Genomic DNA, 144,179 nt, shown 5'->3' with positions numbered 1-144,179 from the left:
GACATCACAAAAGTTATAAAGTATTTATTTTAAACAGTTATAATTATCTATGTCATATGTAATTTATCTCTGTAAATATTTACCTATCTACATACACAAGTATACACAGTTACTTGTACATATGTGTACATTAACACACATAGGTACATGTCCATAGTTTAATCAATAATTTATCATATCTCAAAAATTTGAGTTTGTATTTTGTTTATTTCAAACTTCATAAACATAGGAAATACTTCTATTTAAACCACTACTGTTTGAGTTGTGGCAAATATAAATTAATTTTAGATTCCCCAGGAGAACATTCAGCTGTAATACAGTGAACATGTTGTTCTGTTTGAAAGGTATTCAAATATGTGTGTACTTCATGTTCAGTGAGAAAATTAGTAGTAGGGGGTTGGGAAGAATATGGCGAGGAGTAGGATGGAGTGACTCCAGTTGTCGTACCCCTGGGAGAAAATCCTGGCAGATCTACTGAGGAACAGCGAATCAATTCCCCACCAACTATTCCTCAGCATTTATGAAACTAAGAGACCAGAGATAGTGATGGACCAAACAGCTACAGGTCAGTGGTGTCTCAGGGACGTGAGTAAGGATGGAGGCAGCAGGGCTGGCAGCCCTTGGCTGGCTTGTTAGGGCCACTAAGCCGCTGCTGCCACAGTAGTTGGGGCCCAGAGGCTTCTGTCTGCAACAGAGGACTCAGCGGGAGCCCAGCACCCCTGAATAAAATCAAGGGTGGCGGCAGCCGGACCAGCAGCCCTAGTGGCCTTGGAGCCGGTGCTGCCACAGCAGTCAGGGCCCAGAGGCTTCTGTCTTCGGCCAGCGTTGGGGGCATCTGCTACAGAGGACTCATCCAGAGTCCGGCACCCGGCGGAGCCTTGGGCCAGCTACAGGGTCCTTGGAAGAGAGCTGGCTCCCTCCCTCCCCATCCAGGCCGGGCTGGGTGGCAGCGACCTGTCTGCCTAGGTTTGCAGGGAGGGTGGCAAGGACAGGGGGCTCTGTTCAGTTGCAATCTCTGTGGTCGCCAGCCCACCAGCCCACCAGCCCGGGAAATTCAAGAGGAGCATTGTCCTGACCAGTCGGGTTGGGGATTGGGCTGGGCTGAGAGGCAGACTTTCTGAAGAAGTTTTCATTGGAAAGTGGACTGAGGTGTTCTCTTGAGAAAACAGCTTGACTTGCTTCTCAACCAGCCACAGGACTGGGAAGGACCACCACCAGATACAATGGGACCCAAACAGCCTGTCGGGTGGGCGGGAGTCCACACCCAACTCTGGTAGCCTGGCTGGCATGCGGATGTGCACCTTCGCCTACAACCCAGCCCACAGAGGGGTCCTGCTGAAACTAGAAAAACCGATTGGACAGTGTGAAACCAACAAGGTAGGGTGGGATTTTTTTCTTTTTTTTAATTTTTTTTTCAGTAATCCTATATTTTTTAAAATTTGATTATTCCTTTATCTTTCAATACTTTGTTGCTCTCCTTTCTTCTTTCCCGTTTTAGTCCTTCTTCCTTTCATCCCAAACTTATCGCTTTTTCCTCCCTTCTCCTGCACTTTTTTAAATGTTTGTTTGTTTGTTGCTTTCTATACCATTGTAAATACTTCACAACACATCTCTCAGGTCTTACCACACTTTACAGGTACACAAATTCAATTACTGCAGTGATTAATTCTATTTGCTCACATGCTACACCTATTTACTATTGTTTACTCTCACCTTACTTTGAAATCTCACTGCCTGCAACCTCACTGCTTTCTAGGTCCAAGTCACAACATTTCCCTCCCAAACAAGAGCCTTATCTTTGGTCCATCCTTTCTTAAAAGTGGCAAGTTGGGATGAAGATTAAGATTAACGCTATATATAGCCTAAAGATATTCTATCTCTTCTCTACCGGCTGTGACTGTAAATATCATAAAGTACTCTCCTGATGACATAAATTATTTTGCCTGCTTCTCCAACTGATCACACACACACAAAGAAAGGAGTAGGTAGAAGCGGATAATATCAAAATACCTGCAGAAGACTGCCCCACTGAATCTCACAGGTATTCTTCCACAAAAATTCACACCATAAATCCAGGGAGTCAGAACAGATACATTTAAAAAGCTGAGGCTAACAAGAAGAGTCTCACAAACGATGGGAAGAAAAAGAAATAATCCCCAAATGAAAGAAAAGGTGGAAGCCTCAGAAAGAATGTTAGATGAAATACAGTAAAGTTAACCATCAGATACTGAATGCAAAGCACTGGTTATCAGGAAATTCAAAGAGCTCACAATGAGCTACTGAAAAATAAAGGGAAGCTAACAGAAGGGAAGCTAAAGGGGAGTTAAAATGAACTCTCCACAAATTATATCAACATGAAAAATGAAATAGAAACTATCAGCAAAGGCCAAGAGGAAATGAAGAATACAATTTTGGAACTGAAGAACACAGTAGAAGGAATGAAAAGCAGAATCGATGAGGCAGAAGATCAGATCAGCGAGTTGGAGGACACAGTAGAAAGAATCTCCCAGAAAGAGCAAGAAAAAGAAAAGAGGCTCAGAAAGAATGAAGAAGGATTAAGAGAAATGTAAGACAATATGAAATGTAATAATATCCGAATAATAGGAATACCAAAAGGAGAAGAAGAGGAAAAAGGGATAGAAAACCTACTTGAAAGAGTAGTGATGGAAAATTTTCCTAATTTGATGAGAGAAAAAGTCACAAGAATCCAGAAATCACAGACAGTCCCATTCAAGAGGAACCCAAAGAGGCCCACTTCAAGACACATCATCATTAGAATGGCAAAATTCCAAGACAAAGAGAGAATCTTAAAGGCAGCAAGGGAGAAAAAGAGAGTAACATACAAGGGAGCCCAAATAATGTAAGCTACTGACTTCTCAATGGAAACACTCCAAGCAAGAAGAAAATGGAAAAAAATATTCTAAGTAATGAGAACCAGAGTCCTACAACCAAGGCTACTGTACCCAGCAAGGCTTTCAATCAAGATAGAAGGCCAAATAAAGAGCTTCCAAGACAAAAGAAGTCTAAAAGAATATGCCTCCACCAAACCAGCTCTACAAGAAATACTAAAAGGACTGCTTTAAGGAAAGGAAGGAAAAGAGAGAGACAAAGAGGAACTCAGGTACAAAAAATGTCAATGAATAACTACCTATCAATAATAACCTAAAATGTACATGTATTAAATGCTCCAATCAAAAGACATAGAATAGCTGAATGATACCAAAGCATGAGAAACACATATACTGCCCATAGGAGACCCATTTCAGAACAAAAGACCATCACAGACTAAAAAGTGAAAGGCTGGAAACAAATTTTCCAAGCAAACAGACAAGAAAAAAAAAAACAGGGTAGCAATTCTAATATCAGACAAAATAGACTTCAAAAAAAGGGCAATAAAGGAAGACCCAGAAGGTCACTACATAATACTCAGGGAAGAATCTGCCAAGAACACATTAACATCGTAAATGTATATGTACCCAATATAGGAGCACCCAAATATATAAGGAAAATCTTAGAGGACTTCAAGAAAGATATTGACAGCAGCATAATTATAGTAGGAGATTTTAACACCCCACTGTCAAAAATGGACAGATATTCCAAAAAAATATCAAAAAAAGATATTGCAGCATTAAAGGACACTCTAGATGAAATGGACCTAACTGATATATATAGAGCCCTTCATCCCAAAGAAGCTAAATACACATTCTTTTCAAATGCACATGGAACATTTTCAAAGATAGACCACATAATAGGACACAAATGAGCCTCACCACATTCAAGAAAATTTAAATCATACCAAGAATTTTCTCTGACAACAAGGGACTGAAATTAGAAACCATCCCCATAGAAAAAACCCAAAGCACCCAAAATCATGGAGACTGAATGGTATGTTAGTAAACAAAGAATGTGTTAAACATGAAAATAGGGAAGGAATCAAAAATTTCTGGAAACAAATGAAAATGAACTCAAAACAACACAAAACTCATGGGGCACAGTGAAGGCAGTCCTGAGAGGGAAGTTCATAGCAATACAGGCCTATCTAAAAAAGATAGAAACATTTCAAAAAAAAAACAACCTAACCCTATGCCTGCAAGAACTCGAAGAACAATAACAAAGACAGCCCTGAGCAAGTAGAAGGAAGGAAATAACCAAGATCAGAGCAGAATTAAATGACATAGAGACTAAAAGCACAATTCTAAGGATCAATGAATCCAGGAGTTGGTTTTTTGAAAAGATAAACAAAATAGACAAACTTTTAAGTAAGCTCATCAAGAGAAGAAGAGAGAGGACCCAAATAAATACAATCAGAAATGAAAGAGGAGATATTACAATTGATACCACAGAAATAGAAGGGATTGTAAGAAATTGCTATGCAGAAGAAATGTATGCCAAGAAATTTGAAAACCTAGGTGAAATGAACATATTTCTAGAAAAATATAATCTTCCAAAACTCAGTGAATGCAGAACCTGAGCAGGCCAATAACAGCAGATGAAATTGAAGAAGTAATAAAAAAACTCCCATCACACAAAAGCACTGGACCAGATGAATTCACAGGAGAATTCTACAAAGATTTTAAGGAAGAGCTATCACCTATTCTTCACAGTCTATTCCAAAAAAAATCCAAAAGGATGGAAAGCTCCCCAACTCTTTATGAAGCCAGCACCATCCTAATTCCAAAGCCAGATAGAGAAACAACAAAGAGAGAATACTACAGGCCAATATCACTGATGAATATAGATGCTAAAATCCTCAATAAAATATTGGCAAATCACATTCAACAATACATCAAAAAGATCATATACCACAACCATGTGGGATTCATCCCAGGGATGCAAGGATGGTTCAATATCTCCAAATCATTAAATGTAATACATCACATAAACAAAAGCAAAGACAAAAATCACATGATCATATCAATGGACACAGAAAAAACTTTTGATAAGATACAACAACCATTTATGATAAAAACTCTCAGCAAAGTGGGAATAGAGGGAGCGTTCCTCAATATAATAAAGGCCATATATGAGAGACCTACAGCCAACATCATACTAAATGGGCAAAAACTAAAAGTGTTTCACTAAGATCAGGAACAAGACAAGGTTGTACACTTTCACCACTTCTATTTAATATAGTATTGGAAGTTTTAGCCTCGATCAGGCAAGAAAAGTAAATAAAAGGCATTCAAATTGGAAAGGAGGAAACAAAACTGTCATTGTTTGCAGATGACATGTTAGTGTACATGGAAAATCCTATAGCCTCTACCAAAAAACTGTTGGAACTAATAAATGAATTTGGCAAAACAGCGGGTTACAAAGTCAATATCCAGAAATCAAGGGCATTTTTGTATACTAACAATGAATTAGCAGAAGCTGAAATCAAGAAAAAATTTTCATTCAGTATAGCAAAAAGAAAAATACAATATCTGGAAATAAACCTAACCAAGGAGGTAAAGCACCTATACCCACAAAACTACACAGCATTGAAGAAAGAAATCAAGGAAGACACAAATGAATGGAAAGAAATACCATGCTCATGGATTGGAAGAATTAACATCATCAAAATATCCATACTACCCAAAGCAATTTACAGATTCAGTGCAATTCTTATTAAAGTTCCAATGGCGTATTTCACAGACATAGAACAAGCACTTCAAAAATTTATATGGAACCGTAAACAACCCCAAATAGCAGCTGCAATTTTGAGAAAGAAAAACAAAGTAGGAGGGATCACAATACCTGATATCAAAGTGTATTACAAGGCCACTGTAATCAAAACAGCCTGGTGCTGGCATAAAAACAGGCACATAGACCAATGGAACACAACAGAGAGCCCAGATGTAAACAAAACTCTCTACAGTCAATTAATATTTAACAAAGGAGGCAGTAACATAAAATGGGGTAAAGATTCCCTCTTCAAGAAATGGTGTTGGAAGAACTGGACAGCTACATGCAAACAAATGAAACTTGACCACCAACTTACACCATACACCAAAATAAATTCAAGGTGGCTGAAAGACTTAAATATAAGTCGTGATATCATTAAAGTTCTAGAGGAGAACATTGGCAGGAATATCTCAGATATTCCATGCAGCAATATTTTTACTGATACTTCCCCTAGAGCAAGGGACATAAAGGAAAGAATAAACAAATGGGATCTCATCAAAATAAAAAGCTTCTACACAGCTCAATATCGCTTACCATCAGAGAGATGCAAATTAAAAACACAATGAGATACTACCTTACACCGGTCAGAATGGCTATCATAAACAAAGCAATAAACAACAAATGTTGGAGAGGGTGTGGGGAAAAGGGGACTCTAGTCCACTGTTGGTGGGATTGTAGATGGGTACAACCATTATGGAAAACAGTATGGAATTTTCTAAGAAAACCAAAATTGGACCTGCCTTTTGACCCAGCAATTTCATTGCCAGGATTGTATCCTAAGAACCCTAAGACACCAATCCCAAAGAACATATGCACCCCAATGTTTATAGCAGCATAATTTACAAAACCAAGAGTTGGAAGCAACCTAGGTGCCCGTCAGTAAATGAATGGATCAAAACACTTTGGTACATATACACAATGGAATTCTATGCAGCAGAGAGAAAGAAGGAGCTTCTACCTTTTGCAACAGCATGGATGGAACTGGAAATCTTTATGCTGAGTGAAATAAGCCAGGTGTTGAAGGACAAATACCATATGATCTCACCTTTAACAGGAAGCTAAGCAACAAAACAAATAAACAAGCAAAATATAACCAAAGACTCTGAAATAGAGAACAGGGGGACAGTGACCAGAGGGGAGAGGGGAGGGAATTTCAGGGGACATGGGGGAGGGATTTAGAGGAAGAAGTATAAAGGATACATGGACAACAACTAAGAAGGGTGGAAATGGGAGGGAGTGGGGAGCACGTGGGGTAGGATGGGATGGGAGTAATAGACAGAAACTGTACTTGAAAATAATTAAACAGATTAACCCACTGTTAAAAAAGTAAATTATTAATAATTTAACAAAGAATATTCAGTAAAAAGATACCCCCATGAAGCATTTATCTCCTTTCCCTTTAAAACTACAATAAAAATAGTATACATATAATGCATGCATGAACAAATACACTTGAGTAACACCCACAAAACAGCATGTAGAATCCTGTAAAACCTCTATAGGAAAGATCAAAACTTACACTGTGCTGAGTTTTTCCAAGCATTATAGCAGCAATGTTAAGCAGGTTTGTAGCAAGAAGGTCAGCTGATAGGGAAGGAGAAATCTATTTCTCAAGAATATGGTGTAAGATTAGAGACCAAAAATGTTTACATATATGCTCCAGTCTAATTTTGCATGCCTTTTTGCATGAAGAAAAATAACGTTCTAAGTCAAAAGAATGAAGTAATTCTTTTTATCCAGCCATGAGAAAGTAACAGGTAACAGTTTATGCTCATGGGTTAAACAACCAAAATACATACACAATGTGTGAAACAACAATGTTTTGTCATTTGAAAATAGGCACAATAAAACAATGTCTCCAGGAGCAGAGAAACAATCATGGAAAGGCTTATGATTTACCCACATTCTGCATGAGCAGAAACTCCAGAGTGCATGCCAGAGATGGGGAACTCAAACAGAGACTAGGATTCTCCAAGAGTTAAAAAGGCAGATCGAATTACAAGTAGGGTAATGAAGTTAGAATTTTCAAGACAAATTAAAGAGAACTTCAGAGAGAAAACTCAGGAAATATGCAGAGGGTTTCTTCTCCTACATGAGATCAATGAGATATGTCTGTACACAAATGTACTATGCATTTTATTTATCAATATCCTTAAATTGTAAACAACTTAAATGTCCAAATGTCCATCATAAATCAAATGGATAAACAAATAGTGGTATACCCATTCAATGGAATACTCAGCAATCACATGGTATGAACTAGTGGATACAAAAAACTATGGGTTAATGCAGTAGGTTGAATGGTACCCCCCAATAAGAGATATGCCCACATCTTACCCATGAGCCTTTGAATGTGATCTTATTTTTTTTCTTTAAAATGTTTATTACTCACATCTCCCAAATTAACATTTCCTGATTATACCCATTTCCTGTGTTCTAAATTCATCTATTCAGTTTCTGTCTGAATGGCTCCACAGAGATAGTCCAGATCACATCTGAATGTGATCTTATTTAAGAAAAGAGTCTATGCAGATGTAGTTAAGTTAAAATTTTTGATGTGAGATCATCTCAATTACCTAGAGAGAATTTAATTCTTACAATTGTTCTTATAAGAAACACAAAAGACATAGACACACATAGGTATTTGAAAACAGACACAGAGATTGATGTTATTCAGCAAAAAGTCAAGGAAAGCCTGTAAGTACTAAAAACTGGAAGAAGCAAAAAAAAAAAAAAAAAAGATTGTCTCCTTGTCAGCCCCTGAGAATTATTTAATGACTTAGCCACTACCACAAAGACTACCACACATGTCATTTATTCTTGAGAAAAGTATTTCACTGGAAAATAAGAGATATTGTATCAAATGGGAGTACTTGTGTTGTCTTTTATCCCATTCCTCTAACAAAGACCCATTGAAGTTTTTGGTGTGTTGACAACTTGGGTAATCACTAAGAGTTTAGACCTATTCAGAATACAAACTCAGCTACCTCTATGGTGTGAAACTAGATACACAGCTAAGGTGCTGGCTGAGGGCAATAGGAATATGGAAGAAAAGGTACACAAATTATTAGAGAGCTCCAAGTCGGTGGCCCAATAGGTAGAAGTTACACTCACCTCCTCCAAGGAACAAATTAGCATATCAACTAAATTATAAAATAGTCAAACTGAAAACTAGCTGAACAGAAGTCTACATATAAGGATTTACAGAGAAACCTCATGGAAGCTGGTAGAAAATGTGGAGAAGTGAAAGGTCTGGCCTCACACATATATGCTGTGGTTGAGAATCTGGAGGGATATCTCAGCTGCAAAGGTCTCACCTGAAGAATGTGATGTCTCAACCTCATGCCAGACTAGCCTGTCCACAGCAACATAAGCAGGAAAAAATTAATATAATATCTGGCTGTGAAAATCAGAGAATATTCTGTCTGCTACCAAGAGACAGGAGTCTGCTAGAAACCCAAGCAGTCTTAAAGGGCCAATGCATAAAATTTTGTTTGCAGCTACTCACCTCAGGCTCTGGTGGAGATACATTGACTCGGAGCAGACTGGTGTCATACAGGGAGAGATTAGGGTGTATAGCTTTGAGCAAAAGGCTACACAGTTAGCTGTCATTGTTTCTGTGCTGAGTTTCTCTCCTACACCACTCAAATACCATCTTTTCTGAGGAGACCACTCCTGTACAGGCATGTTTATTAATCATACCTTCCTGGCTGGTCCCACCTTGCCAAGCTCAAGCTGTGGAGGAGTCTGGTGGCTGTGACCAGTCTGATACACACTTCTTGAGAGATTCTCAAGGAGGTCAATTTCCCCGTTCCCTCCACATTCCCCAAATAGCACCACCATTCTTGTGCAGAGATCTCTCTCTACATGGCCAAATATTAACTGTGTTAGATGGATGAAATGTACTGGCTTCACCCTGATGATTTCTTGAGACTCTATTTTAACTCAAAGGTCCACAAGCTCCATACAATTGGCAACAAGCATTGGCGTAATCAAAGACTTGACTGAGTTGCCTCAGACCTAGCACTTGTGCCATATTTGGATATTTATCATCCTGGTAAATACCACTTATCCCTATCTGGTATCTCACTGGGCACTTACCTCACATGACCTGCATACCACCAGAATCTCTTTCAGTGACTGAGCCTAAATGGCAGCTGGAAGCCTGAGATGGATCTTAGCGTGCTTTGGCCTCTGACTGACCTGCTTCTAGGTTTGATGCTGCTAGAAGCCATCTTTGTGACAAAGCTTGGCCCCTCCCATGAACACCCAGCCCCAACTAAAAGAGCTGCAAACTGTGAATTAATTCTTACCTTCTAATAGGTTTCCCAGGGCCAATCACAGGCATCACTCAACATTGACCTATATACCTGGTAAGAAGCCCCAAAATCGAAACACCAACTGGCAGGCTTCAGACCACATCACTGTATGATCCAAATAGCTCTGCAAGTGGCATACCCAAAGGGATATCTCAGCAGGCACCAGACACTGTTTGGGCACATTCCACTTTATGAGATGAGCTGCAGCACAGCAGCTCATATTATTGTCAAAGTAAATCCTCATAATCAGCCAGACTGATGGTCAAGTCTACCCATGGAAGATCAAATAGCAGTCAAGACTCAACCTCAACAAGAGGGCTCAAATAACCCAAATAAAGAAACTTCATGGAAAGCCTAACCCTGGTGATCAAGAAGACTGCACCACTGAACCACACAATACTACCTAAAGCCACTCCACCAGGACTAGGAGACATAATAGATCTACCTAATGAACAGAAACAAAACAGAGAGGCAGCCAAAATAGGGAGACAAAGAAATATATCCCAAATGAAAGTACAAGAAAAATCTCCAGATAAAGAACTAAATAAAATGGAGGCAAGCAATCTATTATATATAGGGTTCAAAACAATGGTTATAAAGATGCGTAAGAAACTTAGGAGAAGAATGCACAAACTCAATGAGAACTTGAACAAAGACTAAGCATTAAAAATTATATAAAAAACATAAAAAGAACCAGTAAAAATAAAGAATACTCCAGAGGAAATCAGTAGCATACTAAATGAGGCAGAACATTGAATCAGCAAATTAAAAGCCAAGGTAGCAAAAAATATCCAATTAGAGCAGCAAAAAGGAAAAAAATAATTTTGAAATATGAAGATAGTTTAAAGATTTTTTTAGAAAACCTCAACCATAACAGAATCCACATTACAGGGTTACCACAAAAATAAGAGAGAAACAAAAAGATTAAGAACCCACTTGAATAAATAATGAATGAAAACTTTCTTAACCTGAAAGCAAAAGACACACAAGTCCAGGGTATGCAGACAGTCCCAAACAAAAGAAATCTAAAGAGGCCTGTGCCAAAACACATCATAAATAAAATGCCAAATGTTAAAGATAGAGAGACAATCTTAAAAGCAGCAAGAAAAAAGTTAGTTACTTCCAAGGAATCTTCCATAAGATTGTCAGCTGATTTCTCAACAGAAACATTTCAGGCCAAAAGGGATTGGCATGAGGTATTCAAAGTGATGAAAAGCAAAGACCTGTTACGACCCAGACTACTCTACCCAGTACAGCTATCACTTAAAATTGAAGAAGAGCCCTGACTAGTAGTGTTGCTTAGTTGGTTGGAGTATCATACTACAGACCAAAGGGTCAGGAGTTCTATTTCTGGTCAGGGCACACAGACAGGATACAGGTTTGATCCTTGGTCAGGGTGTGTATAAGAAAGCAACCAATTGATCTAATTGATGTCTGTCTGTCTCTTTCTCCCCCACACCCCATTCCTCTCCTGTTAAAATAAAAAAATGAAAGAATGTTCTCAAGTGAAGATAAAAAAATTAAAGAAGAAACAAAGAGTTTTCAAAACTGGATAAAGTTAAGCGAGTTTATCACCCCCAAGCCAGTATCACATAAAATATTAAAGGTATTTCTTTAAGAAGAAGGAGATAAAATAAAATTATAAAAAATTACATGACAGCAATGACTTTAAATATTTTATTTATTTATTTTTAAAAAGAAGAGAAGAAAAGGAGAAAGAGAGGGAGAGAAACATCAATGTTTGGTCGCCTCTCACACGTCCCTTGCTGGGGAACTGGCCTGAAACCCAGGAATGTGCCCTGACTGTGAATTGAACCTCTACTCTTTTGTTTGCAGGCCAGCACTCAATCCCCTGAGCTTCATCTGCTATGGCAATAATAATCACTTTAAATGTAAATGGATTAAATGGTCCCATCAAAAGACATAGAGTAGCTGAATGGGTAAGAAAACAAGAGACCCAAATGCTTTCTACAAAAGACCTACTTTGGATGAGAGACACACACACTGAAAGTAAAAGAATGGGAAAAGAAATGTCATACAAATGGAAAAAAGCTGGGGTAACAATATTTATAACAGACAAAATAGATTTTTTTAAGTTTTTTTTCTTTATTTTTTATATTTAATTATTGTTCAAGTACAGTTTTCTGTCTTATATTCTCAGCCCTGCCCACCCTCCCAGTGCTCCCCACCTCCTTCCCATTTCCACTCCCCACCTTAGTTATTGTCCATGTGTCCTTTATACTTGTTCCTGTGAATCCTTCCCCTTTTCTCATGTGATTCTCTCCACTCTCCCCTCTGGTTCCTGTCAGCCTGTTCTGTATTTCAGTGTCTTTGGTCATATTTTGCGTGCTTGTTTGTTTTGTTGTTTAGGTTCCTCTTAAAGGTGAGATCATATGGTATTTGTCTTCCATTGCCTGGCTTATTTCACTCAACACAATGCTTTCCAGTTCCATCTATGATGTTGCAAAGGGTAGGAGCTCCTTCTTCCTTTCTGCTGCATAGAATTCCACTGTGTAAATGTACCATAGTTTTTTTTTTTTTATCCATTCATTTACTGATGGGCATCTAGGTTGCTTCCAACACTTCGCTCTTGCAAATTGTACCGCTATGAACATTGGTGTGTGTAGGTTCTTTTGGATTGGTGTTTCACTGGTTCACTGTTGGTGGGATTGCAGACTGGTACAACCACTATGGAAAACAGTGTGGAATTTTCTAAGAAAACTAAAAATGAACATGCCTTTTGATCCAGCAATTCCACTGTTAGGAGTATATCCTTAAAAAAAAAAGTTTATGATAAGGGAAGAAGAACATTACATAATGATAACGAGTCGGTCCAACAAGAGGATACAACTCTCATAAACATTTATGCACTAAATGTAGAAGCACCACCTAAATATATAAAGTAAATATTAGTGGACATAAAGGGAAAATTGATAGCAATATAGTATTAGTAGGAGACTTTAACACCTCATTAATATCATGGATAGATCTCCCAGACAGAAAAATGAAAGAAGAAACAATAGTTTTAAGCATCTTTTCTGATTAAAATAATATGAAACTGAGAAGAAGTATAAGAAAAAAATTAAAAACACATAAACACATGAAGGCTAAAAAAACATGTTATTAAACAAATGGGTTAACCCTAATATCCAGGCAAAAATGAAAAGATACTTTGAGATAGATGAAAATGGGAACACAACAAATTAAAATCTATGACACAGCAAAAACAGTCATAAGAATACAGGCCTATTTCAAGAAATAAGAAAAATATAAAATAAATAATATAACTTTATACCTAAAAGAACTAGAAAAAAAACAGCAAGCAAAGCCCTAGATGGATAGAAGGAAGAAAATAATAAATATCTTCATGGGCATAAATAAAATGAGGTTTAAAAAGTACAAAAGTTCAATGAAACCAAGAGCTGGTTCTTTGAAAAGATAAACAAGATTGCAAAAAATTTAACCAGACTCATCAAGAGAAAAATACAGAGGAGCAATTAAATAAAATCAGAAAAAAAAATAACAACTGATGTCACAGAAATACAAAGGATTATAAGAAAATATTTTAAATAATTATATGGCAACAAATTGAACAATCTAAGAAATTAATAAATTCATAGAAATATACACTTCCAAAATTGATAACAGAAGAAAGAGAAAATCTGAACAGATAAATTGCCAACAAAAACAAAGCAGTGATCAGAACACTTTCAACAAACAAAAGTGTTGGGCTGGATGGCTGCACAGATGAATTTTACTAAATAGTTAAAGAAAAGTTACTATTTATCCCTCTCAAAATATTCCCAAAGATTCAAGAGGAGGGAAATATCAAAGCTAATTTTCCAAGGTCAACATTAACTTAATTAAAAAAAAACAAATAATGACACTACAAAAAAGAAACTTATAGGCTGATTATATCACTAATAAATATAGATGTGTAAAAACTCATAAACAAAATATTAGCAAACTGAAATCAGCAATATATTAAAATGATCATATATTCTGATCAAATGGATTTACTCCTGGATGAAATATTGGAACAATATTAGCAAATCAATTAACATGACATACCACAAAAACAAAATGAAAGATAAAAATCGTAGGATTATATCAATAGATGAAGAAAATTATTTCATAAAATCCAACACACATTTGTGATAAAAACTGTCAGCAAAATAAAAATAGAGGGGACATACTTCAATGTAATAAAGGTCATATATGACAAATACATAGCTCACATTATGCTTTGTGGGGAAAACTAAAAGCACTTCCCTTTTCGTTTTTATTTTTATTTTTTATTTAAAACTAGCACTTCCCAGGAGAGAGACAGGAATGACCATTTTTAATTATTTTATTCATCACAGAAGTCCTAGTTTCAGCAATCAGTAAAGAAGAAGAAATAAAGGGCATCCAAAATGGAAAGGAAAAAGTAAAACTGTCATTATTCACAGATGACTTCACACTGTGTATGAAGAACCCTAGAAATTCCACCAAAAAGCTACTAGAACTGAAAATTAATTCATTAAAGTACAAGAACACAAATAAATTTTCAGAAATCGGTTGCATTTTTATATAGTAATAATGAACTATCAGAAAGGAAAACAAAAATAGAACCTACTGAATGAGGGATCATATTCGTCAATGACACATCTGATAAGGGGTTAAGATGAAAATGTATGAAGAACTCATACAACCCATCATCACCCACAGAGGAAAAAAAGTCTCATTTAAAAATGGCTGCCCTGGTTGGTGTGGTTCACGGTACTGAGCACCAGTCTGTGAACCAAAGGGTTGCCAGTTTGATTGCTAGTCACATGACTGAGTTGCAGGCCAAGTCCCCAGTAGGGAGCACATGAATGGAAACCACACATTGATGTTTCTTCCCCTCTCTTTCTCCCTCCCTTTCCCTCTGTCTAAAAATAAGTAAATAAAATCTTTAAAACAAAACAAAACAAAATAAAAATGGGCATAGAACCAGAATCGACAATTCTCTAAACAGGGTATACAGATTGCCAATAGACATGAAAAAATGTTCAACATCACTAATCACCAAAGATATGCAAATTAAAATCACTATGAGATATCACCTTACCCCTGTCAGAATGGCTATCATTAATAAATCAACAAACAGCAAGTGTTGGTGAGGATGTGGAGAAAAGGGGGCCCTCATGCACTGTTGGTGGGAATGCAGGTTGGTGTAGCAATGGTAGAAAACAGTAGGGAGTTTCCTCAAAAAATTGAAAATGGACCTGCCATATGACCCAGTGATTCCACTTTTAAGTAAATAAGTCAACTGTACTTGAACAACAGTAAAAAACAAGAAACCCCAAACCCTAATTTGAAAGAATATATGCACCCCTATGTTCATTGCAGTGTTATTTACAATAGCCAAGATATGGAAGCAGCCGAAGTGCCCATAAATACATGAGTGGATAAAAAACCTGTGGTATATTTATGCAGTAGGATATTATTTACCCATAAAAATGAAATACCACCATCTGTGACAGCATGTGTGGGGCTACAGTGTATTATGCTAAGTGAAATAAGTCACACATAGAAAGACAAATACCATATAATTTCACTTATATGTGGAATTTAAAGAATAAAGTATATGTGCAAACAAAATTAAAACTGTCACAGACACAGAGAAGTGAAACACAGAGACACATAGACTGATAGTATCTATAAGGGAGGAGTTTGGGGGCACTGGTTGAAAAAGGTGAAGTGATTAATAAATACAAATAAGTAGCTACAAAATGTATGGGAATGTAAGTTACATCATAGGGAATATAGTAAATAATGTTGTAATAACTATGTGTGGTGCCAGGTGGGTACTGGAAATATCAGGGTGAACACTTTGTAAAGTATATGATTGTGTAATCACTGTGCTGTACACCTGAAACTAAAATTTTTTTTTAAAAACCCACTAAATGTAAACTGTAATTGAAAAATCAAATAAGAGGGTAAAGAAATGAAGTTGTAAATAACATCTTCGTTTAGTTCACAAAGCAAGAATTAAAGCCACAGCTAACATCCATTCTCCTCACATCTGTTTCCACTATAATTTGTGAAAAGGAGAGCAACTGCAGAGTTCTCTAGGGAAGTTGAGGCTACATTCTCAAATATATTTCTCCTAATATGGTGAATGGTTGATCCTATGATCTTCCCAGGGTGAGTGGGCAAATCATATGATAACTTCACTCTAGCATGTTACTTCCCATAAGTTTTGGGTCCCTTCCTCTTAGCAGGGGTATGCAACCTTTTGGCATCTCTAGGCCACACTGAAAGAAGTATAGTTGTTTTGGGCCACACATTAAATACATTGTTACAGGTAATCACCATAAAAATCTCATAACATCTTAAGGAAATTTACAATTTTATGTTGAGCCACAATCTTAGCCATCCCTGAACGCATGCAGCCTGCAGGACACAGGTTGGACACACATACTCTACAGTATACCCAGGCAGTTCTGGCATTGCAACTTATTTTGTGTAGGCCACCTTTTGATGCATTTTTCAGCCAATGAACCAAACGAACTATTAGAGTCTTCCAACTACAAAACTAAATCCATAGTTTTTGCTTAGTGGGCCAACATCAGTAAATTTCTCAGATCCAATTGTATGGTCTTTCCAACATTATTCCATACCCATAATATCCAATTTCACATATATTAGGTCTGTCTGGAAAAAGTCCAGCCATTGTTAATATAATAAGAATGGTTTGTATGACATCCCTGTAACCTGGCAGACAAGGAGAGTGGACTGGAATGCACATGCTTGAACAATAATGACTTCACTATACTAGTCAGTCAGGGTGGTAGATGCTGTTGAGTGTGCAGGTGTACTGTGCGGGTGTCACATTCAAAATGACTGAGTGAATAGAGCAGTGAATCTATATCAAATTTTGTGCTAAGCTTGAACATTTCTCCATAGAAACTATTTGGATGATTCAGACTACACCTATGGTAACTGGTGGTTGGCAGCTTCAACACAATAGTGCACTTGCTCATGCATCATGTCTCATGAAGAGTTTTTTGGCAAAACATCAAATCACCCAGGTGACTGAGCCCTTCCACAACCCATATTGGGAGCCTAGGACTTCTAGCTGTTCTCAAAACTAGAATCACCTTTGAAAAGAAAGAGATTTCAGACCATTGATGAGATTAAGAAAAATACAATGGGACAGCTGATAGCAACTGGGAGAACTGTGTGAGGACCCAAGGTGCCTACTTTGAAGAGGACTGAGGTGTCATCATCCCATGTACAACATTTCTTGTATCTTCTTCAGTAAACATCTGTATTTTTCATGTTACATGTCTGGCTACTTTCAGGACAGACCTCAAATTTCTTGAATTTTTCTTTGAGATACCTATCTGTTAGTTAGGAAAGCTCAAACTCCCTTATTGCCAATCCTTTAATCTTAACATCATTCAGGTCTCTGATAATTAGGTGAAAACATTAGGTAAAATGCATCATAGATCACCATATATCCTGCTCAAAATTTTGCCCAATACAGGGAAGATTTGTCCTCCTTCTGGTCCTTTATAGCCATCTTAAAAATGATTTTAACTAGTGCAACAATTCACTTCTATTATTTAAAATGTGAACTAAAATGGGCAGTTGTGATTGGTTTTACTTCATTGTCAAGTAACTATTCACAAAAATTCCCATAGTTTCACCTGTGCAGATGAGAATTAGGAGTAGTTTCTAAGAGAATGATCATATTTGCAGGAAATTTACTTATGCTATCAGCATGTGTTTGGGAACAGCCTTGTTTATATCAGCTCTATTCAATTATGGAGGTTATGGAAATATCCACCACTAAAATTTGGTGAATAAAGGAGTGCTATTTTATGAAGACAAGCTCAAGTAACATGGCCTCCCTGACATAAACAGCCAGACAAATCAATCTGTACCAGGGTCCTTTAGCAAAGCCAGGAATTCTTTCTCTAGAAGGAAATGCTTATCTTACAAGGAGGATATGATTTTCCTTCAAAACATTAGAGGCTTTATACAGCATTGCTAATTTTGGGGGGTTTTAATTCAAAGTAATTTAAATTAATGAACTAAAGGCTAGAACTAAAGGAGGTTCTTTCCATGAGTGTCATTCAAAGCTGACACTATTACAGGTTATTCCATAAATTGGGTGCAAACAGCACACCTAATGAAACATGGATTGCCTCCAAAATTCATACCAGGCACTGTGCCTCTTTTTAGAGGTAGAGAATATGTGGCACAAGAACTTATCTGTATATCACAGACCACTAGATCCTCAAACATTTGCACACATTTTCAAGAGGTTTATCCCCTAAATTCTTTCAAATACTTAAGTTTCTTATCATAATATCTAAAATACTTGTACTTCATCCTTACCAGGCTCTATTATCATGATTCCATCAAGAAGTACATCTGTGTGATATTCTGTGGAAGGCTGCAATGATCATTATCCTTAAAGATGTTATTATAATACAGAATTGGTTTAGCTCTGAGTTAATATAAGGAAAGAATAATAACTGTCCTTTCAGGTAAAAGGCTATGCTTTCTGATATTCTTTGTTTAATGGGATAAATAATGATAGCTCTGAGACAGCGTTTATTTTCTCCAAGAAGAGTACTCTATCTTAAATAGGCACTGAAATTTGAGTACTTACTGTGTTTATTAAAGATTTTATTTACTTATTTTTAGAGAGGAAGAGAGGGAGAGAAATAACCATGTGTGGTTGCCTCTCATGCACCCCCTACTGGGGACCTGGCCCACAACCCAGGCATGTGCCCTGACTAACAATTGAACAGGTGACCCTTTGGTTCACAGGCCATCACTCAATCCAGGTAATGGATTGGTCATGGCCACACCATTACCAACCACACCAACCAGGGCACTTTTCTCTAATATAAGACTCACTTGTTATCAGCTCTGGTCAAGAAGCCCAGTTAAAAATCAATGTTAGACAAATTTCCACCCCTGCATCCAAATCTATGGAGTGTAGCACTAAATCATAAATAACCCAAGACTTATACTACTGTTTTTTAAATTATTTATTATTTTATATATTTACTTATTTACTTATTTATTTATAGAGAGGGCAAGGGAGGGAGAAAGAGAGAGAAACATCAATGTGTGGTTGCCTCTCATGTGCCCCCTACTGGGGGACATGGACTGCAACCCAGGCATGTTCCCTGACTAGGAATCCAACAGTGACCCTTTGGTTCTCTGGCTGACACTCAATCCACTGAGCCACACCAGCCAGGGCTACTACTAATTTAAATGTGTTGTATTATTAAGGATGATTTAAGAGGCTTCACTTTCACTACTCCCCCTGTAATGGGCCCTCATTCTATGACACTTGGAACCAAAGTGGGCTCTTTTCCAAGTGCTAGGAATGTTCATTCCAAAGCTATATGCAAGAGCTATACCAGCCTTATGATAATGTGGATCAAACCTCTACCACATGACATCCAGAAAGCTCCCATTATGACCAGGGAAATACAGAGGTATTCTAAGTACCCAGAGATTAGTGTTAATTTAGAGCAAGTACTCAAAATTCTAAATATATTCCTATATTCTCCATTACCAAATACAATTGGGACATAGCCATGAGTCTGAGACTAGAAAACAGATTTATACTATTTTGTTGTCTTATGGTGAGTCACTATTTAAGTGTAGTTGGTTGTCATTCAAGAAACTCTAGGCCACAAATTCAGCTTTTGGAATTGGTCAATGGCATATCATTGAAGACTCAAATCAAGCCTTCATTCCTGAAAGCTAGAGGGTTGGGGTTTTTTGTATGTATAGGAGGTTTCTTTATATCAGCTAGAATTCCAGCGGCCCTTGAGACTCCCCAATCAACTTGCCGTTACTACAACTCCTTGCAAGTAATACATTTAGATTGATACTCCATTTTCACTGCTTTTTATTGTAATTATGTCAACTTTGGTTCAGCCTAACCACTTAGCCAGGGCCTTTTCAGAATCACATATTCTCCTGTAAGATAGGGGATTCATTTAAATGACAACTTCTCCCAACTTTATCTTCAAACTGCAAAAGACTTTTCTATGATTCTTGTGCTTTGTCTGTATGGCACAGTTATGCGAACTTCAGAAGAATTGCATAGATTTCAATTGCTAGAGTACCTGTGTGAAGTGATAGCCAAGTCATCACATGAGTACAAAAGAATGGTTTACTGGTAGAAATGGAATATGAGTTAGACTTAAAAAGAAGGAAGCACTTAGACATATGCTGAAGAGGAGAGAACATTGATGGAGAGCAACATAATGTATCACACAGTGTTCATGGGAATCAGATATCAATTAGCCAACCACCCAACCTGGCTAAAGAGCAATAGTTAGAATAGAGTTCAAAGAAGGTGTAGGAGGTGTAGGATGTCTCTTCTATATTAATAATCCTATAAAATTATTAGAAAACCAAATGTCTAATGTCTAAATATTTGCTTAGATGATAATTTCAGGCTTATAAAACAAAGGGAAGAAAGTTTTTGAAAGAACCAGAAAAGTATATATATAGAAGCACTGTGCATATGATTAGAAATTATTAATCAGCTGCATTATATATTAACAGTCAGTTTTATTGTGATTATTTTAGGTTTATAAGCTGTAGTATGGATTTGGGTTGCACATCATCTTGTAGTTTCTGGGTCTCCTTATTGCTCAGCATTTTATTGTTACTTTTTAAATTCAAGTTAGTGTCCCCATACTCTTGGGAGTAAAACAGACCTATTCAGAGATTCAGTCGAGTACAATTGTTCTGACTTTTTATCTTTTTATCTTTTCTTGTTTGTAAATTGTTCTTTTACTTGATTATCAGCATTCTCTCTTTAGAACTGACTGATGATATCTTTCAAGAGAAAAAAACTATTAGTTATTTGAATGACAGAGATAAGGTGCCATTTAGACAAATGTCTGCTTTTTGCAATCAGGGATCCTATTTATAGCCAAAAATAACATACTGAAAACTTTATGAATCAATTAGCACATACTCAGTAGTAAAATTATCCTTTTTTCTCTTTTATATTTTATTGTTATATATTTCTAAGTTACTTTCATGTATAATGCATCAGAGACTAAGTGAAATTAATTTCCTTCACTCTCCAAAGCAACACATACCCAGTTGTTTGATAATTTTAATGCCATTAAAAATTAAATGCTTTGGAAGAAATGTAGTTTTTCCCTGAATATTTCATTGTCTCTCACTGAAGGGTTTTTAATTTTTTCCCTAATGTATACTTTGAGGTTCTATTAAACTATTCTTAAACATATAAAGTACAATGTTGACTTTAGAGAACATACATAATTCTACTTACTTTTAATTAAAATATAGTTTAAAGGGGTATTTAAAGGGCAGAAGTAAATGCCAAGAGATCATTGATTTTAGAAAGTAAAACTTTTCTTCTGCCAAAAGACAATAATTCTTTTTGATTGCTAGGGTCAAAATATTACTCATTCTTAAAGTTCCTTGACTATAGAGTGTATTTCAATATTCCAAATGAATAAGCAGTCACTGAAGTAAGTAAACAAATGAATGAATCATAGTTTTATGGCCAAAGGTTTAAAGATCTGATTTTTTCATTTCACAAATTAAATACTTTTACAAAGCAGTTTATCAAATAGTATGGAATCACTAGAAATAAAATATTTAGAAATGTATATTACAGGAAGTAAAGTAAAGCACTGATATTCATGTACATACTGAGAATTACATCAGTATAAATAAAATGAAACTAAATACTGAACAGCTCCATATGCTTGGTTATAATGTAGACTTCTTATTTTCAATACAAATTTCTAGTTTTGATCCGGTTGTTGTTAATTTATGATCAATACTTTAAAAACCTGTTAATTCACAATTTAATTCCCACTTCTATTTATCCAACCATAATCTAATTTCTCAGCCAATATTTTAATTGCTTTTGTAGTGGCCAGTTGTTAATAAGATAATTTGTCAATAAAATAATAAAACAATTGTCTCAATGGTTCTAGTGCCTCATTTCGTCAGATAATGAAGTTGATTTTTGTTTTATTAATTCAAAGAAGGAGTAGGATTTGTGAGATAAAAGATATAAATCCCTGTGGAACTGTAGAAATTGGAGCCAGAGATCACTAAAAATTTAGATAAGCATGGTGGGTCAACAGTGACCCAGACGGTGTCCGAATTTTGTTCTTCGAGTCACTTCCTGTGCTCTTTCTTAAACACTGGTCTGTTGAGCTTGGGCATATAGATCAGCACACATATTTCTGAATCTGTAGTAAATTAGAAGCCTGGCTAGGATTCCATAAACTCACAAATGCATGACCTCAAACACCCAGACAATAGTCACTTCTTAGAGTAAAAATATTTGACTATATGCTTAGTAGTTTTGAAGAAACTAGTGAGGATTTTTTTCAATATTAAAGATGGGTGATAGCCTAAATAGAAATTAAATTATTTTCCTTGCTTGAAAAAAAGGAAAATAAAACATAAGACATTCATTTATCTCTAAAGAAATATAAAATTCTTGAGAAAATGAATGATGTTAAGTCTAAATACTTATTTTTAAAATCATCCTTAAAATTCCAAATGTGTTTAATGTTCTCCAGTTAATCCATAGCCATACTACTTGAAGTTCTTTTTCTACTTTTATTTTATTATGATTTTTAAAAATTGTGACTTATGATTCTTATCTATACCTCATTAGTATCCTCAGGGATAACATAGTAGAATTATTCTTAATGATCTATACAGTAGTAACTTTAGGCCCCAGAATGGATGCAAATCATAGTACTAAGCACTGAGGAAAATACTACTGTAAGGGCTTCTTCTGACCATGTAGCTTATTAAGTAAGCAGGTGAAAACAGAAAACATTGCTTCATTATGGTCTTGTTAATGCCTTGACTCCCCAAAACACGTGCATGTACACACACACACCATACCTTTTTTTCTTACTAAACACAAACAAAAACCCTTTTCATAAGTTTAAGATTTTTTAAAAACAAAGGTAAGTTTATGTCAGGAAAAAAGTTCAGACAAAGGAATTTAAGGTGGAAAAAAACCTTACACTTATATTCTATACAAATAAGTTAGCCAGCCCTGGAAAGAAAGGCTGAAAGAACTATGGGAACTCAACTGCAACATTCAAATGAAATCTATTTTATATTATGTTGCAATAATTTATTGTATTACACATTAGAAAATGATGCTCATATCCCATTTAAGTTCACTTTGATATTATCCCTTTCAGTAAACGTGTATTTTTCTTACTTTCTATCTCTCACAGATTCCAAGATGCATAGTTTATTTTATTTCAACAATTCTGAAAGTGGAATATATTTTAAGATCACCATTTTATCAGAGTTAATAGCAGCATTGTTTTTCTATCTTACTGGTTCATGTAACAATGATATATATTATATAATGATGGCATCTTAGAGTTGAGGAAATATACTGAAAACTAGCCTTATTTCCACAATAATATATCTCATCTGTTCAACACTTTTTGATTCATTCATGTGTAATTGCACCCTACAATAGTAGCTGGGTAAACTGACAATCTTCCACCCTTGAGGGGCAACGAAGAGTGCAGACTAAATAAAACTGACCAGGAATTGGTGCTGCTGTAAGAGCAATTTAGTTTTGTTTCTGAGTGTGTGTACTTGACATGACCAGGTCACCAAATAATTAATGAAAGTTTTTCACCTGAAAATGAGTGTCTCTTTGTCCAAAAGTGTTTATTGAGTTAAGAAAAGTTAAGTTTTTTAAATAGTGTGCCTTTATGTTTTATAGTGTCTCAAGGACTCATGAGTAAGGGCACCAGCAGCCCCACATTTCTCCTAACTTTTAATGGTTGAACAACTTGAATTCTGGTTCAGTGAGACTATGTTCAGACAGTGCAAGAATCTTTGCTTCCTAGACTGAGGTGTGGGCTGCTCAATAGTGGGGACTCAGGAAGGAACCAAGACTGAAGATACCCTTGTATTAGTGGTGTGAAGTTTTTATAAGGGGCTAGTCAGTCTGAATAACAAGAAGAGAGGGGTAGAAAGAGTCTGAGAAGGAAGCTGAGAGAGGAGAACCAACTCAGTGTGAAGGGAACATCCAAAGGAAAGTCCTCCTCCCTCAAACCATCCTTCTTGGGAAGTGAAAGCAGTGAAGTCCAATGCCTATCACTGCCTATAATTCACTTCCTAAACAATCATAGTTATGGTGAAGGCTGAGTGAATACTGCAGCCAGAAAAATGGGGAGAGGGTTATGCTTCTTCTTAATCATTTCACACTAAAGTGAAATGTAGCCCCACCAGTGTGGTCAGTTGCTCAGTAGTGCTAGAACAAAGATAAAATGTTGTTTTACTCCAAAGTTATCGCATTTTGCAATGCTATGTCCTCTACATATTTCCAATTCACTCTCACTATATATATACATGTATATGTATATATGTATATATACATACATGCACACACAGTCACCCTTGGCAGATTCTATGTACCTAACACTATTGTTTTTCAGATAATTTACTACAAAGCTTGAAAAATAGAAAGATCTCCAATTGTTTATTTCTCTGATTGATTCTTTGCAGTGACTTAGTTCAAAACTGCATCTGAAATATTAAGATTATTATTTTAGAGAACAGGCTTTAAAAACTCTTCAAGTGACAATTACATCATTTTGATACCATTAAGCACTTGGCTTGAAAAGGGAGCAAAAGGAACTAGACATTGAGCTTAATAATTGGAGGCAGAAGCCTGTTTCCTTCACCAGGAAGCTACAGCATTTCGCATTCCAGGGACCACAGCATTGTGCTCTGCCATTGGGGGTTAACACTCCTCTCCTACCCACTCTGGTAACAGATTGTCAGGTAGGAGCAGGGGAAGAGAGGCACATGTGCAATAAATGTCAAAATGGTACAAGGGGAGGTGTTTGACCACAGAGGCCTGTCAATCTAGCCTGGGGAAAGAAGGGACAGTTTCAGAGGTTAACCCATCCAAAGCCCATGAAAGCCTGAGAAGAACCATTTTTTCCCCCCAAAAGCCATGAAAAACATTCTGATCTCTTCCAAGCCCAAGTTAATATAATCCCAAGGAAACAAAGAAGCACATTCTCTCTCTCTCCTCCACCTGGTGACATACTTACCCTGTTTGTGCACTTTTCTCACCTGGTAGCACATGACCATGTAGGTCTAGCAGCTACTGGGCTGCAGCATATGGTGTGGGATCTGAGAAGTAGATCCCACAGATCTGGGATCTGTAAGGACTAAACTCTCTGTCTCTTTTTGCTCTCTCTTGCTTGTGACATGCACTCACACCATGCCTCACACTCAGGCATCCTCTCTCCATAGCCAAGTAGCCCATGGACATATAGGCTCCATATTCAGGCTTCATGAGGGAGCCTGATGCCACAGGACAGTAATGGAATGGAGCTGGCAACACACACTAAGCTGGACTTAGTGGATGCTGGACTGTACTTTAATATGGAGCAGAAGTTCTGGACACTGGTCTTTATGTTGTCCCTACTGAAGATAAGATTGAGAATTTTTCATGGTAGGACAGATGAATATGGGACATTGGGAAGTCAGGAGGAGTAATCCCTTAATTTTACATGATCAATTAAGATCACCATGGAGCCGCAACCTCCTGTGTGAGTCTCAGAAAATTCTTTTCCTTGTGACATCGCAAGAACTCATTGGTCACTGACAACAATTAGACTATATATTTTTCCTGCTCATGATTGTTATGTACATTCATTATATATTTCACAAATAGTGGATATTAAATTTTATTGCCTAAATTAAAAAATAAAATCAGCTTTATTTGTACATACTGAAGCATTACATGTACAAAATTAAAATGTATCCATCACATTTATTATGCAAATTTTATTGAGAGGTACAGTTATTTATTATTAAGTATATATTCTATAAACAAATGCACTACAGTGGTGATATATGGAGACTGTCTGTATTAAGTGATAGTTTTATGAGAAACTCCAGGCAGCATTGTTTAATTCTTCTGTCTGGATGACTGAGATCATACCTTTAATTTTGTCTACATTACCTTGATAATTTATAGTTAGATCTGGAAAATTTACAATAAAAATTAGGGAGGAAAGATTGGCCTAAAGTACTCAAATTAGTTAACTGATATTAAAATTTATATTATAAACTTTTTGCTAGATATTATAAACTTTCCCTAGATAACTACTAAATATTTACTTTCTTAAAAGAACCAAAACCTATCTATATTGAATTTGCAAGGTCTGCCAAGCTAATAATGACTGTTCCATTTTTATCAGACTATATTTCTAACACTGTTTATGGTATAAGTAAAACTTGGTAGGTGTGTTTGTTCTTTTATTTTTGTTCTAATGTAAGCTAGATCAAATTAGAATTGGCAATGGTTTTTCATGGTTTGAATTTCAAATCCTGGCAACTACAAAAACAACTTTATTTTTTTTGAGGACCATAATGCCTGGAAATAAAACCTTTTAAAAACTAATTGTTTCATCATCATTTTTTCAATAAAATGCTTTTCAATCTCACATTCCCCACATCAAGCAACATTTTGGTTGAGGTTACCACAGATTGTACAGAAAGTCATCATCAAAAAACTTGGGGGGGGCGTGGGAAGATGGCGGCAGAGTAGGACAAAGGATTTTGCTTCCCTCAATGTGCTGGAGAAAGACCGGGCTGATCTGCGGAGAAGTGCAGCAGATGCCCATCGGGGACCCAGCATATAAGAAGGCAGGACTCCAGAGAGTGTAGCGGACACTGAATGACCAGAGGTTGAGGAGAGGAGACCACCGCAGATCAACAAGGTACAAGGGAGCTGCACAGAGGCGGTGGCAGGCCCTCCTCCAGGCCGCGCCAGGGCCCTGGCTGGCCACCCAGGTCTCTGAGAGCCGAGGGTGGGCAACAACAACCCTGGGAGAGAATTAGTCACCGGCACCCTCCCTAACCAGCAGGGCACAAATTAGAAAACACCAGGAGAGATAGGTTTGCCAGTAGTGGCAGATAGAGTAGTGGGCATTCGGAAGCAAACCAGAGAGCCCTGATAACCCGTGGAGTCAGGTTGCCGGCTTGTGAGAATTGCCCGAGCATTCCCTGTGTTGCAGGGCCTGTGCTGGCTCTCAAACAGTCTCGGGGAGTCCCAGGCTGCTGGCACGGCCCCTGGAAGAGAGCTAGTCGCCGGCTCCATCCCTACTCAGCCGGCGCAGACTGGGAAGCACCGGGAGTCAGGCTGTGGCTGTTGAGTTGGGAGAATTGTGAGTTGCCCTGTGTGTTCAGCCACAGACAGGGAAAGGTCCACACCCAAGCCTGCGAGACCAGGAAAGCCTGGCTGGGAGCCGCACCCTCACGCCAGACCAGGGCTGGAAAGCCTGGGGTAAAATCCTAATGGGGTGTGGGAGAGCGGTGCCAGTCTGGATCTTGGGAGGGCACTGGTGAGACCAACTGAGCTCACCTAGGTGTGAAAAAGGTCACACTAACAGCCCCTCAGGCTGTTGGAACTAGTGAGAACAGAAGAAAAGGTTTGACCATCTGGAAACCAACCAGAGGAGTAGTGGAAGCGGTGAACAGCAAGATACCAACAGGAGACTGCACCTTTGAATTTCACAGGTTTTCTGCCGCAGAAGTTCACATCATAAACCTAGGGAGTCAGAACAGATCAATTTAAGAAGCTGAGGCCAACAAGAAGAGCATCAGAAAAAACAGGAAGACAAAGAAATAATCCCCAAATGAAAGAAAAGGAGGAAGTCTCAGAAAGAATGTTAGATGAAATAGAGGCAAGTCAGCTATCAGATATTGAATTCAAAGCACTGGTTATCAGGAAATTCAAAGAGCTTACAACTACCTACCAGAAACTACAGGGGAGCTACAATGAACTCTCCACAAACTATACCAACATGAAAAAGGAAATAGAAACCGTGAGCAAAGGGCAAGAGGAAATGAAGAATACAATTTCTGAACTGAAGAACACAGTAGAAGGTATGAAGAGTAAGACTGATGAGGCGGAAGACCGCATAAGTGAGACTGAAGACAGGGTAGAAAGAATCTCCCAGACGGGCCAAGTAATGGAAAAGAGAATCAGAAAAAATTAGGAGAGTTTAAGAGAAATGCAAGAAAATATGAAACGTAAAAATATCTGAATAATAGGAACACCAGAAGGAGAAGAAGAAGAACAAGGGATAGAAAACCTACTTGAAAGAGTAATAATGGAAAATTTTCCTAAGTTGAGGAGAAACTCACAAGAATCCAGGAATTGCAGAGAGTCCCAGGCAGGTGGAACCCAAAGAGGCCTACTGCAAAACACATCCCATTAAAATGACAAAACTCCAAGACAAAGAGAGAATCTTAAAGGCAGCAAGGGAGAAAAAGGAAGTAACATACAAGGGGGTCCCAATAAGGTTGGCTACTGACGTCTAAGTAGAAACATTCCAAGCAAGAAGAGAATGGCAGGAAATATTCCAAGTAATGAGAAAAAGAGGCCTACAACCAAGACTATTTTACCCAGCAAGGCTCTCAATCAAGATAGAAGACTGAATAAAGAGCTTCCAAGATAAAAGAAGTCTAAAAAAATGCGCCTCCACCAAACCAGCTCTACAAGAATTACTAAAAGGACTGCTTTAAGGAAAGGAAGGAAAAGAGTGAGATGGAGAGGAACACAGGTACACGGATGGCAATGAATAAATACCTTTCAATAATAACCTTAAAAGTAAATGGATTAAAAGCACCAATTAAAAGACATTGAATAGTTGAACAGATAAGAAAGAATGACCCACACATATGCTGCCTACAAAAGACTCACCTCAGGTCAAAAGACCATCACAGAATAAAAGTGAAAGGATGGAAACAAATGTTCCAAGCAAATGGATAAGAAAAAAAGCCGGGGTAGCAATTCTAATATCAGACAAAATATAGTTCAAAAAAAGGGCCATAAAGAGAGACCCAGAAGGTCACTTCATAATACTCAAGGGAACAATCCAACAAGAAGATATCAACATCATAAATATATACCCACCCAACACAGGAGTACGCAAATATATAAAGAAAATTCTGGAGGACCTCAAGAAAGAAATTGACAGCAACACAATTATAGTAGGGGATTTTCACACCCCACTGTCAAAAATGGACAGATCTTCCAAACAAAATATCAACAAAGATATTGCAGCATTAAACGACACTCTAGATGAAATGGACCTAACTGATATACAGAGAGCCCTCCATCCCAAAGAAGCTAAATACACATTCTTTTCAAATGCACATGGAACATTTTCAAAGATAGACCACATGAAAAGACACAAAATGAGTCTCAACAACTTCAGGAAAATAGAAATCATACCAAGCATTTTTTTCTGATCACAAGGGACTGAAATTGGAAACCAACCTCACAGCAAAAAATTCAAAACACCCTAAAGCATGGAGTCTGAATAGTATGCTATTAAACAACGAATGGGTCAAGATTGAAATGAGAGAAGAAATCAAAAAGCTTCTGGAAACAAATGAAAATGAACTCACAACAACCCAAAACTTATAGGACACAGTGAAGGCAGTCCTGAGAGGGAAGTTCATTGTAATACAGGCCTATCTAAAAAAGATAGAAACATTTCAAACAAACAACCTAACCCAACACCTCCAAGAACTTGAGGAACAACAACAAAGACAGCCCAGAGCAAATAGAAGGAAGGAAATAACTCAGATCAGAGCAGAACTAAATGACATAGAGACTAAAAGCACAATTCTAAGGATCAATGAATCCAGGAGTTATTTTTTTGAAAAGATAAACAAAATAGACAAACTTTTAAGTAGGGTCATCAAGAAAAGAGAGAGGACCCAAATAAACACAATCAGAAATGAAAGAGGAGAGATTACAACTGATACCACAGAAATAGAAGGGGTTGTAAGAAATTGCTATGCAGAAGAAATGTATGCCAAGAAATTTGAAAACCTAGGTGAAATGAACATATTTCTAGAAAAATATAATCTTCCAAAACTCAGTGAAAAAGAAGCAGAAGACCTGAACAGGCCAATAACAGCAGATGAAATTGAGGAAGTAATCAAAAAACTCCCATCACACAAAAGCCCTGGACCAGATGGTTTTACAGGAGAATTCTACAAAGCTTATAAGGAAGAGTTAACACCTATTCTTCATAGACTATTTCAAAAAATCCAAAAGGAAAGAAAGCTCCCCAACTCTTTATGAAGCCAGCATTATCCTAATTCCAGAGCCAGACAGAGACACAACAAAGAAAGAAAACTTCAGGCCAGTATTGCTGATGAACATAGATGCTAAAATCCTCAATAAAATATTGGCAAATCGCATCCAACAATACACCAAAAAGATCACACACCACGACCAAGTGAGATTCATCCCAGGGATGCAAGGATAGTTCAATATTCATAAATAAGTAAATGTAATACATCACATAAAGAAAAACCAAAGACAAAAACCACATGATCATATCAATAGATGGGGAAAAAGCTTTTCATAATGTACAACACCCATTTATGATAAAGGTACTCAGAAAAATGGGAATAGAGGGAGCATTCCTCAACATAATAAAGGCCATATATGAAAGACCTACAGCCAACATCATACTCCATGGGCAAAAACTAAAACCTTTTCCACTAAGATCAGGAACAAGACAAGGTTGCCCACTGTCACCACTTCTATTCAATATAGTATTAGAAGTTCTAGCCACACTGATCAGACAAGAAAACAAAATAAAAGGCATTCAAATCGGAAAGGAGGAAACAAAACTGGCATTGTTTGCAGATGACATGGTAGTGTACATGGAAAAACCTATAGCCTCTACCAAAAAACTGCTTGAAATAATAAATGAATTTGGCAAAACAGCAGGTTACAAAGTCAATATCCAGAAATTAAAGGCATTTTTATATACCAACAATGAAACACGAGAAGCAGAAATCAGGAAAAAAATCCCATTCAATATAGCAAAAACAAAAATAAAATATCTGGGAATAAATCTAACCAAGGAGGTAAAAGACCTGTATGCAGAAAACAACACAACACTGAAGAAAGAAATGAAGGAAGACACAAACCAATGGAAACATATACCATGCTCATGGATTGGAAGAATTAATATCATCAATATGTCCATACTACTCAAAGCAATTTATAGATTCAATGTAATACCTATTAAATTTCCAATGGCATATTTCACAGACATAGAGCAAACACTTCAAAAGTTTATATGGAACCATAAAAGACCCTGAATAGCAGCCATAATTTTGAGAAAGAACAAAGTAAGAGGGATCACAATACATGATATCAAACTGTATTACAAGGCCACTGTAATCAAAACAGCTTGGTACTAGATTAAAAACAGGCTCACAGACCAATGGAATAGAACAAAGAGCCCAGAAATAAACCCAAAACTCTACAGTCAATTAATATTTGACAAAGGGGGCAATAACATATAATAGAGTAAAGATAGCCCCTTCAACAAATGGTGTTGGGAGAACTGGACAGGTACATGCAAAAAAATGAAACTCGAGCGCCAACTTACACCATACACCAAAATAAATTCAAAGTGGATAAAAGACTTAAATATAAGCCATGAAACCATTAAAGCCCCAGAGGAGAATATTGGCAAGAAAATCTCAGATATTCCACGCAGCAATATTTTTACTGATACGTCCCCTAGAGCAAGGGATATAAAGGAAAGAAGAAACAAATGGGATCTCATCAAAATTAAAAGCTTCTGCATGGCTAAGGAAAACAGTATCAAGATACAAAGAGAAGCAAGTGTTTGGGAAAACATATTTGCCAATGATACCTCAGACAAAGGTTTAATCTCCAAAATATACAAAGAACTCACTTGACTCCACTCAAACAAGATGAGCAATCCAATTAAAAAGTGGGCAAAGGACTTGAATAGACATTTCTCCAAGGAGGACATACAGAGGATCCAGAGACACATGAAAAGATGTTCGATATCACTAACTATTGGAGAGATGCAAATTAAAACCACAATGAGATACCTCTTTACACCAGTCAGAATGGCTATCATAAACAAAGAAACAAACAACAAGTGTTGGAGAGGTTGTGGTCAAAAGCTGACCCTAGTTCACTGTTGGTGGGATTGCAGACTGGTACAACCACTATGGAAAGCAGTATGAAACTTTCTAAGAAAACTAAAAATGAACGTGCCTTTTGACCCAGTAATTCCACTATTAGGAATATATCCTAAGAACCCTGAATCACCAATCCCAAAGAACCTATGCGCCCCAATGTTAATATCAGTACAATTTATGATAGCCAAGTGTTGGAAGCAAGCTAGATGCCCATCAGTAAATGACTGGCTCAAAAAGCCATGGTACATTTACACAATGGAATTCTATGCTGCGGAAAGGAAGAAGGAGCTCCTACATTTTGCAACATCATGGATGGAACTGGAGAGGATTATGTTGAGTGAAATAAGTCAGGCGGTGAAAGACAAATACCATATGATCTCACCTTTAATAGGAATCTAAACAACAAAACAAAGAAGCAAGCAAAATATTACCAATGACACTCAAATATGGAACAGGCTGACAGGGTCCAGAGGGAAGAGGGGAGAGAATCATAGGGGAAAAGGATAAGGACTCATATGAATAAGTATAAAGGACACATGTACAATAATTAAGGTGGGGGCGAAAATGGGAGGGAGGTGGGGAGCATGGGGGGGTGCAGAGCAGAAAATATAAAACAGAAAACTTTACTTGAATAAGAATTAAATTAAAAAAATTAAAATAAAAAATGAACTCACCTCTTATTGGTACAAAAGAAAGAGGTGACTTTGCCTAAGGTACATAGTAAAGTTCAAACTATATTTTATTTATTATTAATTTACCATTACTTTCTTTTGAAACCTAATTTTAAAATAAAGGAAATGCCCACATAGTAAAAACTCCAAAAAGAAAGAATAGCTTAAACAAAAAGAATTTCTGGTATGAAATAAGGAAATTTCTCATAAAGCTTTATATATCAGCTGGCCTCAATACAATTACACAAATGGGATATGTTTAAAAGTTCTGTATTATGATTAGAAGTGATTTTTTTTATTTTTATACTTTTAGAGTTGGCAAATGAATAAAGGTCACCGTTTTCTACTATTTAAAATTAAATAAATGCTTCATTTTGCAGTATGCTCTGAAATTTGATAGCAAATTGTGATTTCCCAATGCATTGCAGACAGTGCCCGAATGTCATTTACCTTTATTCTATTATGAAATGACTAGAGAAGGTGTCTTTCCTATTCTATGTAGTGTCATTCCAATGCTAATACTCATCTTGTTCTCTCTAAGCTTGCACTGTAGAGGAAATACAAAGTCAGTAAAAATAAATTAAAAAGTTAGTTTTTGTTTCTCAACCACCAGGTACTAATCCACAGTTAATTAAAAGAGAGCCTTGTTAGCAAGACTCAGGCTGGTAAATATAGCAGAATGAAGATAATGCCACTTTTAGTACACCCCCCTCCCCCGGCAATTTTGTCCTATGTATAGTTGCACTTAAGAAGAGAAGCATTCAGGATTTCACTGATTTCTAGAAAACGCCTGGGTGTATGAGAAAATTTCCTAATAAAAATGTGAAAATAGGATTCAACTACCACAGAATTATTACTCAGCCATATTGATTGAATCTCTATTTTACATGTGTTTTGCTTTCTAGCCATAAATAATGTAAATTACATCTGGATTCTTTTCTTGACTTGCTTAAATTATTTCCTTGAACTCCTACACTGCATAAAGCAACCTTACACTGCTATTCCTTCTTTGTATAATAGATACAGAGTTAAAGTAATCAAGTAATCAGATTCATTGTTTTGAGATCACATGGTATACACATTCAGGCATTTAAATACCTACCTTTGGTAGTTAAATTTAATATCATAGGGTTATAAAGAAATTTGGCCTCTTTTGAAATGCATATTTGTCACTTTTTGTTACCTCAACCAGTTTTATTTTTTATTTTAATTTATTTATTGGAGAGAGGGAGAAGGGGTATGGGGAAAGAGAGAGACAGGGAGAGACACATTGATTTGCTTTTCCACTTACTTATGCATTCTTTGGTTAATTGCTGTGTGTGCCCTAACCAGTGATCAAACCCTCAACCCTGGCACATGAGGACAATGTTGGAACCAATTGAGCTACCTGTCCAGGGCACGTCAGTAAGTTTCTTACTGTATTCGGACTTGTATTTTCTTATCTGTAAAATAAGGACCCAAATAGTACCACACTCCTAGACTGTAGAGAGATTGGTTATCAGAATTAAATGAAGCACCTTAAGTACATAAGACAATCGTGGAAACGGTGAGCCATCACTGTTTTTACTATTAAGTAATGTCCCACAATCATTTAATGAAGTTCAAGGAGTTATATTTGAGGAGAAATGGTTATTGGCAATTTTCCATATCAATGCATCTAAGAGAAATTTTCATTAAAATGTGTTTTAACTTAAATGTTCTGATTATATTTGCATTACTTCACCTATTGTGATTATATAAAAGTCTTAGAGATATAGTAATGTGTAACTTGCAAGAAGATGAGCATATATTAGTAATAATTTAATGGATTGTGGCCCACAACATTTTCAATCAAACTTTTTTTTATTACTAACTCTTTGATAATGTGGTCCTATGAGTTACAGCTTGTCTTTATATCATTTGTTTTTTTTTTAAACCAATATGGGCTTTCTGGGTTCATTTTCAAGATCATTACAAAGAATAAAAGGGCTTCCAGAATTTTGTTGCATTTGTGGTAAACATGTATGGTTAAGTTTTGAGGAAAATGCTTTTATTTTTATTTAAACACATTCACGTGTGAATTGTTGGACTTTTATTAAAGCTATTGCTGATAATACTGAAAACCAACTGTTGTGGCTAACATGTGGAAATATGTATGAAGTCTGCTCCTTCTCTGAAGGCTGCGTGGGCTTACACCGTCTTCCAGCATGCCTTGGACCCCTACAGCTCCAGCTGTCATGTGTAATTAAACATTTGGCCTCCACAATTACTCTACAGTGTACATATGCCAGCATTTCAAGCCTGGAATATGCATTTCAAAGAAGAATAATTCCCTGGAAATCCTAAATTGACAGGAGCAAAGACAGCCTGAAGGAAAGTAGTCAACGAAAACTGTAAGGTCGGGATCTGATGATTAAAAAAGAAACTTCAAGAAGAACTTCAACCCTTAACTAAACCAATGGGAAAAGGAACGACAGTTGGCAAGCAGATTTCTGTATAGGGATTCTGACTGAGGAACCTCTTGGGGTACTTTAACATTGTCAGTGTGGTTCACCTTGCTATATTCTGCCTTGCCATTAATATCATTTCAACAGATATTTTTCTTAAAGTGCATTTGGCATCACTTATTTCTTCATGAATCTTTAAAATATTAATTTGATGATTCATGTGGATTTATTAGAAAACATTCCTCTCCACTCCTTCATCTTCCTCCCTTAACTCCTGCTCTACAAATGATTCCACTTAAAAGATGGTGCTATCTCAGGAGGAGAGTAATGCTGAGTAGACATTTTCACTTTAAATCCTTATTTGTAATAATCTGTTTTTAATTCCATTTCCAATTATATGAGAATAAAACTGAACACTTAACCTGTCATTAAAATGCAATTTTTGTTTTAAATATGACTACTTAAATCAATTAATATATTGGCAAAACTTTTATTTACTCTCAGTTTATCTCTTTATATTGTTGATCTTAATGTCTACTACATTCAGAACATGTGTGTGTGTGTGTGTGTGTGTGTGTGTGTGTGTGTGTATAAAATCAGATAGCTGAAAGAGGAAACTTCAAAAATCACCAGAAAGAAGTGTAAAGAATATGACTCTCAAGTCCTTTTCCAGCCTTTCCTGGATAGGTAAATGCTCACTTGCATAAGTGCTGAGCTCTCTGTACTTGGTGTTCCCTCCTTCCAGTAGCTCCCTGCTCTCCATGTTGACCAAAAGATGACAGGCACTCAAATGATTATGAATATTCAGGGAATAGTTCAATCCTCCTGTACCTTGTAATTGCAATTTTAATTAAAAGTCTATAGATATAACCAAAGACACTGAAATAGAGAACAGGCTGACGGTGACCAGAGGGGAGGGCATTTCAGGGGAAATAGGGGAGGGATTTAGAGGAACATATATAAAGGATACATGGACAACAAATGAAAAGGGTGGAAATAGGAGGGAGGGGGGAGTATGGGGGGTGGGATGGGATAGTAATAATAGACAGAATACTGTACTTGAAAAATAATTAAATAAATTTTTAAAAAAAGAAAGAAAAAAGAAGTATTCCAAGTCATGAAATCCAAAGACCTACAGCCAAGGTTGCTCTATCCAGCAAAGCTTCCATTTAGAATGGAAGGGCAGATAAAGTGCTTCTCAGATAAGGTCAAATTCAAGGAGTTCATCATCATCAAGCCCTTATTACATGAAATGTTAAAGGGACTTATCTAAGAAAAAGAAGCTGAAAAATACAAACAGTGAAAGGATAGCAAATCACAGTTACTAAGAACAACACCTAAAACAAAAGCAAACTAAGAGGACTACTAGATCAGGAGTAGAACCATAGAAATGGAGATCACATGGAGGGTTAGCAACAGGGGAGTGGGAGGAGGAGAAGGGGGAAGAAGGTGCAGAAAATAACTAGCATAGATGGTAGGTAGAAAATAGACAGGAGCAAGTTCAAGAATAGTATGGAAAGTATAGAATCTAAAGAACTTGTGACTCATGGACATAAACTAAAGAGGGGGAATGGTGGGTGAGGGGGTGTGCAGGGTGGAGGGGAATGAAGGAGGTAAATGGGACAACTGTAATGGCATAATCAATAAAATATATTAAAAAATAAAATGAAAAAAGTCTATAGAAAACAACTGCGTAAGTCTAATTGTAAGACTTGTGATGCTATTTATGGAATATATTTTTCAAAATTTTGTCCAGAATTAATGTCTGATTGTGTCATTTATTTTCATAGATCTGCTAGCACAGAAAAGAATATTTCTTTAAATACTTACATGATCCAAATTTTTATTGCTAGAAAATCTAAAACTAATAAAGCTTCCAATACCAGTTCTGCCACCCTAGCCCTGCCTTCACCACCCCTGCATCCTATCCCTCTACAACCCTCCCTTCCATTATGAGAACTTAACATCATTCAAGCTATTACACAATGTTTAGGAAAAATGAAAGCTAAAACTTGCACAAGTTTTTTTTTAATAAAAAAAGTGTTGAGAGTGAAATAATTTGTACATTAAAAAGAAATAATCTCCAAAGTTTCCAATTTGATAAAGGAGAACAAACTAAAGAACCATCTGATTTTTCTTATCTTGGTAAGTCTTTAAGGATCTATTTAAAATGTAATTTTGTCTATATCATTCTAGTTATGTAAAACAAATTTAATATTAATTTGTCATTTTCAGCAAAGGTAATTAAATATATTTCAGTAACTAAGCTTAAGAAACTTGAATTCCCCTAAAATAAAGGTGTATATACAAATGAATAAAACAAAAACAATTTGTAGATAGGCTGATAACATTCTTATCGGTGATCCAATTATATTTATCTGATAAAACAAATCTGAAGATTTGGTACCTAATCTCAAGTCACACAATTCAATCTGGCCTTCCATATGAGCTTCTGAATAAACAGAGTATTTCATTCAAGATGAAATACAGCACTCTTGACAATTTTGAACATTCTCCTTGAAGATCCATGGCATGCTGCGATTTGTAATTTGAAGTATGTATTAAAACTCCACCCACTGTCCAGTGCAGATGATGTTAAAAGAGGTTACTTGGGGATGCACAGTATGGGTATTGTGTGTGTGTTCTCTTCATCTTGTAGAGTTCACAGTGTGTACCTCTATGTTTCAAATTGGACCTTAAAATAACCAGCAGAGACTGAGAAGATTGCAGAATGATGATTCCTAAGAGAAGAAGAAAATGAAGTTTCGATGAATAGAAGAGTCTACTGTTGACTTTGGACATACTTGTCTGAGGTTTGAACACTTTCAGACACTGAATTGGAAAAGGGAAAAAGAAGAATCATGAAGACATTTTCATAAGAATTTCAGCCAGTGATAAATCACCATTTATAATAATATGGACCAGGAAAGTCAATATAACTTAGGAGAAATCTTTTTTGGGGGTAGCAATGTCAATACTGATGATGTGCCCATATATCTACTTATGAACCAGACTGACTGAAATTAAGTTAATATTAAATATCAGCAGATAAATATTTTTTGTCTTATTTCCACAGAATCTTACTAAAAACAGGTGATATAGAAGAGGGGTCTGGAGCTAAAGTCATACTGCTTAGATTTAACTATAAGTTCTTATGAATACCAGCTATGTAACATTCCTACATTTTAAACATATTTTAGCCTAAGCCTCACTCCTAGAGAAGGTTGCTACAGGATCAGTACCCAGATATTTTTCAAAAACTCTCCAGGAAGCTTTGGTGCTTGCTCCTGATTAAGTCACTGATTTTAGGTCCACTAAGGCACTTTGTGTTTTTTTGGCCATTGTTTGGGAGTGTGGAGAGCTTTTCTTACAGATTTATTAGAACTAGGCCTCTGGGTTTTGGGGTGTCTTTCCTGGGTCTTTTTTCCCCAGTGGAGAGTTTTCTTCCTTCCTCACCTCTTCTTCGATTCTTGGATTCTTCCCTGGATCTTTACCTGGGGTCCTGGGCTGCTGCTTTCCAGTCTCCAAAGCTGGGAAGGGCTGTACTTCTTTCTGTGGGGTATATTAAGACCAGGACTCTTTTTTGGAGGCTTCTTTCATGTGACATGTATTTGTATCCCCATATTTTCTTTGGCAAGAGTTTTTCCTATTGAAACCTCTAGTGAAATTTATTTTTAAAAATTTTTTATTTATTTCTTTTTAGAGCAGGGAAGGGAGGGAGAAAGAAAGAAAAACATCAATGTGTGGTTGCCACTCACATTCCCACTACTGGAGATCCGGCCTGCAATCCAGGAATGTGCCCTGACTGGGAATCAAACAGGTGACCCTTTGGTTCACAGGTCAGTGCTCACTTCACTGAGCCACACCAGCCAGGGCTGGAATTTCTTCTTCAAATTCACCTTGCACTTTATTTTGTGTTTTTATTCAGCAGGTCTCTTTCTTCTCAGGCTTGAGCAGGTAGTCAATTTTTCCTAGGGTTCAGTGTCTTTCACTGGAGGACCACTAGTAGTTAGAGATGTAGCCTTTTTAGCCTGTTTAATAAGACTTTGCTTTTCATTATACTCTTGTTTTCTTACTTTATTTGCTTCTTTTTTCTTCTGACTAGGAGGGCACACTCCTTTAGCTTTATCCTCTTTGCTGACAAATGAAGAAAAGATGTAAGGCAACCAATCTCTCAATTTTCACATACAACAGCTTTACTCTCCAAGTGTCTACCAGTAAATCAGTGGATAAAAAAAGCTGTGGTACATCTATACAGTGGAATACTATGCAGCAGTAAAAAAGAAGGAAATCTTACCTTTTTTCAACAGCATGGATGGACCTGAAGATTATTATGCTAAGTGAAACAAGCCAATCAGTGAAAAGCAAATACCATATGATCTCACTTACATGTGGAATCTAATAAACAAAATAAACAAATGAACAAAATAGAAACAGAGGCATAGATACAGAGAATAGACTAACACCTGTAAGAGGGTAGGGGGAGAGGTGACTCAATGAAAGAAGGTGTCAGGATTAGCCAAAAACACATATGCATGACCCACTGACATGGAAAATGGTGTGAGTATTCTCCGAGGGAGTGGGGGGGGGTGGGGTGGGGGTGGCTGAGTAGAGTTGGGCAAAGGGAGAAAAAGTGGGGAAAACTGTAATAGTATAAACAATAAAAATAAAGTTAAAAGAGTTTCATGCTTTCTCATTTTAGGCAATGTTTATGAAAGCCTTTTTTTAACAGCATCAATGTTTTTGATGGAGTGCTGAAACTGCGCTCCAGTGTGAACGATGTATACAGTGATACAAGAACCAGTGTTAGAGATGTTTAAGACAGTGCCATCAGTGGATTCATTGATCTCCCTGGGAAGATTCTCAGCTAGAAGATTTATAGGTGCTAGAACTTTCTTTTTCTTACAGAAATGTCTCAGAGGTTTGAGGATTACAGCCACCTGGTTCTTGCATCAGTAAGAAAGAAATGGAAACTCCCCAGGAGGCACAGCCTGGCCTCATAAACTTCATATTCTCTTTTTAAAGTTAACAGCAGGATAATCTGAGAAATGGTTTTAATTCCATTCTTGTTGAAAATCTTCTTATAAAAACACTTTGTCTTTTCAGGAGTTACACTGGATTGAACCTTAATAAATAAACAGATATTTGTTGAATCTTATTGAATACCATTAGGCAAGAATAATCTGACATTCAATTCTTTATTTGGAATTTTCCATAACATCACCATTAAAATAAATTTTTATTCCCATTCAACAGCAATCCATTTGCATTTTTTCCAGACCTAAAATGTGGCAACAAAGTTTTCACTGCCTTTCTGATCTGCCTTTTATTCATTGTTGCAGTGCAGACGAGGTCACTGGAATGGAGCCTGCACCTGCTGTTGAGGTTGTGGGTGGGGTGGAAGCGGAGGCCCTCGTTCTCTCTCACCTGCTGCAGAATCCTGGGTGGATGTGCAGCTGGTTCCTCCAAGGCCTGTACCTGGAAAGTTAGGGGGCCAGCTGGGTTTCCTTATAAGCTGCAGCCATTTTCTGTTATTTCTCGTACTTCTTGATCTTTTTCATTCCTTTTCTCCTCATGCATACTGCTCTGAAATTATACTGCTAGTAAAGTCTGAGCACAATAACACTTTCTTAAGTTCCATCTTCTACACAACTTAGACCAGGACAGAATAATAATTAGCACATAATAATTATCTCAAATTAATATTAGCTATTTTAGTATTATATCTAAGGTAAAATGATATTAATACCAAAAATCAATATCTATAAATTCAAATACAAAATGAGAAGAATATATGTTGAATCAGTGAGAATAAGGTCAAAACAAGGAAAGATACTAACATGGATACAGAAAGTCTCTGAACTTGGCCAGGGAAAAGATACCCCACAAAATATGTGCCATAATCCTAAAAGGCCAGCCAAATAATTCATGTTAAGAGTTTAAGTTGGCCCTGGCTGGTGTGGCTGAGTGGATTGAGTGTCAGCCCACAAACAGAAAGTTTGCTGGTTAGATACCCAGTGAGGACACATTGCTGAGTTGCAGGCCAAGTCAACAGGTTGATGTATCTCTAGCACATCGACATTTCTCTCCTTGTTTTTCTCCTACTCTTCTCATTTCTCTAAAAACAAATAAATACAATATTTAGGGGGAAAAAGAGTTTAAGTCAAGTCAGAAGAGAAAGCCAAAAAAAACACAATTGAGTCCATCCAAGCGAGTCCATCCAACTCCTGTTTAAAACAAATCAATTTAGGTGGGAAAAGCCATGGGATAATTAGAGTATATTTCTGTACAGAAAAAACTGTAACTTCCCAAAGACCAGTGAAAGAGGAAGTAATTATCAAAACTCATGACCCAACAGATTGCAACATAGTAACATACTAACGTGCTAAAGACTGTAGTAGGACAGAGAAATTATCATGTACAAGGTAAACATATGTGTGTATGAATTTATGAATATGAATATACTTATCAATCTATCTGTCATTTATCTATCCAGAGAGAATATGGAAGGAAATTAAACAAAAGCTATAATAAGAATGTACAAGAAAAGTTGCCCCAGAAAACAGAAGATTTTAGGTTTCTAATAGTATGTAGATTTAAAATATTTAATGAGAACAATTTTTGAAAAATTATAAGTGAACCACGCCTGGCTGAAAATGGAAAATATTAAGAGTGATACTGGTATTATAAAGAGAGAGAAAAATTAAACACCAGCACAAGATATAAAAATGAGTGTAATGCAACAAAAGAAGGACATGAAAGGAAATTTATGGAATTAAATACTTATATTAGAGAAGAAGAAAGTTCTCAAGTAAATGTTCTTAGGATTCACCTTAAGAAACTGGAAAAACAAGAACAAATTAACCTCACACCTAAAATAAGAAAACAATAAACTTAAAGTTTAAAATTATTCAACAACTTAGTTTAAATGGTGGACTTCCCTGGAAGAAAAATAAAACAAAGCCCACTCAAGAAGAAATAAACACCCTGGATAGTTCCAAATCTATGAAATAAATGGAGCTCAGAGTTAAAAATATTTCTATCAAAGAAAATTCCAGTGCTAGATAGAATCACTGATAAATTAAAACAATTTAAGCCTTCTTCACAACAATGTTAGATTTCTGTAGGCAGTAAATGTGTCAACAAATATCTGAGGCAAAGAATGTCTCGAAATTGTTTAAACCATTTTTTCTGGAGAAAATAAAATAATATTATTTGAGGATAAATTCAATCAACCAAGAGATAAATTCATATGGAGACCTAAACAGTGGGAACTCTATGGCAAGAGCTGAAAGTAAATATGAAGTTGTTTAAAATAACTAAAACTTAATACACAATATACTATTAGTATTAAATATGTTGACAATCTAAAAATAAACCTACAACTAGCAAAAATCTGGAAATATGAAATCAAATTGAATACAAATAAGTAATTAAATTTATTACTTATCTTTATTAACAGGAAGATCATAAATATTACTAAAGTTGAAATCATTTCCAAGCAAAGCAAATGACCTTAAGCCATCCAAAGGTTTCTATTTTATGGAAAAAAAAAAGATTTGTGTAGTGTATGGAGAAGGCGCTGTGACTGATCAAAGGCATCAAAAGTGGTTTGCAAAGTTTCTTGGTACTGTTTACATTTTGCCCAAAGAATTCTGTGCTGTGGGGCTGTCTTATGCATTGGAAGATGTTCAGCCACACTCTAGGCCTCTACCCACTAGAAGCCAATAGTGGGAGATAGCCAACATACTCAACACATCCAAATCAGTAAAGTTATTGGTGAAAATGAAAAATGTGTCTTTTATTTTATGGAAAAAACTGAACAGACTTTTTGGTCAACCCAATACAATGAGTCAAGGCTGTGGTTGGTGAGCAGGAAATTCAGTGATGTGAAGGAAAAGAACCATAAGAAGTTTAAGGGAGCAAGATGTTTTTTTGTTGTTGTTGTTGCTGTTCTTTTAAGAGGAGATCTCACAGGTAGCTAAGATGGTATCAGATTCTTCCGGAAGTCATAAAGGACAGGAGAGACACTAAAACTCAGCAGGCAAATGGCGATGGAATTTGGAGATTTTTTTGTATTGTTTTGAATCAAAATACTATAAAGCTTGGACTCAACTGAAAAACAAACAAACAAACAAAAAAACCCAAAGGTTTCTATTTTACTTCAGAACTATCCTTTAAAATATTCTTAAGTAAAGACCAATTTGGTAGCTGGTAACTTTCAATTTTATTGTCATTCTTTTTTATTATTCAGATACAATAAAATTTAGCATTCTATATGAAATGTGATTGTTTTGTTTTTAGAGTTTTTAACTTGTTATTCCATTTGTCTGTTCATCTATTACCTTATGCATACATGTAAAGAGAAAGATATCCAAAATGATGTAGAACAAACATTAAGAATGTTCATTTCTGGGTAGTAGGTAGTGGGGATTTATCTTGGTTTACTGTTTGTATTATTATCCTGTATTGCTTAAGTTTATTGGCAATGAGCATAATTTTTTAATAAAAGGAATAATGTTATGTTAAAATTATAGGAAACACTTTTTAATAGTATAGACTTAAATTGAGAGATGTTAATGTAAGACATCATGATTTTGTTTTTATATTTTTAGTCATGTGTCTTGTTATTATTATAATGATTATGCCAAAGAAAAGAATGATTCACTACTATTTTACAAATAGTTTTTTTTTCACATGCCAAAACTTACCGGTTATTAATGATGGCCTGGAGTACACTACTTGGAATGATGTGCTAAATAGTTTGGGCTTTGAAACAAAAAATGTCTTTATCAATTATGATATTTGTCATAACTTGAATAGTAGACATAAAGTTATTTTTAAAAATAGAATGTGTATGCATTATGTTAAGGCTGTATTTATAAATCACTTTCTAAAAAATAGATTATTTTATGAGATACACTATACCAATATCAATATTATTAATGACAGTTTTAGGCCAGTGGAGGACCATAGAGAGAAAAACTACATTGCCTTAAGTAACACCCAAATTATCATGATCAGACTGGTAATATAAATGTGGATATTTGAGGTACTCTTGTTGAGAGTTCAGAAAAAAAGTAGGAACTATATATTATTGGGGAAAAAGGAAGGAAAATTCTTGCAGCAGAAAGCTTAACAGAAATTGCCCCACTGTTTATGGAAAGCACAAGTTATAAAAAGATGAAATTGGATGATTCACTGGGGATATTTCCACAAAAAATATTGAAGACTATTCTGTTTTCTTCATGGTGCTGATAGTGAATGTAAAAGTGTGGCATAAAGTAAAAGTTAAGTTAGTAGCTGAAAAACTTTTTACAAAACTTCAGAGACATCAAAAGATCAGTGTTATCAGACTGAAGGGTTCCATTTGTCTGCCTATATCAAAGCCCAGTGACACATGGATATGAGTTTGCAGCCAAGAAAATAAGGATTTATTAATTGAGGAGATAGCAGCATTCCCAGAATTACATGTGAGCCATTGCTCAAAGAACTGGTCCCTGATCACTTCCAAGGGATGGATTATATAAGGGGGAAAAATCGCTTATCATGAATGATTAAAGAAGTTAGGGTTGTGGTCTCTACTTATTGGCTAATGCTAGGGTGGGGAGTAATTAATCATTGTAAATCAAGTTCTGATGTCAGGCATGGAGTCGTTCTGTCTGATTTTGTAAGGATTTGTTTGGTAGGATTGTTGTGCTTTCCTAAAAACAAAGTTAAAGCACAACCAAGTGCAAGATGTTATCTTTATTTTGAAAACTAACTCTCTTCAGTAAATAGACCAAGACCTTGTTCCTAAGATTACTGGTTACTGACCAGGATCTCATTGTCCTGCGAGCTTACGGATTAAACAGTTAAGAGGGAAGTGGGTGAGTCAGGACAGTGAGTCAGGACAGGCCAGTCTCATTCAAAGAAAAAAACATCAAAAGAAAATGTCAGATTCAAGACAAGAATTCTGTGTGGTTATATCAACTCCTAGAGACACATGCATGCTCTACAAAGAGACTAAGAATATGCCTCACAGATGTTAATCAACACAGAGGACTTACAAGAAGTTTGGGGGTATAGATCCTCAACCATCTCAATGAAAACCAAAAATAGAGAAAACTATCTCAAAAGGTCTGTGGATATGATTACTATCTTATAATGTGAACCCTTTTAAAATTCAAAAAAAAGCCCACAAGATTTGTTAGAATTTTATACCAGCACAAACATTGCTATCTTGGACTTAAAGGGACAAAGAGAAGACAAACTAAATAAAGGAAATCAAACTCTTAAAATTCTACCACAGGAAGCAGGCTAATGAAACTATTCATCTGCAGTTCAATAATTTATTTGAAGAAATTATGACCAAAAACTTTTCTAATCTGGAGAAGGAAAAGACACACAAGTCCAGGAAGCACAGAGAGTCCCAAACAAGCTGGACACAAAGGGACTTTCACCAAGACACATCAAAATTAAATGACAAGACTTAAAGACAAACAAAGAATACTAGAAGCCATGAGATAAACACAAGTAGTTACATACAGAAGAACACCAATCAGAAATGTCAGGCCAAAAGGGAGTGGAATGAAATATTCAAAGTGTAGGTCTTTAGACCTACAACCAAAGTTACTTTACCCAATAAGGCTATTATTTAAAATTGATTGAGAAATAAGGAGCTTCCCAGTTAAGAAAAAGTTAAAGCAGTTTGTTAACATCAGGCTAGTACCGCAACAAATGTTAAAGAGCCTGCTAAAAGGAGAAGAAGAAAAAGAGAAAGAAAAATAGTCTAACAATAAAATGGCACTGTATTTTGCCATGTATAAAGTGTACTTTTTTGCCTGATTTTTTGAGGGAAAAGTTAGGATGCACATTATACATAGGTACTACTAATTCCATATCTATATAAATGTTTTTAATTATTTTATTTATGCTTATATATTAAAGTGTCACTCTAGAAAGCAATATCTGTATGCACAATAATACTCTGCAATATGATAATCAGTTTTTTGAATTTACAACAAACTTGGAATGAACTTACTATGAACTTGCAGTTTCAGCTAATGATTCAATGAAATGAAACAAAGAGCAGAAGAGAGACTTATCGTTATCCACAGAGTAAAACAGATGATGCTGATTGTGATTCACTTGATAAGATAGGTGATGCTGACTTTATCATCATAGGGTGAACAGAGCAAATTTCCTCTTCATATACTTTAGGCAGAAAAAATTATTGGAAAATCCCTTTTAAAATATTGAAACAATTTTTGTACACTGCAAGCTTTAAGCTAAAATTATTAAATATGCTAAGAAGTTTGGGAACAGAATTGCTGAGAAACACTTTGGACCTCCTCCCACAGAGAGTGCTATCAAATTGTGGAGGCAAGAGGAAGAAACACTTCTTTGGATGCTAAGACAGAAGAAGAAAACACAAGGGAAACCTCCAAAGTGGCTGGAGATGGAGCAGGAGGTCAAGACCTGAATTATGGAGCAGTGTTGCACTGTGATCTCTGTTTTGACCAAGATGATACAAGAACAAGGTAAAAGGATTGAATGAGAAAAAAACAATGATAATTTCTCAGGTACAACTAAATGGTGCTTTAACTTTATGAAGAGAAAATGTTTGAGCATGAGGACACAAATGAAACTTGCCCCAAAACTTCCAGCAGCCTATGATAATCAAGTTTTGGAATTTCATTCTTATGTCCTTATTCTTTGAAAGACTTACAACTTTGAGCTGTCCCAAGCCTCCAACATGGATGAGGTCCCACTCACATGTGATGTGCCATCCAACAGAACTGTGGATGTCAAAGGAGCAAAGACGATGCTGACAAAACTAATAGTCATGAGAAAACACATTACACTGTTGTTCTAGCCTGTTGTGCAGATGGGATGACACTTCCACCTATCTCTGAAAGAAAAGATTCTAAGTGGAGTTATTTTCCACATGCAGGAAAAAAGATGGATGAATAAAGAAGGTGTGAAAATCTGGTTTAACAAAGTCTGGTCACTTAGTCCTAGAAGATTACTTAAAACCAGCTTTGCTTATTTTTTTATCACTCCAAGCCCAAATTACACAAAGTGCAAAAACAATCACAGTGAATTTGAAAACCCAACTTGTTGTTATATTGGGTGGGTTAACCAGTCAACTGCAACCTCTTGAGGTGTCAGTAGATAGGTCCTTTAAGGCCCTAATGAAGAAAGAGTGGAGGTTGTGGATGTTGTCAGCTGGTAATGATTTAACACTTACAGGCAGGAACAAGAAAACATCAATTACTCATATTTCTGATTAGATCCTAAGATCATGGAATAGTGTCAAGAAGGAAGTGGTTGTAAAATCATTTTAAAAATGCAGCATCAGCAATGCTATGGACGGAACTGAGGATGATGAAACTTACCAGGATCAGGAAAGTGACTTTTCAGAAAACACCAGTAATGTAGAAATTGAAGAAGATGATACTTCTGATATTAATAGTGATGAATAGTCCTTGGCCTTCTATTATCTATACATATCATGAATTTCTTACCAGTACACAAAATTTCTTGTTCCTTGTATCTATCTGTTCTTGCATTTTGTAAGTACTTGTTACATAAAAATTCTTGTGCCATAATGTTCCAAAATAAATGCTAAAACCCCTTTATAATACGAAAAACAAATATCTAAATATAAACATATAAAATGGATTAAAAATTAAAAGAAAAAATTGTTTTCCTCCAACTCTGGATGAGAAACATGGCCACACATTATACATGGCAAAATATGGTACATATCTATCAATATTTACCTTAAATGTAAATGGCTTATGTGCTCTAACCAAAAGACATAGAGTAGCTGAATGGATATGAAAACAAGACCCATATATATGCTGCCTCTAAGATACAGATCTCAGATAGAAAGATACACACAGACTAAAAAAAGTAAATGGATGGAAAAGATATTTCATGCAAATGGAAAGGAAAAAAAGCTGGGGTAACAATACTTAAAACTGATAAAGTGGACTTTAAAACCAAGGTTATATATAGTAAGAGACAAAGAAGGACACTACATAATGATAAAGGGAACATTCCAACAAGAGGATACAACCCTAGTAAATATTTATACATCCAACATTAGGGCACCTAAATATGTGAAGTAAATCTTGATGGACATAAAGATAGAGAGTGACAGAAATACAGATATAATTGGGGATTTTAACACTCCATTGACTTCAATGGATAGATGTTTTGAAAAGAAAATCAACAAAGAGACAGTGGCCTTAAATTGTGCATTGAATCAAATTAATTTAATTCATACAAATGAAAAGTGTGTATGCAAAATATACATACTTTTCAAGTGCACTTGTAACATTTTCTTGGATAGACCATACACTAGGGTGTAAGGGACCGGTTTGTTTAAGTCTGGCAAATGTGACTCAACTCTGTATGGAAAACCTACAGAAGCAAAGTGGTGGGCAGGAGCCAGACCTTCAAATAAAGCTTTCCCATGGGAATCAGGCCTAGAAAATACATACAGACTGTTATGGCTTGCTCTTGCTAAAACTCTATCACCCTGGTCTAAAACAACAAATGTGTATTGTCTATCTTCAAGGTAATATCCAAAGCCTGTATGAATTTTCCCAAGGACAGAGCTAATCGGCTCATCACCATTTCCCTCTGCATGTTATTTCATTTTCTTGATTGTACCTAAAATGTAGACAATAATATTCTATGTAATAAATAATAAATCTTTCTCCGATGTAAGATCTGAGGAAAATAATAAAAGCCTGTCTAGGCAAGGGTCAAGGCACTATCCTCTTGAGGGAGTAGCCAAGACATCCATAGGCACTCTCCCCTCGAGAGAGTAGCTGTGCTGTTCCCTTTGTCTCCACATGATTGTTGTCACCTGTGCATTCATTCTCATCATTAGCCACAAAAGACGAACTCTGCTGGATGGATTCAGCCACACTAGGGGGAAAAATTAATTCTCAATAAATTCAAGATGATTGGAATCATATCAAGCATTTTCTCTGACCACAATGCTATGAAACTAAATATCATTCACAAATGAGAACACTGAAAAACACACAAAGACATGGAAGCTAAATAACATGCTATTAAACAACGAATGGGTCATCAGTAAGTTCAATGAAGAAATCAAATGATACCTTGAGACAAATGAAAATGAAGGCACCACAGTAAAAAACCTTTGGGACCCAGAGAAAGCAATCTTAAAAGGGAAATTCATAGCATTACAGGTTTCTCAAAAAAGCCAAAAAAAGTTCAAATAAACAATCTAACTTTATACTCAAGGGAACTTGAAGAACAATAACAAAGCACAAAATGAGTAGAAGAAAAGATATAATAAAGATCAGAGCAATAATAAATAAAATAGACTTAAAAAAAGCAGTACAAAGATCAATGAATCCAAGAAAGGTTCTTTGAAAAGATATGTCTGACAAACCTTTAACCAAACTCATGAAGAAAAAAAGAAAGAGAACACAAATAAATAAAATAAAAAATGAAAGAGAAGAAATAAAAACTGACATCAAAGAAATGCGAAGGATTGTAAGAAAATATTATGAACAACTACAAACTGGATAACGTGGACAAAAGAGATAAATCCCTAGAAACATGCACTCTTCCAAAACTCAATCAGGAAGAATCAGAGAATCTGGATAGACAGATTACACCTAGTGAAATTGAAAGAGTAATAAAAAAACTCACAACAAACAAAAGGCCAGTTAACTTTACAGGCCAATTTTACTAAACATTCTGAGAGGAACTAACACCTCTCTTTCTCAAACTACTTCATGAAATTCAGGAGGAATAAAGGCTCCCAAGTTCATTTTATGAAGCAAGTATTAACTTAACCCAAATCCAGATATAGACACTATAAAGAAAGAAAATGACAAGACAATATCCCTGATGAACATGTTACAGAAAACAACTCAGCCACTTTCGGGTGTACAGAGTGGAACTTTATTTATGCATGCGGACCCAGAGGAGGCAGTCTTCAAATTCTGGGCCCTAATCAGCGGGGAACAATTGCTTATATAGGGTGAGGGGGTGGTTTGTCACTCAGACCAGTACTTTTGGCACGCAAGCAAGAAGCAGCCTACAGAAGCAAGAAAGTAGAACTGCTGATGGGAGTTAATAGGAAATTCTTTGTTCTTACTTCCTAGTTATTTAGTTACTTGCTCTCCCTGATCCTGTTGACTCAGCTGCAAGCCCCCTCCTGGGCAGGCTATTAGCCATTACATTCATCCTGTTGATTCAGTGGCTAGCTCCCCTCCTGGGCAGGCCACTACAAACATAGATGCTAAAGTCCTGAGCAAAAGAATAGCAAACCGAATACAGCAATACATCATAAAGATCATACACCACGATAAAGTAGGATTTATTCTGGGAATACAATGTTGGTACAACATCCACAAATCAGTAAATGCAAGTCACCACATAAACAAAAAGAATGGTAAAAACCACATGACCATGTTAATAGATGCAGAAAAAATATTTGATAAAACCCAGCACTGATTTATGATAAAAACTCTCAGGAAAATGGGAATAGAGGGAACATACCTAAATATAATAAAGTCTGTATATGACAAACACATTGCTGGCATCATACGCAATGGGCAAAATCTACAATTGTTTCCTTTAAGATCAGGAACAAGACAGGGATGCCCGCTTTTACCTCTTTTATTCAACATTGTTCTGGAAGTCCTAGACACAGCAACGAGACAAGAAGAAGAAACAAAAGACATCCAAATTGGAAAGAAAGAAGTAAAACTGTCACTATTTCCAGGTGACATGATATAGTACATAGAGAATCCCAAAGATTCCATTCCACCAAGAGACTAATAGAACTGATAAATTATTTCAGCAAAGTAGAAGGAAACAAAATTAATATCCATAAATCACTTGCATTTTATATGCCAAAAAAACTAAGAGAAGGGGAAATTAAGAAAACAATCCCATTCACAATTGTTACAAAAAAGAATAAAATACCTAGCAATAAACCTAACCAATGATGTAAAATAGCCATACTCAGAAAATTATAAGACACTGAAGAAACAAATTGAAAAAACTACAAATAAGTGGAAGCACACACAGTGGTCATTATTAGAAAGAATTAACATCATAAAAATATCCATACTACCCAAATTAATCTATAGATTCAATGCAATTTCTCTTCAAGATACCAATGTCATGTTTCACAGAACTAGAACAAATATTTCAAAAATTTACATGGAACAACAAAAGGCCATGCATGGCAATAGAAATCCAGAGAGAGGAGAACAAAGTTGGAGGAATCCCACTACCTAATATGAAACTATGCCATAAAGCCATAGTAATAAAAATAGCACATTACTGGCACTAAAAAAAAAAAAAAACTAGATGCATAGATTGATGGAACAGAATAGAAAGTCCAGAAATAAACCTACACCATTATAGTCAATTAATATATATATATTTTTGAGAAAACCTGCAACATGGAGCATTTTATTTCAAAGAACACCATCAAACATAACACATGGTAAACAAACTGGGGTAGTGTGTGTTCACCATCTAAGCATACAGAGAACAGAAGCTGTTGCACCGCAGAAGTTGTCTGCATTCTGTTTCTCTTCTGTGAGGTCCTTAGCAAAGTTTAGGAACTTGACTTTTATGCTCCCATCCTTATTTCTGGTTTGAACTTCAGATTGGCCTTATCATCTTTCTCAGCAGTCACTCTGTGCACTTTTTTCTTCTACTTTTTTCTGTTATCCTATGCCTTATGAAAGTAGGAAGAATATCTTGATTTCAGGACAAAAGACCAGGCTTTAAAATCAAAACAGTGAGAAACATATTTTTTCTACATTCTCTCAGATTAGTTTTGTTCTGTTATTTCATTAAAACTTGGCATCATTTAACAAAATCTGTTTTCACCCAATTCCTTAGAAAAGGACTCGTACTGAATAAGTCTTCCAACTAGCAGTATAGCAGTCACGAGTGTGATAGAATCTCTAGATTTGTGTCTCTGTGAAGGCCTCCAAAGCAGGACTAAAAGCTATAAAGAAGAAAACTGTACTTGAAAAATAATTAAATAAATTTAAAAAATAAAAGGTATAAAGAGGACGTGACTTAAGAATCTGAGAGAAAAATTTATTCACTGCAATAGATGTAAAGAATGAAATGAAGGTTATGGATTTAGTTTTCAGGGAAAAGCTGCATTTTTTTTCTGTAAAACATATCCATTATAGAATATTGGACCTATTGACAGTACAGTTCTTGATGGAAAACTTAAATGCACACCTTTCTAAATCATAAAAAGGGGACTAACTTTTTTTCTCATCTCCTATGTTAAAATTTTGTATTTTTAATACCAAGAAAAAATTTTGCTTACTATATTAGAAAGCAATAAAGACTTTCAAAAATTTGTTTGCATGTTCCCCTTTAATCTAGTCTTAATATTCTTTATTTCCTCTAGTTATTCTAAATTATGTGCATTTTCTAAGGGGAAAATTCCCTTAAAGGACATTTGCTTGAGAAAAAGAGTGAGATACCAAAGACATCTTCTGTGCTAATCTCATAAAAGGAAACAACACTTCAGCAAGTGTGTCTAGTCTATCTTCAACACATCATTCTTTGATAAACCGAAATTATTTCCAAAGGACTCTATGAGGACAGAGTGAGGCAAGTATATGGTTAACATACGTTTGAACTGAGCTGAAACTCGTGCTCTACATTTGCCCTAAAAATTCAATATTAGCAACCATAATTGTGTTTAAATGTTTGTTTATAATCAGTAAACAGCTTGCCAGAACTGATTGGAGGATAGATAAGTAAAATTAAAATATGAAAAATATTTATAAATTAAAAACGAAGTACAGTGAAGGTTTTCATTTTGTTTGTTTCTGCTGTTACTGCTGCAAGAAGTTACCACTCTATTGTCTCTTAAACACTGATCAATTAATAATGTGACTAAAATTTATTTATTTATGTATTTACTTATTCACCTACTTAATTTACTTATTTATTTACTTATCTTTAGAGAAAGTGGAAGGGAGAGAGAAAAAGAGGGAGAGAAACATCAGTGTGTGTTTGCCTCCCACAGGCCACAACTGGGGACCAAGCCTGCAGCCCAGGCATGTGCCCTGACTACAAATGGAGTGAGTGACCCTTTGGTCTGCAGGCCATTGCTCAATCCACCAAGCCACCCTAGCCAGGGCTGGAGTTGATTTTAAAGGGTTAAATTTTTTCTGATATGTTCTACTGTATAGTCAATTAATATTTGGCAGAGGAAGCATGTACCTCTGTCTTTATAATACCATTTATAATACCATTTATAAATGGTGCACTTATAATGGTTTTATAAATGGTGTTGAAAAACTGAACAGATACATGCAGAAAAATGAAACTAAACCACATTCTTACACCACACATAATAAATTTAACATGGATCAAATACTCAAATGTTATATCCAGAACATAAAAATCATAGAAGAAAACATAGGCAACAAAATCTTGGACCTTACCCATAACAATATTTTATTGGATATATCTACCCAGACAAGAAAAACAAGAGCAAATAAGGAAATGGGGCTGCATCGAACTACAGGTTTTTTTTTTTCCACAGCAAAGGAATACATCAACAAAATAAAAAGATAATCCACAGAATGGGAGAACATATTTGCCAATATATCTGATAAGGGATAACTATCCCAAATTTATAAAGAATTTATAAAACTCAATACTAAAAAAATGACCCAATTAGAAAGTGGACAAAGGACTTGAATAGACACTTCTCTAAAGAGGACATACAGATGGCCAATAGGCATATGAACACATCCCTAACAATCAGTGAAGTACAAATTAAAAACCACAAGGAGATATTATCTCACACTTGTTAGAATCACTGTCATCAATAAATCAAGAAACAACATGTGCTGTCAAGGATGTTGAGAAAGGGGAACACTTTTGCACTGTTGGGGGGAATGCAAACTGGTGCAGCCACTGTGGAAATCAGTATGGAGATAACTCAAAAAATTAAAAATGAATCTGCCTTGTGACCCAGCAATCCCACTTCTGGGAATATATCCTAAGGAACACAAAATGCTAATTCAAAAGAACATAAGCATCCCTAGGTTCATTGCAGCATTATTTAAAGCTGTCAAGATACAGGAGCAGCCCAAGTATCCATCAGTAGGTAAGGGAATAAAACAACTATGGGGTATTTATATGATGAAATACTGCTCAGCCATACAAAAGAAGAAAAATTTACCCTTTGCAACAGTATGGGTAAACCTGGAAAACATGATGCTAAGTAAAATAAGCCAGTCAGAGAAAAACAAATACCATATGATTTCACTCATATGTAGAATCTAATGAGCAAACTAAACTAACAAGGAAAATGGGGATAGATTTATAGATGGAGAGCAGAATGACAGCTTGGGCAGGGGAGATAGGGGATGGAAGAATTGAGCAAAAAGGAAAAAGGACTGATGGGCATTGACAATAGCCTGGTGATTCCTGGGAGGAGACAGGTATAAGGAGACTAAATGGTTATGGAAAAAACACAATAATGATTAAATAAAAATATTCATCTGTGAATATCAAACTGCTTATGGATTTAAGAGATATTACCTGGGGTTACCTTTGTGCAGCCAATGTAATCAGGTAAGCTCATAGAAGCAAAGAAACTTCCTGGCTTGAAGGCAGAGAGATGTTGACAAGGAGACATCAGAGAGATTCAAAATAGGAGAAGTACTCAACCCAACCATTGCTGGAGCAAACCACATAGAAAATATGACAAGGAACCTAGATAATTTCTTGGAGTAAAAACCAGTCTCTGCTTAACAGTCATCAAGTAAAAATATAGCTCAGTCCTATAACCCAAAATAACTCAATTTAGCCAACAACCTGAGATTCTTCTTCAAGGTCTCTAGTAAAGCATACAACCATATCAACACTTTGATTTTAGCCTTGTGAAAACATAGGAAAAGGGCCCAATTAAGTACACCTAAACCTCCAAAATATAAAAAACTTTCAGATAAAAAATTGTGTTGTTTTAAGCCACAAAATTTATAGTGATATATTATTTTACATCAGAAATGTAAAACAAATACAATATCATATTTTTAAATTGGAAAAATAGTATTTAGTAGAAACATAAATCTTTTCTGAACTGTGTAGAAAAGCACAGTATGAGATTCAAAGAATGACACACAGCTATTTTAATCAATTTAATTAAATAATGAGATAACACAATACAATATGTTAGTCCATTTTTCTTTGTTGACAGAAAATTAAAATGTTGAAGTTCATCTACACACAGTATTATGAAAATGTCAGGTGGCTGTGCCTCTAAGGACTGCCTGATTTTTGTACCATTGAGTAATCCCCTACTGCACTGTGCCACACAGTTGGTCTTTGTGACCAATAATAAATGGGAGAATTGGTGGTATATCACTTCTACTTTTAGATTATATAAGGAACTACAGCTTTTTTCTTGGGTTCTTACCCTCTCTTTGTTCATTTGTTCTGGAGAAACCAGCTGCTAAATCATGAGCAGTCCTGAGAAGATGCCTATGGTAGTGAGGAATTGTAGTTTCCAGCCATCAGTCATAAAAGTACAGTTGGAAATTCATCACCAGCTCAGATACTGCAGATAAACTGCAGCCCTAGCTAACATCTTGACTTCAACCTGGTAAGAGATTCTGAGCCAAAACCACTCAGCTAAGCCACACTTCAATTCTTGACCAACAGAACGTGAATTAGATAAATGCCCATTAGTTTTAGTCACTAAGTTTGGGATAACTTACTACATGGGAAGAGATGGCTAATGTATACCATTAAGTCAAAAAATATTATTTTTATAAGAAATTATGCATGAAAAACATCTATTAAACTCAGATTTTAGCATAAAACTCTTAAAAATCAAATAAATAATTTAACCTCAAAACCAAACCTACATTAACTCTAGTTATGACAAACTCAAAGGTGTCAACACATAAGTACCACCATGTTCCATCGGAGCCAAGAGGTAACTTTCATGCACACCATTATCTCTCAATTGCCTAAATTCATGCTACCACACATACAAAATCACACATATGTACAAAGAATTCAAATGATAGTTTTGGACAAATAAATTATTGAATAAGTCCATACACTAAAGAGTATATAGCATGGCCCTGACTGGTATGGCTCATTTGGTTAGAGAGTAATCCTGTAAAACAAAAGGCCATGAGGTTCATTTTCCAGTCAAGACTTATGCCCAGCCTGCAGGTTCACTACTTGGTTGGGGCTCACATGGGAGATAACAGATCAGTGTTTCTCTTTCACATTGATGTTTCCTTCCCTGTTTTTCCCTCCCTTTTCCTCTCTCTAAAACCAATAAACATGTCCTTAGGTGAGGCAAAAAAACAAGAGAGAGATAGAACATATAGCATGAAAGTTGTTACTTATGTTGATTTTTATGATCTATGATAGTAATAGCTACTACTCCTTCATTGGCAAGAGTTTGAATAAGTCCTGTTTTGTTACCTGTGTACTTCTTTTGCCAGTAATTCATAACTTTATCACTTACTGCTAATGATCAAGATCACCTAACAAAACCAATAAGCTTTAACAAAACTAGATAAAGAACCTAAAGAACCTAATGGTTGACAGAACATTCAGGTTTTGACTCATTTTGTGAAAAAAAAAATGAGTCTCCATGAAAATTAAATTGGAGTTTGAAATTTTGGGTGGTGATCCTGCATGTTGCTACTATTTTGCACTTCTTGATTAAAATGATCACTTTATTTATTTTTTAAAATATATTTTATTGATTATGCTATTACAGTTTTCCCATCCACCACCTTATTCCTTTTCACCTTACACACCACTCCCACAAGCATTCTCCCACTTAATTCATGTCCATGGGTCATACATACATTTAAGTTCTTTGGCTTCTACATTTCCTATACTATTCTTAACCGCTCCCTTTCTATTTTGTACCTACCATTTATGCTTCTTATTCCCTGCAATTTTGACCCCATTCTCCCCCACTCCTCCCTGTTGATACCCTCCATGTGATCTCCATTTCTCCAATTCTGTTCCTATTCTAATTCTTTGCTTAGTTTGTTTTTGTTTTTGTTTTTGTTCAGTTGTTGATAGCTGTGAATTTGGTGTCATTTCACTGTTCACAGTTCTCATCTCCCTTTTTTTCTTAGACAAGTCCCTTGGACATTTCATATAATAGGCTTGTTGCTGATGAACTCCTTTAACTTGACCTTGTCTGGGAAGCACATTTTCTGCCCCTCCATTCCATTCCAGCTTTGCTGGATAGAGTAATCTTGGATGGAGGTTCTTGCCTTTTATGACTCCAGATACTTTTTTCCAAGCCCTTCTTGCCTGTAAGGTTTCTTTTCAGAAATCAGCTGAAAGTCTTATGGGAACTTCTTTGTAGGTAACGCTCTCCTTTCCTCTTGCTCCTTTTAAGATTCTCTCCATCTTTTTAATTGTGGGTAACTTGATTATAATGTGCCATGGTGTGTGCTTCCTTGAGTCCAACTTCTTTGGGACCCCAAGCTTCCTAGACTTCCTGGAAGTCTACTTCATTTGCCAGATTAGGGATGTTTTCCTTCTTTATGTTTTCAAGTAGGAGTTCATTTTTTTATCTTCTTCTTCACCTTCTGACATCACTATGATTCAGATGTTGGAATGATTAAAGTTGTCCTTGAGGTTCCTAAGCCTCTCCTCAGTTTTTTGAATTCTTGTTTCTTCATTTTGTTCTGGCTGAATGTTTATTTCTTCCTTCTGCACCAAACCACTGATTTGAGTCCCAGTTTCCTTCCTGTCACTGTTGGTTCCCTGTACATTTTTCTTTATTTCACTTTTTATAGCCTTCACTTCTTCCTCAATTTGGCAACCATACTAAACCATTTCTATGAGCATCCTGATTACCAGTGTTTTCAACTGTGCATCTGGTAGCTTGGCTATCTCTTCATCACTTAGTTGTATTTTTTCTGGAGCTGTGATGTGTTCTTTCATTTGGAACCATATTTTTTTGTTTGGCACACCTGTTACATAGTAAGGGGTGGAGCCGTAGGTATTCACCAGGGCGGGGCAACCCAATGGATGCATTGTGGTGCTGTATATGGGGCAAGGGTATAAGAGGGAACAGTGGCACTTGCTAGGCTTTCAGCCAGGTTTGAGTCATTTCCTCCATTACCCACAAGCAAGTTGGGCCCTTCTGGTGCTGATTCCCAAGTGGCTGGTTTTGTGTACTTTCTAAGACCCCAAGGGTGTCTCCAATGAATTGTCCTGTGAGGTGGAGAGTTTCTCTTGCTGCTACACACCCCGCAGAGTTTTTTTAGTCAGAGTTTGAGGCTTTATATTCTTATATTGGAACCCTGGAGTGTGCAGCTTGTCTTGCTCCCCATTTGTTCCTTCCAATTCATATACATGCAAATGTGGGAAGCCAAGTCCTCCAGCACCATCCCATCTTTCCCCAACCTCCAGTCACTGACTTGCCACTACTCTCCACCCTGGCTGCCCATCCCTACCCTTCTTAGCAATCTGGATGAATATTTTTTCTTTAACTCCTTGGTTATTGAACTTCCATACAGTTTGATTTTCTGGCAATTCTGGTTGTTTTTTATTTTGAAATTTGTTTTTGTCCTCTTTTGTGTAAGGAGGCACAATATATCTACTTATGCCTCCATTTTGGCTGGAAGTCAAAATAATCACTTTAAATTACAACTTAGAGGTGTACTTTATGGCTGTGCCTAATTGAATAACAATAAGGTCAAAGTCATATTGAGTCATTAATGACTGTCACTCAATAAAGATGAGTTTCCAAAGTCTTTTTGACTGTAGGAGAAACATACATACTAGTAGTTATTTTGGGTTTTAATTCTAAACTACTTAAACCAAAGCTTATCAGGAAGTCTGTGCCTATGACACTTACTACACATTTACCACCTTTTTACTTTTATTTTTTCAGTATATCAGCAGCAGGAGAATAAATAAGTATGGCTCATATTCATTAAAACTGATTGTCAAGTCACCTGCTGAGTAAGCACTATCAATATCAATGACCTTTGATCAGAAATCTGTGTTTCTTTTAACAGAGATGTTAGGGTTGAACAAGTATTTTGGCTACAAATGATAATATTAGGAAAGAAAAGCAACTTTTCACTATTACTAATGTGATGGATTATAGGACTGAATTATCTTTATTCAAAAAGCAGGAAATTCTTTGGGAGAAAGGCAAGACATAAAATATTTGCAACAATGTTTCAGCTATAACATTCTCTGCTATTTCTGCCACACAAAACCCAAAGGCAGTATATCCACAGGGAGAAAAATAATGAAAATATGTTGTGGCAAGTGGAATTTATCCTTTAATCATTGTCAATTTCCTTTCTGCCCTATTATGATTCTCTATATGTCTATGTATCTAAATATTTTGCTAGGTGGGAGGAGTTTTCAATGAAATTGAATTGCACAGCTGTGCTTTTGGGGAATGCTTCACATATAATAATGAATAAGCTCAATTAAAGTCTCGTTATTTGAATCAAATAAGCCATCTAACGTTTCATTACTTAGTAGAACCTTGTATAAACCCTATGATATAAATAACTAAGCAATAACAATTACAGAATATATTTCTTCTTACAACTATATTTAAAATATTAAAAAATAACTAGTTTCCATAGATGCATTTGTATGTGTATGTGAATTCACAAAATAAAATACTAAGAAGTGAAAAAACTGGAAAAGTAAATTTAAATTTTAAAAGAAATAAAGTCATGGCTTTCACATGAAACTCTAGATCACATAGTGAGTAATTAGTAGGGGCTTTGAATAAAACATAAGCAAAGATATAGTGGTAGATGAGACTATAACATCGGGGATGCTACATAAAAAAATAACTATATAGCCCTGGCTGGTATAGCTCAGTGGATTGAGCTCTGGCCTGCGAACCACACAATCGCAGTTTGATTCCCAGTCAAGGGCACATGCCTGGGTTGCAGGCCAGTTCCCAGTTCCTGGCAGGGGATGCATGAGAGGCAACCATACATTGATATCTCTCTCCCTCTCTCCTTTCCTTCCCCTCTAAAGATAAATAAATAACATTTAAAAAATAACTATATAATATAACTGGAGAACTCTGTTCCAACATTTACATCAATTAGGAGTTCAATGTAGTGAAAAAAAATAAAGTCATATATCCTGCCTTGATTAGCTGACTGTATAGTATTGATGAGAATACAGAGATAAAGTCAGAGGTTAATTTAAATTCAATGAAAACATTTATTGCATTAGGTGTCAAAATACTGGAGTTCCAGGAGCCTCCAATTTTACACAGAGTTGCCAAGAAAAAAAAAAGAAAAGACATAGTAAAATTCAAATTTCTGAAAAACAGCAAATGATTTTTAGTGTAAGTATATCTTAAATATTACATGAGGCATACTTATACTAAAAATTAATTGTATATCTAAAGTCCAAATATAAGTATCATTTATATGTATCTACTTATCTATCTTCTAGCCATAGTTTTCTGGGTTTGCATATTGCTCTTCATCTGTCACACCTACATATTTGTTATTTAATAGATTTTTATATATTTAGTGTTATGGGTAATTTATAGAAGAGCTTTTCACTTTTTATTATTTTTGCTTCAAAATTTTATGCACATTAAAAATTAGACCATGGGTTCCTAAATAGTGGGGCTCAGTTGGTTGGGCATTGTCCTTCAAAGCTAAAGGTCATGGGGTTTGATTTCTAGTCAGGACACATGTCTGGGTTGCAAATTTTGTTTCTAGGTAGGCCAGGTACGTGAGGTAACTGATCAAGGTTTCTCTCTTGTATTGATGTTTCTCTCCCCCTTTTTCTCCATCCCTCCCCACTCTCTAAAAATATAAGCAAGCAAACAAACAAACAAATAAATAAAATATTTAAAAAGATATGACCATGAGAAAACAACATAAAATGAATGACTAAAAACATCAATTTTAAGTAAAAATAAAATTTTGCCAATATTACCATTATGACCAAAAATTTTATTATTTTTTTTTCTGTAAGATGGCTTTAGAACTACTTACTTGTCTTTAATTTCACTTGAAACAATTCTGTTAGATTGCATTGTGACAGCTGTCATATTAGTATGCATATAAAAAAAACTTCTCTAACTTAGTGGATTTTTGTATAGCCACTTTAAGAATAAAGATGGAAGAAAATACACAACATTTTCAACATATTATGCTTTACTATTTAAGAAAGGTAAAACTGCAACTGAAATGCAAAAAGAAAAAGATTTGTGAATTATCTGGAGAAGGTGCTGTGACTGAAAAAATGTGTCAAAAGTAGTTTGCAAAGTTTCATGCTAGAGATTTCATGCTGGATGATGCTCCTTGGTCTGGTAGACCAGTTGAAGTTAATAGGTATCAAATTGAGACCAACTATAGAGAACAATTAACATTATACCATGCAATAGATAGCTGACATACACAAATATCCAAATCAAGATTTGAAAATTATTTAAATCATTTGCATCAGTTTGGTTATGTCAATTGCTTTGATATTTGCCTTCCACATATGTTAAGCAAAAAACAATACAAAACAAAACAAAACAGAAAATCCAAAACAACTTTCTTGACAGTACTTCTGCATGTGATTCTCTACTAAAATGTAACAAAGATATTTCACTTTTTAAACAAATTGTGAAAGATGATGAGAAGTGGGTACTTTATAATAATGTGAAACAGAAGAGATTGAGATTGTGGGGCAAGAGAAATGAATCACCACCAACCACACCAAAGGCTGGTTTCAACCAAAGAAGATGATGTTGTGTATATGGTGGAATTGGAAAGGAGTCCTCTATTATGAGCACTTTCTGGAAAATCAGATGATTAATTCCAACAAGTACTGCTCCAAGTTAGACCAACTAAAAGCAGCACTTAATGAAAAGTGCCTGGAATTAGTCGACAGGAAGTACAAGATCTTCCATAAGGAACAACGTAAAACCACACATTTCTTTGATGACCAGATTGGTTGGTACTTTCTGTTTCATCCATTGTATTTGCCATTAGATGGGTGCAGATTAAAAGGACAATAAAATGCCACTTCACACCAGTCAGAATGGCCATCATTAATAAATAAAAAAACAATAAGCACTGCTGAGATTGTAGAGAAAAGGGAACCCCAGTACACTATTGGTGGGAATGCAGACTGGTGTCATCATTGTGGAAAACACTATCCAATTTTCCCAGAAAACTAAGGACAGAACTGCCTTTCCATCAAGCAGCCCCACTGCTGGAAATACATCCTAAGAATTATGAATCACCAGTTCAAAAAAAACCTATGCACTCTAATGTTCATAGCAGTATTATCTATAATAATTGAGTTCTGGAAACAGCCTAAGTGCCCATTAGTAAATGAGTGGATCAAAAAACTGTAGTACATCTACACAGTGGAATACTACTCAGCAGAAAGAAAGAAAGAAAGAAAGAAAGAAAGAAAGAAAGAAAGAAAGAAAGAAAGAAAGAAAGAAAGGAGAAACTCCTACCCTTTGAGACAGCCTGGATGGAACTAGAGAGTACTACGCTAAGTGAAATAAGCCAGGTGGTAAAAGACAAATACAATATGATCTCACCTATAAGTAGAATCTAATCAACAAACAAACAAGTAAGCAAAATAGAACCAGAGACTTTGAAATAAATAATAAACTCACAGTGACCATAGGGTAGGAGGGGCAGAAATAACGGAGAGAAGAGTAAGGGGCAAGCCAAGAAACACAGATAGAGGACTCATGGGCACAGACAATATGGAGGGATTGACTGGGGGTGAGGGGAATGGAGCAGGGGAGAGCAATGGATAAAAAGGTGGGGCAACTGTAACTGAACAACAATAAAAAATTGAAAAAAGAAAATTAGTACATATTCATATCTTTGAAGACTTTTATTTGTTAAACTTCCAACATTCTAACTGTTGTAAAATATTTAAATTATTGTTATAAACTCCTTAAAAATTAAGAATTTAACTAAAAAGTGTTTATTTAAGAAGAGACTATGATAAAATTCAGACTGTAAAAATGTGCTTGATTGTTAAATGTAAAATTATGTATGATAACAAGTTAGGAAATAGATTATGGTAAAAATGAAGTTATATTTGCTGAAGTTATAAGTTGCAATTAAATGATTTCTTTCTTATATTTAAAACTCCAGGAAGATGGCATCGGAGTAGGACAAAGGATTTCGCTTCCCTTCATGCGCTGGAGAAAAACCAGGCTGCTCTGAAGAGGAGCACGGCGAACACCCAACAGGGACCCAGCATATGGGAAAGCAGGACCCCAGAGAGTATAGCGGACACTGAATGACCAGAGGCTGAGGAGAGGAGACGGGCCTCAGATCAGCAAGGTACAAGGGAATAGCACAGAGGCTGCGGGCCCTTCACCGGGCAGCGCCAGGGCCCTGGCATGGCCGCCCTGATCTCTGAGAGCCGAGGGAGGGCAACAACGACAACCCTATGAGAGAACTAGTCACCGGCATCCTCTCTAACCAGTAGGGTGCAGCTTGGAAAACACCAGAAGAGATCGGTTTGCCTGTAGTGGCAGAGAGAGGAGTGGGCATTGGGAAGCAAACCGGAGAACTCCGATAACCCGGAGAACTCTGATAACCCGTGGAGTCAGGCTGTGTTTCCCAGTTTGGGGAACTGAGGGGCCCCGGCATTCCCAGTAGCCTGAGACAGCGCTCTCACAGTCTCGGGGAGCTTCGGGATACTGTCAGTGCACCAGTCACCAACTCCCTCCCTTCCCAGCCAGGCGCAGGTTGAGAAGCACTGGGAGGCAGGTTGCCCGCTTGGAGGTCTGGGAGTCCCATGCATTCCCGGTGGCGCGAATTCCCTGACGTGCGCATTCCCTATACCGGGGGACTCCAGGCGGGGACTCCAGCCAGGGACTCCTCCAGGCGGCACTCACACAGCATCAGAGCGCTGCGCGCCACTGACAGGGCCCCTGGGGAAGCGCCAATCGCCAGATCCATCCCTACCCAGCTGGGCTCAGTCTGAGAAGCACCTGGAGTCAGGCTGTGGTTGCCAGCTTGGAAGAATTGTGAGTTGCCCGGTGTGTGCAGCCACAGCACTGGGAAAGGTTCAAGCCCAAGTCTGCCAGACCAGGAAAGCCTGCCTGGGAGTGCGTGCCCTCATGCCAGGCCAGAGCTGGGAAGCCTGGGGAAAAACCTGTTCTCAGCAGGGCACGGGAGAGCGGCGCCATTCTGGATCTCAGAAGGGCACTGGTGAGACCAGCTAAGTTCACCGAGAGGAGAGAAAGGCCACACTAATAGCCCCTCAGGCTGCTGCAGCTAGGCAGAACAGAAGAAAAGGTTTGACCAGCTGGAAGCCAACAAGAGGAGTAGGTGGAAGTGGAGAACACCAAAACACCTGCAGGAGACTGCACCACTGAATCTCACAGGTATCTTACCACAGAAGTTCACACCATAAACCCAGGAGCCCAGAACAGATCACTTTAAGAAGCTGAAGCCAACAAGAAGAGCAACAGAAACAATGGGAAGACAAAGAAACAACCCCAAATGAAAGAAAAGGAGGAAGTCTCAGAAAGAACGTTAGATGAAATAAAGGCAAGGCAACTATCAGATATTGAATTCAAAGCACTGGTTATCAGGAAATTCAAAGAGCTTACAATGAGCTACCAGAAACTACAGGGGAGCTTCAGTGAGCTCTCTGCAAACTACACCAACAGGAAAAAGGAAATGGAAACCCTTAGTAAAGGCCAAGAAAATGAAGAATAAAATTTCTGAGCTGAAGAACACAGTAGAAGGTATGAAGAATAGAATCGATATGGTGGAAGATCGCATAAGTGAGATAGAAGACAGGATAGAAAGAATCTCCCAGACAGACCAAATAATGGAAAAGAGAATCAGAAAAAATGAGGAGAATTTAAGAGAAATGCAAGACAACATGAAACGTAATAATATCCGAATAATAGGAATACCAGAAGGAGAGGAAGAACAAGGGATAGAAAACCTCCTTGAAAGAGTAATAATGGAAAATTTTCCTAAGTTGAGGAGAGAGAAAGTCACCTGGATTCAGGAATCTCAGAGAGTCCCAATCAGGTGGAACCCAAAGAGGCCTATTGCAAGGCACATCGTCATTAAAATGGCAAGCCTCCAAGACAAAGAAAAAATCCTAAAGGCAGCAAGGGAGATAAATGAAATAACATACAAGGGGGTCCCAATAAGGTTGGCTACTGACTTCTCAACGGAAACATTCCAAGCAAGAAGAAAATGGCAGGAAATATTCCAAGTGATGAGAAACAGAGGCCTACAACCAAGGATATTGTAGCCAGCAAGGCTCTCAATCAAGATAGAAGGCCAGATAAAGAGCTTCCAAGACAAAAGAAGTCTAAAAGAATAAGCCTCCACCAAACCAGCTCTACAAGAATTACTAAAAGGACTGCTTGAGGAAAGGAAGGAAAGGAGAGAGATAGAGAGGAACACAGCTACACCGCTGGCAATGAATAAGTACCTATCAATAATAACCTTAAACGTAAATGGATTAAATGCACCAATTAAAAGACATAGAATAGCTGAATGGTTAAGAAAGCACAACCCACACATATGCTGCATACAAGAGATCCACCTCAGGTCAAAGGACCACCACAGACTAAAAGTGAAAGGATGGAAACAAATTTTCCAAGCAAATGGACAAGAAAAAAAAGCCGGGGTAGCAATTCTCATATCAGACAAAATAGACTTCAACAGAAGGGCCATAAAGAGAGACCCAGAAAGTCACTTCATAATACTCAAGGGGAGAATCCACCAAGAAGACATTAACATCGTAAATATATATGCACACAACATAGGAGCACCCAAATATATAAAGAAAATTCTGGAGGACCTCGTGAAAGAAATGACAGCAACACAATTATAGTAGGAGATTTTAACACCCCACTGTCTAAAATGGACAAATCTTCCAAACAAAATATCAACAAAGATATTGCAGCATTAAATGACACCCTAAACAAAATGGACCTAATTGATATATATAGAGCTGTCCATCCCAAAGAAGCTAAATACACTTTCTTATCAAACGCACAAGAAACATTTTCAAAGATAGACCACATGATAGGACACAAAACGAGTCTCAATAAATTCAAGAAAATAGAAATCATACCAAGCATTTTCTCTGATCACAAAGGACTGAAATTGGAAACCGACCTCAAAGAAAAAAACCCAAAACACTCAAAATCATGGATACTGATTGGTAGGCTATTAAACAACGAATGGGTCAAGACTGAAATTAGGGAAGAAATCAGAAAGCTTCTGGAAACAAATGAAAGTGAACTCACAACAACCCAAAACCTATGGGACACAGTAAAGGCAGTCCTGAGAGGGAAGTTCATAGCAATACAGACCTATCAAAAGAAGATAGAAACATTTCAAACAAACAACTTAACCCGACGCCTCCAAGAACTCGAGGAACAACAACAAAGACAGCTTAGAGCACATAGAAGGAAGGAAATAACCAAGATCAGTGCAGAATTAAATGACATAGAAACTAAAACCACAATTCTAAGGATCAATGACCCAGGAGTTGGTTTTTTGAAAAGATAAACAAAATAGACAAACCTTTAAGTAGGCTCATCAAGAAAAGAAGAGAGAAGACCCAAATAAACACAATCAGAAATGAAAGAGGAGAGATTACAACTGATACCACAGAAATAGAAAGGATTGTAAGAAATTACTATGTGGAACTGTATGCCAAGAAATTTGAAAACCTAGGTGAAATGGACAAATTTCTAGAAAAATATAATCTTCCAAAACTCAATGAAAAAGAAGCAGAAAACCTGAATAGGCCAATAACAGCAGATGAAATTGAAGCAGTAATCAAAAAACTCCCATCACACAAAAGCCCTGGACCAGATGGTTTTACAGGAGAATTCTACAAAGTATTTAAGGAAGAGCTAACCCCTATTCTTCACAGACTATTCCAAAAAATCCAAAAGGAGGGAAAACTCCCCAACTCTTTTTTGAAGCCAGCATCACCCTAATTCCAAAGCCAGATAGAGAGGCAAAAAAGAAAGAAAATTACAGGCCAATATCGCTGATGAACATAGACGCTAAAATCCTCAATAAAATATTAGCAAATTGCATCCAAAAATACATCAAAAAGATCATACACCATTACCAATTAGGACTCCTCCCAGGGATGCAAGGATGGTTCAATATACGCAAATCAATAAATGTAATACACCAAATAAACAAAAGCAAAGACAAAAATCACGTGATCATATCAATAGGTGGGGAAAAAGCTTTTCATAATGTACAACACCCATTTATGATAAAGGTACTCAGAAAAATGGGAATAGAGGGAGCATTCCTCAACATAATAAAGGCCATATATGAAAGACCTACAGCCAACATCATACTCCATGGGCAAAAACTAAAAGCTTTTCCACTAAGATCAGGAACAAGACAAGGTTGTCCACTTTCACCACTTCTATCTAATATAGTATTAGAAGTTCTAGCCACAGCGATCAGACAAGAAAACAAAATAAAAGGCATTCAAATCAGAAAGGAGGAAACAAAACTGGCATTGTTTGCAGATGACATGGTAGTGTACATGGAAAACCCTATAGCCTCTATGAAAAAACTGCTGGAACTAATAAATGAATTTGGCAAAACAGTGGGATACAAAGTCAATATCCAGAAATCAAAGGCATTTTTGTACACCAACAATGAAGCCACAGAAGCAGAAATCAAGAAAAAAATCCCATTCAATATAGCAAAAACAAAAATAAAATATCTGGGAGGTAAAATACCTTGGAGGTAACCAAGGGGGTAAAAGACCTGCATGCAGAAAACTACACAACAGTGAAGAAAGAAATCAAGGAAGACAGAAACAAATGGAAACATACCGTGTTCATGGATTGGAAGAATTAACATCATCAAAATGTCCATACTACCCAAAGCAATTTACATATTCAATGCAATATCTATTAAAGTTCCAATGGCGTATTTCACAGACATAGAACAAACACTTCAAAAATTTATATGGAACCATAAAAGACCCCAAATAGCAGCTGCAATTTTGAGTAAGAAGAACAAAGTAGGAGGGATCACAATATCTGATATCAAACTGTATTACAAGGCCACTGTAATCAAAACAGCCTGGTACTGTCACAAAAACAGACACATAGACCAATGGAATAGAACAGAGAGCCCAGAAATAAACCCAAATCTCTACAGTCAATTAATATTCGACAAAGGAGGCAATAACATAAAATGGAGTAAAGACAGCCTTTTCAACAAATGGTGTTGGGAGAACTGGACAGCTACCTGCAAAAAAATGAAACTTGAGCACCAACTTACACCATACACCAAAATTAATTCAAGGTGGATAAAAGACTTAAATATAAGCCGTGGAACCAGTAAAGCCCTAGAGGAGAGCCTTGGCAAGAAAATCTCAGATATTCCACGAAGCAATATTTTTACTGATATGTTCCCTAGAGCAAGGGATATAAAGGAAAGAAGAAACAAATGGGATCTCATCAAAATTAAAAGCTTCTGCATGGCTAAGGAAAACAGTATCAAGATACAAAGAGAAGCAACTGTTTGGGAAAACATATTTGCCAATGATACCTCAGACAAAGGTTTAATCTCCAAAATATACAAAGAACTCACTCGACTCCACTCAAAGAAGACAAGCAACCAGATTAAAAAATGGGCAGAGGACTTGAACAGACATTTCTCCAAGGAGGACATATAGAGGATCCAGAGACACATGAAGAGATGCTCGATATCGCTAGCTATCAGAGAGATGCAAATTAAAACCACAATGAGATACCACTTCACACCAGTCAGAATGGCTGTCATAAACAAAGAAACAAACAACAAGTGCTGGAGAGGTTGTGGGGAAAAGGGGACCCTAGTTCACTGTTGGTGGGATTGCAGACTGGTACAACCACTATGGAAAACAGTATGGAATTTTCTAAGAAAACTAAAAATGGACCTGCCTTTTGACCCAGCAATTCCACTGCTAGGAGTATATCCTAAGAATCCTGAAACACCAATCCCAAAGAACCTATGCACCCCAATGTTCATAGCAGCACAATTCACGATAGCCAAGAGTTGGAAGCAACCTAGATGCCCATCCGTCAATGACTGGATCAAAAAACTATGGTACATTTACACAATGGAATTCTATGCCGCAGAAAGGAAGAAGGAACTCCTACCCTTTGCAACATCATGGATGGAACTGGAAAGCATTATGCTGAGTGAAATAAGCCAGGCAGTGAAAGACAAATAGCATATGATCTCACCGTTAACAGGGATCTAAACAAAACAAACAAGCAAGCAAAATATGACCAAAGACACTGAAATAGGGAACAGGCTGACAGGGTCCAGAGGGGAGAGGGGAGAGAATCATAGGGGAAAAGGGGATGGACTCACATGAACAAGTATAAAGGACACATGGACAATAACTAAGGGTGGGGGGTGGAAATGGGAGGGAGTTGGGGAGCATGGGGCGGCGGGTGGGCAGGGTTGGGAATTAAGACAGAAAGGTGTACTTGAACAAGAATTAAATTAAAAAATTATTTAAAAAATAAAAATAAAATAAAATAAAATAAATAAAACTCCCATTTTTTATCATGTTACTATTAAAACTATAATTAATGTCATGCATTATCTTTTTCTAGCCCAGGCAATATTTCTGGGAACCACATCTATATACTAAATGTAACTTTTAAGCAAAAACAATGATCTCCAAAGCATTTTGGAGATAATTTAATCTTTTAATGTATTGGAAAAATTGGTATAAATGTCCTTTAAAATTTATGATATATGTGCATATTTCATGTACCATTCAATAGCACTCATGCTTCATTAGAATCATAAATAAATATGAAATATAAAAACGTTATCAATTTTTCTTGTGTATTTTAGCTCAAATAAAAACATCCTGACTTCAGTTGTACCAGAAAATCTGGGACCAAGTGTTTGTACCTAGAGGGCAAAAGAGTATTAGCCAGTAATTATTTTCTAAAGAATGTTGTCAGTCTTCCGTATAATAGAGCACAGTACTAGAGACACAATTTAATGCAATAAAACAATAATTTTGAAAATCATAGCAATATGTACAAATTAAAATGTGTATTATAATCTCTGTGAGACAAAATATATTATTAAATGGTTGTGCATATTACACCAAAACAAAACAAGACATATTATTGTCAGTTTAAATGTGCAGTATATCTAAAAATGGCAATTTATTATACCAGACTTAAATCAAAAAGTATAAAGGGCACATAGACAAAAACTAAGTGGGGTGGAAATGGGAGAGAGGTGGGGAGAACTGGGGCGGGGGGGGCACTGGGATCAGAGTAAAAGACAGAAAACTGTACTTGAACAACAATTAAATAAATTTTAAAAAATAATGAAAAAATAAATGTGCAGTAGATCTAAAAATAGCAACTTATTACAACAGACTTAAACCAAAGTCAAATCAGGGGTAGAATTGCAAGCTTAGGTCTGCTGCAAATCTTACTGCAGTCCTATGCTGACATCATGCAGATGTCAGTAGCTGGTATCAAAGGTTCTCTCTACTTAGAGAACCATGTCAAGAGTGGTATATGTGCAGATTTCTCCAACATCATGTGACACAAAGTTGGGTATTGAAGGGAGAAGGGCTCAAGTAGATGATCCTTCAGGATGATCAGATTCTGAATTTAGGGAGTCTATCCCACTAATTTTTTATGTCCCACTTAATGGAGATTAAAGAAACTTTGGTTATACATGTTTTGTCTGTTTGAGGTTTCTAATGATTCTTTCTAGTATTATGATGCCAGAGTACAGACGTGCTTCATATTTTCTAAAATTAAGTAGTTTTCTCTTTCAGCCTACTGATCTTAAAAGCCACTGTTTATTGTGTTTCATCTTCTTTAAAACATAGCTTCAAAAAACAACAAGTTGGACAATCTAAAGAAATGGATAAATTTCTAGATATATAGAATCTTCCAAAACTAAATCAGGAAGAACCAGAGAACCAGAACAGATTACAACCAGTGAAATTGAAGCAAAATTTAAAATAAAAAAAAAAAACACTCCTAGACTGGATGGCTTACTAGTGATTTTTACCAAACATTCAAAGAACTAACATCAATCATTCTGAGACTACTCCAATAAATTCAGAAGGAGGAAAGACCTTCGTGCTTATTTTCTGAGGTCAGCATCATCCTAACCCCAAAACCAGATAAAGGCACTACAAAAAAAGAAGTTTATAGGCCAATATCCATGAAGAACATCAATGTTAAAATGCTCAACAAAACATTAGCAATTGGATTCAGCAACATTAAAAGGATTATACATTGTGATCAAGTGGGATTTATACTGAAAGTGCAAGTTTGGTACAAATACCCACAAATCAATAAACATGATACAAGGAACATATCTCAATGTTATAATGGGCATATATGACAAACTGTACTCAACTAACATTATACTCAATAGTAAAAACTACAAGCATTTCCCTTAAGATGAAGAAAAAGACAGGGATGTTCACTTTCACCACTCTTATTCAAAATAGTACTGAAAGTCCTCACCACAACACTCTAAGAAAAAGAAATAAAAGGCAACCGAATTGTAAAGGAAAAAGTAAATTTTCTTTATTTGTAAGTGGTATAATACTGTGTATACAGAACTATAAAGATTCAACCAAAGTACTACTAGACCAGATAAATGAATTCAGTAAAATAGAAGGATACAAAATAAATATGCAGAAGTCAGTTCGATTTCTATACATCAATCATAAACTACCAGAAAGAAAAACTAAAAAAAAATCCTCTTCACAATTCCTTCAAAAAGAATAAAATACCTAGGAATAAATTTAATCAAATGTGTAAAAACCTGTACTCAGATAACTATAAGATACTGAAGAAATAGTAGAATGTACAAATAAATGGAAGCATATACAGTGTTCACGAATAGGAATAATTACCATCATTAAAATGTCTATACAACTCAAAGCAATCTATAAATTTAATGCAATTTCTATTTCAGATACCAATGGCATATTTCAAAGAACTAGAACAAATATTCCAAAAATGTATATAGAAAGACTAACATATCCAAATGGTAACAGTGATCTTGAGAACAAAGAATAAAAATGGAGGAATCATGTTACCTGATATCAAGCTCTGCTACAAGCCATAGTAATCAAATAGCACATACTGGGGTGAAAGCAGACATATAGATCAATGGAGCAAAATATAGACCCCAGGAGAAAACCCATGAATTTATAGTCAATTAATATTTCACAAAGAGGATTCCTGGCTGGTGTAGCTCAGTGGATTGAGTACAGGCCTGTGAACCACATGATCGAGGTTCTATTCCCAGTCAGGGCACATGCCTGGGTTACAGGCCAGTTCCCAGAGGGACACTCATGAGAGGCAACCATACATTGGTATTTCTCTCCTTCTCTCCTTCCCTTCCCCTCTAAAGATAAATAAATAAAATCTTTAAAAGATATTTCACAAAGAGGGCAAAAACATACAATAGATAAAAACAATCTATTCAATAAATGGTGTTGGGGATATTGAACACATACATGCAAAAATACTAATTACATCATTTTCTTGCACTGTAAATAAGAATAAACTCAAAATGGATTAAAGACTTAAATGCTATACCTCAAATCATAAAAATCCTGGAAGAAAACATAGGCAGTAAAATCTCAGATATTTCTCATAGCAGTATTTATCTGATATGCCTTTTGGGCAAGGGAAACAAAAAATAAACAATGAGACTACATAAAACTAAAAAGGCTTTCACAGCAAAGAAAATCATCAAAAAATGAAAAGCAAACCCACTGAATGGGAATATATATTCACTGATACATTGATAAATGTTCAATATTCAAAATTTATAAAGAACTTATGAAACGCTATACCCAAAAAGCCTAATAATCCAATAAAAAATAGACAAAGGACCTGAACAGACACTTCTTCAAAGACATACATGGATATGGTCAATAGACAAATGAAAAGATGCTCAATGTCACTAATCATCAGAGAAATGCAAATTAAAACCACAATGAGATATCATCTCACACCTGTCAGAATGGCTATCATAGATAAATCAACAAACGAGTGCTGGTAAGGTTGTAGAGAAAAGGAAACCCTTGTGCACTATTGGTGGGAATGCAGATTTGGTGCAGCTACTGTAGAAAGCAGTATGGACTTACTTCAAAAAATAAAAAAAATGAAAGCTATGCTAAGTGAAATAAAGGAAAATGTATAGGGAACCAAAAATGATGGGAAGAAAACTGGGACTCAAATCAACGGTGTGGACCAGAAGGAAGAAAGAAACATCCAGTCAGAAAAAAATGAAGAAACAAGAATTCAGAAAATATGGGGAGAGGTTTAGGAACCTCCAGGACATCTTTAAACATTCCAACATTCAAATTATAGGAGTACCAGAAGGGGAAGAGGAAGAGTAATAAGTGGAAAAGTTATTTGAACAAATAATAAAGGATAACTTCCACAATCTGGAAAAGGAAATAGACTTCCAAGAAGTCCAGGAAGCTCAGATAATGCCAAAGGAGTTGGATGCAAGGAGGAACACACCAAGGCACATCATAATTCCATTACCCAAGATTAAAATTAAGCAGAGAATCCTAGAATCAACAAGAGACAAGGAGGCTGTTACCTACAAAGGAGTTTCCATCAGACTGTCAGCTGATTTCTCAAAAGAGGCCTTACAGGCAAGAAGGGGCTGGAAAGAAGTATTCCAATTCATGAAAGGCAAGGAACTACATCCAAGATTGCTTTATCCAGCAAAATTATCATTTGGAATGGAAGGGCAGAAAATGTGTTTCCCAAACAAGGTCAAGTTAAAGGAGTTCATCATCAGCAAGCCCTTATATAAAATGTTAAAGGGATTTAACTAAGAAAAATAAGATAAAAATATGTACAGTAAAATGAGAGCAAACTCACAGTTATTAACAACCACACCTAAAACAAAAACAAAAACAAAAATGAACTAAGCAAACAACTAGAACAAGAACAGAATCATAGAAATGGAGATCACATGGAGGGTTATCAAAAGGGGAGTGGGGTGGGGAGAGAGGGAGTAAAACTATAAAAAATAAGTGGCATAGATTGTAGGTAGAATATAGACAGGGGAGGATGAGAATAGCATGAGAAATACAGAAGCCAAGGAACTTATATGTATGACACATGGACATGAACCAAAGGCAGGGAATGTGGGTGGGAGGGGATGTGCAGGGTGGAGGGTAGTGAAGGGGGAAATTGGGACAACTGCAATATCATAATCAATAAAATATATTTTAGCATATATTTAAAAATGCCTTATGATCCAGTTATTTCATTTTCCGGAATTTATCCAGAACAACCTGAAACAAAAATTCAGAAGAATATAAGCACTCCAGTGTTCACTACAGTGTTATTTATAACAGTCAATATTTGGAATCAGCCGAAGTATCCATCAGTAGATCAGTGGATAAAAATGCTAGGATATTGAGGGAAAAGGACTCATGGATGTGAACAACAGTGTGGTGATTGCTGGGAGGAGGGGTGTGTAAGGGGACTAAACAGTAATGGAAAAAAATAAAATGAAGATTAAATTTCAAAAAGTGCTGTGGTGTATTAACACAACGGAATGCTTTCCAAATGGCTTTAAAAAAAGAAGGAATCTTTTACCTTTTGCTATATCATGGATATACCTGGAAAGTAATATGTTAAGTGAAATAAGCCAATCAAAGAAAGGCAAGTACCATATGATTTTACTCATATGTGGAATATAGTGAAAAAAATGAACTAACAATGTAGAGACAGATTCATAGACACAGAGCAGGCTGACAGTACTTGAAGGGAGTGGGATTTGGTTTTGGAGGAGGGGGTAAAGAGATTAAGCACAAAATGAAAAATACAGTAAAAACTCAAATAGCAATAATAACTTGGAAGAAAAATGCCACCTGAGAACCATAGATCAGTTATACAATGATTCAAGTTCATACCAAATGTGAGAGAAGTTCTCTAATTTTGTTGCACTGGTGGTTACATGAATCTAAGCATGTGATAATATAACAGAGCTGTAAATACACATTACACCAGTGTAAATTTCCTAGTGTTGATATTGTACTATAGTTAAATTGTAACCAATAAGTTGTACCATGTGAAGGGTAGAAGAAATTTTCCTGTTCTATCCTTTGCAACTTTCTATGAAACTATAATTATTTAAAAATAATAATCTCTGAGTGTATGAAAATAATTATGCTATAAATTTTTACTTCACAAACATTATCACTTTGGCTTTTTTCTTCTTTGGAGTAGCCTCTTTTCACCTACCACAAAAGACAGGGACCCTGAATGAAACACAGAAATAGTTCATTTCTGTTGGAAAAGAATGCAAAATGCTGGAGACTCAAAAGATAAAGGTTGAAAAAATACAAGGAAGTGGTTTAGACAGATAAGACTTTTGAAAGTAAAAATAACTCAGGAAACCAAGAAGCAAATATACTGTGAAAATTCAATGAAGTTTAAATTTCAGAATTAAAAATGTCCTAAGTTTATCTATTCCATTTATACCACATGGGAAAATTGTGGAATTGTTCTGATAGATATAAAAGATGTTAATATCTATCCAATAAATAAAAAGCTGAATGTCAATGGGCAGGCCAAGAGACACTGAAGAAACTGAAGTGGTATAATGAATTTATCAAAGTAAAAGGCCAAATATGCTGGGGTTTAAATGCTAGTGGCTTACTGTATAATCGTAGGCACATTATACAATATCATTAGATCTCATTTATAAAACTAGTTAACAATACAATCTTTGCACTCTAATATTGTGAAAACTGAATACATGCTAATAACTAAGTGCTTAAAAATAATGAATTTCATAGATGTGATACTATAGTTATTATTATATACAGGAGTGTCCAACCACAGCCCACAGGTCACATGTGGCCCTGGATGGCTATGAATGTGGCCCAACACAAAAACATAAATTTACTCAAAAACATATTTTGCTCATTAGTTTTCATTAGTTTTCTTTAGTGTTCTTGTGTTTAATGTGTGGCCCAAGGCTACTCTTCTTTTTCCAGTGTGGTCCAGAGATGCAAAAAGATTGGACGCCCCTAGTAGAGAATTGTTTCCCAAGTTGTATTAGTATAAGAAACTTTCTGACCAAAGCAAATTAGTTCCCTGTATAAAATAAATAAAACTAAACAAATAAACACACAACAGTTATCTTAAAGAAAAATAGTATACTAACATCATTACAATGTCCATACTACCCAAAGCAATTTATAGAGTCAATGCAATTTCTATCAAAATGCTAGTGACATATTTCACACATATAGAACAAATATTTTAAAAATTTATATGCAACCATACATAACCCTGAATAACTTCACCAATTTTGTGAAAAAAAAAAAAGAACAAAGTAGGTGTGATCACAATACATGGTATCAAACTATATTACAAGGCCACTGCAATGAAAACAGTCTGGTACTGCCATAAGAACACATATAGACCAATAGAACAGAATAGAGAGCCCAGAAATAAGCCTATGTCCATGTGGTTAGTTAATATTTGACAAAGGGGACAGGAACATAAAATGGAGTAAAAATGGCCTTTTCACTATATGGAGTGATTGGGAGATCTGGACAGCTACAATCAAACAAAATGAAACCAGACCACCAGCTTCCACAATACACAAAAGTAAACTCAAGATGGATAAAACACTTATATATAAGTCATGATACCATAAAATCCTAGAGCAGAAAGTAGGCAGGAAAATTTCAGATATCCCATACAGCAACATTTTTACATCCCCTAGGGCAGGGCATATAAAGGAAAGAATAAACAAAAGGGACTACATCAAACTAAAAAGCTTCTGCATGGCTAAAGAAAGCATCAACAAAATTGAAAAGGAACCAATCATATGGGAAAACATATTTGCCAATGATAACCTTGGACAAGGGTTTGATCTCCAAAATCTATGAAGAGCTCACATGACTCTACACCCGGAAGACAAACAGTCCAGTTAAAAAATGGGCAAAGAACCTAAGCAGACACTTCTCCAAGGAGGACATACAGAGAGCCCACAGACACATGAAAAGATGCTCAGCATCACTAGCCATTAGAAAGATGCAAATTAAAACCACAATAAGATACTACCTCACACCAGTCAGAATGGCCATCATTAATAAATCAAAAAACAGCAAGTGCTACTGAGATTGTAGAGAAAAGGGAACCTTTAGTGCACTGTTAGTGGGAATGCAGACTGATGCAGTTACTGTGGAGAACAGTATCAAATTTCCTCAGAAAACTAAAGACAGAACCGCCTTTCCATCAAGCAGTCCCATTTCAGGGAATACATCCTAATAATTCTGAATTACCAGTTCAAAAAACCTATGCACTCCAATGTTCATAGCAGCATTATTTATAATCAAGTTCTGGAAGCAGCTTAAGTGCCCATCAGTAAATGAGTGGATCAAAAAACTGTGGTACATTTACACAATGGAATATTATGCAGCAGAAATAAAGAAGGATATTCTACCCTTCGCAACAGCATGGTTGGAACTAGAGAGCATAATGCCATTCAAATAAATCAGGTGATGAAAGACAAATACCATATGATCTCAACTATAAGTGGAACCTAATCAACAAAACTAATGAGCAAAATAGAACCAGAGACATTGAAATAAAGAACAAACTGACAGTAACCAGAGAGGTGGAAGGAGAAGGAAAGAAGGGCAAGGGGCAAGCCAAGGAACGCAAATAGAGGATTCAAGGGCAGGGACATTGCTGGAGGTTGACTGTGGGAATGGAGGAGTACAGGGTAGGGGATGAGCAATGGGGTAAAATGTGGGACAATTGTAACTCAACACAGTAAATAAAAAATGAACAGTAAAAAAATACCAGTATATTATGTCCTTCTTCTGAACTTTTACCACTTGAACTAGCATATTAGAATTCCAAAGGTAAATCATCTTTGTAACTGGAATACACACTTCCAAAATTAATTTAATCATTCAGTTAGTTAAGGATGACTTACTCCATCCTATGGGGTACTACCAGTGCTCCAATGGCCCAGAAAGATCATCTAGGATGCAGATTTTTCAAAAATTTTCAGCAGCAAGATTGATTTCTTTCTAACTCTCCCATATAGAATATATGAAGATAATACTTTCCTCAGGCAATTAAATTTTTCATCATTTGCTAGAATATGCTTGATTGTTCACAAAATCCCTTGAGTAACTGAACTTGCCAGTTTGAAAGTCCTAATATAATATGTTCTTGTGCTTCGGGAAAAAAATTTTATTTGAGTCAGTTTTTCCTCAACTTAACTTCACAGACACATTTTCTGGGAGAATTTAAAATATCATTTTCATTCTGGCTGTTCCATTAAAACATCTAACATTCTGAGTGATCTATGTGATCATCTTATTACTCAGTGCCCATGTTAACCTTTAGTGGCACAGGATCTTGACAGCATCAATGTTTAACTCCAAGTCTTATCAAAATTCTGCTGGATGCTTTTCTTTCTTTAAAAGGAAAATCTATTCACTTAAAATGTAAGAAAATAGAATTCCATTGTGTATATGTACCATAGTTTTTTGATCCATTCATTTACTGACAGGAATTCTATGCCGCAGAAAGAAAGAAGGAGCTCCTACCTTTTGCAACAACATGGATGGAACTGGAGAGCATTATGCTGAGTGAAATAAACCAGGTGTTGAAGGACAAATACCATATGATCTCACCTTTAACAGGAAGCTAAACAACAAAACAAACAAGCAAACAATATATAACCAAAGACACTGAAATAGAGAACAGGCTGACAGTGACCAGAGGGAAGAGGGGAGGGAATTTCAGGGAAATAGGGGAGGGATTTAGAGGAACATATATAAAGGATACATGGACAACAACTGAGAAGGGAGGAAATGGGAGGTGGGGGAGCACAGGGGGTGGGATGGGATGGGAGTAATAGACAGAAAACTGTACTTGAAAAATAATTTTTAAAAAAGAATGTTTCACTTAAGTATAAAGGAAAAAATAAAATAAATAAATAAATCTTAAAAAAAATGTAAGAAAATGTTACATTAATTGTTTTAAAAATATTTCTCATTTTTTCTTTATAATAAACAAACAAGGAAAATTACTTTTTAAATTATAAAAATATTCTAAATGAAACATTTACTGCTACTAATTTATCATATTTTACCTTTTATATTCTTACAATTACTCTATTTCTCTATTCACAGAGTGCTCATATGCATCCTTTGCCTCCCTCAAACCCCTGGGCTTATTCTAAAAGATTTGACTAAGTGCTCCACACTTGTTTAAGTCTATTTTTTCTTTTTTCGTTCCAACCAAATATCTCTTTTGGTTAGAGTACCTTTTTCCAAGATTTTAAGAGAATGAAATTGTTCATACTCACCACATTGATAATGTGCTTGGCAGAGAAATTCTTATTGAACACCAAGCCTGGTTCTTGATATCAGGGGTCTTACAATTTCCTCCAGGAAGAGAACAGAAAAACAAATAAACTCCACATATATTCATACATTTGGATAAGTGTTCTAAAGAAAATAAAGAACATGAGTTGAGTATAGATAGCTGAGTATAGGTAGAAAACATCAGAAATAAATGAGCCTACACTAATTCTAATGACAGCAATCTCTTGAAAGGATTTTTCAGGGACATTAGGTAATTAAATAACCTTTAAAAGGTAACTTTGGCTGCTATGTGAAAAAATAGATAGGAAGAAAGCAATAGTGTAAGGGAGACACATAATAAAGTTTTTGAAATTTTCTAGTCAAGAGATGTTGGTGAAATAGGAAAAAATGGAATGTAGAAACAGTAAAAATTTTTACATAGATTTTATACAAGGGTTAAGTGGAGGTGAGGATTAATGATGGTTACAGATTTATGGCTCAATTTAGACAGTGGTGTCTTTTATGGGGATGGAAAATACTGGCAAAGGGAAATCTTTTTATTTTAGTTTTGGTAAAACCACTATGCCTGCAAATGACTGACCCAGGTGGAAGTCTTATGTCATCAGTTGATAATCACAGAAAAGGTTTAGGTTGGATATATAATGTAGAAGGCTTTATCATATAAATTGTTTCTCAAGTTATGAAAAAAGATGTAATTATGCAGTCAGCAACATCCAGAATATGGAAAATCCTACACATAAATAGTACATTTTTCAAAAAATGAATTACAAAGGAAAAAAGTAATTGAGAGAGAATCTATAAATTAAAATAAATGTGCCAACAAATTGCACTATGTAGAATTTATATAAATCCTAAATTTAACATTTTTAAAAGCAAATTCATGAGGAAAATCCAATTAGGGAACAAATTCAACTAGGAAAATCTGAACAGTGATTTGATACATTTGGTACTTATTTATATTAATTATTATTAATTTTAGGTGTGGTAATTATATTGTGATATATTTAGAAAAGATAAATTATCTTTGAGAAATGTATACCAAAATATATTCAGGTAAAATATTTAAAAAACAGATGTAATTATGAGAAAAATAAGAAAGAAACCATTATTAAGTTCTGGAAAACTCTAATGTATAGATTGGATGAGGAAGAACAAGATAAAAAGATCAGAGAATAGAGTGGGGGAAGCAGAAAAATGAGATGTGACAAAGGTCGAGAGAGTAAGACAAAAAATAAATTACTAGAAGAAGAGAGTAAGAAATTATGGTCAGTATTTAGGCTCCAAAGTATAAATTGAACTATGACCATGAAATTTAGCAACTTAAAAAGATGGTAATATTGAAGCACATTCAATAGAATTGTGTGAGTAAAGACCAACAGTGGTCTTCTGGTATCCGGCTCAATATATGAAAGTTTGGAAGATCTCATTTATAATCCTCACAATTATGAGATTAAAGCTGAAAAATCAGTGACTTAGATTATTCAGAGAACTCTGATTACTACAACTTTAATATCTGGGGCAACAAGCACATTCTGAGAGTGCTCACAATTTGCTTGTACAGAAGAGAAGATTCTGGAATTATATGAGCAGATAGTAACACTTACATGATAATTATGAAGAATTAATAAGCTAGCCTGAGAGTGAAAACTCTAGGACCTGAAATCATAGGGATGGAGCTACACTTTTGCAGACTTTCCAGAAATAACAAATGATTCTGGTTTTTTTAATTGTATTTTTCCATTACCATTTATTCCCCTTATACTTCCCCACCTGCACAATTACCACTCTATTGTCTATGTCCATAAGTCCTTTTTTCTTTTTGCTCAATCCTCCTACCTCATAACTCCCCACCATAGCTGTCAACCTACTATCTATGTCTGTCTCTATTTTGTTTATCAGTTCAGTTTGTTTATTAGATTCCATATATGAGTGAAATCATATGGTGTTTGTCTTTCCCTGACTGGCTTGTTTCACTTAGCACAATGTTCTCTAGGTTCATCCTTGTTGACTCAAAGATAAAAATGTCTTCTTTCTTACAACCAAGTGGTAATACATTATATAAATGGCCCATGGTTGTTTTATCCACTCATCTACTGATGGACACTTGGGCTGCTTCCATATCTTGGTGATTGTAAATAATACCTGAGTGAATATATGGGTGCTTATGTTATTTTCAGTGTTTTGGATTTCTTTGGATATATTCCTAGAAGTGGGATAACTAGGTCAAAAGGCAGTTTCAGTTTTAATCTTCTGAGGTAACTCCATACTACTTTCCACAATGTCTGCACTGATCCGCATTCCCTTTAAAAGTGCAAAATGGTTCCCTTTCTTCACATTGTCACAAGCACTTGTTTGTTAGTTTATTGATAACCATTCTAACCAGTGTAAGGTGGCATGTCATTGTGGTTTTAATTTGCCACTTTCTTATGTCACATGCAAGAATAATTTAAAATGGATTAAATACTTAAATGTTAGACACGGAACCATAAAATCCTCAAAGAGAATATATGCAGTAAAATTTTATAGAAGATTTTTTTATGGAAACAGTATGCAGAATATTGCTCATAGCAATATTTTATCTGATATATCTCCTCAGGCAAAAGAAACAAACAAACAAAAAGCTAAATAAATGACACTGTATCAAAATAAAAAAGGTTTTGCACAGCAAAGTAAACCATCAGCAAAGTAAAAAGACAACCCATAGAGGGGGAGAACATATTTGTCATTCAACTGATAAGCAGTTAATATCCAAAATTTATAAAGAATATATACAATTCAAAACTAAATAAAAACCCCCATACAATGCAATGAAAAAATGGGCAAAGGACTCAAATAGACACTTCTCCAAAGAGGACATACAGACATCCAATAGAAAGATGAAAAAGTGCTCAATGTCTCCAAGTGATTTTCAGAGTGAGGATCTGTAAAAATCCCCTCATGACTCTGGAAGGAGAGGGGGAAAAAAGAGTCTGTATGAGATCCTCTTAGACTTTTCCCACTAACAAAAACCCAGTCTCTAGGCAGGAGAAATTCCTTCTGAGGGAAGCTCTGAATCCTTATTTCAGGTAGAGGACAGGAATTCTGCCTCATTCTGGACCATTTGAAATTTTCTTTCTCATGAGAGGAAAAAGAAAATCAAACAAAAACAAAAATATAGTTGACAGGGGCAGAGCTTAAAGGAAATTGAAAAAAACACTGCATCATTAGCAAAATGAAGAAATAAGGAAGTAGGTATACCCTGAAAAAAGGATTGAAGTGTGCTCTTTATATTTTATTGTATTTTTCCTGTAATTATTTAGTCCATTATACCTCCACTCCTTTCCCACAATCATCACATTGCTGTTCATATCCATGAGTCCTTTATTATTTATGTTTAATTTATCATTTTAGGGGCTCAAATGCCCATAAAATGTCCCACCACCTTAGCTGTCACTCAGCTCTCTATCTGACTTTATTTTACTTGTTACTTCACTTCTTTCATTAGATTCTACACATGAGTGAAATCATGTGGTATTTTTCTTTCTCTGAGTGGCTTATTTTACTTAATGTAATGTTCTCCAGGTCCATTATGCTATTGCAAAGGGTAAGTTTTTTTTTTTCTTTTTTATAGCTGAGTATTATTCCACTGTATAATGTACCATACTTGCTTTATCCACTCATCTATTGAGGACACTTGAGCTGCCTCCGTATCTTGGCAATTGTAATGCTGCAATGAACATATGGATGCTTATGTTCTTTCAAATTAATGTTTTGTGTTACTTCAGGTATATTCCCAGAAGTGGGATCAGTGGGTCAAAAGGCAGATCCATTTTTATTACTTGAATTATCTCATTACCACTTTGCAAATAGCTGTACCAATCTGCATTTCCCCCAACTGTGCAAAATAATTCCAATTTAACCACATTTTCACAAGCACTTGATAGTTGTCTCTATTTCCCCCCACTCCCCCCTACCCTAGCCATCCCCACCTTCTGCCCTTGATCTCACCCCCACTTGTTGTTTGTTGATGTATTGATGATAACCATTCTGACATGTGTGAGGTGATATCTCCTTGTGGTTTTAATTTGCATTTATCTGATGACTAGTGATATTGAGCATCTGTCCATATGCCTATTGGCCACATGTATGTCCTCTTTGGAAAAGGGACTGTTCAGGTCCTCTGCCCTTTTTTAACTTGGTTGTTTCTTTTTTTGGTGTTGACTTTATAAATCCTTAATAAGTTTTAGATATTAAACCTTTACCAGATGTATCAGCTAATATGTTCCCTCATTCTGTTGATTGTCTTTCTACTTTGTTGATGTTTCCCTTGCTGTGCAAAAATGTTCTTAGTTTGTTGCAGCATCATTTGTTTATTTTTTCCTTTTGTTTCCCTTGCTGGTGAGATATATCTAATAAAATATTGCCACAAGCTATATCCGAGATTTTGCTGCCTATGTTTTCTTCTAGGATTTTTATGGTTTCAGGTCTAACATTTAAGTCTTTAATCCATTTTGAATTTATTCTTGATTTTGGTGTAAGAAGATGGTTTAGTTTCATTTTTCTGCATGTATCTGTCCAAATTTCCCAACATCACATTTTAATGAATTATCTTTAGCCCTATCTTGCATGCTTGCTTCATCTGTCAAATATTAATTGACTGTAAAGGTGTGGGTATATTTCTGGCATCTCTATTTTGTCCCATTGATCTATGTGTCTGTTTTTATGCCAGTACCATGCTGTTTTGATTATTATGGCCTTAGAGCATAGTTTCATATTAGGTAGCATAATTCCTCCAACTTTTTTTTCTCTCTCTCAGGAGTGCTCTTGCTGTGTGGAGCCTTTTGTGGTTCCATGTAAATTTTTGAAATATTTGTTCTGGTTCTGTGGCATATGTCATTGGAATTTTGATTAGAAGTACCTTGAATCTATAGATTTATTAAGTAGTATGATCATTTGAACGTTAATTTTTCTTATTCATGAACATGGTATGTGGTTTCACTTATTTGTAACTTCTATTTCCTTCTCCAGTGTCTTATCATTTAAGTTTATTCCTAGATATTTTATTCTTTTTGAAGCAATTGTGAGTGGCATTGTTTTCTTAATGAAAGAAAACATTGTTTTCTTTCTTTTTTTGCCAATTCATTATTGGCATGTAAAACTGCCACTGATTTATTGATATTATTTTTATCACGTTACTTTACTGAATTCATTCATTGGTTCTAGTAGTTTTTTGGTACAATCATTGTGGATCTCTATGTCCAGTATCATGTCATCTGCAAATAATGGCAGTTTTACTTCTTCCTTTACTGTTTGGATGCCTTTTAATTCTTCTTGTCTAATTGCTGTGGCTAGGACTTCCAGTATGATGTTGAAAAACAGTGGTGAAAGCAGACATCCCTTTCTTGTTCCTGATATTAAAAGGAATACTTGTAGTTTTGCCTGGTGATTATGATGCTGGTAGTAGATTTATCATATATGGCCTTCATCGTGTTTAGGTATGTTCTCTTCATTCCCACTCTGATGAGAATTTTTATTGTAAATGGGTTCTGGATTTTATCAAATGCTTCTCCTGCTTCTATTGATATAATCATGTGTTTTTATCCTTCATTTTGTTAACGTGGTGAATCACAGTTATTGATTTATGAATGTTGTACCAACCTTGCACTCCCAGAATAAATATCACCTGATCATGTTTATGATTGTTTTTCCTATGTCCCATATTTTGGATTGTTATGTGCTTATTTTCATTTGTTTCCCAGTATCTTTTGTTTTCTTCTTTGATCTCATCATTGACCCATTCATTGTTCAATAACATGTTATTTAGCTTCCATGTTTTTGTGGGGTTTTTTAGCATTCTTCTAGTGATGGATTTCTAGTTTGAAAGTATTGTGGTCAGAGAAGATGCTTGATATTATTTCAATCTTTTTAAATTCATTGAGAATTTTTTTTGTCTCCTAACATGTGGTTTATCTTACAAAATGTTCCATGTGCATTTGAAAAGCATGTATATTCTGCTGCTTTGGGATAATATGCTCTGAAGATATCAGTTAAACCCATTAGATCTAGGGTGTCATTTAGTGATGCTATCTACTTGTTGATTTTTTGTCTGTTTTACATATTTAGGTGCTATTATTTGGGATGTGTTAATGTTTGTTAGGGTTGTATCCTCTTGTTAGATTTTTCCTTTTACCTTATGCAGTGCCCTTCTTTGTCTCTTACTCTAGCATTGATTTTAATGTCTATTTTGTCAGATATTGCTCCTCAGCTTTTTTTCTTTCCATTTCCATGAAATATGTTTTTCCATCCCTTTACTTTTAGTCTGTATGTAACCTTAAATCTGATATGCGTCTCTTAGAAGTAGCATATATATGGGTCTTATTTTCTTACCCATTCAGCTACTGTGTGTCATTTGGTTGGAGCATTGAGGCCTTTTACATTTAAGGTGATTTTTGACAGATAGGTATTTAGTTCCATTTTATTGTTGGAATATTTTCCTGTGACTTTTTTTCTAATTTTCTTCTTCTTCTTAACCCTTTTAGCATTTGGTGAAGTTTTGGATTAGTATTAACAAACTCCTTTAGCTTTTTCTTATCAGGGAAACCCGTTGTTTTTCCTTGAATTTTAAATGATAACCTTACTAGGTAAAGTAGCTTTGTCTACATGCCCTAGCTTTTCATCACCCTGAATATTTCACACCACTTTTCTCTGGTGTTAAATATTTCTGTCGAGAAATCAGATGACAATCTGATAGGTACTCCCTTGTATGTAACTATCTGCTTTTCTCTTGCTGTTTTTGGATTCTCTCCCTGTCTTTAAGCCTTGCCATTTTAAGTATAACATGTCTCACTGTAGGCCTCTTTGGGTCCAACTTGTTTGGGACCCCCTGAGCTTCATGGATTTGTCCAGACTTTCATGGACTTTTTCCTTCACCAAATTAGAGAAGTTTTTGGTCATTATTTCTTCAAATAGGTTATTTATCCCTTGCTTGCTCTCTTCTCCTTTTGGTATTGCCATGATACAGATGTTGTCCAAAATGTTTCTTAAGCTCTCCTCACTTTTTAAATTTCTCTTTCTTTTTGCTGCTCTACTTAGGTGTATTTTCCTACCTTATCTTCCAAATCACTGATTTGATCCTGTGCTTCTTCTAACCTACCCTTTTTTCCTTCCAATGTATTATTTATTTCAGATATTGCATTCTTTATTTCTGACTGTTCCTTTTTTGTTTCTATGTCTTTTTTATGCTGTTGAGTATCCTTATAATTATTACTCTAAACTCTCTATTTGGTAAATTGTTTGCCTCCATTTCATCTAGCTCTTCTTTTGGATCCCACATATCTCTTATTCTTTCATTTGTGGTCATTTCTTCCCATTCTGGCTGCCTCTTTGGGTTTGTTTCTATGTACTAGATAGATCTAAAAAGACTCTAATGCAGATCTTTGTCAGATGCTCCTTGTGACAGGCCCTGGACGACCTGTTTGGAGCTATCCACAATTCACAGTGTGCAACTCTCTCTTCTAGGCTTGTTTGTATGCAAAAAGAATCAGCCTATGCACCAAGGCCATCCTGTATCAGTGGAGGGCATGGGGGAAAGCTACCTTCAGCTACCTTCTCAGAACTTCCAGAGATCCTCCTTAGTTGTTAATCAATTATATACCCTTAAGTTATACTCAGTTGCCCAGCTTAAGCTTCGCAGGGTGGGAGAGCATAATTCCTACAGAGCTATTATTTCCCTTCAGGCTGGTGTCACTTGGAGGGGAGTCCTATGCCTTAGAAAGATGGCCTCCACAGTATAGGGAATGGTTCAGGGTAGGGATCCTGGCAATTATTCCTTCAATTCTCTCCCAGAGCAACCAGTCCCAGACTCTCCTCACATACCTAGCCCACTATGTCATCCCTCTGCTGGAGCCCAGGGTGAGTGGCTGCAAATTAAATTTTATGCATTGGTTCTTTAAAAGTCTGTGTTGCCTATTGTTTCCCTTTGGGAAACAGAAACCCTGCTGCTTTTCACAGATGGATATTAGCTTAGTTACTCTCATGACACTGCTGCTGTAGGCTGGGGAGCCCCATTTGGAGTTCAAATCCCACACTTTAGGGTGAACCCCCTAGCTGGTGATATATTCCTCCAGAACTTCAAATGTCACCTGTGGGAGTTGAGCCAAACCTCTCATTCCTCCATACTCCCTACTGGTCACATTGTGGTTAAATAGTTTCTTGCTTCTGATTGTGGTTTTAAGTTTTCTTTCCATCTAGTGTTTAGTTCAAGATGTTTAGTTCAAGATTATAGAGAAATCACTCAAGATGATTTCTCTACAATTTAGTTGTAATTCCACATTGGTCCTAGGGGAAGGTTAGTGTAGCTTCCACTTACTCCTCCACCATCTTGGGTCTCCAAAGGATAAAAATGTGAAAGTTTCTCTCCTGAGATGCAGGCACCACTACAAGAGTGAGACTAAGTCAAGGTAATATACACCAACAAGCTTCCAGAGTAACTACAGTGAGCTAAAATATGTTAGAAAGTCACAGCTTCTGAGGAACATAAAAAAGAAAGCCACAAAGCCATGATGGGAGATGAAAACAAAGTAATAGAAGAACATGAAACCTACATTACCTTGTTTTCTAGAGCTACAACATGCATTAAACACAGCCCAAGTTCTCAATATATTAGCATGAATTATTATACTAAATAGTTATGTAACTTAGCACCAATTACCCAATATAACATGTACATTTAAAAAATATAGGGCATGCCAAAGGTAAGAAAGAAAGCCAGTCTGAAGGGATAGAGAAAGTATCAGAATCAGAGTCATAAAATAAAGATATTAGAACATAAATAATTTATAGAAACTAAAATTCATATGTTCAGAACTCTAATGGAAAAAGTAGATAATATGAATATCAGAAAGGTAAGAGCAGAGAGATGGAAACTATATGAAAGAAAGGAAAATGGAAATACTAAAAACCAAAAACACAGTAACTAACATGAAGGATGAGGACATTTACTAATAGTCCCAACACAGATAGGAAATAATCAGTGAATTGGAAATAGATTAATCAAAAAGTTACAACTTGAAAGTGAAAGAGAAAAATAATGAGAGAATTGAACAGAAGAAGTATTTAAATTAATAATAATTTAAATTTTTCTAATATTAATGACAGATACTAAACCACAGATCCAGAAAGCTCAAAGAACAAAATAGATTAAACATGAAAAATAAAGCAAAACAAAACACTGAGGCATATCATATCATACTGTAGAAAAGCCAAAGACAAAAACAAAATCTCAAAAGAAGTCAAAGAGAAATATGGCTTACCTAATAAGAAACAAGAATAATTTACATGGTACTTGTCTTCAGAAATCACACAGCAAGAAAAGAGTAGTGTGAAATATTCAAATTATTGAGGAAAAAATCTCATCAATCTAGAGTTATATATCCAGTGAAATAGAACTTTAAAAGTGAGTAGAAATAAAGGCTTTCTTAGATAAACTGAAACTGGAGGAATTAATTACCAGTAGAGTTACCCTGAAAGAATACTTCTTCAGGCAGGAAGGGAGAGACATAGACTAAAAATACAATGTGCATAATGAAAGGAAGAGCACCTGAGAAGTAATAAAATATATAAAATATTTTGTCTTCTTATTTATAATTAAGATTATTTTTTATAAACAACACTGTAATAGTGTATTGGATGATTATAACATGCAGGAGGAAAATGAAATACAGCAATATCAGACAGAGCAAAAATGAAGTACTGGAATTCTCTGTTATAAGATAATAATATAAAAAGGTCAATTAAAAGCAGACAGGCAGAACAAGAAACAAAGGGCATATGTAGGAAATAGAAACATGTATAAATACAGTAGATTTTAATCCAGCTACAGTGATAATCACTATGACTTATAAATGGTTTCAACACACCAATTAAAAGACAGGAAGTATCATATTGATTTAAACAACAGCAACTAGGCCCAACTATATGTTATCTATAAGAAACACTTTAAATATAAAAAAATAGGTTAAAAATAAAAAGTTGAAGAAAGACATACTATTTCAATACTAATGAAAAGAATAGGCATTGCTGTATTAATTTAAGACAAAGCAGATTTCATAGTAAAGAAAGTTTTCAGGGATAAAGAGGAACATTACAAAGAGATAAAATCTAGCTGAGTGCACTATATCTGTTGCTAACAATACTCTAACGTTATGAGTATCCATTCTATAGTCTTTCTTATCAGTGAGCCTCCAGCCTTTGTCATGGACTGAAGGCCCTGGGCCACCTATACTGCCACCAGCCCTCCTGGAAATACTAACATCAAGAAATAACAGTGAGTCAACACAGGCAACTATGCTATTCATTCAGCTTTTATTAATGCAGATACAATCCAAATCTATAATTACACAGTAGCAATAATAATCACTCAAAAACAATCAGCAATATCACACAAGAGAATTAGTGGATAACAAACTTGAATCCCAAGAATTCATATCAAGTATGGGTCTGGAAGGCAGCTGGTCAGCATCTTGCAAGGCAGGGTCTAGGGCAACTTCAGAGTAAGCTAGAGCAGGGTCAACCAGAACAGCAGAGCACTGCTTGGCCATCTCAGCTCGTCTCAGCTGTCTCAGCTGGATGTTCAAATCTCTTTGCTTTTATACTCCTGTGTGAGGTTACGTTGCATCAGCCTTTGATTAAGCTCTTAGAAGGTAGTGTTACCCTGTAGATAAGCACATCTATCACATCATACTGCACATGCTCTAGAGGTTGCATCATCACTCTAAGTCATCACTCTACTATGCATGCTCTAAGCATGGCTTCTTAGTTCAGTCTTAATTCAGTCCTGCTCTCCACAACATCAGGCAGGCTTCCAACATGTGTGGTCTTCCTGCTCTTAAATGGGTCATCTTCTAACTCACTGCTTATATTGTTGACACTTGGAGAGACAGAATAAAGAAACTATTTTATAATACTCAGAGCAAATTACATTCAAATATCTACCTCTTCATGTTTTTTACCTTTCCTTAACCATTTTTTGTGGGAAATATGAAGTATATACAGACAAATTTTAGCCATTCTTAAAATAATGAGAATGGTTTACATGACACTGATGTAATTTGGCAGCCAAAAAAGTGGACTGGAATGAGCATGAATGAACAATGACAACCTCACTGCACTAGCCTTTGCAGGTAGAAGACACTGAGTGAGCATATATACCATGTGGCCGTTGCATTCAAAATGACTGAGTGAGTAGACCAATGAATCTGCATCAAATTTTGAGCTATGCTTAAACATTCCTCCATGGAAACTATTTGGATGATTCATTAGACTGCTGCTATGGGCAACTGGTGATTGGTAGCTTCATCACAACAATGCACCGATTCATGCATCACATCTCATGCAGAGTTGTTTCAGTTAAACATCAAGTAATCCAGGTGGCTCAGCCCCTCCTTCAGCCCAATTTAGCACCCTACAACTTCTGGCTTTCCCAAAACTAAAATCATCTTTGAAAGGGAAGAGATCTCAGTCTGTCAATGAAATTCAAGAAAACATGGGGCAACTGGTGGCAACTATGTTAGGTCCCCAAACTGCTTACTCTGAAGGGGACTGAGGCATCATTGTTCTATGTACAATGTTTCTTGTATCGTGTACCTCCTTCAATAAATGTCTATTTTTCATATTACATGGCTGCATACCTTCTGCACAGGTTTCATATACACTCCTAGATTCAATGTCCCAGTGCTGGCTTACTGTGCCGTTTCAAATTCCCACTTTCCCTAACATTCATTTGCTGACATTGGAAGTTTTTCATTGTATTTTTTTTTTTTTTTTACCATCAGGGGGTTACTAAATAAATTAGAAATTGCCATGACACTTCAACCAGAAAAGCACACTTGCAGCATAGGCAGATAGCTTCATGTGTTTGTTTATAAAGACTTGAACTTTCTCAAGAAGAGATGTGGAAAAAGATATAGAATCAATAAAATATTCACCCCCCCTTACTTTTAGACAAACTATCTCTGGTTCAGTAGTGAAAGAGTGGGTTAGGAATTTAAATTTTCAAAAACATTTGTTGCATAGCTTTGCATTCAGTATAAACATCTAGATTTTGTCAACTGATTTTTTTACATTTTTTTTTATACCTGGGTGATGTTTGAAGAAGTTTTTAGTGAGTATCAGAGTACTAACTAAAGTCATCTTAGAAAAAAACTGTTACATCTGAAACTGCCATAATGTTATAGGTCAATTACACCTCAATAAAAAAAATAAGAGAAACATCAATTTCTTTATTTTAATCCTATAAGATTTTACTGTAAGTTGTAAACTTATAAACTTTCTACATCACAATTTCTATTTTTCTTTATAAGTTTTAAAGCACTAGTTTTTTCTCATTAACTCTTTATTTTTTCTTCTAAATATTGTTTGGTTTCTGAAAATTCTGTCACTTCTTCTTTTATTAGTATTATCAACCCTAATTTTTTTTTTATCAACTGCAAGATTTTTTTTCTACATTGGTCACAATTGTTTTTGCCTTTTCCTAAATAACAATAATTTGAAAATTTCCCTCTTCTGCTGGCATTTGTGTTTCTAGCTTCACATCCTGGCAAATTAATTACACAATATATTCTGAAATATTGAAGGACACCTAATAGGATCCACAGCAGGTAGTGGCAGATTGAGATGTTATGCTTCTAGCTCAGTACAGCCAGTCAACTTTCCAAATAAATTATTTAGAAAATGCCATTTCTCTTCTTGCTGGGAACACAAAGTAGAAAAATATGAAATTGGCATGTTTTACTCCTCACTTGTCATAAATAACCATTTATTGTTGGTAATTGACCATTTAAAATTCTGTGCTTGTGTTCATTACTTTTCTATGTTATATTAGTGTTCTAACTTTGAAAGAACCATGGTAATTTTTCCCAAAAGATTTTGATGATGATACCAAAGCATAAAATATTTTTTAAAATTCACCTATATTTTGCCTTTGCACCAGTCTATGTATATGTGAGTCACAAGAGAGAAGTAAAACATGCATAGGAAAGAAAAAAGAAGCAATGGCTTGTGAATTTTTGAAGTGACCACTGCCCACCATTTTTATGCCAGAGATTCATTTATGTTCATCTTTTAGAGCTGCTCCTGCTGTTCTTTACTACCTGACAAATTATGTGTTGTCATCATATTGTAAATAACAGTTGGGGAATATGTAATGAAAAATCTCATGGGCCAAGCAAAACATCACATTATTAATTTGTCAGAGATGCTATTACCTAGAGAACCACTTTTAAAATTGTAGTATTTATAACATGGCATTAGAGCAACTCACACTGAGCAGCACTTACAATACCAGAAAATATATGAGACCACCATTAATATGAATTTTTAAAATAATGCTAATTATATCTTAACTTTGTGGGTTTTTCCTCAATAGTGAAAAGGTATAGAAGATTTTAAAAGTCCAAAATATTTTTAGAAGCTATTTCAGGTAGAAATTAACTTTTTTCATTCATGTTCTTAGTTATAATTTTTGACTATATGGAATTATGATATTTGAACTACAAAAAATAGTGAGAAAATAACCCTATGATCCTAGTCAACCTCACTTTGATAAAATCACACTTGCCTACTTCTCATGATATATTAGTCAAAAACAGAAAAAGCATGCTCAGAGTCAATAGAAATATATGGCTAAATAAGGGCTAACCTTAAAGAATTATCTGGAATTCAGTAATACATCAAATGGTACTTTCAGTTCCTATGAAATACTCTATATATGCTCACCATACATATATGGGACAGTAGTTTTCTTGCAAGTGCACACAGTTCCAAGAGCTCATGGAACTTTCAATGTTTGTTCCATGGTGATTACATATGATCAGAGTTCAGTGAGAAAGGGAAACGTGGAGTGAATAAGAAAGTCCTCCTCACCTACACCTAGGGTATTGAAATACAATTGGAATATTGAATTATGAGGCCATGGGAAGTATCCATCATCTTAATTTTTTTTTATTTAGTATTCTTACCACATCATGTAGAGTGTAAAAATTCATAACGGATATTTAGTAATTGCTCTTTGTGGCCTGGAATTAGCATATATCTCGCTTTTATGAAAGCCTATTAGAATGAACCTGAATATACTGGAAGCTCTCTGCAACTCCTTTTGAGTTTTAAACTATTTGAAATAAAAGTTAAATAAAAAGCCTACTATGGGAGGGAGATGAGGACTGCAGGAGTGGGCTGGGATGGGAGTAAAAGACAGAAAACTGTACTTGAACACCAATTAAAATAGAATATTAAAAAGTCTACTATGAAGTACTTGTAACTCTTGCCATAATCCATTCAACCTGTAGCTATTTGCAGCTATAATAATACTCATTAAATGTCAATGTGTGTAAACTGGAGCAAAGTGAGACTGATACAGGGTGCTGCCAAGGGGGGCCCAAAAAAGATTTGGAATGGTGTCCAGAACTCAAAGTGTATAGGAATATTGGAGGAAATATTATTAAGATATCCTCACTCCACCCAGGTGTCAGTTGGAGGAAGGGACGAATGGAGCAGGGCCACTGAGAGCTGTTTTGCATAGCAACAGTTTTGCAGCTAACCTCTGGAATGGTCATTTAACATATCTATAACCTTTAACTGGTTTCATAGATATGTTAAATAGCTGTGGCCAAGTTTTGGGCCAGGGAGAAGTGAGTGGCGGCTACCCAGGATGTAACTGGGGGCTGATGCTCAGAGAGAGTGCCTGCGAGAGAGCTATGTGGCTTTAGCAGAGTGAGGACCCCCTCTTGGCCAGGTGAGGGGGAGAGCCATGCTGTATTTAGAAAGATGTAGACCCCTGTAGCCATTAGGAGGGTGAGCCACGCAGTTTCAGCAGAGTGAGGACCCCATCTTGGCCAGGTGAAAGGAAAAACCACACAGCTTTGCCAGAATGGAGATCCCTGCGGCTAGATGAAGGAGAAAGACGCACTTTTGGTGGAGTGTGGCTTTGGTAGAAGAGGCCCAAGAGGCTTTGGTGAGCTCCCTTTGGCCGAGTGGCCTGGAAAGCAGGAGAGACTTTGACTGGAACTTGGTACAGAGAACTCTTGCCAGTGTAAGGTGCCGCATGACTTTGGATTAGTTGGAGATCCTGCCTGGACAGGCGACACAGCTCACAGTGCCAGCAACCTGAAAAAACGGACGTGTGCTCTTTTCCTGATTTACGGTACCCGGAGTTGGGACAGTGGGAGAAGGGAGTGCTGTGTGTGTATGTGTGTAGGTGTATACCCTTAAAGACTTTAATATTTTAAGGAAGGCATTAGGCCTGAATAGCATTAAATAAACATTTTGTTTCCTTTTCACAAATCTCTGGCATTGAGAGATGTCTTTCCAATTGGCGGCGGACAGAAGAGCCCAATAGATATTAGTATACCATCCTTGGGAGGGGCCTCTTTTCTGAAGCAGTTTTTGGCATCCCTCGGTGGGCCAAGTATTGCCCCCCTCAGACCCTTGTTCAATAACAAGACCTTCTCAAAAATACACTGAAAAGAGGTAGTTTAGTTACACAACTGAATTAAATGAATCACATGTTAGAGTTTAGGAACATTTGTTAGTGATCTGATGTTGGTGAATATAGAAAATTGGATTACCTATATTTTGCTTCAAAACTTTACTAAAATTAGTTGTCTTAAAAATACTGATTTTTGCATAAATTTCCACAAAACAAAAGTGAAATCTTAAAAACACATTGTATATGTTGTAAACTACTTTTCTTATTCTCTGGTAAATATTTCTAATTTTTGTCTACAGGGCAATGAGAAAGGAACTTAAAAACTGTATCATATTGTTAGGCAGGATAGATAGCAAACTAAGACAGGGAGGAGAGAGTCATATCTTACCCACTGACTCAGCAGTCCTGAGCCTGGTGGATAATCTTGCCAAGTGTTACAACATCACAGAAAACCCCACACTAACATGTGAGGAGGGCAGTCCTTGAAATTCTATGAATCTTCTCAACTACCTGAAAAATAAAGCATTTGAAACTCTGCTTTCATCCCAAGGCCTGGAAGGCTGAAAAAGGCCCAAGGTGCTCAAAGGAAGAAGTCCATTAACAACTTTGGGTATACACACTACCAACCCTCACCAAAGGTGGCATCACCTTTTCCTATCAATCAATATGTAACCACCTGACCCCTTCCCCCGCCCGCCCCAACTATGTAAGTTCTCAGAACAAAGGACTCTGGAGCTTAGCACTTGGCAGTCTGGAATCTCCGCCTCTGGCCACTTGGCCTCAGGCCACCTGTGCACTCATCACCCCAGCCTGCGACTGCCTTTACTTTCACCACCCTTATCCTGATTTGCCCTAAGCCTATACCTTTCGCTCCACCCCTACCTTAATTAGGCCCATTCTCTTCCATGAGAATGCATCACCAATAAAACCTGCTTTCATGCTAATAGACTTGCTGATCTGTAATTCTTTACTATATTGGTAGGAACTGAGTTTCTGGGATTTTCTCCTACAACAATGTGACAATAACAACAACAAAATTAGTGACTTTCTTATCATTGTTTTTCCTTTGGATTTCAGTCCCTCTATCCTCAGGAATAAAGTTAGAAATTCAATGGGTTAACTACTCCTTATGAGATTATTTTGCATGTGTAATTTTACCAAGTATAAAATTTCCCAGAGACATAAACATAAGTATCACTCCTGACAAAATCCCCAAGACTAAGACTTTCATTTGAAGGAGAGCTTATTCTAGATCCAACAGAATTCTTTAAAGGGATACTTTAAAGTGTCCTTTAAAGAGAGGAAATCCAGTCATACAACACACAAAAGAGCAATAAAAATAAAAATAAAAATAAAAATAAAAATAAAAATAAAAAACAGTGTCCTGACCGTATGACTGTTGGAATGTCATACTGTTCACCAAAAGGTTATGTGTTCAATTCCCACCCAGGGCACATGCCTAGGTGTGGGTTCAGTCCACGATCAGGATTCCTATGGTAGTTAATAGATCAATGTTTCTCTCTGACATTAATGTTTCTGTCTCTATCACCTTCCTCTCTGTCTAAACTCCATAAACATATTCTTGGGTGAGGACTAAAAAAAACAGAAACAAAAAAAATAGAACAAGTAAGTTCATTTTAGACTTTGATTTTAAATTTCCTTCTATAATCAACATTATTAGGTTTACTCTTTTCTATCTCAAAAATATTATATTTTCTAAATAATGATTCATCAGATAATTATGTCTTGAGCTTGGATTTAGAGACATTTTAATAAAAATTTTAATTATGTCTAAACAAAAGTCTGCAGTATAGTTCAATAAGAATATTTTTAAATATTCTAAATTAAGAATTTATCAAAATTGATCAGACAGAATAGTAACATATGTATGCCCTCTAACAATAGAGTAAGTTCTTAACTTTTTAATGAAAAGAAGGTAAAAGTGAAAAAAGACAATGATGAGACTTCCTGTTTTAGTTCTAACATGTGAAGACATTTGTATTTGCCACTCTTGTATTTACAACAAGAAAAGCTGAGCAAATTAACACCAGCATTTTTCTTTGACTCGTTAGAGAATTACTATGAAATACCACCCACAATCTGGAAAGACAGTCAAATCTGACTGCTCAATGTTGCAGAAGCCATGTTAATATAACCAGAAGCCACATTAACATAAACTAGTAGGGACACTTAAGTGGTATTTTGGCTAATATTGGAAGGCATGATCTCGATTCACATAAGAATGAGAAACTCCTGGGGGCTCCAGCCTTATGAGCTCTGTAAACTCTGATGGGTTTTACTTTGAAGAACTCTACTTCATTTTAACAATGAAGAAGTCAGAAAGATACCTTCATTACTCTGGCAGGGACAGGAGATTAATAATCATTATTATACACACCTAGAGCATTCTCTGTAACAAAGGCCAACTCTCCAAAGGTAGGAAAAAAAAAACTTTACCAGAGATCTCATTTTACCTGAGGGAAGGACATTCCTCCCACTCTGCTACCAACAGTTTTTCTGTTTCATATAATAGCAAGAACAAAGCTTAGAAACACTTTTAAGAACGACAGGTCAGGAGCATGGTCCATTAAAAGACTGAGAAAATGACAGTCTGAATAAACTGACATCTATTTAAGTACTCAAATTAGTAACTAATAACCTTCAATAAAAGGAGAGTCAAAAAGAAGGACATTAGAGGAACTAAAGCTGCTGACACCTATAGGTACAACAAGTATTAAACATGCATAGTTTATGCCCTGGCTAGAACAACATAAAACACATGCTACTCAGTTCCCCCTACCTGACATATCATGTCTTGCTATCAACAACAACAAATTACAAGGCATGCTAAGAGGTGAGATAAAAAAAAAACAGACTCAGATGTGACAGATGCTGAAATTAATGAAGGAGAATTTAAAGTAATAATGATAAAGATATTAGAGGTCCTAATGGAAAATTAGACAACAACAACAAAAACAACATATGGGTAATGTTAGAAGAGAAATGAACATTCTAAGGAAAAATGAAAAGAAATAAAATAATACTGTAACAGAAATAAAGAATGTCCTTATTAGAGTCATCACTAAGCTGGACATGACTAAGATAACAATTATGGCTAAGATAAGAATCAACATCAAAGAACTGTGGCACAATAGCAAAAAATGAAACATATGACTAATTGTAATGCCAAAAGGAGAAAAAAAAGAAATGGAGAGAAAAAAATTGAGAACTTGAGTCCTTGAGATCTTTTCAAAATTAATGGCATACATCAAACCACAGATCTAGGATATCTGCAAACACAAAGTAGAATAAGTTCAAAAACTAAAGAGCAAATAGGCATAATATGTTTAAGCTGCGAAAAAAAAACAAGGACAAAGAGAAAATCCTGAAGTAGACTAGGGGAGGAGAAAAGCACTTACATAGGAATAAGTATAAGAATTATATAAAACTTATCAGCAGAAACCATGCATGGAAGAAGTGAGAGGAATGAAAATTTTAAATTATGGAAAGAAAAAGATACCACCTGAAAATCCATATCTAGTGAATTATCCTTTAGAAGTGAAAGGAAAAAAAATCAAGAATCTTGGACCAACAAATGTGGAGGGATATATTGCTAGCACACCACCTTGCAGGAAATTTTTTTAAGTTATTAATAAGAAAGGAAAAAGATTTTCTTAGAAACATCTACATAATGAAAAAGAAACCATTGAAAAAGAAATAAATGATAGCAAATAACTTTATTTTTCTTAAATGTAAGTGATATAATAGTTACATATTTATTTCAAGTAATCATAATAACAATGTATTGGGTGAGCATAATACGTGAATAAGTTTATGAATGATAGCAATATTAGTAGAGATGAGAAAGAGGAACTGGGAATATTCTAATTTATCTGCACTACACATGAAGAAGAATAGTATAAATTTAGGTTAGTTACAATGTATATTTTAAATTTAGTGTAACTACTAAAATTGTTTTTCAAAGATGAATAATCAATATGGTAAAAAAGAGACTGTATCATATAAAATGTTCAACTAAAACAGAGAAGGCAGAAAAAATAGGAAGTTAAAACAGGTAGAATAAGAGACAAATAGAGAAGAGTTATAAATATGTAAGCCATCAACCCAACTATATCAAAAATCAGTTTTTTACTACTTTTTATTGTTGTTCAATTACAGTCGTTCCAATTTTTTCCCTGTAGCTCTCCCCTGTCCCAATCCTCTCTCTCAGTCAGTCCCCATCCTGTTGTCCATTACCATGGGTCCTTTATACCTGTTCCTTGAGTAAACCTTCCCCTTCTTTTTAAGAATCGCTTTAAATGTGAATGTTCTACTTAAAAGGCAGAGAGACTGATAGAGTAAATGAAAAAGAACCTACTATATGTTGTCTATAAGAAACCCACTTTAAAAATAAATGCAGATTGAATAAAAGTATAGGGATGAAGAAAAGTATTCCTCCCTAACACTAAGCAAAAGATTGTAGCTACACTACTTCCAGACAAAGCAGATTTCAAAACCAAAACCAGGACAATTGTCAGGGAGATAGATAGTTATTACATACTGATAAAGGAGTTAATTCTTCAAGAAGATATAGCAATATCTTCTTGTGTGTGCACCTAACAATAGAACATTAAAATGTGTGAAGTGAAATCTCATTGAATTAATAGGAGAAATGGACAAATCCCCTATGATAGTTGGAAACTGCAATATTCCTCTTTCAATAATTTATAGATCAAATAAGTAGGTAATCAGGAAGACTAGAATTGACCTAAATGTCATTAATCATTTTGATTTAATTGGCATTTATAAAATACTCCATTCAACAGCAAGATGATTCATGTCGTCTCAATCTCATGTGGAACGTTTACCAAGATAGACCACATTCTGCACCTTTAAGCAAAGTTACATCATTCAGAACAAGAGACATCCTATGCATTATGTTCTCAGACCACAATGTAATTAAAATACAACCCCCCAGATAATTGGAACATATTAAAATATTTGAAGATTAAACAACACACTCTTAAGAAGAAGTTTTCATATACAAATTGAAAAATAATTTTAACTAATAGTTTTGATACAGTGCCTGCGAAAGAGAGGCATGTGGCTTTAGCAGAGTGAAGACCCCCTCTTGGCCAGGTGAGGGGGAGAGCCAGGTTATTTACGAAGATGTAGACCCCTGTAGCCATTAGGAGGGAGAGCCGAGGGGTTTCAGCAGAGTGCAGACCTCCTCTTGTCCAGGTAAAAGGGAAGACCACGCAGCTTTGCCAGAATGGAGATCCCTGTGGCCAGGTGAAGAAGAAAGACGCACTTTCGGTGGAGTGCGGCTTTGGTAGAAGAGGCCCAAGCGGCTTTGGGGTGCTCTCTTTGGCCGAGTGGCCTGGAAAGCAGGAGAGACTTTGACTGGAACTTGGTACAGAGAACTCTTGCCAGTGGAAGGTACCACATGACTTTGGATTAATTGGAGATCCAAGTCATGGATCATCCTCTGCCTGGACAGAGAACACAGCCCAGAGTGCCAGCGACCTGAAAACGGACGTGTGCTCTTTTCCTGATTTACGGTACCCGGAGTTGGGACAGCGGGAGAAGGGAGTGCTGTGTGTGGGTGTGTGTAGGTGTATACCCTTAAAGACTTTAACATTTTAAGGAAGGCATTAGGCCTGAATATCATTAAATAAACATTTTGTTTCCTTTTCGCAAATCTCTGGCATTGAGAGATGTCTTTCCAATTGGCGGCGGACAGAAGAGCCTAATAGATATTAGTATACTGTCCTTGGGAGGGGCCCCTGTTTTCTGAAGCAGTTTTTGGCATCCCTCGGTGGGCCAAATATTGCCCCCACCCCCGGACCCTTGTTTGGTAACAGTTTCATCAGAATTTTTTGGGATGAAACAAAAGTAGTGCTAATAGGGAAATTTAAAAGACTAAATTTCACAAGTGAAAGAAGATCTAAAATTAATGTTTTAAAGTCCTACCTTAGAAAATTATAAAAAGAAAAGTGAATTAAATCTGGAGTAAGCATCAGATGATAAATAAGAAAACTGAGGGCAGATATCAATTAAATTGAATATAGGGAAACAACAGAAAAATAATCGAAACCAAACCTGATTTTTTGAAAAGATCAATAAAATTAGTAAATGTCTAGCCAGGCTGATCAATGACAAAAGAAGAATTTAAAAAAAAAGAATATCAGAAGTAAAAGAACACTTATCTTTATTGATTCCATGGATATTAAAAGGGTAATAAATATTATGAACATCTGTATCCTCCACAAACTTTATAATTTAAAACAATAAGTTTTAACTAATAACAATAACTAATAACTTTCTAATTTGATTGGTAGATGATATCAAATATTTAATGATGAGGAACTAAATGCTTTCTTCATAATATCAGAAAGAGAGTAAAGATGTTCTCTCTCACCACTCTTATTCAACATAGTATTATAAATGCAGCTATGTCAATAAAACAACTAAAGGAAATAACAAATATGCAAATTGAGAAAGAAAATAAATAATTCTTTTAGTTCATAGATGACATTATTATTTCTGTAATCTCCCAAAACTGACAAAAAACTATTACAGAAAGTAAATAAGTGCAATAGTATTAGCTTTAACCCAAAATATGAGTGCATACTGAAAAAAAAGTTTGAGTATCTACATTTCCATTGAAGAATTTCAAATAATTTAAGTGGATAAGCAGATAGTGAGTCTGTATAACCCCCTACTAGTGTAGTAGATTACACATAGAGACTTTACTTCAAAAGGTAGAATATAAAAAGGTAAAAACTAATTTCACAGTGCAGAGACATGACAAACATTACCTTAGCTGGCAATCAAGATTAGCAAAATAGTAATATATCAGGTTCATAGTATGCATCCATGAAATATACAATAAGAATGACACTTTACCTTTATTGTCTTCCTCCCAACCAGTACTAACTATAGTCTACCCAGGAGAAAAATATCAGACTAGTTTCAACATTCTAGAAAATACCCTACCAGCATTTCTCAGAACTTTCAAGGTACTCAAAACACAAGAAGCTTGAAAAACTGTCAGTAAAGAGGAATCTAAGGAAACAAACAACTAAATGTAATGTGATATTCTAGAGGGATCCTAAAACAGAAAAAAAAACATTAATAAAAATTAAGGAGTTCTGGTCAGTGTGGTTCCTTTGTTTGGAGCATCGTCCCATAACTGAAAGGTTGTATCTCCATCCCCAGTCAGGTCACATGCCTACATTGTGGGTTCGATCCCTGTCTGGACACATACAGGAGTAAAACAATCATTGTTTTTCTCTCTCTTTTCCTCTATCCCTTACTGTGTCTCTAAAAAGCAGTGAAAAAAATGTCCCTGGATTAGGATTTTTTTAAATTAACGAAAGCTAAAGTTAACACATTAATGAAAGCTAATGTGTTAACTTTAGTTAATAACAATGTGTCGATATCAGGTTATTAATTATAACAAGTGTACTTTTTAAAAAGGTTTTATTCATTGTATTTTTAGACAAAGAAGAAGGGAGGGTAAAAGGGAGAGAAACATCAATGTTTGGCTGCTTTTTGTTTGCCCTCTACTGGGGACCTGGACCTCAACCCAGACATGTGCCCTGACCTGGAATTGAACCAGGGACCCTGTGGTTCCGTTGAGGTACATGCCAACCAGGCCTATATTTTACTTTTATATGATATTCATAATATGAAAACTGGGTGTGAAGTATATGAGAATCTCTGGATTAGTACTGAAATTGATCTTTAAATCTAAACTCTTCAAAAATAAAAAATGACTTAGAAGTATGAAAATAATATGAGAAACACTGTTAAGGGAACCTCATACTCCTTCCTTCAGTTAAACATGGAATAGTATGAAATAGTGTATTATTAAATGATAAGGCCTCTGTGATAGGAGCCAATTTAGTGGTAATTTTAAATTCATTGTCTTGCAATTTTACTTCTGAAGATCATTTAGAATCTGTATACTCTATTCATAGTCAATAACTGAGTTTGTGTTCACTAATCTGATAGCATATTATTGAAACTTTATAGCCACTTTGGTAGAGCTATAGAAATTTTTAAAAAGTAATAATGAAGGCAGATATTTCATTCTCAAGATAACTATTTAAACCAGTTTTTGTTTGTACCCAGCAAATATCTTTTTCTCAAAAGCTGTGGATCAGATTTTGCTTATGCTAGTGTTATCCAGAGAAATTCTGACTTTATGTACTAATAAGCATTCCAACAAGCTTCAGATGATGTATGATGAGGATCAGTGTGCTAGGAAAATAAAGGTATTTTATTCAAACTGAAAGAAAAATAAAACAGAGAAAGAACCGAATGTCTATGAATTCACTTATGTACTCACACCCAGTTTAGAGTTATTTCATGTGAAAGTTATATGTAATTAACAGTCAAGCAGAATGGAACATGGTTCTAAAAAATATATCATTTTTAAGGTTAATCCTAACATGTTATATTTCCTTTTGATTATAAGTATTAAGACTTTAAAAAATCTAACAAAAGTGGTTTTTATTTTAATGCATTTTTAAAAAGTAATCAATAAATTAATATTTTTCACTTAAACAGTGCAACTCTGATGCAATAGAGGTGTACAACTATTGACATATTTTTATTTTTATATATTTTGTTGATAATGCTATTACAACTGTCCCATTTTTTCTCCCCTTTTTCTCCCTCCACCCTGCACTTTCCTCCCTCCAGCATTACCCCCACCTTGCTTCCTGTCCATGGGTCATACATATAAGTTCTTTGGCTCCTCCATTTCCCATATTACTCTTAATCTCCCTCTGTCTATTTTGTACCTATCAATTATGCTTCTTATTCCCTCTACCTTTTCCCCCATTTTCCCCCACCTCTCCTTGTTAATACCTCTCCCATGTGATCTCCATTTCTCCAATTCTGTTTCTGTTCTAATTCTTTGCTTAGTTTGTTTTTGTTTTTGTTTTTTATGTTCAGTTGTTGATAGTTGTGAGTTTGTTGTCATTTTACTGTTCATAGTTCTGAAAATCTTCTTCTGCTTAGATAAGTCCTTTTAATGTTGTATATAATAAAGGCTTGGTGATGATGAACTTCTATTAATGTGACCTTGTCTGGGAAGCACTTTATCTGCCCTTTCATTCTAACTGATAGCTTTGCTGGACAGAGTCATCTTGGATGTAGGTCCTTGCCTTCTAATACTCCTTTCCAGTCTTTCCTTGCCTGAAAGGTTTCTTTTGACAAATCAACTAATCATCTTATGGGAACTCTTTTGTAGGTAACTCTTTCCTTTTCTCTTGCTGCTTTTAAGATCCTCTCATCTTTCTTTTTTTTTTTTTAAGATTTTATCTATCTTTAAAGGAGAAAGGAAGGTGAGAGGGAGAGAAACATCAATGTATGGTTTTCTCTCATGCACCCCCTGTTGGAAACTGGCCTGCAGCCCAGGCACATGCCCTGACTGGGAATCGAACTGCTGTCCTTTGGTTTGAAGGCCCTCACTCAATCCACTGAGTTACACACCAGCCAGGCTAAGATTCTCTTATCTTTCATTTTAGGTAATCTAATTATGATGTTTATTAGTGTGTTCCTCCTGGGGTCCAGCTTCTTTGGGAATCTCTGAGCTTCCTACAAATGCATGCTAATTTCCTTCACCAGTTGGGGGATATTTTCCTTCATTATTTTTTCAAGTAAATTTTTAATTTCTTGCTCCTCTCCTTCTACTTCTGGCACCCCTACAATTCAGCTGTAAAAACATTTAAAGTTATCCCAGAGATTCCTAAGCCTCTCCTCATCTTTTTGAATTCTTGTTTCCTCATATGTTCCAGTTGAATGTTTATTTCTTCCTTCTGTTCTAAGTTGTTGATTTGAGTCCCAGTTTCCTAACATTCACTGTTGGTTCCCTGTATACTTTTCTTTATTTCATTTTGTATAGCCTTTAGTTCTTCCTTTATTTTCCATCTCTACTCAATCATTTCTGTGAGTATCCTGTTTACTAGGTTTTTTTTTTAAATTTTATTTATTTATCTTTAGAGAGGAAGGGAAGGAGAGAAGGAGAGAAATATCAATGTATGGTTGCCTCTCATGAGTACCCTGCTGGGAACTGGCCTGCAACCCAGGCATGTGCCCTGACTGCGAATCGAACCGAGATCGCCCTGATTGAGTAGGCTGGCGCTCAATCCACTGAACTACATCAGCCAGGGTGGATTTTAACTGCAACATATAAGTTGGTCATCTCCTTGTCATTTAGTTCTTTTTCTGGAGTTTTGATCTGTTCTTTCATTTGGGCTGTATTTCTTTGTCTTGGTGCACCAGTTTGGATGAATGTTTCTTCTTTAACTCCTTGGTTGTCAAATTTCTATAAAGTTTGATTTTCTGATAGTTCTGGTTGTTTTTTTGTTTTTACATTGGTTGTCATCCTTCTTTTGGTTGTGCGACAAATCAAAGAATATCTACCTATGCCTCCATCTTGGCTGGAAGTCCATTTACTGATATTTTAGAGTAAAAGAAAACCAGCAACTTTGCTGAGTATCTTTGTAGATTTATGTAATTCAGATGTTTTGAAATAATTAGATAAATAATCCAATTGTCTCAAGACATTATAGACACACATTCTCCATCCACCTACTCTAAAATAAAATTATCATAAACTACAGAAAATTTATCAATTTTATTGAAAGAAACATTCATTGACTTTTTCCAGGATTTTCACATGTATGTGGGCACTTTCAAGCAAATATTACCACTTCATACATTTCAACATTCCTGTTCTTTTAAAGCCCCTGGTGAGATCAAATTTCTGTCAACCACTTGGTTTAGCTAAAACATAGAGGAAGTTTAAAATAACTCATCTGAATATCTCAAGCTAGAATTCTAATCCAGGTACAAGAAAATTATGAAGCTAAAATAAAGATTTTTGTTTTAGCCACAATCTCTAACAAAAAGCACTAGTCAAACCACCTTAAGTAAAGGAAGCTGTATTAGGCATTCTGAAACACTTCTCAAGATAGAGAACAAGGCACATGAACCATGAATGTCATTGCTGTCCCTCAGTTGTCTGCCTTAGTTGGTCTTTATATCATTGGCAATTTCCTAATAGTGTCTGTATTACAGCTGACTAAGTGGTTAGCAGAAATAAGGTATACACCTATTCTATTCATTTAACTTGTTTGAAATACTTATTAAGATGCTTTATATACACTGTTTGAGGGACTGATAAGTATAAGTCCATTATAACAAGTGAAGAGTAAATAACACCTTCATTAGTTAAATTGTTAATTAAACAATTACTTTGTATGGATTATTGTGACTTCCTTCACCTTAGAACTTGGTGTCCAGACCACAATCTTCATTTTATTTTCTACCCACATTTAAATGATTATTTCTGGGTCACAGGTTTTTTTTTAATCTAAAAAATGAGTTTAACATAGGAGACTTAATGTGTTACTGTGTCCAGTGAACTAATACATTTCACATTCTTATGCCAGTGCCTGATATAGAACAAAGACTCAATAAGTGTGAACAATTATGATTATCATTATGCATAAAATTTTCCCATTAAAAACATTATTAATTGATGCTTTATGCAGTTCTGTATAATAACAAAACATGTCAGTTAAAGAAAACTTGTCTTTAAATTAAAATGCTAGAAAAAATTTATGCCCTGGCTGGCATATCTCAGTGGAATGAGTGAAGGCCTGTGAACCAAAGGATCACTGGCTCAATTCCCAGTCAGGGCACATGCCTGACTGCAGGCCAGGTCCCCAGTTGAAGACATGCAAGAGGCAACCACATATTGATGTTTCTGCCATCTCTTTCTCCCTTCCTTTTCCTCTATCTAAAAATAATTTTTAAAAATTAAAAGTAAAAAAATTGTTATAAACAATTTAAACCCATCAGAAACCTAATTCTGAATAAAAGCTAACAAGCATATTGTTATATTGCCAAGATTCTTACATGACCTCATACTTTTAATGTAAGAGGAAAGGTATAAGACCTCACTTTAAAATGTTCTTTAAAATTATAAGAATAAAACCTGTTAAAAATTAATTCCAGCATTTCAGGTTAGAATACATTATATATGGTAACAACTTTGCATTTTTTCATTATTAATAAGATCACTAGACTCTTTCAAACTATATTGCATTTAGCTTGATCTTTTTGTTTTCCGCAGCATATGATGACTCTCCATATTTTGGTTGAGTGGTCTTTCATAAATGATTTGTAATTTTCCTAAATTAATATATCTTATGCAAATGAAGGACACAATTATTCTTTGAAAATTCTGATAACAAAAGTAGTTTTCCATTTGATCTTTTGTTTTCAATCACTGAGTGACCAGATGTTTTATTTAAAATGATTCACTTAATACCTCAGGTCACAATTTATATTGTCCATTGCACTGACATGTTAATATTTAAAATTGATAAATGTATCAATGAACATAATATGGAACTTTTACATTATAGTCTTTCTTAGCTACTCCTATAGCTTCATAGAATTTTCCTTTACTTCTTTTATGAAACACAAATAGAAGGGACAGAATATCTGTTGGGAGATATTCCAGTTTCTTGAAGTCTAAACCCTCTTCTGAACAATATTGTGATGCCTCCCAACACATTTGTTTCCCATCTGTCCATTGATTTTGTCTCTGTTGGTTCATACGTGTTTTATCTTAGTCTTCCTACCTCCTATCCCCAAAGCTAGGAGCTGTAGGTGGAGAAAGACAAGGGATAGAGTGAGTGGTCAAGACTGCTGAGGATGTCTTCAGTCATAATTGAGTTTAGAGGAGAGTTTTGAACTGCCCCAAAAGTGACAGAGGCCAGAAAACAAAGCTGTCTTAATTGTTATTGCTTATCCAGGAATAAATTTATATGTTCACTTTCACCTCATTGACCCGGGCACTGGTTCACAGTGCCTGCAGCGTCATGAATGAGATATGAGACAAATTCACACAGACTACTGAGTCCTGTGGACGAAAAGGGGTGGCATGGCTACTCCCTCAAGGGGGGAGTGCCTCAGAGCAGCTTGGCCAGACTCTCAAGAAGAGAGCGTGCTGACCCTTGCCTAGACAAGCTTTTATTGGATTTAATTTGCACAGGAGTACAGGTACAGCTATTAATCATTGTCATACGGTGAAGATCAAATGATAGATAGTATACAAAGAAATATTAGGGCTTCTTCTAAGTCAGGGTCTATCAGCTAAAATGCTACAAAACTTTGGGAAACAAACTCATTTCCTGCTCAGGCCTTTATCATTTAACTAAGAGCATTCTTACTTAGCAAAGCAGGCTCTACGGGATTTTACATATCCTTTCTCAGGCCTGATCACCCAGGGAGCCCACCCTTTCCAGCACAGGGCTGCACTACCCTCTGTCATTGTTTCAGGCTTAAGACTGGCAGAACAAGGAAATAGCCAAGGAATTCTCAGAGACTTCTCGGGGACTCAGGGGAATTAGGCTTCATCAAAGTCGAGGGGCGAGGGTCCATACCCCCTTTATCCATAGCCCCCCAAGTCCTTCCTTGGGGCCTCCACGTGACCATGCCTGTCTTAGGTCATTCCCCCTTGGGGAATCTTGCCTGTCATTGCCTAACTGAACAAGCATTGGGGGCCAGTTATGAAAAAAGGAGCGGAAGCCATGCTTTTGTGAGGGACACAAGCTTTGTCTACTTAGTGGCCTATGGTCCAAAGGTCACTCACTCAGCCTTAGCCACGGAAGGTTTACAGCTCCTGAAACAAGGCTAGATGGTTCCAGACACCTCATATTGGTTTTCTTATTAAATAAATCCACTCTGATTTTGTGCACTCCCTTTTACCTTAGAATCTATTTCCATCAATATCTTCTGTTTGATATAAAAACCATACATATTAATATATAATATCTATTAATGCCAGACTATGGAATGGAAGCAAAATTTGAGCAGCATTCACAATATACCGACAGCCCCTAAAAAAAGGATTTTCTAAGGGTAAACATCTCCAAATCAGAAGCAAAAATTTTAGTTTCAAAATAAGAAGGCATTTTTTATTTAATTATTTTTCAAACACAATTTTCTGTCTTTTGCTTGCATCCCAGCCCACCCCCCGTGCTCCCCTCTTCCTCCCATTTCCACCCTTCTCAGTTGTTGTCCATGTATCCTTTATATATGTTCCTCTAAATCCCTCCCCTATTTCCCCTGAAATTCCCTCCCCTCTCCCCTCTGGTCGCTGTCCCCCTGTTCTCTATTTCAGAGTCTTTGGTTATATTTTGCTTGCTTGTTTGTTTTGTTGTTTAGCTTCCTGTTAAAGGTGAGATCATATGGTATTTGTCCTTCAACACCTGGCTTATTTCACTCAGCATTATGCTTTCCAGTTCCATCCATGCTGTTGCAAAAGGTAGAAGCTCCTTCTTTCTCTCTGCTGCATAGAATTCCATTGTGGATATGTACAGGAGTTTTTGGATCCATTCATTTCCTGACGGGAACCTAGGTTGTTTCCAACTCTTGGCTATTGTAAATTGTGCTGCTATAAACATTGGGGTGCAAATGTTCTTTGGCATTGGTGTTTCAGGGTTCTTATGATATAATCCTAGCAGTGGAATTGCTGGGTCAAAAGGCAGATCATATATATATATATATATACTCCTCTAAATCCTTCCCCTATTTCCCCTGAAATTCCCTCCCCTCTCCCCTCTGCTCCCTGTCCCCCTGTTCTCTATTTCAGAGTCTTTGGTTATATTTTGCTTGCTTGTTTGTTTTGTTGTTTAGCTTCCTGTTAAAGGTGAGATCATATGGTATTTGTCCTTCAACACCTGGCTTATTTCACTCAGCATTATGCTTTCCAGTTCCATCCATGCTGTTGCAAAAGGTAGAAGCTCCTTCTTTCTCTCTGCTGCATAGAATTCCATTGTGGATATGTACAGGAGTTTTTGGATCCATTCATTTCCTGACGGGAACCTAGGTTGTTTCCAACTCTTGGCTATTGTAAATTGTGCTGCTATAAACATTGGGGTGCAAATGTTCTTTGGCATTGGTGTTTCAGGGTTCTTATGATATAATCCTAGCAGTGGAATTGCTGGGTCAAAAGGCAGATCCATTTTTAGATTTCTGAGAAAATTCCATACTATTTTCCATAATGGTTGTAGCAGTCTGCAATCCCACCAACAGTGAACTAGGCTCCTCTTGTCCCCACAACCTTTCCAACATTTCTTGTTTGTTGCTTTGTTTATGATAGCCATTCTCACCAGTGTAAAGTGGTATCTCATTGTGGTTTTAATTTTCATCTCTCTGATAGCAAGGGATATTGAGCATCTCTTCATGTGTCTCTGGATCCTCTGTATGTCCTCCTTGGAGAAGTGTCTGTTCAAGTCTTTTGCCCATTTTTAAAATTGGGTTAGTTGTCTTCTAAGAGTGAAGTCATGTGAGTTCTTTGTGTATTTTGGAGATTAAACTTTTGTCTGAGGTATCATTGGCAAATATATTTTCGCATACAGTTGATTGTCCTTTTATTTTAATAGTGTTTTCTTTAGCCACACAGAAGCTTTTTATTTTGATGTGATTGCATTTGTTTCTTCTTTCATTTATATTCCTTGCTCTAGGGGACATATCAATAAAAATGTTGCTACATAAAATATCTGAGATTATCCTGCTGATGTTCTCCTCTAGAACTTTAATGATGTCACAGTTTATATTTAAGGCTTTTATCCACCTTGAATTTATTTTGATGTATGGTGTTAGTTGGTGCTCAAGTTTCATTTTTTTTTTTTTTTTTTTTTTTTTGCACAGAGCTGTCCAGATCTCCCAACACCATTTGTTGAAGAGGCTATCTTTACTCACTTTTATATTATTATCCACTTTGTCAAATATTAATTTACTGTAGAGAGATGGGTTTATTTCTGGGCTCTCTGTTCTGTCCCATTGGTCTATGTGCCTGCTTTTATGCAAGTACCAGGCTGTTTGATTACAGTGGCCTTGTAATACACTTTGATATCAGGTATTGTGATCCCTCCTACTTTGTTCTTCTTTCTCAAAATTTCAGCTGCTATCTTTTATGGTTCAATATAAATTTTTCAAGTGTTTGTTTTATGTCTGTGAAATAAGTCATTGGTACTTTAATAGGTATTGCATTGAATCTGTACATTGCTTTGGGTAGTATGAATATTTTGATGATGTTAATTTTTCCAATCTATGAGCACAGTGCATGTTTCCGTTTGTTTGTGTCTTTCTTGATTTCTTTCTTCAGTTTTGTGTAGTTTTCTGCATACAGTTTTGTACTTCCTTGGTTAGGTTTATTCCCAGATATTTTATTTTTGTTTTTGCTATATTGAATGGAATTTTTTTCTTGATCTCTGCTGCTGATGATTCACTGTTAGTATACAAAAATGCCCTTGATTTCTGGATATTGACTTTGTAACCTGCTGTTTTGCCAAATTCATTTATTAGTTCCAGCAATTTTTTGGTAGAGTCTATAGGATTTTCCATGTACACTACCAGGTCATCTGCAAACAATGCCAGTTTTGTTTCCTCCTTTCCAATTTGAATGCCTTCTATTTCCTTTTCTTGTCTGATCACTGTGGCTAAAACTTCCAATACTATATTGAATAGAAGTGGTGAAAGTGGACAACCTTGTCTTGTTCCTGATCTTAGTGGAAAAGCTTTTAGTTTTTGCCCATTGAGTATGATGTTGGCTGTAGGTCTTTCATATATGGCCTTTATTATATTGAGGAATGCCCCCTCTATTCCCACTTTGCTGAGTATTTTTATCATAAATCGTTGTTGTATCGTATCAAAAGGTTTTTCTGCTTCTATTTATATGATCATCTGTTTTTTGTCTTTGCTTTTTTTTAATGTAATGAATTACCTTTACTGATTTGCAAATATTGAACCACCCTTGCATCGCTGGGATGAATCCCACTTGGTCGTGGTGTATGATCTTTTTGATGTATTGTTGTATTTGATTTGCCAATATTTTGTTGAGGACTTTAGTGTCTATGTTCATCAGCAATATTGACTTGAAGTTTTCTTTCTTTGTTGTGTCTCTATCTGGTTTTGGAATTGGGATGATGCTGGCTTCATAAAAAGAGTTTGGGGGTCTTCCATCATTTTGGATTTTTTGGAATAGTCTGTGCAGAATAGGGGTTAGCTCTTCCTTAAATGCTTTGTAGAATTCTCCTGTGAAACCGTCTGGTCCAGGGCTTTTGTGTGATGGAAGTTTTTTGATTACTGCCTCAATTTCATTTGCTGTTATTGGTCTGTTCAGGCTTTCTACTTCTTCTTCATTGAGTTTTGGAAGATTTTATTTTTCTAGAAATTTGTCCATTTCACCTAGGTTTTCAAATTTCTTGGCATATAATTCTTCATAGTAGTGTCTTACACTCCCTTCTACTCCTGTGGTATTGGTTGTAATCTCTGCTCTTTCATTTCTGATTGTGTTTATAAGTGTCCTCTGTCTTCTTGTCTTGATTAACCTATTTAAAGGCTTGTCTATTTTGTTTATCTTCTCAAAAAACCAACTCCTGGATTCATTGATTCTTAGAATTTTGCTTTTAGTTTCTATGTCATTTAATTCTGCCCTGATCTTGGTTATTTCCTTCCTTCTACGTGCTCTAAGCTGTCTTTGTTGTTGTCCCTCGAGTACTTGCAGGCGTAGGGTTAGTTTATTTGAAATGTTTTTATATTCTTTAGGTAAGCCTGTATTGCTATGAACTTCCCTGTCAGGACTGCCTTTGCCGTGTCCCATAGGTTTGGGGTTGTTGTGAGTTCATTTTCATTTGTTTCCAGAAACTTTTTGATTCCCTCCCTAATTTCAATCTTGACCCATTTGTTGTTTAATAGCCTACCATTCAGTCTCCATGATTTTGGGTGTTTTGGGTTTTTTCCTTTGGGGTGGGTTTCTAATTTCAGTCCCTTGTGGTCATAGAAAATGTTTGGTATGATTTCAATTTTCTTCAAGTTGTTGCAATTCATTTTGTGTCCTATCATGTGGTCTATCTTTGAAATTGTTCCATGTGCATTTGAAAACAATGTGTATTTAGCTTCTTTGGGATGAAGGGCTCTTTATGGGTATCAGTTAAGTCCATTTCTTCTAGGGTGTTTTTTAATGCCACAATATTTTTGTTGATGTTTTGTTTGTAAGAAAAGTCTATTTTTGACAGTGGGGTGTTAAAATCCCCTACTATAATTGTGTTGCTGTCAATATCTTTCTGGAATTCCTCTAAATTTTTTTTATATATTTGGGTGCTCCTATGTTGGGTGCATATGTATTTACGATGTTAATGTGTTCCTGGTGGACTCTTCCCTTGAGTATTATGAAGTGACCTTCTGGGTCTTTCTTTATGGCCCCTTTTTTCGAGTTTATTTTGTCTGATAGTAGAATTGCTACCCTGGCTTTTTTTTTCTTGTCTGTTTGCTTGGAAAATTTGTTTCCATCCTCTCACTTTTAGTCTGTGATGGTCTTTTGTCCTGAGATGGGTTTCCTATAGGCAGTATATGTGTGTGTCATGCTTTCTTATCCCTTCAGCTATTCTATGCCTTTTGATTGGAGCATTTAATCCATTTACATTTAAGGTTATTATTGATAGGTACTTATTCATTGCCATTTTTGTACCTGCGTTCCTCTCTGTTTCTCTCTTTTTTTTTCCTTTCCTTAAAGCAGTCCTTTTAGTATTTCCTGTAGAGCTGGTTTGGTGGAGGCATATTCTTTTAGACTTCTTTTATCTTGGAAGCTCTTTATTTGGCCTTCTATCTTGATTGAGAACCTTGCTGGGTAAAGTAGCCTTGGTTGTAGGCCTCTGGTTCTCATTACTTGGAATATTCCTTGCCATTCTCTTCTTGCTTGGAACATTTCCATTAAGAAGTCAGTAGCTAACCTTGTTGGGGATCCCTTGTATGTTACTTCCTTTTTCTCCCTTACTGCCTTTAAGATTCTCTCTTTGTCTTGGAATTTTACCATTTTAATGATGATGTGTCTTGAAGTGGGCCTCTTTGGATTCCTCTTGAATGGGACTCTCTGTGATTCCTGGATTTGTGTGACTTTTTCTCCCATCAAATTAGGAAAATTTTCCATCATTATTCTTTCAAATAGGTTTTTTATCCATTGTTCTTCCTCTTCTCCTGCTGGTATTCCTATTATTAGGATATTATTATGTTTCACATTGTCTTGCATTTCTCTTAATCTCTCTTCATTCTCTCTGAGCCTCTTTTCCTTTTCTTGCTCTTTCTGGGAGTTTTTTTCTACTTTGTCCTCCAACTCGCTGATCTGATGTTTTGCTTCACTGATCCTGCTTTTGATTACTTCCCCTGTGTTCTTCAGTTTAGAAATTGTATTTTTCATTTCCTCTTGGCCTTTGCTGATAGTTTCTATTTCCTTTTTCATGTTGATGTATTTTGTGGTGAGTTCATTATAGCTCTCCTATAGTTTCTGGTAGCTCATTGTATGCTTTTTGAATTTCCTGATAACCAGTGCTTTGAAATTCAATATCTGATAATTGACTTGCTTCTATTTCATCTAACATTCTTTCTGAGGTTTCCTCCTTTTCTTCCATTTGGGGATTGTTTCTTTGTCTTCCCATTGTTTGTGAGACTCTTCTTGTTAGCCTCAGCTTCTTAAATTTATCTCTCTGACTCCCTGGGTTTATTGTGTGAGCTTCTGTGGTAGAATACCTGTGAAATTCAGTGATGCAGTCTCTTTCAGGTGTCTTGATGTTCTTCGCTTCCACTTACTCCTGTGTGTGTGTGTGTGTGCGTGTGTGTGTGATCAGTTGGAGGGGGAGGCAAAATGGTTTATGACAGCAGAAGAATATTTTATGTTACTTACAGTCACAGCCAGTAGAGAAGAGATAGAAGATCTTTAGGCTATATACAGCGTTAACTGTAATCTTCAACCCAACTTGCCACTTTTAAGAAAGGATGGACAAAAGATAAGTCTCTTGTTGGGGAGACAAGGCTTGTGAGTTGGATCTAGAAAGCAGTGAGGTTGCGGGTGGTCAGGTTTCAAAGTAAGGTGAGAATAAAAATAGTAAATAGGTGTAGTGTGTGAGGAAATAGAATTAATCACTACAGTAATAGAATTTAGGAACCTGTAAAGTGGGCTAAGATCTGGGAGATGTGTTGTGAAGTATTTACAGTTGTATAGAACAGCTATTATTTACAATAATATTTGAGCAAGTATCATATGGCAGACTCTATGTGATCTTTCTGAATACGGGGTACAGAGCTTTGGGTAGTGTGCTAAAGGTAAAGAAGTGGTGCGAAGCATAGAAAATTAGGAATACACTGTGGAGGAAAGAACAGGGAAAACCTGTCAAACAATACAATATAACCAGCCAAGACTAAGAAGCCTATACAGACAGAGGAGGAATACAAAGATACTATGAAAATATAAAAGAATTGAGAATAATGAAAAAAATAATACAAATATGCAGCAACTTGTGTCTTCTCTGCTATAGCAAAGTGAAATTTGTCTATCTGTCTCTACTGTTGAGATGCCCTCTGTTTGGGTCCCACTCTGGTCTTTTCGCAGTACGCAGTTGTTTGTGTCTCTTGTGGGTAAAAGAAAACAAAGCAACCAACAAACAAATGAAAAACGCAGGAAAAGGGAGGAAAAAGTGATAAGTTTGGGAAGAAAGGAAGGACTAAAACAGGAAAAAAGAAAAGAGAGTAACAAAGTGTTGAAAGATAAAGCAATTATAAAATTAAAAAATATAAGTAACTAAAAAAGTTACTAAAGAAAACAAACAAACGACAACAACAAAAAAAAACACTCCTTCCCTTATTGGTTTCAAACTGTCCAAAAGGGTTTTTCTGATTGCAGCAGGACTTCTCTGTGGACTGGATTGCAGGCACGTGTGCACTTGCACCAGCCAGTCTACCAGACTGGAGTGCAGGTGCCCGTGTACCTGCCCAGCTGCCTGGGTTCTGCAGGATCTGGCATGGTCCTTCCTAGTCCTGTGGCTGAACTCAAATGCTTCACCCCTACTCTGGATTGCTGCCAGGCTGGGTAGGAAGCAAGCCAAACTGCTGTCACAGGAGAACACCTCAGTCCACTTTCAAAAAAAAAAAAAAAAACTTCTCTAGAAAGCCTGCCTCTCAGCCCAGCCCAATCCCCAGCCAGACTGGCGATGACAATGTGCCTCTCAATTCTCCTGGGCTGGCGACCACAGACTCCGCAGTTAAACATGGCCCTTTGTCCTTGTTACCCTCTCTGTAAACTCAAACAGGTCTCTGCCCGGTGTTGCCCAGCCTTGCTTAGACGGGCAGGGAGGGAGCTGATGACTGGCGCTGGTCACCTACTGAGGCCACTGGGTGCCCAGGCTCCCATGGCAGATGCCTCCAGCACTGATCCCAGACCAGACAGATGCCTCTGGACCCCGACCTCAGCGGCGGCACCAGGGCTGCCTGGCTTCGGGTGCTGGCCCCCGCTGCAGCTCTTGTCTTTACTTAGGTCCCGAGACCCCACTGACCCGCCACTGTCTGGTCCTTCAGCATCCATCACAATCTCTGGTCTCTTAATTTCATAGATGCTGGGGAACCATTGGTTGATTGCTCTGTTCCTCAGTAGATCTGCCAGGATTTTCTCCCATGTATACAGGAGCTGGAATCCGCTCCATCCTATTCCACCGCAATCTTCCTGGCCTCTCAAGAAGGCATTCTTTGCCCGGCTTGTGTGGCTCAGTGGATTAAGTACAGGCCTGAAAACCAGATCGCGGTTCGATTCCCAGTCAGGGCGCATACCTGGGTTGCGGGCAGGTTCCTGGCACGGGACTCACGGGAGGCAGCCATATATTGATATTTCTCTCCTTCTCTCCTTCCTTTCCCCTCTAAAGATAAATAAATAAAATTTAAAAAAAGAAGGCATTTTTTACATGTAAACCTTATTTGCACTGTTTATTTTGAGAGCCAAGCAACAGATATTTTATAGTGACTTTTTCAGTCTGCTTCCTAAAATCTTCAGCACTAAAATCTTCAAAGACTCTGCAAGTCAAGATTTTATTTTTGTAAAGCAAGATAGCCTGACTCTTAGAAAAGCAACAAGAATTGAAATGCTTGGTATTTTTTCATTCTTCAGTCCTCAATAAAATTCATATTCCTTCCTCAGGAGGTTTAATTTATCATGGTATGTATTTGAATGCTTATATGTGCTTTTTCACAGATCATATAATGATTTTATTGATGTTGAATGCTATCTGTAAGACATATCAAGACACAATTCCCAGCTTGATAAAATAAAGCCTCTATCAGGAAAGAGACTCTCAGTTCCAAAGATGCCTAAACATCAACTCCTCTACAAAGGCAATATACCATTACGAAGAAAACACATTTTCTAAAAATAATCCTTTATTTTATATTATATTAGATGCTTCATAGTTTACTAAATACTCAGTATTGGTTGGAAACATTGTTAGAATGTACTTCTGCTAAAAATGTGTACTTTTTCAGAAAACCTATTTTAACATGAAATGAATAGATTAATTAAATCTATTTAGTGTCCACCAGCAGGTCTCTAGCATTATATTACAATAATACATATAAGGGATAAAGTGGTTATGCATTATGGGAACAAATAACATTGACTAATACTAGATAGGAAACATGGGGTCATCAATTTTTCCTGACAAATGAAATCTTCAACAAGTCATACTTAAAAGTGATTAGTGTGTTGCAGGTGTTCCATATATAGTTATAGGATAAAGCTGTGTCTTCTTAGGAAGAAGTCTAAAACCACTTTTAGTGCCATGCCGCAGTGTAGGGAAAAGCCTACATAAAGACAGAGAGACTATTAAGTAAATATCTATGACTGACATTTGCAAAATGCATACAAGAATAAAGAAAAAGCCTTCAGTTTTGAGAAAGGAATAAGCAGAGTCCAGACACATTGTATATGGAGACTGCACCTCAAGTCAATTGGGGGAAAGTGAACATAGGGATTCTAAAGTTTAAGAAACAAATATATCTACTGGTGCCAGGCACTGTGCTAGGTACAGTGTTCTACATAATTGTAGCAAAAGCACAAACATAAGCAAGTGACCATTTTAATAGTAATTATCATGGTGCAGAGATATTCGTCAAACAGTACAGGAATACCACCAAAATTGTGATGAGTCCTAAAAGAACAAGGACTGGCATATTTCACTTGGCTGCACTTAGCTAAGAATTTCAAGACTAATTTACAGAAAAAAGATTTGGCATGAACCTCAAGAAAGCAATGGCTGCAATTAGAAATTTAACATCTATATAAGTATGCTCAACATAAATAGGACACTATTTTTATTCTATAGTGTGAGTTCCATTCATTTCAAATAAAAATGTTGCCATTATATTAGACTCCAGTTAAAAATCTCTTTCTGGTATTTTTATAGATATATCTGAGTGGGATTTATGCTAACATATAATTTTAGAAAATATGTTAGTATCCAGAGTATTTAGATCACATATAAAAGGATAGCGAAATATAATAGTTAGAATTATGGACTTCAGAACCAGATTATATGGGTTCAAAGTGAGTCACATCCTGGCTCTATTACTTACAAGCTGGGAGATGTGGTTCAGGTTAATTAGACCCTCTATTTCTGTGTTTCTTCCTCAGTAAAATGGGGGACATTATAAATTCACAAGGCTTTTAGGAGCACTAAGTGAGTCACTACCTGAGAACCCAGAACAGGATTTGATGTCTAGAATTCAATGAATACAGATTATTATCTTTACTTTGACCATAGGGCACACTTATAGAATTGTGCCCCAACATGTCAAAATCCTGCTGACCTGTGTGAAACACTGAGCAATGGGTATAAAACATCACCAATAGAAATAAAGTTTTCCAACTTTTTGTGGGTTTTATGAAATCAAATTACATTGAGTGCCTGTCAAGAAATGGGTAGGAACGTCATCTGTAACTTTATTTTATTTTATTTGGTTTATTTAATTCTTGTTCAAGTACAGTTTTCTGTCTTATATTCCCAGCCTTGCCCCCTCCAGTGCTACACTTTCAGCATTGTTTCAAATGAATTTCTTATTTTGAATTAACCTTTCAAGACTTTTGTATGTATTCATAACCCATGGCAGGAGGTAATGGTGAATCAACCTGAGTCTCTGGTAAACCTCAATCAAAACTATATTTCAAGCTCACTGTGAGTATATTAAGTTACTCATATATTAAGTTACTTGGTGGTCATGGGGATGGGAGTCCTTTCAGATAGCTAAGCAATCTTACAGAGTCAGACAGCTTTTCAATCAGACACAGATTTAAACACTTGTTCAACTAACTTAATTGGAAGACAAGGAAAAAGATTTAGAAAGAAAAATAAAAATGATCGGTATAAAGTTACATAATGGATTAATGCAGAAATGAAAACAGAAAGAAGCTAATAAAGCTTCTTTGCATCACCCTAAATGCCACTCATTATTCTCTCATATCATTGACATATTCTTGCTATTAAAAGTGCTGAAATGGGAAACAATAAATATAGGATTATTATGAAAACTTTTAGTTGTTGTTATTCACCTTGTCACAAGAAAATTATCTTCATGAAAGTGAGTGGTCATTTGATGACCATTCTGATTCATAAAGAAGAGAAAGTACATCTTAAGTGTAAGTATATACCTACATTTTAACAATATGATTTTTGTTAAACTTGAATTGATTATAGCATTTAAAAATATGATTAATTTGCCCTGTACAGGTGGTTCAGTTGGTTGGAGCATTATCCCACAGACCGAATGATTGTGAGTTCAATTCCTAGTCAGAGCACATGCCTAGGTTGCAGGTTCAGTCCTTGGTCAGGGCAAAAATGGGAGGTAATTGATCAATATTTCCCTGTCACATCAATATCTCTCTCTCTCTCTCTCTCTCCCTCTCTCTCTCTCTCCCCCTCTCTCTCTAAAAATCAATGAACATAATATCCTCTGGTGAGGAACAGAAATATATATATGATTCATTCAATCTAATAAAATAATAGATGGTTGCTTTCTAAAATTTTCAAAGCAATATATAGCAGGAAGTCACAGTCACACTGAATTATGATTGTACATTAATCTTAGTTTGGTTTNAGAGAGAGAGAAATATCAATGTATGGTTGCCTCTTGTGTGTCCCCTGCCAGGGGCCAGGAACTGGCCTGCAACCCAGGCATGTGCCCTGACTGGGAATCGAACCGCGATCGTGTGGTTCGCAGGCCCGCGCTCAATCCACTGAGCTACACCAGCCAGGGCTTAGTTTGGTTTTATATAGTGTACTAGACATAATTGTTTTGCAAAATAATAACAAATGCATACATTTGACCTATGACTTATACTTTATAAAAACATTCACAATTTAGGGGTGCAATTGTACAATTTTTAGAAGCATTTATCTACCCATCTGTCCGGACTTCAGGTCAACCTCATTTTTCTCCATCAGGAGAGGGAAGATGGCAGCAAAATATGTGGGAGCGGAGTCCACTTTTTCCTGCACATGGGTGGAACAACTAGCCAATCTTCTGAGGAACAGAGTGAACAGCCAATGGTATCCCAGCAAACGTTAAAGTTAGAAGTCAAACTTGTAGAAAACATTGAAAAATCAGAAGGTAAGGAGATTGCTTTGGTACAATAAGGTTCCTGGGACCAGCAGGGACCAGGGCAGCTGCAGCCCCAGGCCAGGCACCTGCTGGAGTAGCCACGGGATTCTTGGCAGAGAGCCAGGTCAATTGCTCCCTTTCCTGCCAAACAGGGAGGTTTGAGTAGTGGGAGGATGGACATGGATGCCTGAAGTCGCTGGGGAAATAAGGATGAACTGGCAAAGGGGAAATAAGGATGAAGCAGGGGTGTTGTGAACCCACTGAGACTGTGGACATCGGCTGGGTCAATACCAGAGAAATTGGGAAGCTGGGTTATGCCTAGAGAAAGGAGAGGAACTGGGCTGGATGGATCCTGACTGTGATAGTGTCTGGTCTGGGTGGCAAATTGGCCTGTGTGAGAGGCCAGATGCTTGTTTGGAGGGACAGGCTTGAAAAAAGGGCATTTTTTTTTTCAAAAAGAGGGACTCAATCTCAGTGGATATTTGGGGAATTCTCATTCAGCAGCTGCCCTGACTCCCCCAGCTGCACCACTGCAGCCTCCGCAGCCTTGACAGTGGGCCACCCCTGCAGCCAGTACCACAGCTGCACCCCTACCCACCCCCAAGCTACAGTGGCAGAGGGCATCCGCCCCTGCCCATGGCCCCAGCACTGTATGCCAGCAACCTCAGGGGCAGTGCGCGCCTGACCAAGCAGTTCCAGCAGCAGCAGAGGTCACATACCCACACATAGGGCACCTGACCTCCAACCCCGGCCCAGAAGGAGGATGTGCACACACACACACCCAAACCCTGGAGGCACGCACCTATGTTAGCTACTTCAACCATGGCTGCACTTTCGCCCTGCAGGGCCAGACTGGATCCTAAGAGGAAGGCAGAGGTGACTGCCCCCCACCCCCCGCCCGCCCCCGGAGAAAAGCAGCAGGGCTCAGGGAGTCAGCAGTACTCAGAAACAGTTAACTCAGCAGGGGAGCCAAACTATCCTGAAGAGACTTTGAGAGTCCCTAGCACCTAGGATAGCAAAGAGCGAGAAGTGGGTGTGTGAGTTTTCCCTAATTGATGCACCTCAAGAACAGCACAACTGCTAGACTAAAGGCATAGCCCTGCCTCAGTAGGGCACTGGGGTCCCGGCAGTGAACTGAGGAACTGGGTTGGAGGCTGGGCAACTGTGAAGAGTTCTGGTCACACTCTCCTCCCTGTACCCTACCCCAAAACAACAGGAAGGGAGAAAAGTGAAATCCAACCCGCTTCAGCCTGCTCCAGTCAAGAAGACCAGCAGAACTTGCTTGGCTGGTTTAAAGCTAGCAGGAGGCTATTTTTTTCTTTTTTTTCTCTCTCTCTCTCTTTCTCTTTTTTTCCCCCACAAGTGAGACAATAAAACCTGGAGCTCTGAAAGGACAAGAGTCAGACCCAAAGAGGGGTCAACACAGCAAAAGAAAAAGAGACAAATTTCATTTTGATACTCCAGAGAACTTGCAAATTAATGTTAATTTATCTTACTATTTTTTCATTAGTTTTACTTCATTTTATTACTATTTTTTATTTCTTTTTTCTCTGTTTAGTTTTCTTCATTTTTGTTTGTTTAATTGCATTGTTTGAATGGTTTTCTTTGTTCTCTCTTTCAGAGTGTATTTTTATATTTCCCTCTTTCACTTCACTTGTGCTCCAATAGCACACTACTCTAGGTCCTATACTTCCTACTCTTGTTATTCAGATTACATAGATTCTGTCATATGATTGTTGTTTCATTACTATTGTACATAACTGTTGTTTCATACAATTGTAAATAATATACATCACCACGCCTGGATCTTAGCTCATTTCACTGTTCCCAGAACTTTATTATTGTTGTGGTTAACTATTTTCACACACATTACTCCTATTTTATATCCTTTATTCTCACTATATCTCATAATCTGACCTCCCACAAGCACACTGTTTTCTGCATCCAACTCACAATTCTTCCTCCACTAACAAGAGTCTTCTTATCTTTTTTTCACCCTGTCTAAAAAGTGACTAGTTGGGCAAAATATCACGGTTAACATTATACTTATACAAAGGATCTCCTATCTCTTCTCAACAGGTTGGTACTTCAAGCCCCATAGAATATACTCCTGCTATCTTAATCCATTATACCTTTGGCCTCCAACTGAATACATAAAAGAGTAGGTGGGAGCTATGAACACCAGTATACCTGCTGGAAGAAAGAACTCACCAACAGAGGAACAACTTACACATAAATACAGAAGGTGAGGGAGTGAGTAGAAGCCACACTAAATTTCATACAGGACCAATCTGCAAATACAACCAAGTAGTGGAGGAATGACCCAAAACAGACAATTGAACAATAGCAAGACAGAAGCCTTAAAACCTTGGACAGGCAGAAGACCCAGGTTCAACACAATCTGTCAGCACCTGTGCAGCAGAATACAAGACATGGTGGGAGGAGTGACCCTCAGTTAAACACTTGGAAGGAAGGACCCACCAAAGAAAGACCCAACAACAATAAAAACCCAAAGACATCCAGAGACCCAACATAAATGACAGACCAAGAACAGCAAGTTCAGGAGATCAATGAAGACTGCATTGCTGAAACTCACAGGTCTCCCACCATAAACCCAGGGACCAGAATAGATAAATTTAAGAAACAGAAGCTAATAAGATGAGTCTCACAAACAATGGGGAACAAAGAAACAATCCCAAATGAAAAGAAAGGAGGAAGCCTCATAAAGAATGCTGAATGAAATAGAGGCAAGTCAACTACCAGATATTGAGTTAAAATCAATGGTTATAAGGAAGCTCAATGATCTCACTGACAATTGCCAGAAACTACAGGGGAGCTACAATGAACTCACTGCAAAGTACATCAACATAAAGAAGGAAATAGAAACTTTCAACACTGACCAAGAGGAAATGAAGAATATAATTTCTTAATTGAAGAACACAGTAGAAGAAATCAAAATCAGGCTAGATGAAGCAGAGGATCAAATCAGTGAGCTATAAGACGAGGTGACAAAACACACAGAAAGAGCAAGAAAATGAAAAGAGACTCAGAAAGAATAAAGAGGTATTAAGGGAACTGCAAGACAACCTGAGACATAATAATATCCATATGCTAGGGATACCAGAAAAAGAAGAAGAGCAAGGGGTAAAAAACCTGTTTGAAAAAGTATTAATGGAAAACTTCCCTAATTTGACGACAGAAAAAAGTCACACAGATCCAGAAAATATAGAAAGTCCCATCAAGAGTAACTCAAAGAGGCAAACCTCAAGACACATCATAATTAAAATGGTAAAATTCTAAGACAAAGAGAGAATCTTAAAGGCAGCAAGGGAGAAAGAGGAAGTAACAAACAAGGGAGCCCTAATAAAGCTAGCAGTTCACTTCTCAATGGAAATGCTGCAAGCCAGAAAAGATTGGCAAGGAATATTCCAAGTAATAAAAAATGAAGGGCTACAATGAAGACTACTGTATCCAGAAACACTTTCAATTAAAATGAAAGGTAAAATAAGGAATTTCCCAGAAAAAAAAAACTGCCTCAAAGAATACACCTCCTCCAAACCAGCTAGGCAAGAGATACTAAAGGGTCTGCTTTAAAAAAGAAAAAAAAATAGTGAGAGAGAGAGAGGAACACAGGTAAGCAAAAATGGCAATGAATAAGTACCTATCAATAATAACCTTAATGTAAATAGATTAAATGCTCCATTCAAGAGACATAGAATAGCTGAATGAATAAGAAGCATGATGCATACACATGCTGCCTCCAAGAAACCCACCTCACAATAAAAGACTTACACAGACTAAAAGTGAAGGGCTAGAAACAAATACTCCATGGAAATGGACAGTAAAATAAAAGCTGTGGTAGCAATACTCATATCAGACAAAATAAACTTCAAAAAACAAGCCATAAAAAGAGACCCAGAAAGTCACTTCATAGTATTCAAGGGAAGAAGACATAAACATTGTAAATATATACACATCCAACATAGGAGCACCCAAATACATAAGGAAGATCTTGGAGGACTTCCAGAAAAATATTGACTGCAACACAATTATAGTAAGAGATTTTAAAACTCCACCATCAAAAATGGATAGATCTTCCAAACAAAATATCAATTCCCTAGGTGAAATGAGCTTAACTGATATATATATAGAGAGAGGGAGAGCCTTTCATCCCCAAAAAGCAAATTATACATTCTTTTCAAATGCACATAGAACATTTTCAAAGATAAATCACATGATAGGACAAAAAAGAAGCCTGAACAATTTCAAGAAAATTGATATCATATCAAGCATTTTCTCTGACCACAAGGGATTGAAACTAAAAGCCAACCTCAAGGAAAAAACTCAAAACACGCAAATTTGTGGAGATTGAATAGCATGCTGTTAAACAATGAATGGATCAAGAATGAGATCCAGGAAGCAATCAAACAGTTTCTGGAAACAAATAAAAATGAACTCACAACAACCCAAAACTTATGGGACTCAAAAAAGGCAGTCCTGAGAGGGAAGTTCATAGCAATGCAGGCCTACCTAAAACAGATAGAAACATTTCAAACAAACAACCTAACCCTACACTTATGAACTTGGGGAACAAAAACAAAGGCAGCCCAGAGCAAGGAGAAAGAAGAAAATAACCAAGATCAAAGCAGAATTAAAGGACACAGAGACTGAAAAACTAATTCTAAGGATGAATAAATTCAGGAGCTGGTACTTTGAAAAGGTAAACAAAATAAAAAAGCCTTTAAGCAGACTCATCAAGAAGAAGAAAAGAGAGTACCCAAATAAACACAATCAGAAATAAAAAAGGAGAGATTACAACTGACACCACAGAAATACAAAGGATTGTAAGAAATTAATATGAAGAACTATATGCCAAGAATTTTGAAAACCTAGGTAAAATGGACAAATTTCTAGAAAAATATAATCTTCCAAAACTCAATGAAGAAGAATCAAAAAGCCTGAATAGACCAATAACAGCAGATGAAATTGAAGCACGAATCAAAAAACTCCTGATTTTATAATAAAAAAAAAAAACAACACAAAAGCCCTGGACTGAACAGTTTCACAGGAGAACTTTACAAATCATATAAGAATGAGCTAGCCCCTATTCTTCACAGACTATTCCAAAAGTTCCAAGAAGATGGAAGACTCTCAAACTCTTTTTATGAAGCCAGCATCATCCCAATCCAAAAATCAGATAAAGACATAACAAAGAAAGAAAACTTCAGGCCAATATTGCTGATGAATATAAACCCTAAAATCCTAAAAAAAAAAAAAAAGGGGCAAACTGCATCCAGCAATACGTTAAAAAAGATCATACACCATGACCAAGTGGGATTTATCCCAGGGATGCAAGGACGGTAGACTATTTGCAAATCAATAAACAAAACAAAAGACAAAAACACATGATCATATCAATAGACACAGAAAAAGCATTTGATAAGGTACAGCACCCATTTATAATTAAAACTTTCAGTGAGTGGGACTAGAGGGAGCATTTCTCAGTATGACAAAAGGCATATACGAGTGACCCACCACTAACATAATATCCAATGGGCAAAAACTTAGAGCTTTTCCACTAAGATCAAGAACAAGACAAGGATGTCTGCTTTTACCACTTCTATTCAACATAGTATTGGAAGTTCTAGCTGCAACAATCAGACAGGAAAAAAAACCAAATAGATGTTATCCAAATCAGAAAGGAGGAAGCAAAACTATCATGGTTTGCAGATGACATGATAGTGTACATAGAATCCTAAGTCTCCTCCAAAATACTCAACCTCATAAGTGAATTTGGCAAAACAGCAGGATACAAAGAAATCAAAAACATTTTTATACACCACACTGATGTATCTGAAACAGAAAACAGGAAAAAAATCCCATTTGATATAGTAACAAGAAAAATAAAGGACCTAGAAATAAACCTAACCCAGGATGCAAAAGACCTTTACTCAGAAAACTATAATACACTGAAGAAAGAAATTAGGGAAGGCACAAACAAATGGAAGCATGAACCATGCTCATGGATTGAAAAAATTAACATAATTAAAATGATCATATTACTCAAATCACTTTTTAGATTCAATGCAATACCTATTAAAGTACCAATGACATAATTCACAGATATAGAACAAACATTTCAAAAATTTATATGGAACCATAAATGACCCTGAATAGCTGCACCAATTTTGAGAAAGAAGAACAAAGTAGGAGGGGTCATAATACCCTGATAGCAAGCTTTGGTTCAAGGCCACTGTAATCAAAATAGCCTGGTATTGGCCTAAGAACAGACACAAAAACCAATGAAACAGAACAGAAAATTCAGATTAAAGGCAATTCTCTATGGTCAATTAATATTTGACAAATGAGGAAAAAACATAAAATGGACTAAAAATAGCCTCTTCAACAAATGGTGTTGAGAGATCTGGACAGCTACATGTAAAAAAAATGTAACTCAATCAATGACTTACACCATACACAAAAATAAATTCAAGGTTGATAAAATACTTAAATATAAGTTATGACACCTTAAAAGTCCTAGACAAAAACATAGACAGAAAAATCTCAACCCTGGCTGGTGTAGCTCAGTGGATTGAGCGCAGGCCTGAGAACCACATGATCAGGGTTTGATTCCCAGTCAGGGCACACGCCTGGGTTGCAGGCCAGTTCCCAGAAAAGGACTCATGAGAGACAACCATACATTGATATTTCTCTCCCTCTCTCCTTCCCTTCCCCTCTAAAGATAAATGAATAAAATATTTAAAGAAAATTATTTAAAAAAAAAGAAAAAAGAAAAATCTCGGACATTCCATGCAGCAATATTTTCACCATCTACCCTAATGCAAGGGACATAAAGAAAAGAATAAGCAAATGGGACTGCATGAAACTAAAAGGCTTCTGCATGGCTAAAGAAAACAGCATTAAAATGAGAAGAGAACCAACTATACAAGAAACATATTTGACAATGACACCTCAGACAAGGGTTTAATCTTCAAAATATATAAAACACTCATAGGACTTCACTCCAAAAAGACAAACAACCCAATTAAAAAATGGGCAAAAGACTTGAACAGGCACTTCTCCAAGGAGGACATACTGAGGGCCCGCAGACATATGAAAAGATGCTCAGCATCACTAGCTATCAGAGAGAGGCAAGTTAAAATCCCAATGAGTTACCACTTCACACTGGTCAGAATAGCCATCTTAAACAAACCAACAAACAAGTGTTACAAAGGTTTTGGAGAAAAGGCAACCCACCCTAGTGCACTGTTGGTGGGAATGTATACTGGTGCAGCCACTATGGAAAACAGTATGCAATTTCCTCAGAAAAATGGAACTACCTTTTGACCTGGAAGTTCCACTGCTGGGATCATATCCTAAGAACACTGAAACAACAATCCAATGCACCCCAAAACAAAACAAAAAACAAAACAAAAAACAAAACAAACAAACAAGCAAAAAACAAAACAAAACAAAAAACCTATGCACCCCAGTGTTCGTAGCAGTGCAGTTTACAATAGCCAAGTTGTGGAAACAAGCTAAGTGCCTATCAATAAGTGAATGGATCAAAAAACTATGGTACCTTACACAATGGAAGACTATGCAGCAGGAAGAAAGAAGGAGCTCTTACTTGTGACAGCATGGATGAAACTGGAGAGCAGTGTGCTAAGTGAAATATGCCAGATAGTGAGGGACAAATACTATATCATCTCATCTTTAACAGGAACTTAATCAACAAAACAAACAAGCAAGCAAAATATAACCAAAGACATTGTAATTAAGAATAATCTGTCAGTAATCAAGGGAAGGTGGGAGGGGTTAATGGGAAAAGGGAGGAATGGTTTTCAGGAACAACTATGAAAGACACATGGGCAAAACCAGGAGAGTGGAAGCAGGAGAGGGAGGTAGGGATGGCTGGGGTGGGAAGGGAGAGATGGGGGTAAATGCAGACAACTGTATTAAACAACAACAAAATAATTTTTAAAAAGCCTAATTTGTCTCCACATGGAAATTTATTTTTGTCCAGATCTTTTTCATTAATTTTGCAAAAGTAAACTTTAGACTTAATTTCATACATTTTATGTTACACCCTATTTTGTATTTAGAAGCATATGCACCCTATTGTAGAGAAGTATGTTATTCTTATTTACCCTCATGAGTTCTTCTGCTTCCTTAAACAGGAGAGCAAGGTGATAGAAAATGAAATACTTAAGCATTTTGGCATGTACTCAAGAGCATTATTGTACACAACATGAATATTTTCTTATAGGCCATGTACCCTCCAGCTTTAAAGTTCACATGAATAGAGATTTTAAAAGATCATCCAAAATATATTTATTGTGAGATTGAGTTAGCTTTTCTTTTTTTGTTTGGGTCATAATACTAATACATTTTCTTGGATCTTCTGTAAAAAGAGATTTGCTTTCCTCTTTCTCAAGTTTTCTGGAGCAGCAGAATTTAGTCTCTAGATTGATTTTGCATATATATCCACGGTACCTGAAAAACACATTCCACTCTAATGCTGGTTATATACAAAAAGTAAATAATCACCATAGAAAATTTGTCAGTGTCCTAGGCTACTGACTATCTACTTCATTTCTGTGTGTCACTCCAGTCAATATTCAAATTAACCTGGATAAGGGGTTTTTATTTCTATACCTTGCTTGTGTAAGGAAACCCACATAAGTTTAGAAAAATAAAGGTTTTCTTGGTTCTTTCATATATATGTAGTAGTGATTTTGTACACTGTGAACTATGTACGGTCTCTGCAATTATTTTACATAAATCAACAACTCACAGGAAGGCAACATTTTCTTCTTCTTAGATCTCTATAATGCATATCTGTTTTACATATAAACATATTTAGAATAGGTTGGACTAGATTTTCAAAGCCATTTCCTCAGATATCCATTTTGTTTTGCTATAAGTATGGATGTAGAATGGACTTAAAGGTTTTCATGGAGATAGTGTTTATGGATTTATAACATTATGTTTTGTTCATGTAAAATATTAAAATTAGATGTAAAAGGATTTCCAATTTCCAGGCTGATCTTTAAAAACTTGAAAGGCATCATGCACATCATAAGAATAAAAAAAAAAAAAACAGAACTGACCCCAGATCTCTAATCTATCAAGAAAAAGAGTTCACAGAGCAGTCTACAACCCTGAGTACTGCAGAAAGAAAGAGCAGAATAAAGAAAATCACAGTTTATGGGGAACAGAAGCCAAAAACTGCGTTGGAAATAGCAACTCCTAGAAACACTAGAAGGGTAAATGACTAATTTATGAAAACTAAGTGTAGACTAGCTTGAGAGACAAAAATAGCAGGGGGCCCAAATTTATAAGGGGTTCCACATTTTCATAAAATTTACTTCTAGAAGTCCCACAAATTTTGAGTGATGATTAAAGAAAAATTCCCTAACACTTTTTGCAGCAGGAGGAGAAGAACCATTTTGAAATATGCCCAGAGCCTTGTATTCTCCTTAATAAAGGCCTGGTTTGTAACATCTGAGCCCAACAAATGAGGTACACCAGAGTTTAACAAGCTCAGGAAAAGATAAAATACATGAATAATGAAACAACGACAAATTCACAGCTATTAACAACTGAACCTAAAAAAAAAAACAAACTAAGCAAATAACTAAACAGGAACAGAATCACAGAAATGGAGATCACATGGAGGGTTAGCAACAGGGGAGTGGAAGAAGGAGAGGGGGGAAAGGTTTAGAGAATAAGTAGCATAAATGGTAGGTAGAAAATAGACAGGGGGGAGGTTAAAAATAGTATAGGAAATGTAGAAGCCAAAGAACTTATATGTACAACCCACTGACATGAACTAAAGAGAGGGAATGCAGGTGGGAAGGGGTGTGCAAGTTGGAGGGGAATAAAGGGGGGAATGGGACAACTGTAATAGCATAATCAATAAAATTTAAAAAATAATCAATCACATTTAAAAATAAATAAATCTTTAACCACACCAAAAAAATGTGACAGGCCATGAAAAGTGGATACTTTATAACAATGTGGAACAGCAGAGATTGTGGGGCAAGTGAAGTGAACCAGATTAAAGGCCAATCTTCATCCAAAGAAAGTGATGTTGTGTATAAGGTGGAATTGGAAGGGAGTCCTCTATTATGAGCTCCTTCTGGAAAATCAGATTAATTCCAACTAGTAGTGCTCCAAGTTAGACCAACTAAAAGCAGCACTCAACAAAAAGCACCCAGAATTAGTCAACAGAAAATGCATAATCTTCCATTAGGAAAATGGATCGCATGTTTTTTTGATGACCAGGCAAAAACTCTTACAGCTTGGCCGAGAAGTTCTGATTTATCTGCCATATTTACCAGACATTGCACCTTGAGGTTCCATTTATTTTGTCTTTACAGAATTATTTTAATGGAAAAAATTTCAGTTCCCTGCAAGAGTGCAAGTTATCTGAAATAGTTCTTTGCTCAAAAAAATAAAATATTTTGGGAAGATGGGATTACGAACTTGCTTGAAAAATGGCAGAAGGTAGTGGATCAAAATGGTGAATCTGTTGTTCAATAAACTTATTGGTAAAAATAAAAATGTGTTGTTTATTTTACTCAAATATTGAACAAACTCTTCAGCCAACCTAATATGTAAAGAAAAGTATTCAAGAAAGAATAAATGAAAGTAAATAAACCTATTTTTTAATTTTTAATTATCTAAAAGATAACAGTATGTTCAAAATAAAAATGGCAACAATATACTTGGTATTATAGCTTATGGATATGTGAAATGAATGAAAGAAATATAAGGAATGAGTCAGAGATATTGGTAATACTCTTGCTATAAGTTACCCATGCTACAAATGAAGCAGTACAGTGTTGTTTGAAAGTTGACATACACTAATTATAAATGTATATCACAAATTCTTGGGCAAGCACTAAAACAAGTTTTAAAAGAAGTACAATTTATATTCTAAAAGATAAAATAAAAATAAATTGTATAAAATAATAAAAGCAGAGGAGGCAAAAGAGTGGATGAGAAAAAGAGAGAAAAGAAACAAAGAATGAGGACAATAAATAGAAAACAGTTACAAGGTTGATGATACTAATTCAACTATTTCAATAATCACTTTAAATGTGAATGATCTAAATATATCAATTAAAAACAAAGATTGTCAGAATGATTTTTTTAAAAGTAAGATCTAGTAATATGTTATCTCTACAAAATTGTTATTATATAAATATTTTGAAATAGAGATTTAAAGTGTGACTTTTAAGAGATGGACTAAAGATAAAAATGGAGAATAATATATCATACTAACAATAATCAAAAGAGAGATGGAGTAGCTATGTTAATTTGACACAAAACCCATTTCAGAACAAGAAAAATTACTAGGGATAAAAACTGTGACTTTCATAATTTAAAAAATTTTAAAAATTCAAGAAGATATGACAATTTTTAACGTGAATATGCCTAAGGCATCAAAATGTGTAAGGCACATACAGATAGGGTATGTGTATTTGGGTATTTGGCATCACCAGAGGCATTTCCAGAAGGAAAAATTATGGTAAGTATTACAGGCCACCAAGATGAAATTGAAATCCGCCACAGTCTTCTCCATGATTTTCTATATTTTATTTCCTGTACAACTTTTTCACAATTTAATTCTCGTCCTTCAAGTTTGGGCATTTTAAGTTACTAGATTTTATACCATAATTTATTTCAGTTTACTTATTTTGCCCTTACCTTCTCTTATCCCATTTTACCCTCTTCCTTCTTCTTGTAATTTTTGTTTTAAATTTTGTTTTCTCTCTTGCTACACCTTGTTTCCATTCCACAATCTTACTAGTTCTCCCCCATCCAGCCTCTCAAAACCAAGTTTCTTGTCAATGGTCATCTCCCATTCTTTTTTTCTAATCTTAAAATACTTACTTCCTCTCTCTACCTTCAATTTTGCTCACTTATTGTGGATAGAGTAGTTGTACTTGCATATTTTTTATTTTTATCTCTAGATCTTCACTAATTTTGTATTTCAAATCTCAAATTTTACCGTTCCCCTCTCCTACTCTTTTTTGTCTCAAATTTTAATTTTGTTCTATCTTAGCCTGTTTTCTTTACTTATTTTTCTCTTTCATTGTGCTCCTTTTTTTTCTCAAATTTTAATTCTTCCCTGTCTTAGCTTGTTTTTTGTTCTTACTCTTAGTATTCCCTCTCCCTCTATCATCTCAAAATCACTTCCCTTTTCTTTAGACATCTTAAGATTTTCTTTTTTCTCTTTTTTCCTTTATTCACATACCACCTATATTAATTTTAGCTTATTTGTTGTTGATAATGCTGTGGTGTATCTTTCCAATTTGGTTCCTACATATTTATTATGTAATTACTTTTTTAACTTTTTCTTTCTCGCTTTATTCTACTTTAATTTCTGTTTAAACCTAATACTGTATGCTTCCCTTCTCATATTTCATTCTTCCTTCTTCAGTTCATTTTTATTTATGATTTAAATTTTATTTTCACTCATCACAATGTTCTGACTCCCTACTCAAATTACTGCTCCTATCTCTACCTTCTCAAAATCATTTTTTCTTTCAGTAGGTCATCCCACATTCACTCTCTTAAAAAATAGTTTTAACCTCTTTATACCCTTATTAGTACTGGATAATTTCCTGCTGATACTCATATTGCAGGGGGAAGGTATTTTTGTGGGTGTGTGTTTGTTTCCTAAGCGTTGTGGTTTTGTTCTGGCAGTACCTGCACAACAGCATACAAAATTTGGTGGCTGAAGTGACCCTCAGGCAACCAGCTGGATGGAAGGACACACCAAAGAATGGCCCAACAAAAATCAAGACCCAATTATCTCCACAAAGCCAACATAAATGGCATAAAGGGTATCAGGTTCAGGAAATCAAGATACGGCACCACTGAATCACATAGGTGTCCTAACATGGAAGGTCATACCACAAAGACAGGGAGTCAAAACAGATTAATTTAACAAACAGAAGCAAAAAAGAAGAGGGTCCCAAACAATGAGAAGACAAAGAAACAACCTCCAATAGTAGGCAAGGAGGACTCCTTAGAAAGAGTGCTAAAAGAAATACAGGCAAGTAAACTATGAGATATTGAGTTCAAAACAATGGTTCTAAGGAAGCTCAATGACCTCAGTGAGAATTACAAAAAAATCTACAGGGAAACCACACACAAAAAAAAAACTAGTGAGAACTATGTCAGTATCAAAAAGGATATAGAAATTATCAGCAATAGCCAGGAGGAAATGAAAAATACAATTTCTGAATTGAAGAACATAGTAGAAGAAACCAAAGCTGTGTAGATAAACTAGAGGATTCAATCAGTGAAATGGAGAATAAGATAAAAAAAAAAATTCAGACAGGGAAAGAAAAGTTAAAAAGACCCAAGAACCACAAAGCAGGGTTAAAGGAAGAGTAGGACAACATGAAACATATAAAATCCATGTAATAGAGATAAGAAGAAGAGAAGCAAGGAATAGAAACCCTGTTTGAAAAAGTATTAACTGAAAACTTCCTTAATTTGATGAGAGAAAAAGTCATACAAGCCCAGGAAGCACACAAGCATACGGTCCACTCTCTTTGGATCACAAACAAGAGGAACCCAAAGAGACCTACTCCAAGACGCATCACAATTAAAATGGCAAAATTCAAAGACAAAGAAACTCTTAAAGGCAGCAAGGGAGAAACAGGAAGTAACATACAAAGGAGCTTGGATAAGGATAGCAGCTGAATTCTCAACAAGAACACTACAAGAAGAAATGGAATGGCAAAAAAAATTCCAAGTAATGTAAAGCAAAGGCCTACAGCCAAGACTATTCTACCGAGCAAGGCTCTCATTTAAAATGGAAGGCCAAATAAGGAATTTCCCAGACAAAAGAAGCCTCAAAAAATATACCTTTACCAAACCAGCATGACAAGGTATGCTAAAGAGACTGCTTTAAGAAGATGAAGAAAAAGAGTGAGAGAGAGAGAAGCATAGGTACAAACAGGAAAAATTTAAAAACACCTATCAATAATAACCTTAAATGTAAATGGGTTATGTGCTCCAATTCAAAGACATAGAGTAGCTGTGTAAATAAGAAATCATGACCCATACATATGCTGCCTACAAGACACCCAAGTCACAACAAAAGATCTTCACAGACTGAAACTGAAGGGTTAGAAAAATATATTCCAAGGAAATGGACAGAAAATCAAAAGCTGGCATAGCAATACTTATATCAGAAAAAATAGACTTGAAAACAAAAGCCATGAAAATACACACAGAGAGTCTTCATAACACTGAAGGGAAGAATCCAACAAAAATACATAAGCATTGTAAAGCTATATACACCCAACATAGGATCGTCCAAATATACAAGAAAAATCTTGGAGGACTTCAAGAAAAATATAGATAGCAATACACGTATACTAGGGGATTTTAACATCCCACTGTCAACAAGGGATATATCTTCAGAACAAAATATCAAGAAGGATATTGTGGAACTGAATGAAACACTGGATCAAATGGACTTAACTGATGTGTATAGAATCCTCATTCCAAAGAAGCAAAATATACATTCTTTCCAAATGCTCACAGAACATTTTCAAAGACAGACCACATGATAGCATATAAAACAAGCCTCAACAAATTCAAGAAAATTGAAACCATATCAAGCATGTTCTCATATGACAGGAGATGGAAACTAGAAACCAACCTCAAGGGAAAAAAATAAAAAACATTCCAAGTCATGGGGACTGAAGAGTATGCTATTAAACAATGAATGGTTTAATAATGAGAGCAAGGTAGAAACCAAACCATTTCTGCAAACAAATAAAAATGAACCCGCAACAGTCCAAAACCTATGGCATATAAAGAAGTCAGTCCTGAAAGGAAAGTTCATAGCAATAAAGGCCTAACTAAAAAAGATAGAAATGTTTCAAGTAAACAACCTAACACTACATTACAAGAACTGAAGGAAGAAAAACAAACAAAGTCCAGAGTAAGTAGAAGGAATAATCTTGAAATAATCAAGATCAGAGCAGAATTAAAGAACATAAACAAAATCATGTCACAATACAACTTATGTGCCCTTCTCTGCTTGGTTTTTCACCAAAGCATGTATAATTATAAATATACTGTACAATTCACTGGCTTGTCTGACACATTGTCCATCTCCTCACATAGAATGAACCCTCCACAAGAGGAGGGATTTTTGTTCGTTTTGCTCAGTGTTGCATCTCCAGCACCTAGAACCAGCACTTTACAAATATCTCTTGAATGAATAAATTGTTCATCTATTTCCTGAGGGGGAAAAAGATTAAATGACATAGAGACTAAAAGAACAATAAAAATCAATAGATACAGAAGCTGGTTCTCTAAAAAGAGAAAAAAAATGACAAGTCTCTAACCAGACTCATCAAAAAAAGAAATGAGAGGCCCCAAATAAATAAAAAAAGAATTCAGAGAGGAGAAATTACAACTGGTACCACAGAAATATGAAGCATTGTAAGAAATTACTATGAATAACTATATGCCAAGAAACTTGAAAACCTAGGTAAAATGGACAAATTTCTAGAAAAATATAATCTTCCAAAACTCAATGAAGAAGAAGCAGAAAGCTTGAAAAGACCAATAACAGCTAGTGAAATTGAAGCAGTAATCAAAAAACTTCTGAAACACAAAAGCCCATACCTCAACCATTTCACTGGAATAGTTTACAAAACATTTATGGAAGAGCTATCTTCTATTCTTCTCAAACTATTCAAAAAAAAGAGAAGTCTACCAATTTTTTTGAGGCCAGATCACCCTAATTCCAACAACATAAAAAGACACAAGAAAGAAAAAAAGTATAGACCAATATCATTCATGAACATAAACACTAAAATCCTCAATAAAACATTGGCAAACCACATCCAGGAATTCATTAAAAGATCATACCCCATGGTCAAGTGGGATTCATTCCAGGGATGAAAAGATGATACAATATATGCAAATAAAAATGTAATACATCATGTAAACTAAAGGAAAGACAAAGACCACATGTTCATAACAATAAATGCAAAAAGAGCATTTGATAATGTACAATGCCCACTTATGATAAAAACACTCAGGAAAGTGGGAGTAGAGTGAGCATACCTCAACATAATAAATGCCATGTACAAGAAACCTGCAGCCAACATCATACTCAATCTGTAAAAAATAAAAGCTGTCCCATTAAAATCAGTAAAAAAAAAAACAAGGGTGTCTATTTCACCACTTCTATTCAACACACCATTAGAAGTTCTAGCTACAGCAATCAGACAAGCTACAGAAATAAAAAAGCATCAAAATTGGAAAGGAGAAAGTAACATTCATTTTTTGGAGATGACATGATAGTATACCCTATAGACTCCATTAAAAATCTACTAGACTTAATCAGTGAATTTGGTAAAACAGTGGGATACAAAGTCAATATTCATAAATCAAAGGCATTTTTTTACTTTAACAATGAAATATCAGAAAGAGAAATTACAGGGAAAATCTCATTTAATTAGAAATAAAGTAGCCAGGAATAAATGTAACCAGGGAAATAAAAGACCTATACTCAGAAAACCACAAAACACTGAAGAAAGAAATTAAGGAAGACACAAACAAATGGAAGCTTATAACATGCTCATGGATTAGAAAAATTAACATCATCAAAATGGCTATACTGCCCAAAGCAATGTACAGATTCAATACAATCCCTATTGAAGTATCAATGACATATTTCACAGGTATAGGACAAACATTTCAGAAATTTACATGGAAGCATAAATGACCCAGAAGAGTTGCAGCAATTTTGAGGAAAAAAGAAAAGCAGGAGGGATCACAATACCTGATATCAATCTGTATTACAAGGCCACTGTAATCAAAACAACCTAGCACTGGCATAAAAACAGACACATAGATCAGTGGAACAGAACAGAAATAAACCCAAGTCTCTATGGCCAATTAATATTTGACAAAGGGCAAAGAAGCAAAAAAATGAGTAAAAATAACCTCTTCAACAAATGGTGTCGGGAGATCTGGACAGCTACATGCAAAAAAAAAAAGAAAGAAAGAAACTTAATCACGAACTTACACCATACACAAAAACAAATTCAAGGTGGATAAAATACTTAAACAGAAGTCATGACACCATAAAAGCCCTAGAGGAAAACATCAGCAGGAAAATCTCAGACATTCCATGCAGCAACATCTTCAATGATATGTCCCCTGAATCAAGGGACATAAAGGAAAGAATAAACAAATGGGATGCCAGCAAATTAAAAAGCTTCTGAATGGCTGAAGAAAACAGCATTAAAATGAAAAGAGAACCATCTATATGATAAACATATTTGCCAATAACACCTTGGACAAGAGTTTGATCTCCAAAATATATAAAGAACTCATAGGACTTCACTCCAGGAAGACAAACAACACAGTTAAAAATGGGTAAAAGACTTGAACACACATTTCTCCAAGGAGGACATACAGAGAGCCCACAGATACATGAAAAGATGCTCAGCACCACTAGTCATCAGGGAGATGCAAATTAAAACCACAATGAGATATCACTTCACACTGGTCAGAATAGCCACCATAAATAAATCCACAAACAAGTGTTGGAGAGGATGAGGAGAAAAGGAAACCCTAGGGCACTGTTGGTGGGAATGCAGACTGGTGAAACCACTGTGGAAAACAGTATGAAATTTCCTCAGAAAATTAAAAATGAGCTGCCTTTGACCTAGGAATCCCACTGCTGGGACTATACTGTAAGAACCCTTAAACACCAATCCAAAAGAATCTATGCACCCCAATGTTCATAGCAGCACAATTTAGAATAGCCAAGTGCTGGAAGCAACCTAAGTACCCATCAGTAAATGAGTGGGTCAAAAAACTATGGTACCTTTATATAATGGGAGACCACCCAGCAGAGAGAAAGAAGGAGCTCCTACCCTTCACAACAGTATGGATTAATCTGGATAGCATTATGCCAAGTGAAATAAACCAGGCAGTGAGAGAGAAATATCATATGATCTCACCTTTAACTGGAACATAATCAACAAAAGAAAAACACAAACAAAATATAACCAGAGACATTAAAATTAAGAAGAATCTAACAATAGCCAGAGGAGAGTGAGGAGGGGACATTGGGGAGAAGGGTTTTTAGGATCTAGTATAAAAGACACATGAACAAAACCAAGGTGAAGGGTGGAAACAAGGGAGGGAGATGGATTTGGCTGAGGTTGGGGGGGAGTAGTGGGGAGAAAATGCAGACAACTGTAATTGAACAATGATAAAGTAAATTTTTTTAAAAGACCTTTTTAAAAAGATCAAACTGCCCTAGAAGGATGTCAGGATAACAGGAATAGCTTAACACATTCAAAATGGGAATGAGATGGAATATTTTATAATATTATGCAAACCCACCAATATTTAAAAGCCTCAGACTCTACTAAATTATTTTTTAAAAACATATTTTATTGATTATGCCATGACAGTTGTCCCATTTCCCCCCTGCATTTCCTTCCACCCTGCACACCCCCTCCCCCCATATTCCCCCCTTTAGTTCATATCAATGTGTCACAAGTTCTTTAGCTTCTATATATCCCATATTATTCTTGCCCTCCCCCCTATCTATTTTCTACCTACCATCAACGCTACTTATTCTCTGTAACTTCTCCCCCTTTCTCCTCCTCCTACTCTCCTGTTGCCAACCCTCCATGTCATCTCCATTTCTGTGGCTCAGCTCCTAATCTAGCTGTCCACTTAGTTTGCTTTTGTTTTGGGTGTGGTTGTTAATAACTGTGAGTTTGCTGTCCCTTTCACTGTTCATATTTTTTATCTTCTTTTTCTTAGATAAGTTCTTTTAATATTTCATATAATAAAGGCTTGGTGATGATGAACTCTTTGAACTTGACCTTATCTGAAAAGCGCTTTATCTGCCCTTCCATTCTAAATGAAAGCTTTGCTGGATAGAGCAATCTTGGATGTAGGTCTTTGGATTTCATGACTTGAAATACTTTTTTCCAGCCCCTTCTTGCCTGTAAGGTCTCTTTTGGGAAATCATCTGACAGTCTGATAGGAACTTCTTTGTAGGTGACTGTTCCCTTATCTCTTGCTGCTTCTAGAGTTCTCTCCTTCATTTTAATCTTGGCTAATGTAATTATGATGTGCCTTGGTGTGTTCCTCCTTGGGTCCAACTTCTTTGGGATTCTCAGAGCTTCTGGCCAAGATGAAGGCATAGGTGGAAATACTGTACCTCCTGGCACAACCAAATTTAAGGACAATAAAGATTAGAAACAAAAACACAACCAAAACAGACAGAAAAGTGAACTGTACTGAAATCTGACAACAATGAACCATTCATCCAGACTGGTAAGAGGGGCGGAGTCAGAAGCTGATGGAGAGGGGTCTCGGCAGGAAGAGGCGGAGGTTGGGGAGAAAACAAGCAAACCCAGGGAAGCTCACAAGGCGGCTGGCTGACCCTGGATACACATCCACGCTCCAATAAAGCAGGCAGGTTTAAAAATGGTAAGTGAGACACACCATTCAACTGAGGGCTCCAGTGACAGGAAATAAAGACTAAAAGCACCAATTAGGAAAACATTCAGGGGTTGAGTTGCTGGGAGAAGCACCCAGCCTCACAGGAGGGTTTGTTAGGGAGACCCACGGGGTTCTAGAATGTACACAAACCCACACACCTGGGAACCAGCACCAGAAGACCCCGATTTGCTTGTGGGAAGTGGCACAGGGCACCAAATCCAAGAGAGAACCCAACAAACGCCACTGCTTCCTCTCTGACCCCACCCGCAGTCACAACCCAGCGACTAGGTAGATCCATGCTGGTGAACACCTAAGCCTCCGCCCATCATACATAACAGACTTTACTAAATTCTTGATGCAATTTATATTTCTCAAAGGTTATATCCTATTAAGCAGTGGTTTTTTTTATTTTTGCTTTCTTTTAATAAATCATAAAGGTTTCTCAACCTTTTATATTGCTACTATGACCTCACTCATTCTGATCTATCTCAGTCCTCTGTATGTCTGTAGACTATGTCTCAAAAAGCTGTCTATATCATGATAACTCTCAATAAGTAGGAAAAGATCCTATTAAGCAGTGGGTTTTTTATTTTTGCTTTCTTTTAATAAATCATAAAGGTTTCTCAATTTATATTGGGTGAATGCATTTCTTTTTGGGTATTTAGCAGATTAAGAGTATATTTATCTCAAACTCATCTTAAGTAATTTCATTTTCAGGGTCAAAACTTTTTGAAAATACACACATTGAGATCTCTATTATTAATAGTTTATGGTTAGCTTCTCAGAATTTTGTAAGACTATAAAAGTTTTATCCCAATAAATGTGTCTATAGGAATAAATTTAATGTAAGTTATAGTCTGTGAATTTCACATTGATTTGCACTCATTTTAAAAGTGGCTATGCATGATCTTTAAAACTTAACACAGGATATGGTTGACTATTTGTGGGTGCATACCATCCACAAATAATCCCAATTTGGGGAGAATAAGAATTAAGTATCAGAATATAGTATTCAATTTCTAAAATAAACCTGAGTAGGAAACCTCTCATTCAAGATGTTATTCTTTCAGAACACTCTTACTTGAGATAGGAATCTAGAGTCAATAGAAAATGTGCTTCTGAAAGTGATGAAGGCCTAAAGATGAGAGATATGCAACTGAGTTTTTTGGTACGCATACACGTGGTATACTTTCCTACCTAATAAAATCCTACATCTTGTCTTCTTATTGTGGTTCTGCTTTACACAGCACTGGCGTAAGTTTTCATATTAAAATTGTAGTAAATCTCTTTAAATTATAATTATGAATACTGCAATATCCCTCCCTTATGCAATCTAAAAATTCTGGATGTAACAAATTAGTTTTAAATAAGCTAAAAAAATGAAATTCCAATTTATCACACTCAGTTTCCAAATGTACTAATGGTAAGTATTTTCATATTAAACATAAAATATCAAGATAATGGATTATCTTTACCCATTTTTTTGCATTTCTTGTTGTATTCACTCAGCCTTGGTAACTTAATGTACAACATTCCCTCTCTCAAATAGAAATGTGCATCAAAAACAATGAAAGCACTTTGAGTATTATGACATCTAAGCTTTATTTCCAAATAAAGGCTTTTAATTTTTCACCATATGCAAGTGAAAACATTTGTCTTTTTGTATATCTTTGTCATCGTTTTATGCTATATTTAAATTATGCAATTAAGTTTAAATTAGATACCACATTTAAGTGAGTCTGCATATTGTAGAATGTATAATATAAAATATTTTATTTATTTATTTATTTTTTAAAGATTTTATTTATTTATTTATCTTTAGAGAGGAAGGAGAGAGGGAGAGAAACATCAATGTATGGTTGCCTTTTGTGCGTCCCCTGCTGGTAGTTAGCCTGCAAGGAACCGGCCTGCAACCCAGGCATGTGCCCTGACTGGGAATCGAACCGCGATCGTCTGGTTTGCAGGCCCGCGCTCAATCCACTGAGCTACGCCAGCCAGGGCAATATAAAATATTTTAAATATTTTCATATTATTTTCCATCTTCAATAGAAGTATGTCATACTATAGTTAATAACAAATACACCTCACCCACAGGTGAGACATGAGAAATCTTAAGGCCTATTGAACACGATATAACTTCATAGTGGGTCAGCACAAATTTATACAGCATAGGTGTTTTCCATAATTGGGATCTATTGGAAAAATACACCTTATTCCATGCTCAAAAAAGTTCAAACACAGTTCCATTTTAGTATTTGCTGAACTCGTAACAAGTAACTTATTGAAATATAAAAATAATACAAGTAAACTCCAAAATTAATTATCTTGAAAATGCTTTGCCTTCTTGCCTAAGAATTTTTGTGAACCTTAATATACTTTAAAAAATTCACCTTTTAATTATAAGGTATAAGTGTTGTAATAAAATTTTGATGACAAATTCTCAAATTTCAAGAATAAAATGTACCATTTAAATAGTGCAACATATTTTTAAGAACTGAAAAATGTGTGACATAATTTTAATATTGTAATAAAAATTATATCTTTTCAAATACTGGAGTAGATGAGTAAGCCATGCTCCTATTTAGAAATATTTAGTAAACTATAAATCATAAGACTGATGAATACTGCAAAATAAGTATCTAACTTTATAGATAACATATTTTACATATTCTTAAAACAAACATGAAAAGTTGGGCTCTTTAGACTACAGGAGTAAGAAGTGAATACTCATTTCTGGAACACTTGGGGAGTTGAGCACCCATGTGTGAGCATGTAGCCTCTCTTTCCCTCTGTAAACCTGCAGCCTGGCTATACAGAGGCCCTAGCCGCCTCCATCCTGAATCTTACTCTCTTGTTCCTGGAAGTAAGCCTGAGCAATAAGTATATAAAAGAAGGCAAGCCTTTCCCAAAAATAGGACCCACCCCTCTTGTGGGCCCCTAACTACACCTCTTCTGAGGTTAATCATTTCTGCCCATATGCTTTCTCTTTGCTCTTTCCCTGTTTCTCTACCCTATCTATACTTTTTCTTTTCATTCTCCCTCCTCAAACTAGTATGTCTCATAAATATTCACATCATGACCAAGCTCCAGTACTCAATGAACACTTTGAAGTGTTTAAGTCAGTAAGTATTTTCTCCAAAAACAAATAATTTAAATGCCACACAAATAAATGGTGTTACCATGTTAAGGAATTTACACAAATTTATGTTGGAATTATACTCTACAAATTTCATGGTAAATCACAATACCATGAAGTAACAGTCATTTCCCCCCAAAATATATATGTGACAAAAATCTGTTTTTCAAGTAATAAATACTAACATTAAGGACAGTAAACTAGAAATAAAACAGAGCCTCTTTGGCATCCTTCAACAACAACAAAAAAATAAAAGTACTATTAACTTGAATTTAGTTAAAATGCCAATTCCTATTTTGGAACTGGAGTAACTTTTCAATCCATGTATGACTTCTAAGTACCATTTGAGGAGGGGTTGAGGACTTCACACACGGATAGAAGAAAAATGGGCTAAGCACCTGGACAGACACTTCTCCAAAGAGGACATACAGAAATCCAATAGACATGCAAAAAGAAGCTAATCATCAGTAATCATCAGAGAAATGAAAATGAAAACCACAATGAGATAGCATCTGACACCTGTCAGACTGGCTACCATCAATACATCAACAAATAACAAGGGCTGGCAAAGATGTGGAGAAAGGGGAACTCTTTTGCACTGTTGGTAGGAATGCAGACTAGTGCAGCCACTGTGGAAAGCAGTATGGAGATAACTCAAAAACTCAAAAATGGATCTGCCTTTTGACCCAGTGATCTCATTTCTGGGGATATATACAAGGGAATGCAAAGCACTCATTTGAAAGAAGATAAGCACCCCTATGTCCATTGCAACATTGTTTAAAATCACCAAGATAATGGAAGCAGCCTGTGTCCATCAGTAGGTAAGTGGATAAAACAACAATGGGACCTTTACACAATGGAATACTACATGACCATAAAATGAGGAAAATGTTACCCTTTGCAGCAGTATGGATGGTCCTGGAGAACATATGCTAAGTGAAAAAAAAAAAA

The 144,179-nt window shown here is 36.0% G+C and overlaps 1 pseudogene; it reads right to left on the bottom strand.

The window, feature by feature from the left end:
• Positions 1-38,538: 38,538 nt before the first annotated feature.
• Positions 38,539-116,504, bottom strand: LOC118997164 (ribosomal L1 domain-containing protein 1-like; annotated as a pseudogene).
• Positions 116,505-144,179: the final 27,675 nt, after the last annotated feature.

The sequence above is a fragment of the Sturnira hondurensis genome, unplaced genomic scaffold, assembly GCF_014824575.4.
Source record: "Sturnira hondurensis isolate 20B ecotype Veracruz unplaced genomic scaffold, ASM1482457v3 Scaffold0012533, whole genome shotgun sequence".
Lineage (NCBI taxonomy): Eukaryota > Metazoa > Chordata > Mammalia > Chiroptera > Phyllostomidae > Sturnira > Sturnira hondurensis.
This window is presented reverse-complemented; position numbering and strand designations above follow the sequence as displayed.